Raw genomic sequence first — 127313 nt, 5'->3', positions numbered from 1 at the left:
TGTGAATTAATGCAGAGAGAGAGAGAGAGAGAATGTGGAAGGTGACGTTCACTCTCCCCCATCTTTGTTCTCTCATAATTCCCTCACTAAGTCTCCTAACCTTCAGAGCTCCTCGGGGCCTGCTGCTGAGTGCGCTTGTGGTTATCTTTTGTCTCTGAGCTGCATTGTGTAGACAGGATTTTCCCTCATTGAATACTGTGTTACAGGTAGATACTCATTGGGTGTTAACTGTCCTCCATAAGTCAAACAAACGATAAGAGAAAGAGAAGCAGACGTAATAATACTTAACAACTCACTTGACCTACAATATGCGAGCTAGAAGCATTTTATTGGCAGTTAATGTTTAATTGCATGTTTCCATTTATTGTGAAATGTGATGTAGTCAATGGGACGTCTTCTTTTTTTCTTTTGTTGAGGTGTTGTTGCTTTTCAGTTTGAAACCTGACACGACAAGACAGCAATCATCTGTTTTAGCATTCATGCTAGTTTGTTGGCAAATTGATACAAAAAGGACAATGCTGTCAACACCCTTTGCTGTCCTTTGACGTTTGCTGAGACGGCCCAGTTCATCAAATTCAGAGGAAAATAAGACAATAATTATGAATAGGGAAATAATATCGACAAAGAAGTGTGGTATACAGAAGATTTAGCTAGTCGATCAGTGGACTAACTAGCGATGTAATAGATACTCTGCACACAGTAGAAAAGTAGGAAATATGTGTGGCTGGTCTCTAAGTTAACCCCGCCATGAAATTCTCAATTCAGCTAATTTCAGGTACATTCCACTTGCACACTTTGATTGAAACAGCAGTCAAGCAAGGAGAAGGAGAGGTGGAGGGCTTTAAGTGGTCAGCAGAGTTCCAACAGTGCTGCTAAAGTATGTCTTTTGTGAAGGGTAAAGCACTTCCTGAGCATAGTGGTGATAGGTCAGCCAAGTGTGCCTCCTCCTCCTCCTCTCCATGACCCAGCTACAGTCTGACTGCTGTGGCCCACAGAGTTGCACAAATCCTCTGCCTGTGAAACTGCAGTGCTTCCTCAGTTTGAACCGCCTCCACTGCAGGGCCTCTGTGACATTAAATCCAACTAAAGATTCTTTAAATGCCAGTGCATCCACTGGGCAACTGTGGCCTTTTGGAAAGTAGAAATCGGACAACAGTGTTCTTCTGATTCAATCACGCCTGCAGCCATTTGTCCTGCAGAGGCACTTCTATGTTGGAACTGAGTTGCACTGACGTTTTGTTGTTTCTCTCTCTTGGTCCCCACCCCGTGTTCCACGGTGTCCTGACCCCAGGATACACCCGAGCCCCAGCGCTGGCTCCATCACAGCAGGCTCCTCGCATAGCACCAGTCAGGGCAAGCCATCACTCCGCCGCATCAAGGGCCGCATTCACAGGAGCAAGAGCCTGGACAGCATTGATCTCCTTGACTCCAATGTAAGTAAACTGACTGAAGTGCAATCACGATATGTCAATGGACTGTATTACCCAACTGCAGGCACAACAATGTATGAAATGAGCTAAACTAATACGAGAATTGTCAGGAGGGTTTAACTGAATTTATTGGATGCCAAACAATCTGTGTAATGACATGCCATTTCCATCTATCAATCTATTCTCAATAACTACATAAGCCTCACTCACACAGGGCTTTCCTTCTATAAATGTTCCTGCAAATTGGGGATAAGCCTGAACCAAATGCTGAAAATTCAGTTTCAGAATGAGAACCTACTAACAATATGAGAGTCAATGCCAGAAAGTATTTGTGTGATGTATTTGTATTTTTTCATGCTGATATGTCCCCTAATCCACTGGGTGAGAGTCAAGGTGTGCGAAATGCAGCAAGATAAACAACACAAATTCAAAGATGTACTGTTTTGAATAGTAACCTGATTCAGTGTCACAATTTAAAGATGACGACGGTGAAGGTTTCATCTTCTTGCTGCTGTGAACATTTTCCAAGAGGTGTTGGGCCATAATCCAAAGTCTTGATCTACATGTGCATCGTTATCACGGTGTGTGTTGCTACCAGCTATTTTATCATATCTGTACTTTTCTTTGATTAATAAGGGGCACAGATACATTTAACTGTATAAGGCAATCCAAGATTCCACCATGATGAGTATTCTTTATTTAATCTGGCTTGGCTGTGATTAGTGTGATTGAATTCATGCATTTATCAGCCATCGGGGCTAACAAGTGTAATTTGTTCACGTCCTAGTGTGATCACAGATGCACTTTAACTTTGAATAGTGATGTTCCGAGGCCTTTCGTCTCAGTCTGTAAATGTCACCCAGCCTCAAAATGTGTCTGATGCAGAAACACACATATCTGGTGTTTTACATTCAAAATCAATTATCGTGAAATCCACTTTTGGTTTTAAACACAAGCATTTGTGACGCAGTATTTAAGTTTCTAGTTTCAGGATGCTGTGTGTATAACTCAAAGCAGGCACGGTTGCAACATGTGTAACGCGTCGTTCCCAGACGGGGCAGTAGACTGAAGGCTGCTGCACGGTCTCAACCTCGGGGGAATATGATTGTGATGACATCAAACTCAAACACTTCATCACAGCAGGGATGCTCTGACCAAAAAACCACTGAGCCGGCTGAATTATTTATACAAGTATCTGTCAGCAATGGGAACATACCAGCATTAAGCGCTTTAAAATACACAACCTACTGCATTTTTTTTAGCTGTTTCGCAAATGCCAAAAAGTGCATGCTTACATAGATTTTGTGTCCCAAAAAACACGTACATTTCTGAAACGTTCAGATGTGAATTTACCTGAAACAAAGGTTATCAGCTGCTGTGTTTGCTGGTTTGAAAATCACTGATAATGCAGCACGCAATGTGACCGAGCGGAGAATTTGGCATGGCTTCGGCATTGTTGTCTAAGTCCAAGAATTTATCATCATGATAGACTGAAAAAGACCTGCATTTCAAATGTAATCATAAAATCACTATTACTTTCCCATCTAGCAAACCTGACAGTGATACGATGGACGCGGATGCTTTCAGGCCATAATTGACAGATTAATGGTGGCCTTGATTTTGAGCCAGACCCAGAAACCTTCAGCTGAATGGGAAAGGCTGCATAGTGTCACTGTACTCTTGTATCCTGTCTATCCTGTAAGTCACGGAGAGTAACTTTCCACGTCTTCGTTCATTTGTCTTTGGAACCTGCCACTCAGAGGAGGGTTCAAACGGCTCGGGAGGCCACTATCTCACTAGAGAGCTCAGCTAAGGACTCCTGGCTTTTCCACTGTATATTTCTTTTGTACAGGCTGTGTGTGCACTAGAGGAAAACTTGCTGACTTGCCCAAACTCAAATGCAGCTGATGGAAGTAACGGTCCGCCTTACAGTGAGTGATGAGACTGCAGGATGCTGAGCCGGGGAGCCGGTTCTATTGCATCCTACTAAACTGTCACAAAAGACACAAAGCTGCCGCTGTGCCGCCGGATGATCCACGGGCGTATTCCCACCAATATCTCACCTGATTGGTCGGTCACTCCACGTTTCAAAAGAAACGTGTGCATATTAATCAACTGAGTGAATGGATTTAGCCCCATAACTATCATTGCTCATCAGCGTAGAGCTAAATAATCAATAGTAGTTAAGACTTTGTTTATATCGATTTCTCCTTTTGATTGCTTTTCTCTCTTGATAGTCAGGGGAGGACTTTGGCGTTCGGCCCACTCCCGCTGTCATTTGTGTTGGCAAGCTGCACACTTGTTCACAGAAAGCTTGAATCAGATTTTAGTGCTAAGGCTGCAGAAAGCACAGCAGAGATGGAAGGGGGGGGGGGCTACAGCATTTTACGCATTCTATACCTTTGTGTATACCTGGAGTTATTTTTCTGTGTTCATCAAACAACACCTTGTCTCATTCCAAAGCAGTGCCGTTTATTTATTGAAGCTTGAGGGAGATGCATTAGTCCATCTGCTACCCAGTATTACACTCCATCTTATTTACTTCAGTATTTATATCACTGCTCTGATGTATCTGACCGCTCTCTGTGACATTTCTATCCTGTTCCAAACAATTATGACCTCAGGGAGTCATGACAAGAAAAATGGAAACTTGTGCTGGGATTGTGCTGGATACATGGCTCAGTGTTATGAGTATATACGTAATTATATAGGTGGAAAAGGAGCAGAACATACAGCAGATCCCTGGTGCAGTGTGAGGAATAAACTGAAGTTTCTGTTTCTGGAAACGTTTCGTGTGCCTTGATTTTGGGAATGATCTGTTTTATGCAGTATTTTTCCTGCCTTCTCAGCTGTTTTGAAAAATGTTAAAAGAATGTTTGCTGCAGAGGCTTTAACCAGGTGAGTTTCAGAGAAAATAACCGAGTATCAGCAGGAGTGAATGCAACGGAGACAAGATGAAAAGCATAATTAAATTAATTGCTCCCAAACAGATCGGGATCAGTCACTAACTGGGCTTTAGCTCTGCCTTAGACAAAGTCTTAATCTCTTATTAGTTCTGCTTGCCCCATCCCACTCCTAAAATCCCATCCTTGGCTGCAGTCTGCTGTGGACAGAGGCACTCCCCCCTAACCACCACCAAAAAAAACCCAGTGTAAGCATTTATTCGCTGCTCAGTCTTTGGAAAGTGCTGCAGATGCATTTACGGAGAGAGCAACTGCAGCTGAATTAACTAATCTGCATATTCAGGGCCCTGTTAGAGGGAGATTGTTCTCGTGTGATGGAGGCGTGGAGGAGCACAGGCGTGGGAGCAAAGAGCTGGATCTGAGCAAGACACACCAGAAGGGCTATAGCAGGAGAGAGGAGGAAGGCGGGGGGGTGAAGCATAGGGGGGTGGGTGCAGGAGATTTATCACGACTGATACAGTAGGAGGCTTCATAGGCAGTGGGAGGTCGGGGTGGGGCGGGCCTGGGGTCAGATTTTGATATAACTGAGACAGGCCTGTTATGTAAGAACAGCGGCAAACTGTATATTTTGTTCTATAGGTGATGAGCAGTTAGGGGGGGGGGGGGCTCCGTCGTGTGTGATGCTGCAGTGGAGCTGGCCATGCGTTATGCACGAGTGTGTAAAGGTTGCGTGTTTGTGACCGCACAGGCGTGTGTGTGGATGGGATGGCAGATGTTGGGTGCGTTTCTGGAGGCGGTGACTCAGGAGCGAGGTGTGCCTGCGTCTCGTCTGATGAGACATATGTTCAGGTCACCGTAGGCGCTCCTGCACCGTGTGTGCTAAGTACAATCATGTCACACATCTTGTTGCAATATGTTGATGTTTATGGCATCTACATCACCTTTATACTGCTAGAGATGTGATTTTAAACTTCACGACAATAGACAGCATATTTTACTATTAAATTAAATTAGTATTCATTTTCTCTGTTTTAGATTCTATTTACAGCCAACTAAATTCCAAAATAGAATTCTCTCTTATGCAATTTCATCAAAAACATTTTCTAATTCATTCCTGAAGCGATCCAGTGTGAAATGGCAGAGTCCTCAGTTGTGCCTCCTCCTGAATTGGTTTTATGGTCGGGCTTTTGTCCTCTCATCTACAACAAATCATTTCAAGAGAGAAGACTCAAACGCACATAAATCCCAACAACTCTATTGACTTTCCCGCATGATTTATGACAGAGGGAGCAGCCTGGACAGTAAGCACAATCAGGGCTTGTGGATTAGCAAAAAAAGTAGCACTAAATCCAAATAACACTCATTATTTTCCATCCCAAAAATACAACCTTCATCTATTTATACCACAGTAATTGCCTTTCAGTATGATTTTAATTTATTTTCAAGGAGCACTTGATGTTCACGTTAATGTTCTTCCCCCATTTGAGCACTTCAGTGTGGGGTCAAGTGAAGGACACCCAGAGGGATGATGTAATGTTGGTAGGAATCAAGATGGTGGCCATGGCGGGGAAGTCAAGCATGAAGAATGAAACGCTGGGAAGGTTCGCCTGAGACAACATAATCCATCACAGAGGGAGATGTTCACAGTCAGATACTCTGCAGTTTTTTGATTGATACTCGTAAACAAAAACAGTTTTTCCTGGATGCAATATTATGCGTTTGTCTATTGCACCTAATAGGATTCCACCTCCAGTAAATGTGTGCTAGATTTAATTATGTTTGTCTCAAAGACTAAATTATAACAAAACATATAATGTAATGGACATATCTTTGTTTTGAGAGTCATCGATAAATTGTGTTGCTGCATTCATATTTGTTTTTATTATCGGCAGTAATAATGTCATAATTCAGACACTAGTCGATGCTCTGTTCATTGATCGGTCTAAATCCAGCATGCACATGTGATGTATGAAAGCCTATTATGAGTGTGAAATCATACTATAAAGTTTCACACCGCAGGGAATTTAACAACACAATATAGCGCCATTAATGTTAAAACACCTCATAAAAAAGAGTCATAAACGGCAGTTTCCTTTCCTGTTTGATGCGAAAAAAGTCAATGTTTGATAATGAACAAAAGGAAGAAGTGCTTGTTTGCATGAGCGTGTCTACCTTGTGTCAGTGTGTGTGTGTGTGTGTGTGTGTGTGTGTGTTTGTGTGTGTCTATGCGTGTGTCTATGCGTGTGTCTGTGTGTCATGCAGCATGCCATGTGGCTGGACATGTAGGCTGTGTGTTGATGCCCAGGGAGGCACCATATGCTGTTTAGGAGCAGGGAGCATCCCATCACGGCAGACCTGTGGGTGAACAACCTCAACTCCTTCTTGTGTCTCCCTCGTCTTTCACGCGTGTGTGACTGCCCAGCAGGGTTAATGTCATGCAGATCCACTTTCGTCCCGCTTTGCACGCCACCATTAATAATTCTTGATTTTTGGTTTCCTGCAGCAAAGCTTAACACAGATAGCAATGTTCACCTGAAATCCTGCAGAGGGCAGAGTTTTACTACCTAAATGTTCAGGGACACACACTGAAACATTCATGTTTGCATGGCTGACGCAATAGGAAAAGGAGGGGTGGAGGTGCAGTTTGGGTTTTGGATTAGGGCGAATTTGCATTTTGGCTATGGGAGGGGTTTGGGGTTTGACAAGATAAATCCTTCAAGCGCAGATGTTGATGATTTTCATGCATGATTTCTAATGATTTGTGATGTAAAATGCATGCAGGAAAACAGTCGCTACCACCACACACAGTTATATTTTCATACTGGGTGTGATCTTTGCTAAAACATTGTATTGCATGTAGAAATTGTTAAACCTGCAAATGGAGCAAAACAGGGGGGATTTAAACTGAGTAAAAACGAAACAAATTTGAGAGGAAACACATTTAACAGGGTCCTTTTTGGCTGCCTCTTCCTCTGCACGACACACACTACACTCATCTGATGTATTGCACAGTAGGCAACCCTCACTGTTTGCTCTGTTAAACAATAATTGAGGTTTGATATTTTTTTTCTTTTTGTGGATTTATCGATGAGTCAACCTACTGTAATAAACAAAATTAATTTGCAGTTGAAATAAGAAGCGGTGGAGATTTATAGTTTGCCTGGCTTCTTTCCGCAGTGCGGTAAATTACCCCTGGGTGATTTTTCTCCCCTTTTTTCCTTCCTCTGTTACCCCCATCACCTGCCTTCCCCAATGCCCTGCGCCTCAGTCCAAAGAGAGCACCTGATCCCACATGCCCAAGGCCCCTAATTGCTTTACTTGCATCCTGAGCAGCATTGCTCTCTTGGGAAATGTCAGGCAACACATTTTCAATCCTTCATAATCCCAAAGAGCTATTTGATGTACTATAACAATTACATCCACTTAAATAATCATTTAAATCTTAGTTCACATTACAGGACATGGTGTGTGTTTCATATTTGTGTAATTTTGTAAAACACAAGTTTGAGACAAATGAGTCTCCCTGGGCTTCAATGTGAAGAGTCTCTGAGTCCTTCTAGTTAATTAATGCGGATAATTAATCTGCTGCCACAATTTCCAGCTGTCTGTGAAATCACAATTGGATGATCAGTATCCTGGTGCTTTAAAGCTTTTATTCCTCCGAGGAATCCAGCTTCCTAATTTTTAGAACTGCAATCTATGATCTGGGCATGTGTTCAAAAGCAAAATAATTCAACACACCATTTTACTGCTAAAGAACGCTGTCTCACATACACACGTCCACATTAACTGATTGGAAGTGTTCATCTTTATTAGCATTTGTGCTATCCCACGGGATAAACATACTTAGGTGATTGCTTCTTTGCCGCTGCACATGATGCTGTAGTTTGATCCAAAGAGGATTTAGATGTCGGCAGCCTGCACTGTCACATGATCTGATGGCTGTGGATGACGAGGTCATTTCATGTCATCTAATACATTTGAGGTCTCAGCTGTTGCTGGGAAAAAGGGTTATAGATTATAGGTTCATTTGGGGAATATCAAAAACATGAAATTTCTATTTTTGACACTTCTGAATCAGTAAATCCAGCATTATGCCTCCCTGGGCTTTGCGTGAAAACAATACTGTGTGACTAGAAAATATAATATTTCTATTTATTTGAGCTACAGGTGAATAGAGGGGAGAAAATCAGCATTCTGCTAAATTAGTTCCTTAAAATACTATATTCTGTCCCTATATGAAAGCAGTGTAAAAGCCCAAAGAGCAAAGTATGCTGTAAATCTGGATTCTAATGCAGAATTTTAAAAACACTACAAATATTAGATGAAATATTTGTTCCTGTCTGACACAAGTAACACAACCACATACTGTAACACAGAAAACACGGAGATACCACAGCATTTATCCTGTGCATTTTATTACATTATGAAGCCTGTTTCAGATCAGAGTGTGTTTCCTTCTGCTGATTTTAGTTCATGCTTGCGATCTCATTGAACCTTGTTTTCCCTTCACCTCTGATGGTGTTTAAGCTTAATTACACTATTGTGTGGGCAGTCACAGCACGCGTAACAGGCATTACTGTTGAGAACTGATGGGGGCACCTGTCAAAAAAGAAGAGGTGCTGATGAAAAAACAACACAGTGATCACAAAAATACAGACCTTGCTGTAGCAGCCAGCTCACTCCATTATGGGATTATGTTGATGCACTCCACTTTGTTAAAGCAAAGACGGGATAATAAGATAAGAGGCCAAAAGATGTATGTATCATCTTACATCTTGGGCAACATGGTGTCACATAATAGCATTTTCTCTTACATTGGTATTGAACAAACGCATTTATTTTCTTCTGCTGCAGTGCTATGTTTAACGTCTGTCATGTCATATGATAGCTGCAGTCATTAAAGCTCATGGATAGCCACGCCATCCTTTGCTTCGTAGGCTGTTTTCCTGACCTGTGCAGCTGAGAGGTGACTCACATGCCATCAGGACTTGTGCATTCTGGATGGTACCCGCTGTGAATTTGTAATTTGCTTTTCCACTCGTATAATTTGTTCCCGCAGACACACTCTGGTTTGGATCGCGTCGCCGTGTCTTAATGTGCTGATGGAAGCGAGGGCCTGCATATTTCTGTTGCGCGGCATGTGAAACTCCCCCTGTGCTATGAGAGGCAGTGATGCAAACACTCATAGCATTAACAGAGGGTATTTCAAGGGCTTTGACAGAGATATGGCATAAGCTCACATCAAAAGCCATTCAGTCACATGCAGCCGTTAGAAAAGTTTCCAATTCATGCCAAGCAAGGCTTTAATGAATGTTTTCCTGCTTCTGGCCTTTATCCATTTTTATGTTGCACTGTGTGGTGATCATTTTGCTTCATCTAAGCATCACTCACACTCAGGGGTATCTACTATACTGACATTTTCTATAAGCATTACCGGTTGTCAATGCCACTGTACACTGTCAACTAACACAGCTGGAGTGCAGGTCACAGATTCACAGCAGCTGAGTTCTTCATGTACAGTGATTTATGGAGTTTATGACTGCTGCATATCAGGCTGTTCATCATATTTCTTCCACAGGACTCCTGTGATTGCCCTTGTTTATCTAATTCTTATGACCTTGGCCATCTCGCATTCTTCCATTCAAGATATCCCCCCCCCCCCCCCCCCCCCATCCCCACCCCCATCCTCCAATGGAATCTGCGGCAAGTCCCCTTACGTCAGCAACATTGCAGCACCTCTGTGCTCCTCCAGCATTATATTCTGCCCCTATCTCCTCCTGCACTCATTAGTGCAAGAGGTAGAGGTGACAACAACGGTCACACAATCTGAAAGTGATAAAACCCACAACAGAAGGTGCTGCATAGAATTAGGGACTTCTGGAGAGCCAGCACAAAAACTAAAGTATATGCAATAGAGTCTTAAGCGTGGGGTTTGGTGCAGCGCACAATTTACATTCTACTGTATATTGATTACATCTGTATACCCCATGGGAGGGACTATTGAGCGCTGTGACTGTAGGGCGGATTTTAGTCCTAACCTCTGCATTTTAAATGGCTTTATAGCTGCAGCATGTCATTACCATTTAGGTAGCCTACCTCACCTTTAACTGGATAGAGGTTATGTTTGCTGGGGCAAAATCTAATATGCAGTATATATAGATTTGGATCAAAATCAATATATTAATATATATATAATCTTCTGTATTTCCACTTTATTTATTGAGAGCAGTAATTGTAGGTTTTGCTCATTGTAAACCACTACAAGAAAACATATGAGTAAAAAGGTAGAAATCCTCTTTGCTTCAAAGGATGTCTGTTCACTCAATGGCTGATTTGTCATGTTCAAGTACAATCAAATCAGTCGGTTAAAATGTTGAACCTAACTAAATGAGAAGATCCTTAAGGATGTTTTTTTTTTTAATTTGGGCATCTGGATATCATACCATAACTGGGTGTAATGATAAAGAGGTGTAAATCTGATACTGTACCTACTGGATCCCAATGTTCAATGCAAATCAAATGTAAAATCAAACCCTTAGTGTTTTATGCTTTGTAAATAAGTGACTGAAAATTAGTGTGGCAGCTTTTGTCTGAGCTCTTGGTAAAGCAAATGTACACTATATAGCCCACTTATAACACAACAACAACTCAAAGTGCTTTACATAAGGTATATAATGACTAAATGATGCAATTGCAGGTGCTGTTGATTGATGATATACTTCATTTTAAGTAGCCACAGCTCTATGGATTGCCTATGAGTACAGTGTACCAGCACAGTAGTTGCTTACAGCAAATGAAAAGTTCACTCATTACGCAATATTCATTAGGCCTCTGTTTGATCAGGATGCTTGTTAAAAGTGTAGTGGAGAGAAAATGTAACTGGTTGGTTCACATGCAGCAAAGCCAGCTGATGGTGCTTTGTCTGCACAATGGCTTATGAAGCCTACGGCAGTCTACCTGTACATTGTATCCTGTTGTACTGGTTTGCACAAAAGGGAAATCATATGATCAATTGTCAAAGAACACAAGATGCTGAATTGTCTGTTGTTTTTTATTGCAATTGCATTTGACGCTACTTTATTTTTCTGCACCACCACCTCGATAATATTACGCTATTGTATTAGGCAAGGCATTGTAAAGTTCTTATAGATCTATATGATGTTCAAACTTATCATGCCCATTGAGATATTATGAGTAATATATGTCCAGTTCCTTTCTGATAACCCGGTCAACACAAAGACAACTGTGGATGTCACAACTAGGAGGGAGGTCATAATGAGTCTAATTACACTGGCGGCAGTAATTTCCAACTTATCTACACGACCATGTTATCGTCCCATGATTTAAAAATAGATAGGTCGAGTCCATTTTTCAAGACTGGCATATTTCCTGAGATTAGTTTTCAATGCGGGTGTTCTTACATTAACAATAGTCTTATGATTACATTCCTTGGACGTAAACTCTATGGAACCCGGTGCGTCACCACGAACTGTTCATTATTTTCTGTGCGTTATCACTCACGCATCGTCGGCGGTTTGCTTTGAGAGGAATGGCGCTGGATGCTGCTCCTGCTGCTGCTGCTGTTGCTGCTGCTGCTGCAGCTGTGTGGACCGCTTCTCTGCATCTCTGCTCCCCCGCGGAGTGAAGCGAGTGGTTCGTTCCGGGCGAAGCTGTCAGTGTCACCGCGGCGGAGAAGCAGCTGAAGTGAGCGAGCGGAGGGGGGAGAGCTGCGCGAGGCTTCATCCACTGCCTGCCATTGCAGTGCGGCGGCTGCTGCTCTGAAGCCACACCGGGAAGACTCATCCTTTTCTGGGAGATTTCCTCAAGCACGCCGCGAGGGCCATTGCTTTTGCGAAGGTGAATGTGTTTTCTGTGAGTACGATATTTGTGGAAGTATTTTTTTTCATGTGGCCGCAGGAGCGGACTGGATGCTCAGTATGTCCCCCTGCGGATACAAGCGAGCGGTACGGTAACTTAGCTACCTCAGCTACAACTACGCGCTATGCTAAAGGGCTAGCTATTTACCCAATAGGCTAACGGTGTCACGTTTTCTACTGATTGGAAACGCGTATAATGATTTGCATTTTCTTTATTTTCGCTGAGCCTGTAGAAGACGCCAAATTGCGCCACAAAACGCCCCGCAGTCAAGCTGTCACTGAACGGAAAGGCTGTACCCACAGCAAGTGCGCGGAGCGTCCAGGTAGCGTTAGCTCAGGAGGGCTAGCCTAGCTATGGGTACAAAATGTCGGCCAGCTAGGGGATGGTTTGACCAAGGGGGTATCGTTGTGAGAAAGGGGGCATACGATGTAGAAAGTGTCACGGCTGCGAGGGGCAGTGTGAGGCGCGAAACGGAGGTCAGGCGCTAGACATATGACATTGTTTGTTAGGTTTTAGAAAGGTCACACGGTGTCGCTCCTTGCTTTGATGGTCAGTCAGTAAAGCCAGAGAGGGGTCTTGGGGGGTCTTGGGTTAAGTGGTGGGCTAACGTTAGCTGGTTAGCTGAGTGTAGCGGTACCAGCCTGTCAGGGTGCTGGTTAAGTTTAGCCCGCCGGTCCTTCTGCCATGTCAGCTGTCTGCGCTAACTGGTTGCATATTTTGATAAGTTTGTCCCCCCACACACAAGAGCATAAAACACCAGCCGGCCGGCACCTGTTGAATACAGATAGATGATATCGCGTCTGATTGTTATTGTTTGTTGTGTCGGTATATTACCCGGTCCGTGTGTTTGTTCGCTTAATGTTATCCATTCAACACAGGCGGGTGACGTTATCTGGTTGGCACACGGTTCCCTGCTTATCAGTCTGACTTGAGCCTGGAGATAAAGATATAAAATCAGCATGGAGTCTGGATATCGTTGTGATTTTGGTTCAATTCTGCTCCTTTAACATCGCTTCTTCAGCACGTTTAAAGCTTCCATTAGAGTCATGTGAAACAATCTACTGAACTAATGTGACTGCTCCATCTGAGTGAACAGAGCAGTGAGTGTCCAACTTCCTCACCCAGTAAGCAAGCATCATGTTGTAGTAATGTTAATGTCTGAGTTAAATATGGAATAATTGGTAAACTTCATTGTTGCACGTCCCAAAATTGTTTGCCTGTAGTGGAATCATTCCAACATGTCATCACTGGCCGTAGGACAATAACAGAGGACAAATCAGCCAATAAATGCTTTATTACACCATTCATTGGGACTTTTTTGGGGAGTAATTAACATGTCAGTGCTATGGCAGGAATCCCTCTGGGGAGCATGTTGCCTGATTAAAACATAATCTAGCTGGTCAAGGACAGCCATATGTTCTGTAAATCATGTTGCCCTAAGCTGTCATCGGGGCAACAGTAATCTGAATTATGGTGCTTTTGGAAGGACAGACATTTCAGATGTTTCCCTTCACAAGTCAGATGCGACTGCAGTTTTGCAGTTGATTGTATTAGCAATAAATTGTCTGGGAGAAGGAGCTAATACAGTTAGATAGAGTAGTAGGATTACATTATCTTGTCTGTTACTATAAGGTGCAGTGTGGAGAAACAAGCATGTATGGTTTCTACAAAGTCAAGGAGATTAAACTGTCCTGTTTGGTCAATGGAACACACTTGAGTACAAGTAAACACACGTCTGACCAAATTTGATATAGTTGTCCAAGAGGCAGATGGTCAGCAGTACATACACTTTATTGAGACAAGGAATTGGTCAAGCAGGTCAAAGATGGTAGGGGAACTGAGAGTGGCATGTGAGATCAGAGTTTGCAATAGCCTAGAGATGCTTCTTCAATATTGGTAATTGTTAAAACATATTCAGATCAGCGTGAAGATAAAAACACTTTTTAATACTGTAATATTGTACTTTGACACACGTTGAGTTCATGCCTGTGTCATTCAAAATGTGCTATTTATAGAAACATGACTTAGTTTGCAGAGTATAACAACTTTTTTTATATAGAGGTGTAGGTACTAAGGAGAAGAATCCATACTCATCAATTAGATCTTACTGTGTTAACGAATGGAATATATACATTATATATATACATTATGGCTGTGACTCCAGTAACACAGAAGCTCACTCAGCCTGGCATAAATCAAGTCCATCATAAATCCCCATTAGGAGGAGGTGAAATTATCGGGATGAAGAGGATTGCAAAAACTCGAATCAATCCCATATCAGCATGAACCTCCTTCTTCTTATAGCGCAGAACCTTGGCTTATCAAGAGTGTTTTTCATTCGCTCCGTTGTCTTCACTTCAATCACTGTGTGACAGAGAGAAGGGAGGGGCGGTGGGCAGCGCTGCTTATCAGCACATTCCTGCCCTCTTGTGTGTTCAGTGTGGGGCGCTGATAACTTCCACCGGACTGATTGAGTTCTGGAGCTGATATTCTACCACATCTGTTCGGGACACAGCGTGTTCTGTTTATGCTCACGCTGTTTGTTTACCTGCATGTTAGAACTTTTAATCAGAATAACCTCACTTGGACATGCTGCTTACAAGCGTGTAGCAAGCAAAGTGTCAATGTGGCAATTTTTGCCTCAAGACAACGAAATCAGTCTGCTGTGCATGTGAACATACTGAATCAGTCTGAGTGATGTCAGAACTGTCTGTCTCAGTGAAGATCATGCAGTGCTATCAGAACTTCTTGATATCCTCAGAGAATACCTAAAAAACACAAGAGGGATTTAATGACTGCTGCATGTTTGTACTGAAAAGCCAACTAGTAACATGGAGCCATTTTGTTCAGTCTTTTATGTCCAAGCACCAGGTGCACTGCAGGTCTCACACAGCGTTTTTGTCTCTTGCTATCCTTGCGTCAGATACAGACAGATGCGTCCCAGATGTATGAGTGACTCAAGTGTCAAAAATATGGAATGCACAGAAAAAAAGCACTGGGATAAAAAGGATTCTTTGCAGTGTAGCAATAAAAGAAGCTAATTAGTCACATTATACATTATGTAACCAGTTGGGATTTTGTTTTCTCATGGCTGCAGTAGTGATTCGCATTTACAAATTTAAACATTTAAACAGATTGAAAGGAATCGCACATACAGTACGTCTTATTGCACCAACTGTAATAAAATGCTTCAAACATGAAACAGCTGCTGCAACGTCGTCCTATAGGCAGCGAATAATGACTTTGCAGTCACATCGAAGCCACAGCTGCTGAGCTATAGGTGGTGGTGGACAACTGGAGAGTCTTTCTTAACTTTATCTCATTACTGCTGGACCTGAACACGCTTCTCTCTTGAATCGTTGCTTTTAAAACAACTGTGACTATTGATAGTGGTGTTATAGATTAGCTAGCTTGTTTTCCCCCATATCCCATTAAATATTACTGCTACTACTGATAATGATAATCTTTCATTTGAGATTAATCTGCATACTTCATGCAATAGGCCTAAACAACAAAACTGAAGAGGCTGAAGTGCTGGAATGCTGACTTGTAGTGATTAGCGAGCCGTGTTCCCCTCATGCTTCTTCTGGTTGATGGGAAAATGATTTATTTTGAGACTTGAAGACAGAAGCTGGTAGAGAGAGTAAAGTATGTATGGAATCTGTCACCGCTCTCAGGCTCTGCTGATGAATGTAAATTTAACCCATCGGCTCGCCAGCGGTGACTGGATTTAAAGTCAGGTTGGTCCAACTCAATCGTTTGTTGTTGTTGTCGTTAAGTCTGAGCGACTTAGTTTTATGAACGACATTGTATTCTCACTGAATAGCGTTCAGTCTGGAATGCGTCTTATTGTTCCTGGTGTGTTTTTACAGTATATCCCTATGACAAGTTTGGGCTTGTGCATTTATTTTGTGTATGGATTTTCGATGAAAAATCTTCCTGTGTGTTGTGTTGTGTTGTGTTGTGTCAGTCACACACAGATCAGTGACAACAATGCATTCCAGCCAGTGGCCATCACTATTTCACCCTTCCTGAAGAGACGTCGTCCTCATAATAAACAGATACTGCAGTGTTTATAATTACAGTCTGCTATATGCCAGGTATTTGTTGAGAGCAAGCAGACCTTTTACACACAATGGAGAAGGTTTCGGTCAGTGTGGGAAGTAAGACATTTGTTATGGGGCAGTTTTTGTCCCCGAGGAGATTTTAGGGCAATTTAAAATATGAGAAAATACAAAATCCACTGCTACTGGTCTTTTGACACATGGTTGGACATGTGGTCTCCTTTGGAATCACTTCTTTACAGCCAACGTCTTCTGCCCACGATATCATTCGATTTTTTATCAACTTCAGTCCTTAGGCAGTCTAATTTCCAGTTTTCCCTCGTTGAATGACTCACTGGCTTAATGCTTATTGTCGATTTATTGCTAGCATGTTTTGGTGATGAAGGATTAGTTTGTTCTCCTCAATGTTCTTTCGCTGGCTGCCTCATGACGTACCCGTTCCATTTATCTCAGCAACGAGCAAATTCATCCTCTCACTTCCCTTTCATGAGGAGCACTAGAAAATGTATCCCTAGCTAACAGGCAATGTCGTAATTTGAAACAGGCTACGTATCCGCTATCAGTTATCAGTCATTCATTTGAATCCATTAAAATTCCGAGTTCATTCCTTACATTACAGTCGGCGATAAAGAGGGCATTTTTATGTCTCCTCATTTATATTTTTAGTGGCAGAAATGTTGAATATAGGGGCAGTTGTGTGCTTTAACCCTTGTGATTCTTTGTTATTTCTGGTTTCAGTGCATTTATAGGTATAATGCTCTAGGATTGATTTTACAGTGAAGAGTTGTCACAACAGTTTGTAATGTAGAAGTACAGTAGCCTCTGTTGCTGTAGTTACGCCTGTCCTCAAGCTGATCTGACACAAGGCTCAGCGCTTATAAGTCATAGCTACTGTAGATGCTTTAAATTGCCTTTAAAATGTAAAAAATAGCTGAAACAGTCCTAAAACAAATGACAAAGAACTTCCATTTGAATATGTGCTGCAGTGATGGTTTCCTCTGGAAGATCTGATGTCCATGATTGTGTTTGATTTTGTACTGCGAACTCATGGCTGGGCCTAGTAAATCATGTCCTGAATGCTGCCGTGTCTGCGCTAGTTGGTGGTTGGCTGTAAAGTAACACAATGTAATGAAACTACATGTTAGCACACTCAGAGGCCCATTAAAACCTCAGCTACAGTCTGTGTAATAAAATATTTCCTAAGGGGCTATTAAGTGCAGGCTGCGGAAATACTTGTGTAAACAAGCAACAAATAAGCTATGCTGGCTTCATCCATTGAAACATACACACAGGACAGTGACATGTCAACTTAGGGAGGCAGTAGCTCAGTGGGTACAGCTTCCACTTGGGAACCGGAGGGTAGCTGGTTCGAGTCCTTGCCCAGGTGCCCCCGAGCAAGGCACCGAACCCTCAATTGCTCCCCCCTCTGCGAAGGGTGGTAATGTAATGTCAGTCGCTTTGGATAAAAGCGTCTGCCAAATGATCGTAATGTAATGTAATGTAATGTAACTGCTGGAAGGTGGAAATGGATTCCACTGTAAAATAGCTGTTAAACTGCATTTTTCGCTACTGTTTATATGTTCACATTACAACATTTTACTTTCTCACACTCCTCCTCTCTGTATGAAGTCATGAATGTCTCTCTTCTCAGTCTGCCCACTGTTTAGCCTTAACATGTTGTGCCTGTTATTCTCTTTTCTACAAGCTTTTAATTAACAAATTGGTAAATGTCACTAATCTGTGCCGTGTTATTGAGAAATCGACGTTAATTTATGCATTTAATGCAGCACACCTGGGGAAGAGGGGCGTCATCGTAATGTTCAGCACGCAGAGAGAATTGATGGATTCTGCTCTTGTCCAACACGGCACCTCAATGGTTAAGTCCGATACAGCATTTTACACTGCGGGTGGATGTTCGCTAGTACAGAGGAGTCCCATGCTGTAGCGGAACTGCAGATCCCACACAGATCGTTGCCAAGCCAGAGGGAATTTGCTTCAATCCCATGAGCATTTTTTAGGGGGGGGGGAGACTGAAAAAGGAGGGAGAAACTTTAGGGGGAAAGATTTTAGGGAGAGGGCATTGAACCACATGGGGCAGAGGAACTGTTTTAGTGGAGCTTTGAACCAGCATTTCTCTGCCTTCAGGGTTGTTTCATAACCTCTCACCTGTGCTCCGAAATTTAGTAGTTTCAGAGCCAAGAAAAAGAGGAGAAGGTGGGGGGGCGTGTACCTCCCCGTCCTAATTGGTGCGGTCATGCACTGAGCTGACGAGCTTTTGCAGGAATCTCCCACTGGATGTACGGGCGGAGTAGAAACACGTTTTGTCTGCCTCTGTAATGACCGGCATGAAGTGATGTAAGTACCTCCGTCCCGCCTATTTAAACCCTTGTGCATCAGACTTTCTCTGAATAGCTAATGGACCGAATAGATGAATGGAACGAGCGAGACGTCTGTCAGCCTGTGGCCCTTTTTTATTGCGTTGTTATGCGGTTGACGTTGCCGGCAAATGTTTAGTGATTAAGTTTTATGTGGGAGTGGACTAGATTGAATCTTTTGACCTTCGTATCAGATGTGCAATGCTGCATTTCTGCGTGTGTGCTTCATTAGAGATCCGCAGTGCACTGTCAAGCCATGTTGCATGTGCAGAATGTCACCTAACTCTCCGGGGGGACGGGGGGACGCCTCTCTCGCCCGCTGTGGCACGGACCCTCATCAGCATTTGAATATGTTATCTGAGGCAGGGGAGTTTTAGCAGTTGTCAGCAATCCTGGGCGAATCGTTTCCAATTTTGGAAGCGATCAGTCATCTTATTCTACTTGTTTGCTGCTTCACTGCCAGCAGCCAAGGTGGAGTGTGATCCCACTGTTGTTTTCTGCTTTTTGGCTCCAGTTAGACGGTGTTCTCTAACTATGCCCATGTCATTCACCCGGTGTCATTCTTGGTTTGATTGAATAATGATCTTGTTCCAGATTGTAACATTGGTGCTTTGGCGTGCATCACTTTCAGTAATTTGTGACCATTGATCCAAGCATGGAGTGAGAGTTTCTCCCTTTGGAAACCATTTTTGAATAGCCACATTCTCCATCCTGACACTTCTATGAGAAATGTTTGTCTCCGTCTAACTGTGTGTATATTGTATTGTGAGTTTCCCTTAAATCTCTCCGTTGCAGCATCACAACGGCAGAATTAATGAGAGCTATTTTTAGCCGCTCTGTTCCATAGCGGTCAAAATTGAATGAGGCTCTGCCTCGTTTCTTTAACTAAATACTTCAGCTCAAATCCTCTCTCTTACTTACTCTAGTCTCTTACTGCAGAACCCAGTTGTGAGTCATTCCAAAACAAATAAGCAAATGTTATTCAAGAATGATACTCCAAAACAAACACACCGCCATCTTTCCTGTGAATGGGTTGTATTAGATTAGTTTTATGATGACTCACTATAAATGTGATTTTAATGTGCAAGCCAGAGTTTCTCCTATTGTACACATTTTCATAGTGAATATATTTGTATATTTGTAAAAGAAAAAAAGCAATGCTGTTAGCTTTACCGAACACATAAACACAACAAAAAACAAAACAACATAATAGAGACGGGGCAGGACTGACATGGTGGCTCCAGTTAAGTGACGAGAATTTTAAGCAGAATGTGAAGATAAGCACCTTGACCCCTGTCACTTTATCATCTTAACTGTCTAAAGACGAGTACAAAGTGATCGGTTGACTCATATTTCAATGTGTCAGCTTTGATTTGGCATATATTTATATTTATTTTTAACCAATCTTTTGATTTTTTGTGTTCGGTTTAGTGATCTCAGCCGTATTTGCCAGGCAGAAATGAAGATCTTCGCCGACATTGGATAGTTTTGATCTGCAGCGTGATAAACCTCATTGAGCATATTATTGTCCCCCCAAGTTGTGCTGTTTGTCATTCAAGCGTTGACTCAACACACCCCGGCTTTCCTGTCCTCTCCTTTCCATCTGTCTTGTATTCCTGGCTCCCAAGTTGCTTGGTTGTAATCCCCCAAGCGTGGCCCAACGGCATGGTGTGCACCCACTGTGCACCACAGCGCAGCAGTGGCCAGGCCTGGCTCCGACTCGTGGCACAGAGCGTCTGTTGGCACCGGTTGTTTATGGGCAAAAAGGGCCACAGAAAGCCATCAGTCACTGGATGCTGACAGCATTAATGACATACTGCACCGAGGAGCAGCGCTGTGTGTTTAGGGCACGGTGGCACATTGTTGTTTTGACATTACTTTCTCTTACTTGTACTTGTCTGTCTTATTATCTGCTTGGGCTTTAAATAGGGCTGAATTTGAATATGTGAGAATGTGTGAATAGAGCAGATTTTATTCTCTTTTTTTGTTTTGATTGTGATTTTAAGAAATGTGTATTGTTGTGACATGAATGTTAGTTGTTAAGCAGACTGCTCTTAAACTTGCCTTTTGCATGAAGTCAGCAGTTGTATGTAAAGGTAAAATATTTCTAAATTGATTGAATTGTTTTTTCCTTTTTGTTGTTTTAAACCTCCGGTGGTTGAGAGGAACCTTCAGACACGGCCTGGAAATGTCAGGCCACTTGAACAACACCACACTGTTCCTCCTCTGTTACCAGAGCAACAAGCACTGCAGGAGGAGAAAGCAAAATTACATCCCTTCAACGTGCAAAGTGGTTGTGTGCGAGTGTGTGTTTGTTTGTGTAAGAGAAATTGTAGTTTTCCTCCTGTTTTGATTAATTTCAGACTTTACACATGAATAAACAGGTTTAATTGTATCGGACGGGCATTCTGTTGAAATTAATTTCTCAGCCGATAAAATCACTTTTCTCCTGACCCCGATTGCAACATTGTGCATTTGTTTATGCAAATGTCTTATGTTGCATAAATTCCCATGATGGATTTCTGAAAGTGGTACTCAATTGGAAACAAATGCCTTCTTTAACTTTGCAATCCGGTGGTTAACCCTCGATAAATCTCCACCAAATATTCTTTGCATCAGCATTTCCACAGTGCACAACACGGGCATAAATCCTCCTCCTAAGAGCAAACTTTCCAGTAAGAATTCATGTCTCTGTTTTCAGCTGTCTTGTTGGTATTCACATGGCTTTTTTTTTTTTTCCTCTCAAGTGCGGCGTATTCAGTGTAAAAGGCCAGGGGGAGTTCCCTCTTTCAAACTTTTGTTCACCCGCCCTTTGTGCCAGTTCCACCATAAGGGGCTCAAGGAGTTTGACTGTTGCTGTCAAACCGGGGAACTTGTGGGGATACTTGTAGCGTCCGAGTTCCCATACGCTAGTTAACATTAGGCCAACAAGAAGGAGGAAAACCTGGGTGGTAAAAACAAAATAACGGGACGGCAGAGGAACCGGCTCGTTTGTTCACACTGAGCTTTGCCATCATGGATTAAAAGAGTAAGACATTTCTTTAAAATCGGAAATGATTTTGCTTCAAAGGGTTTGTTTTGTTTGTTTTTATTTCACCTGGGGTTTATCTAAGATGTGGTTATGAATACCTTTTAAGTTAAAAGCCGTTTAGGATAATGCTCCGGGCTCTTGGAGGGCAGTGAAGGTATCATGCTGAAGGTGCCAGCAGGGTATTAAGCTCAGGGTCTGATGCTGCTTCTAATGGAAGATTTATCCCCCTTCATCTTTCATTATGCTTTAATGTTCTGCCACATGAGCTCATTCCTTCTTATGTGTTTTGCTGGTTGTAAGTGTTGAAGGGGGTCAAAGAAATTACCTGGCAAAGCAGCATGGAAATGTGACAGTTTCACATATTAAGGTCACGGACCTCCCATCAGTTTAGATGACAAATGGGGGTTACTGCACATGCCACTGTGGTGCAGGTTGTAATATGCTCCATTGGGATGGACCTGATAGTATTTTATACACAGTCATTGAATGCAAAATGCGTTGTGAGATGGGGAGGAGGGGGGGTGAAGGTGAAACGGCATAAAAGGAGATCTATTTGGGTCGGATGACAGCACTGTCCTAACAGCACGCTGTCCTGTCTCCTCTGGATTAGATTGGTTATTAATATGAAGGAAGGTGTATTACTTTTTATATTAAGTCTCACAGCCAGTGTAGTCTTAATATACAGTATATATGCAGCATATAAAGGATTTTTCTTTTAAATCATGGTACCTATTGCATTCAATGCGCCGTAACCAAGAAACTAGCCATAAAGGAAAGTATACCTACATGTTTGACGGCAGGAATCACACTCTACTCTGTGTGTGTGTGTGTGTGTTTGTGTGTCTGTGTGTGTGTGTGTATCTCCTGTGCCCTCTGCGTGTACAGACCATTTAAATTTTTGCAAATGAAACAACACAGAAACGGAGCTTGAGAGTATAATAAAACGCTTCTTTGCTTACCAGAGGAAATTGAGTGTAAATGGGCTACAAACATTTACTGTTACATGATTCAACTTAATGATGTCATATTGTGCTGTTGTTCTTACTTGTTTTCTGCTGTATTTTATAGGGCAGCTTTTAAGGTTTAATGTGACTCAGTGTGTAGTCTTTGCCTTTACCTGCAATGCAGAAATTATGGAACTAGATTAACCCTAAATCCCCCCGGTGGCTGTTATTTATAAAGGGAAAAAGCAAACCTTCCTAACACTGCACTCACTTTTTCTCAACCGAATATTATATAAGGTATATGCTCATCCTTGTGTTTAGTGCCTTGCTTAGGGACATGTTTATTTAGGTTGAACCTCAGTTATCGATCTGTCCACTCAATAGACACATTTTCTATTTGTTGTTTTACTTCTTTTGACTAGTAAACAAACAACGCCTGGTGCTTCTGACCTGTCATTGAAGTTAAATGTTCTCGTGTGTCTGTGTCTTACAGAGCGCAGCAATGGAGGAGACTGTCATTTGGGAACAGCACACAGTAACACTACACAGGGTGAGTATCTGCATCCTTCAGTGTTGGAACGCTGTCCACCTGCGAGCTTGTTGGCAGGGAGACCTTAAGAGGACTTAATGTATTGATTTGTTTAGTTACAGCTAAAAAAATAGAAACATGCGATTCAGGTGGGATATCTACTGGCAGGTTTCCCACTGTAATAGCTGGATGAATGTCTAAATGTGTGTTTCTCTGTGTTCAGGCACCAGGGTTTGGCTTTGGGATAGCCATATCAGGCGGTCGGGACAACCCTCATTTTCAGAGTGGTGAGACCTCCATCGTTATCTCAGACGTGCTGAAAGGAGGCCCGGCTGAAGGCCTGCTGCAGTAAGATTTTGTTCCATTATTGGCAGCCTGATCAGATGGCTTGTTAGTAATAATAAATGACCCTGCCTGCCTCCCTGAATGTCTCCAGCATGTCTGACCCGTGTGTCCCCTCTCTAGGGAAAATGACAGAGTTGTTATGGTCAATGCTGTCTCCATGGACAATGTGGAGCATGCATACGCAGTCCAGCAGCTTCGCAAGAGTGGGAAAATTGCCAAAATTGTGAGTGTCAACATCACACAGCCTTCTGCATTCTGTTTAAAGACTTTGCACCTTTCTCTTGGTGGTCATGATGAATTTGTGGGAGAAATGACCCAAAGCGTTCGGGTCATCTAAACTGATCTCACGTCTCATTTCCTCCCGCCAGACAATCAGACGAAAGAGGAAGGTGCACGTCCCCATGGGCCGCCTAGGGGAGAGGGAGACCATGTCCGAGCACGACGAGGAGGAGGACAGTTATGATGAAGAGATATACGAGACGCGGAGTGGACGTAGCACGGCCTACAGTGGCTTAGGCGGGGCCATGAGTAGGCGCAGCGGTCGCAGCAGCGGGCGTAGGGACAGGGAGCGCGAACGCAGCGGCTCACGGGAGAGGAGTCTCTCCCCGCGCTCAGATCACCGCTCGCACAACCTGCCCCCACGTCCTGCCAAAGTCACGCTTGTCAAATCCCGTAAGAATGAAGGTGAGGCTCACAAATTCTGAGACAAAGAAACGCATTTTCATTATTTACCAGATTATCAGACAGTTGTTTGTTTGTTTTTTGTTTGTTTGTTTTAAGAGAAAACCGCTTCTAGATCAGGGTTGGTTAACAGCCAAAGTAAGCAGAACTTTCCATCCACAGCAAAAATCCAAATTAACGCAAGTAAATCTAAGTAAAAGAACAAATAATCTTTAATCCCAGTGGGAGCAGCATTTGACAGCCAAGTGTGAATTCCTTGTAAACTCTGTGCTAACACCATTTTTGTTGCTGTCGTTCACTTTGTAAGCAGAATATGGCCTGCGCCTGGCCAGCCACATCTTTGTCAAGGACATTTCCCCAGAGAGCCTGGCAGCCAGGGACGGCAACATCCAGGAAGGGGATGTTGTGCTGAAGGTGAGGGAGAGAGAGAGAGAGAGGGAGCGCGAGACAAAAAGGCAGATGGTGAAGATTCATTTCACTCGATGTCAATGATTAAAAGATGGAACTGTTTTTATTATTGAGTTAGTGGTTCAATTTCAGTTTTAGCACTGCAGAAAAATTGCCGGTTGTCATCTTAGACGCTAAGGATGTCTTTCTGATTCTTTCAGATCAATGGCACAGTGACGGAGAACCTCTCCTTGATCGACGCCAAGAAGCTAATAGAAAGGTCAAAGGGCAAGCTAAAAATGGTTGTTCAGAGGGACGACAGGGCCACACTGCTGAACATCCCTGACCTCGACGACAGCATTCCTTCAGCAAACGCCTCTGACAGAGATGGTGAGAGGGAGGTGTTAAGTGTTTGGGCTCAGCTACATTAAGACTCAGCTGAGGCTTGTGTGGGCGTTTGGTCACTGAACTGGGATTTTCTCTTTGACCCAGACATTTCAGACATCCATTCTCTGGCCTCCGACCATTCCAATCGATCGCATGACAGGCGTCGCAGCAGCCGCTCCCACTCTCCAGACAGACGCTCTGAACCCTCAGACCACTCCAGACACTCCCCCCCTCAAATCAGCAATGGCAGGTGAGGTTGTCATCCACAAATATGAATTTTAGCCATTTAGATTTGACCAGCTTCAAATTCACTGTTAGACTTTTGTATTTCCTGTATTTTTGTCTTCGGAATAAGATAATTTTGCAACATTCTAACATCTAGGTCATGGAACAAAAATGGAGTGTTCATAACTGTTTAATATTGCCTCATTTATTCTCTCATACACCAGCAGTTGGAGAATACCGTAAGTTTGGCGTCCTTGCCCTTTGTAAATAGTTCTTAGCGGTAGCCGTAAATCCTCAATAGATTTGAAGTGGATTAACAGATGAGTAGAGCTAGAGTTGTGTATTCAAAGTGTCCTCACCAACACCACTGCAATAGAGAGGTGATGAATATTTGATGAACTCTGGCTGGTGTGTAACCACGGAACGCTCACACCAGGGAAATCAGTGTTCCGGGTTCCAATACCGAGGATTATCCGATGAAAATATTACAGAGGCATTATTATGTCATCTCGGGTCTTGTTTTGACTCGGGGATTGGCTCTGTGAAAATGCCACACGACCTCTGGTGTGCTGAATTGTTGTTTTTGAATGGGCAAATCCGACTACTTGTTTGACACAAGGGCAGCGTGTCCAAATATGAGGGAACGACAGGAAAGTCACCAGCTATCAGCGTCACCAGTCGCCCGGTCTCCTCTCACGGCTGAGCATTTGCAGAGACTTCTGTTATATTTAAGGATGTCTGATCGTATTAAGATGTCCCAGAGCGCCGGATCTCATGACTAAATAACGCTGAATCCACACCACCTGAACACGTAGTTGAAGGAAGCTTTTATTAACAGGAAGCGGAGGTTGGGACGGGATGTTGTTTATCTGGGGTCTGATGTGCGACCTTCGGCCTCAGCTCGCAGTTGAAGGAAGCTGGCAGTTAACAGAAGGGCCTCTGCCAGGACGTTTAGAAAAGGCCGTTTTTTTTCCCCCCTCTCTCCAGCTCTGCCTCTTTGTGTGAAGAAAGCCGTGTTTCCTCAGTGTGAAGTCTTGCTCGTGCGCAGCCATGTGACTTTGAGGTTTGACTTCTGAGTGGAACCAAAGCACCGGGCTCCTTCTGCGTCCACATTGAGGAACAATCTATGAATGCCAACATTTATCACGACACACTAAAAGTTGTGCTACCAGAATCAGAATCCACTCTGTCACAGTGGATAAACTGAGCTAAAAATAGACCAAACGAGGGAAGACAAAGTGGTGACCTTCAAGACTTTGATGGTGCCTCAGACTTTTTTTCATTCCCCGGGTAGCGCACAAAGACCTCTGCAGTGTGATGAGCTTTGAAAACTTACATTCAGTCAAGGTTTTGTATTCAGCAGTGTACGACCTTGGTAGAGCCTCAAAGTTCTTTCTCTCCTTAATGTACTATTTATAATCTCCTTTCTTTTCTAAAAACATAAATTGTACAAACACATCTATTCTTGTCTACAGTCACAGAAGTCGCGATGACGAACGGCTCTCAAAACCTGCTTCAACACCATCGAAGCTACCAGAGGAAATTCCTCTGCCTAAACCGAAGGAATCAGCTATTTCCAGAGAGGACAAACAGCTGCCACCACTCCCAGGTCAGAGCTACAACCACAAGCCACTCAAACAACCCTTTGTTTGGCTATTTAAGAGATAAATGTCTTCTCTTGAACTCTCTCCCAAGTCCATATCTCTCAGACTTAATCTCAGAACCCTGAAGGAAATACAACACCCAGACACCCATGTATCCTTCTCATTAGCAATAGAACCTTAAATGGCTCTGTAATGGTGAAAGGAACCTTGTTTGAACCAGTCAGTTGCCCTTTATAATGGCATAACTAACAAAAAAGTCAAATCCAGGAGCTTGCTGAGTCTGGCAGAGTTTGCCTGGAACCAAGTGGAAATAAACTGTATGACTTGATCGACTCTGACGCCCCTCCCAGCCTGCAGCGCCCTGCTGCCTGTCTGTTTGACCTCTCTACTCAGGACACTGTGCCCTAAGTGTGTGTCTGTGTGTCTGTGTGAGAATGCTTTGCTTTATGTTTACAAGCAACTTTCATCTGTACGTGCTTTCTCAGTTCAACGGATGCATTGTTGATTGTATTTCTTATATTGGTAACTTCATGTATGTATGTATGTATGTATGTATGTTCATTATCAGTCTGTTTGTTTTGTCCATTCAGAGCCCAAGCCAGTGTACGCTCAGCCTGGACAGCCAGATGTAGACCTGCCAGTCAGTCCCTCTGATGCCCCTGTGCCAAGTGCTGCCCACGATGAAAGCATCCTACGGTAAGGAGCACATCATATCTTTAAATCCATAAAATAAAAACTTCTGTAAAACTTTCATGGGTAGATAAGCCTGAAGGCAGCTGTCATGATGAAAGTCATATTTGGTGCAGAACCAGCACATCTCAGAAAAACCTTTCTGAAACGCTCCCATGCACTGTCATCCCACTGTCTGTATGAATCATGACATCTGATGCACCACACCTGGAGGTCAACACGGGTACATTTGGTTCCTAGGAACTGAGAACCAATCTGGGTCCTAAGTAAGGCTCAGGTCCAAGCTACATTCATATTCATAAGTTTCGGGTAGGGATTAATTGAATTAAATTGCGATACGGCCACAGGCAATATAACAGTTAACACTCTGAATAAACAGCTGACAATAGAGGAACCTGTCTGGGCCAAGACTCACTTAAAATTCATGAAGTGTAATTGGTATTGGGAGGGAGGAAAAGGAAATAGTGTTGTGCCATCACAAAATCAGCCCGACCTATTGTCTCTGTCCCCGTCCTCAGGCCAAGCATGAAGCTGGTGAAATTCAAGAAGGGTGAGAGCGTCGGGTTGCGACTGGCTGGGGGGAATGATGTGGGCATCTTCGTCGCCGGAGTGCTGGAGGACAGCCCAGCTGCTAAAGAGGGCCTGGAGGAGGGCGACCAAATTCTCAGGGTGAGATATTTCATGTTTCCGTGACCTAACTGCAAAATTAACAACTGAATAAGATGAATAAGTACTTGAACAAGTACAATTATCTCAAATATACATATTAGATATTATAGTAGCTGTTACTGTATATTTAAAGTGTACTATAAATACTTTTTTTTTTTTTATTGTCTGTCTTTAACAATGAAGGTTGCAAAGTCTTTTACGGTGTGCATCCCCAAACTTTCCCCTTTTGGTCATGGTTACACACACTGGCTTCTCTAAAAATTCCTGTACCTCTGGGCTGGTCTCCTAGCAATGGCCCTAAGGGAGCAGACACACACACACACACACACACACACACACACACACACACACACACACACACACACACACACACACACACACACAAAAACTGTTTCCTCTAGCTGTGTTTGTCCCATTTCTTCACAGCCATTTATCTTTCTGTTTGTACCTCTGCCTTTCCCCATGTATAATGAGGAATGTCTCGGGTCCTTGCAGTGCAGTAAAACCTGCAGTAACCGAGGCAATGCTGAGAACAAGAGGGGCTATGTAAACCTTAACGTAAACTGAGATTGACATGCATTTATTATAGGATAGATGATACTCATTTGAGATCATTTAAAAGCTTCAAACCACAGAAAGCATTACACTTATTATACTCTGAAATGTGTTACCCAAAACCACAATTATACTTAATGCATTCATATCACATCTGTTGTCCCGAACACCAGGTAAACAATGTAGATTTTGCCAACATAATCCGAGAAGAGGCGGTGCTGTTCCTGCTGGACCTTCCTAAAGGTGAAGAGGTCACCATCCTGGCCCAGAAGAAGAAAGATGGTAAGTGACATGAGCGAGATTAGAGATACACTTCTGTCGGTCTCGTGTCCTCTGGGTCTGACTTACTGCTCTGTTTAGTGTATCGCCGGATTGTGGAGTCAGACGTTGGCGACTCCTTCTACATTCGGACACACTTTGAATACGAGAAGGAATCTCCATATGGGTTGAGCTTTAACAAGGGGGAGGTGTTCCGTGTGGTCGACACGCTCTACAACGGCAAGCTGGGGTCCTGGTTGGCTATTCGCATCGGCAAGAACCACCAGGAAGTGGAGAGGGGCATTATCCCCAACAAAAACAGGTAACTGCATTGGCTGCACAGGAGTTTTCAATAGTACATCATGACACATCCCTCGTTAGTGCCAGATATGTTGATTGTCTTCATAGCTCCATTAAACACGAGACCTGACCTTCATGATAAGTGTCCCTCTTCCTGCCATTTGTCCGCAGGGCTGAGCAGCTCTCCAGCGTGCAGTACACACTCCCCAAAACAGCAGGGGGTGACAGGGCCGACTTCTGGAGGTTCCGTGGCCTTCGCAGCTCAAAGAGGAATTTGAGGAAGAGCAGGGAGGACCTTTCTTCCCAGCCTGTCCAAACTAAATTCCCAGCATACGAGCGGGTTGTGCTAAGAGAGGGTGAGAAATCTAAATGCGTCCTCTCTCCTGTGTAGAGAAATATATGACTACATGCACATTGTGAGTCTGTTAACTTCCTTTGACTTTGTGCAGCTGGATTCCTGAGGCCTGTGGTGATATTTGGGCCCATTGCTGATGTGGCTCGAGAAAAACTTGCCAGAGAAGAGACGGATCTTTTTGAGCTCGCAAGTATGTTTGAACATTATGTTGCAAAGAGAACTCCCAACTAAAATAGATAGAGCTGTCACTTTTATGTTAACTTAATCTACTGATCATTTGTTCAGATGATTTGATTTATCATTTTGTGAATAAGATCACTTTAAAGTCCCAAAAGAATTGAATTTACAGCGATGTCAGACAGAAAAGCCCCACATTGAAGTTGGATTTAAGAAATTTGTCATTTTACTTCATAAATGATTAATGACTTATACTTACTTTACTTTACTTTTAAAAACATTTTCAGAAAGTGAACCGAGGGATGCAGGAACAGACCAACGGAGTTCCGGAATCATTCGTCTCCATACCATCAAGCAAATCATTGACCGAGTATGCCTCCCTCTCTTATTTAGAATTTGTTGTGGTAGTAAATTCCGATATCTTTCTATGTTTTTGCCTATGATTTGTGAAATTCACTTCCAATTTGTCATTCATTCCTTTGTCTCCCTAAAGGACAAACATGCTGTGCTGGACATCACTCCCAATGCTGTGGACCGGTTGAACTACGCTCAGTGGTACCCGATCGTCGTCTTCCTCAACCCTGATAACAAGCAGGGCGTGAAGAACATGAGGACCCGGCTGTGTCCAGAGTCCAGGAAAAGTGCCAGGAAGCTCTATGAGCGAGCCATCAAGCTGAGGAAGAATAATCACCACCTCTTCACCAGTGAGTTGGCACTGAATATGAAAACACAATCAAGACAAATATTAATTGTGTTCCATTACATGTGTTGTTGTTCTTGATGGAGTGATGGCAAGTCTGTCGTATTTTAACAGCTACCATCAACTTGAACAACATGAATGAAGGCTGGTATGGAGCTCTTAAAGAGACCATCCAACAACAGCAGAACCAGCTGGTCTGGGTGTCAGAGGGAAAGGTGAGTGTTCAGTGCCATGGAATTCAAATATGACCCAAACTGGAATATTTGTTTGGAGATTCTGCTAATCTGTCTGAAGAAAGGACACAAGTTGATTTCTCTGCTCTGCTCTGTTCAGGCGGATGGCACTACAGAGGATGACTTGGATATCCACGACGATCGCCTGTCCTACCTGTCGGCGCCAGGCAGCGAATACTCCATGTACAGCACAGACAGCCGCCACACGTCTGACTACGAGGACACGGACACAGAGGGCGGCGCGTACACAGACCAAGAACTGGATGAGACTTTGAACGACGAGGTTGGTCTGCCCACTGAGCCCGCCATCACCCGCTCATCTGAGCCAGTGCGAGAAGACCCGCCTGTAATTCAGGACGCCCCGGGTTACCCTGGATACCAGCACCCCGCGCAACCTGATCCAGCAAATCGCATGGACCCAGCTGGGTTCAAGATGGCGGCTCCTCAGCAGGTAATGTCCATATCTGATGCTTTTGGCTTTAGTCTTTGACTAAAGTATGTGACTGAAGAAAAGATTTAATAGCTCATTCATGTTCAATCCTGTGTCCTCAACTTTGTTACATGCCAGTGTTCTTTGCTAAGTATCAACCTGTTTTAGAAGCTACTGGTATGTTTTCTCTTCTAACCACATTTTTACAAATGCATTTTCTGGCTGGTGTAAAAATGATTCAGTGTAAGAAGAAGAAGGGGTGAGCTGTTCTTTGTGTGCCCTTGGCATGCTGTGTTATAAATGTCTCTTAACAATACTTCACAGCAAGATGAGGCTGCTCTATCCATGCCCTCGCTGTCTCCAACCGTGGTAGCCCCCCCTGCCGTTGAGCAGCCTGTACAGCTAGAGGGTTTACACCTAGAGGAGCCACCTGCTGCAGCTGCAGCTCCTCAGGGTGACTCACTTAGCAGCCCCAGTCCTGCCCCTGAGCTTAATCTGCCCCTACCACCACCACCACCACCACCACATGAACCCCATCCGTCTGGACCGCCTGGTCCAGAACCAAAGGTACCCGCTGCTGTTTCACCAGACACTCGGACCGGGCCTGGGCCCCAGCCTGCTGTTTTAACTGCCTGTCTTCTCGCACATGCTTTCCACTCGCTCTCTGCATGAACTGCCCACGCTGTGTGACTCACTGAGCCCACTGTGTGCCTCTGACCCCCAGAGAAAATGTGCGACAGACTAGTCCACATACTATGCCACAGTGGGCTGCGAGGCCAGAAGGACTGGTGCATCTGAGTCTTTGACCAGGATGAAGACATCCACAACCAGCCATAACTGTAGCCTTGTACTTCCTTTGCATGGCTCTAATGTTTTTGGGTTCCTTTCAGCTTTAACTCTTCTGTAGATGAACGATAGTAGCACTTGCAGTGGCATCATAGTGCTAGATGTTTCGTCTGTTGTAGTGCCAGTAGTTGACATTGCATTAAATGCAAACTGAATGTTGGTTGCATGATGACAGCTAACCTGCAGACAGTACCGTTGAAAAATACTTCTATCAAGCAATTCTCCCTATGGAAAAAGAAAAGTGCATCAACACTCTGCATTATGTTTTCTATGTAGTTGTATCGTCCTTAATAAATGTCAACAAATCAGCCGTCCTCCATAGGAAGCACTGTTACTAGATTTGCTGTCTCCAGGCTACACATCATACGTTTGAAATGAGGCCTTTCAGAAATGAACAAATTGCTTGTTAGTGCATTCATTGCAAAACGTGACGACGTATGAGATTCACTATTAAACCTATGGATTGTTATCATTCATGAAAGGCATCTTGTCAAACAGGCATTCAGAGGTGTTTTGGGACAATGGATAAAGGTCTGCTTGTGAAATTGCACTTGGTAGTAGGAATTTTCTAATCATTTGTTTTCAGTGTTTATCTTTATCTGGTGTTGGGAAAAAGGACTTTTCCCTGACTGCTTTCTGTCCCTCATCATAAGATCAGAATGATACAGATGTGATTGATGTATTTATTTACTATGATTGTTTCTTCACAGATGTACAAGAAAGACCTGTACAGTATGGAGGAATCTGTGCGAGTCAACCATGGCCTGAAGCAGTCTCTGAGCTATAGTCACCAGCCCCCCTACCAGGACAAACAGCCATACCGTGAGTACGACCACCCGCCTTATGGATACGATGGAGGCGGCTACGCAGAACCAAAGCCTCACAACTCTGACTCTCACCTGCACTACGACAACCGTGTGCCTCATTACAATGAACAATGGCCCCCCTACGACCAGCAGACCTCATCCCAACCCGCAGGTTACCAGCCAGGCCACCAGCAACCCATGGGCTATAACCCCAGGTCCCCATATGAGGACGGGCCAGGGAGGGACTACAGCCCCCCGCAGCCGCGCTACGATGAGGCACCAGCCGTGGGCTACGATGGCAGACCACGCCACAATAAGCCCGGGCCCATTCGTTACGATGAGCCGCCGCCGCCCCCGGCCCCAGCAGGCTACGACGCCCGCTCACCTTATGAGGCAGAACACGGATTCCCCATTAATTCACCCAGATCACCCGAGCCTCCGAAGCAGTATTACGCCGACTCTGGTCTGAGGCCCACCTACATATCTGGGCCTTCCAACCGGGCATACAAGCCAGGGCTACATGAGCCTATGATGAACTCTGAACCCACCCTTCCCCCTCCAAAACCAGAGACCCTGCCCTCCCCAGCTGAGCCAGCGGTGACTCCAGGCAGTAAGGCGCTCCCCCCTCTACCCCGAGATGACCAGGATGAGGACCCAGCAATGAAACCCCAGTCGGTGCTCAATAGAGTCAAGATGTTTGAGAACAAGCGTTCTGTGTCTATGGACAGGGCTAAAGAAGGAGATTCATCAGCACTCAGGGTAAAGTTCCTCACAGGACCACCTCTGAGCCCCCCTACCCCTCCCCAATCTCTCACTCTATTTAAGGTGGTAATATAAATCCTGACTTGAAAGTAATCCTGTCACAAATTATTTAATTGACATAAAGGAACATTCATAAACAAAGAGGAAAAGCCTTTTGCTATCATGGTGTGAAACAATTATTCAAGCGGCCCCTTTCCCATTACACAGACATTATTGAAGCTTTTTTTCTCAGGAGTGTAAATGATATCAACCTCCTCTTCTTTGGTTACCGTGGAAAAACCTGTCAAACATAAAGACAACAATATTCTTCTAGATTTTGATAGATTCTGCAAAATTATTTTCCCCCGTCACATGCAGCAGTAGACGTGTGTGTGTGAAAGGTAATACATTCTGAAGACATCCCTGTTATTTTCCAGCCTGCAGAGGTTCCTAAACCTGTGAGTGTTCCTGGTCCGGTGCTCAAGGCCAATTCCCTCAGCAACCTGGAGCAGGAGAAGTCCTACAGGTACGTCTTCCTCATTACAGCATCCTGGCTGCAGAGCGGCTGGGTGAAGGACACTACGTTCATCTTTGCAGCGGCGTCTCCAAATCCATACATTATTGTTTGTGCTCCATCTAGTGGACATCAGTCAATATGCAGCAAACCACACTAAGGTTATTAGTGTGGTTTGAACATTATCAGATACTAAAAGGTGAATAGTGGCACCTGCTAACCAAAACCCTGGTAGAAATGTAAGAATCTGCACCTCGGCAGATCCACTAACCCGCTGTTTTGAATTCTTACATGCTGGTAAATCATTGCGGCTCTTTAGTGAATCGCTTTGACTTTCTCTGTAGGACTCCTGAGCCACAGAAGCCACAGTCCAAACCCCTGGACGATATGGGCCGCACCAACCACTATGACCCAGATGAGGATGAGGAGTATTACAGGAAGCAGTTGTCCTACTTTGACCGGCGTAGCTTTGACAGCAAGGCCATGGGCCAGCCCCCTCCTGGCATTAATCGCTTCCACGATCCGCCCAAACCAGCCCAACTGTCTTACCCATACAACAGGTCTAACTGCATGCCACACATCAAAAACAGGTCAGGTCTAGTTCACTCGCACCGGGAATCACTGCTCTTGATTAACCTGTGCTGTTTGCCGTCTGCCAACTGTAGGGTTGAGTCTTTGGAGAAGGTGAGTCCAGTGGAGAAACGCTATGAGCCTCTGCCCCAGATCAGTCCCTCCTCCCAGTTTGCGCCGCATCCCCCTGCAATCCCACCCAACACGCTGCCCAAACTCAGCCCCACTGATGGTAAGATCACAACCTGCCGGGTGCTCAGTCTTCTAGTCGTCTCGTTTATTATTTTCTGTGTTACATCAGACAAGACATTATAATTTTATCATGCCTTGTATTTCCAGCAAACCCCATACCCGAGCTGTTGAGCTCTCCTAAACCTGAGCTGGTGGCTCTGAGGCCTCCAAGCAGGGACGAGTCCTCACCAGGGGGCTACCTGCCATCCAGAGGCCTCTCTGACAAGTCCCCCGTCAACGGCACCGAAGCGCCCCCAAAAACTCTGGGCACTCCCGCTCCCACCGGCTACAACCGCTACGTTCCCAAGCCTTACACCAGCTCGGCACGGCCGTTCGAACGCAAGTTTGAGAGCCCCAAGTTCAACCACAACCTGCTGCCCAATGACACACAGGTGAAGACAGACCTGCTCAGCAAGCCCAGTGTGGTGAGTAACAACGGCGGAGGGAAGCTTCCACTGTCACCACAGCCCCTGGATCACGACAGCGGCCTGGACACCTTCACTCGCACTATGGACAACAGGCCCAAATACCAGCACAATAACATCAATGCCATCCCCAAAGCCATCCCTGTAAGGTAAAACCACCGAGAACCGCTTCCTCCTGCTGGCCAAGAGCCCTGAGGTCGAGGAGAGTAAATGCTAAATCACTCATGTGTATCCACTCTTGTTCCGACCGACGATGCTGACCTTTCCCCTCTATCCTTCAGCCCCAGCGCGTTGGACGACGATGACGAGGACGAAGGGCACACGGTGGTGGCCACGGCGCGAGGGATCTTCAACTGTAACGGCGGAGTCCTGAGCTCCATCGAGACGGGCGTCAGCATCATCATCCCCCAGGGTGCCATCCCCGAGAGCGTGGAGCAGGAGATTTACTTCAAGGTGTGCCGGGACAACAGCATCCTGCCCCCCCTGGACAAGGAGAAAGGTCGGTCCCACGTTCCTGCAGCCTTCCTGCACATCACCAATACAAGAAACAAACAGCCACTTCTCTGTTAAATGATGATTGCTATTGTTATTATGATATTATGTCCCGCCAGACTATCGCTACAGTATAAGCTCTTATAGGTTCAGTGACCTATCACAGCTTGAGTGTTACCACGCAGTGGAAAATAGCCTGAGGAGTGAGAATAGATGAATGTAAAGCTGTGTGTAGACGCCGAGGTAATTAAAAGCAGATGTACGGTCAGGATTGTGTTTGGGTGTGTGCGCTGAGTCATTGCTGCGCTTTTGCATAACGAAGTCTCGATGTGTGTCCATGTAGGAGAAACGCTGCTAAGCCCACTGGTGATGTGTGGCCCTCACGGACTGAAGTTCCTGAAGCCAGTGGAGCTGCGCTTACCTCACTGTGCATCTATGACCCCTGATGGTTGGTCTTTTGCTCTAAAATCCTCCGACTCCTCGTCGGGTACGCTGTCCTCTCTCTGTCCTTTTTGGGTCTGTGGGCTTTGGTGATGAAGGAGAGCTTTCTTCATGTCTCTCATTTCACCATTTCTTCAGTTTCCCATATTCCCTTTATTTCTACAACTTCTTCTTCTTTTCATGCGTAATAGGAAGTACAGAGCCGTGTTTGATAACTCTTAGACGCCTCGCTGCAACCCTTTTGTTACGCAACTTTTTTGGTAACTGGAGTGTTTTCTTTCATTGAGAAGACATGCAGTTTGTAATTTCAGTTTTGAGAATCTCTACCAACTTCTGTTTGGAGTAACAAAGCTTCATTCCCTCTTTATTACATATTATTATTTCATTTAGTAACGTTATACATACATAAATAATTCAAACATAAACCGATCACCAAGACTAATGGTTAATGTTAAGCACTCTGAATGTTGCATTGATGATGCATCTAACATAAACATATGGTGACCTAAGTATTAAAAGGTCCTGTCTGACCCCTGACCTGTGTTGGGATACTAACGCTTTAAAGAGATAGTTCACAATTTTACACACACGCTCTGATTTACAGAACTATTTTGAGCTCCAGGGCTTCAGGGTGAAACTCGCACCTTCACTTTGTTTGCTTTATGCAGCATGTAGAGGAATCAAAGTGCTGACTAAGTCGTGCCGTTTGAGTTGACGGCTCAAACATGAAGGGTCGTTCCCATTGCGAGTGTAGGTGTGAGATTGGCAGCTGACCTCACACACTGACAGATGTTTTGGAATATTAAACACACGAATTTGAGAAATAGCAAGAATAACCCACCAAGACCATAAAAACATCCTTCACTAAGTTCATGCACTTGACTCCTTCTAAGTCATGTTATGAGCGGTAAAAGAGGGAGAGAGACGCTCTTTGCGGCTGACGTCTTGTCTTTGTCTTCCCCCGCAGGTGATCCCAAGACCTGGCAGAACAAATCTCTCCCCGGAGATCCAAACTACCTGGTGGGTGCAAACTGTGTGTCTGTGCTCATTGACCACTTCTGAAGAGGGCAACAGCTGGCCTGTTACTGAATGTGATGAACAGGGAGAGAGCAGGCGGCTCCTGCTGTGCTCCCTGAACCGTGGCAGGGTGCACAATGCTCGATGAAGTACGAACTCGATACTCTCACATTGTTTACTTGTGCCCGATAAAAGAAAAAAAGAAGAAGAAAAAAAAACCACAGGGGAGGAGTCCAGCATCCCAGAGGCTGAACTCGTATTCCTTTCTTTCATTTGGTTTGGTGCTTTCAAGGCTTGCAAAAAATAAAGATTTAAACAAGTTATTTAAACAATGGGACTGATGTTGGAATGCATGACCAGTGCCACAGACTGAATAATCTCATTTTGACATTTTTAGCTCATTTTGTAAAAGGTTAGCAGTGCGAGAAAAAAGGTGAATTTTGGAGACGTGTTGAATACCGCAGTGGGGAAAATTTGCGTACTGTATTAAACTCACAAACGGCAAAGTTGTTATATGCAAAACTTGGAAGTTTGTGAGGTCTGCGGTTCATGCGTTTACTCTCATGAAGGATCTGGAAGGACTTGGGGAACGCTGAGCCTGACTGTAGAGCAATGACGGAAAACTTAGGCATCATGAAGATTTAAAAAAAAAAAGAAGAAAATAAATAATAATAATAATAATAATATGAAGAATGGAGGTTAGGTATTAGTATCAGACGCCCGTTTGTTCAGACGGGGCTCTCGATGTTTAAAGCTGATGCTTTGTAGCAACGTTTTACCGTAGATAAATATACTGACTTGATTTTACAAAAACTCCTGCTGTCTAGAGATCTATGCATGTGCTATGACTCAGGTCCAGAAGCCTGCTACTACTAAGTTCAACACATGAAAAATCCCATCATACACTGCAAGCAGTGATGCCTTATCTGCATATTAACTTTTCAGTCCAACATTAAGACATGGGATCCTTCAGTTATAGCGGTCAGTCATGGAAGAAGAAGTTGTCTCTGCATTTTTCTCATTACAGTGAACTCGGATTTAGCACACGAGAATAATCGAGGCTGACGAAAAGGTATGCTTTCTTTTACTGCTATGCATATGAAGTCTGAGGAAATACAAAAACACTAGAAGATGTATAAATTGTGGCTGTACATACTGCTAGCATATGGCCTTGGTTCTCTGTAAATGAACTTTTGTACATCTTTGTTATTTTGTATAAAAGAGAAAATGTTTGTTTAAAAAAGAGAAAGCAGTTACATTGGTTATGTTTATATTCTGGTTATACCCCTGAGCCTTGGAACTGACATAAGCAGTAATAAGTCCGACTTTTCTACCAACATATACACACACACACTACGTAAGGCATTTTTAACAGTCAGAAAAACTTTTTATTCTTATTTACAAATAGAAAAGTGCTTGGTTTAAATGATTTTAAAAGATGTACTTGTGGGGGTCTGCTGTGACGAGTGGTCCCTCCCTTTATTTGTGATACTGGATGCTGTATTGTGTGCCCTGAAATGTATTTTTGTACTAATAGACAATTTATTATGGCACATCAGTACTATTTTCTTTTGATATGATAACACTGCTTCAACCTGACACTTCTTTATTTTCCTGTGTGGCTGACATTCTTTTTATTTATTTTTGTTCTTCTTTGGTTCAATGTTTTATTTTTCCTTTGCAACACATTTCTAAGTATACCACTGTATTAATAAATAAATTCATTTTTAAAGTAACTGCTCCTTGGCTGGCGGCGTCGTTGTGCTGTTGCTCCCAAAACTTTGCAGATGTTTTCCATGAACACACACACACACCCAAAGCTGTTGTTCTGCCAAAATGGTGTTGTGGATTCCTGAGTGGGCTGTGAAGCGCAGACAGCAGAGGATCTCCCTCACTTCACAGAATTCTGTCGTTCAAAGCAGCTCTAGCACGTTCTTCATCACGCTGTCAGGTTAATTGGTTTTAATGACTTTGCAACCACAAACCACATTAATCCACACGTCTGGAACTCCAAACTAATGACTTTACTTCATCAAAATGTAAATCCAATTATCAGATCCTATGATTGACATTTCAGCAGGCGGTAGTGGGGCGTCCACACGCCGCACGCAGACAGAATAAAATAATAAGCACTTTATTTGTTCCACTGAAGAGTTTCACTTCATATTTCCGTGCCAATGACCTTTTGTCCATTTTTCTTGAAGGGGACTTCAGCCCATGCAGCAGAGCCTCATTCAGCATGTGGAAACGACTAGAGTGGAAAAGACTGAGTTTACCATAGGGAGGGCAAACAGACCTATGACATCACAAAGTTCCTTCTCTCTCTCACACACCCACTTGTAGGAGCGGGTGCATTTGCGTTAAACATGGTTGCACACAATTTAAAATGTTTTTGGTCCATTACTTACGGGAATCGGCTACAAACTGTCTGTTCCCATATAATGCTGCATTCAGGCGCTATGGGAAAAATTTGTAAGTGTCAAACTTGGAAAGCACAAACAAACGGCTCTCCAAGACATATTTATGAGTTCTAAACCTGGAATTCTAGATGCAAAATGAGTTTATGAGCTGTGATGTGTACACAATCTTTTCCCCCTTTGGGCTGAGAAGAATGAAGTGCATACTGATAAATGGAAAATAAACCCTGAAAACAGCTAAACCAACTCCTAGAACAATTCTACCCATTTCTGTACAAAGAAGAACTAAATCAACATTATAAACTTCTGCATCAGCATGTTTCTACTTCTGTATTCTTCATCCTCAGCTCAAACACAACGTGACTCTTGTGATGTCATAAACTTTGCACAGCAAGCGCCCTCATCAACAACAACTGCCAGATTCCACCTTTAATCTGCCCTCATTCGCAAAATCATGCCAGGTTTTCGGGATCTGGGCCATGAGTTCACGTTCCAGGTTTTGCTCTCTGTCACCTGTCACGTTCACTGACCCACGTGCAGGTCAACAACCCGTCGAAGACTTAAACTTGCTCTGTTTACTTTCAGTCTATCGGAGCTTTTTTCGCTGACTGAGGATTGCAAGCACAGATTCGGTCCAAACGGTTCCTCCTCACTGATCAAACAGTGACATCATCGCCACCGTTTGATAAAGCAGTTAATGTTAACTGACAAACATAAAAGAGATTATAAAAGAAAAAATCAAAGGCTTTAAATGTTTCCTATCTAAACATGTACACACTCATTTACATGTGTGGAATATCTGAGCAGCTTTTTATTTCCTGTGCTGCACAATAAAAAAAAGCTAAAGACAACAGATTTGGGTCAGACGTGAACATTATGTGACAGTTTAGCTGACCAACGGTAATTGAAGAAAAACCCCAAGGAAGTCAATCCAGGGGTTAAATTATAAGTACAGTGGTTGAGATGAAGAACCAGGATGTTACAGTCTGTCCCCGCTTCTACAAAGAGCGTAAAGATGCACAGTGGTTACGGTTTAAAAAAAATGTTTCAAAGTCCGTCAGTCCCTGAGATTAGTCAGCTGTGTGAAAGTTCGAGTAGTGAGTCGGTTGCCAACAAATGAGTAATCGGATGCCGGCCGGTTTAGTTTCTGTGTTAGAGTTTCATTTCGCCGGAGATTATGGCTTTGTGAGTCTCCTCGGTGAGCGGAGCGTACGTCTTTTTCTCCGTATCCAGGATGTATAGAGGGTCTTGGATGTGCGCCGGGTGGAATCCCTCCTCCACCAGCTTCACTTTCTTCATCTTGAACGTCCCCGTCATCTCCAGGCAGGGCTGAGTGACAAACGGTCCAAGTTAATGTTAAATCAAAAAGACAAACTAACAGCCACAGCACAGAACTTTAAAGGGGACATATTTTTTATGATTTCCGTGTTCGTTAATCCCCGATGCGGCTCTCTGAAGCAACTGACTGAACTTCCTTCCATGAAATTAGAGAGAATTTAGACCACTGCAAGTTCTGTCAGAGTTCTTTGCAACGGTGGAAACAATGGTGATGATGACTTTCAAGATGCATTTTTCTCAGCACAAACCTCTAGTTGTTAGCTATGACGATGTAAGATACATGTCCCCTTTAAAAACAGTTTGCTATATGATATTATATGAGGTATCCTAGGGTTTCAACAGTAGGTGGGCGTCACCTGAATCCTGATGAAACGCGGTCTGGCGTAGGACGGGAGGTAGGTGACCACTTGCTTGTAGGTGTCGGCACAGTTGAAATCTTCCCCTTCTGTCAGAATGATGGCTGCCATGCCGGTCCTCCCCTCGTGACCTGGGCAGAGAGAGAGAGAGTATTGACACATGTACAGTATGAAGTGAGCAAGCCGAGTGTGAAAACAGCCGACCGCCATCGCTATGTAGTTGCCTTGATCTGCTTCTCCGTAAAGCATGTGTGTGTCATTTACCTTCAACTGTGACCCCGTAGACATTTGCCACGGAGATGCATTTAGCCATGGTGAGAATGTCTCCGACCTCGGATGTGGCGACGTTCTCTCCTTTCCACCTGCAATATAATGACGTGATGAACAGATGTTACGTGTCGACTGATATGATGGAAGGACAACGAAGTCTCCTAAATTTGGAACTGCTGCCGTTTAATTACAGCGCCTTCATCGAACCCGTATGTTCTTTGAAACGAGTCACGACTTGCCTGAAAGTGTCGCCGACTCGATCCTGGAAGTAGACGAAGCCCTCGTGGTCGACCCGAAGCAAATCGCCTGTGTTGAAGTACAGGTCGCCTATTCTCCTGACGTCGCGGAGCCTCTTCTTCTCCGTCTGCTGCAGGTTGCCAGCATAACCGATGAAGGGCGACCTTTTGGTGACCTGTCCCAGCAAAAGTCCCGTCTCGCCTGGCAAAGAGGGAGAGGACGCAGACGAGATCACGTTCGCGACCCTCATCGGCCAAAGTGGAGAAGGAACGTGATAGCACACACACACACACACACACACACTGATCGCTCACCTATGTCCGCCTCCATGCATAAACCCTGAGCGTTCCTGATGGGCTCCTCCTTTGCGATGTCAAACTTGACCAGAGCGTAGGGGAAAAAGTACTGGAGGGCAACAGGAGACGTAGTTTAGACGTTTGCAGCTCACATCTTCAGTAAACTCAAAACTCGACCTACCCTGTGGAGGTAGTTGATTCGTCCGATCGCGCCGACTTTGGACGTGTAATTGATGAACCCGACATTCCCTTCAGTGGCGGCATACAGCTCCCGGACTTTAATGTCGCCGAATCGATTCAGGAACTCTGACCAGATGTCTGTTCGGACGCCGTTGCCTAGGGCGACCCACACTTTGTGGTCACGGTCGTTGTCTTTCTGCAAAGGTCAAAAGATCAGGAACAAGCCTCAGTACGGAGACGGACATTCAGGACAGAAAGGCGTCTTCATGGGTGACAAAATGGACAAACTTGAACACAATCGAGCAATAAAAAGAACAATAAACTTTTAATAAAATTTAGTCTTTTCTGCTCCTGATGCGTCCCCAAATAACACACGGCCGTCCTATAGTGTCTCTACTCCACGTCTCTCACTTCTGACAGCCATTGACGGCTCGTCTCTACGTACAGAGACCGATGACCGAACAAAGGGAAAAGTAAGGAGAGAGCTTCAGTCACGCCTCAAGAGGAATGAGGGCGGTTGGGATCCCGGTTGATCTATTGTTCTTGCTTTGTCTTCCTTCTATTCCCACCTCACTGGGCCCTTCAGACAGCTCAGGTGTTCGTTCGTTGGTGTTTGTTTTTTTTTTACCTTGGGCGTGTTGCAGAGGTAGCGCATTGTTTCGCCAATGTACTGCATCACTGTCACGTTGTATTTCCTGCAGTCGTTCCAGAACTGGGAGGCGGAGAACTTCCTCTTCAGCACCATGGTTATGCCTGCGATTACAAATCACATCGCAACATCCTTCAAATGCAGCACGGATGCCGTATTTAAATGTTTTTATACTTAAAACTCATGACTCGGGGTCGTTACCTCTCTCGATGGCTCCGACCGTCCCTATGAGGAAGCCGGCGCTGTGGTACAGAGGAAGGTTGACGTAGATGATGTCGTCTGCTGTGACTCCATTCACGGCCTGGATGAAGGAGGCGGCCCACACCTTCTCATGGTGGATAACAGCGGCTTTGGGCAAACCTATGAATTGAAATAAAGTCATCCACAGTTTTAATCAGCTATTTTAATTTATTTTTTTTGTCATTTCGGCTTCTGGGCTCCACTTAATTTGATTACTTCATTTGACCCAATGAAGATTCTATTCTATTCTATTCTATTCTAAGTATACTGACCCAACTTAATCAAGGTACTTTGACATAAACAAACAAACTCAGTGATCAATCACGGAGCACTACACAGAGCTGAGTTAAACTACTAAGCCATGTTAAATGTCACTTGCATGCGTGTTAAGATAAGCATGTTTACACACCTGTGGTGCCAGATGTGTAGATGTAGAGCGCGGTGCTCTTGAGCTGGACGTTGGCTCTGAGGTCCCGGGGCAGCGGCTGATCAGAGGCCTGCGTGATCTTGTCAGACAAAGGTTTGATGTCTTCAATGCTGCACGTCTCCGACAGGATGTACACCCTTATTCCCTGCTCCTGTAACGTGGGCAAAATCTCCTCCACGGCATCCAGCAGAACTGCAAAGACACAAACACACACACACACACACACACACACGATCAGCCCCAGGCACTGCGTCATAGGGCTTTATTGCGCAATGCTGCACACGTTTGCCCCTTTGTGGTGTTACATCAGATTTCTACAGACGGTACAAGCACATGGTGCACTCTGCCCAATATGCAGATGGAGAGCAATGAGCCACGTTGGGAAAGTAGGTGAAAGGTTTCTGAGGCACAGCGAGCAAACACAGACATCAGGGAGTCTCCTGTAGGGCAAATGGCTGCAACCGTGGAAAAACAAATATAGAACATTGACAGTTTGGTGCCTAGTATCATTTTTCTCATGTTTTCTTGGGAATTCTGTTGTGGTTGAACCAGTGGCTCCTTCTAAGCATGTGCAGCCTCTCTGCGATTGAGTCACGGTTTGGCTCCAGTCTGCAGAACTGGAGGGAAAACTTGGCCAAGATCTCTATCTGCTGTGTTACTTAAGGACACTGGAATAAAGTCTGGATCACATATTCATATTCAATATTTCTACATGACTAACAAAATAGTCTCAGTTTGCAAGAATAACTTCAATTTGCCGGAATAAAACAACAAAATAGATAGTTTTGGCTCTTTGGTGTTCACTGCCAAGTTTCTGCACTTGAGGAAGATGTTTTATGAGTTTAGACTTTATTTCAAGCTCCTCCTTCCAGTTTTTTAGGCCCTCAATTATTTTCTGTCTCGATTGGTTAATCTTCGGGACGCGCTCATAATCCGACGTCACAATAGCATCTGTGAGAACCACGCCCCCTTCTGAAACTTCTCACCTTGTTTCTAAATGACGCGTTCAAGTGCAGGTATGTGCACTTGACAGTTTCACGGTCAAAGTGAGAAGGTTTTCCAACAGCAACAAGAGCAGGACAGTGAAGCGCTCACAAGATGGTTGTGAGATTCGCAACTGACGCACCTTCATTTATTTCAGTAAAATCTGTTGTTAAATGTACGTGTTTTTATTTTTATTTCTGTTTTAATGCAATAAATAATATATTATGTATTTCACTGTGTAGTAGATTCACTGCAACTCTGATTTTTATCAATGTGGCTGTAAAAGTACAACATGTACAGCGCACCTGAATGCAACACACAGCGGGTTTGCTCAGAGTCTTCAGTTTTCAGTCAAAAAACGTAAACAACCCCCTCCCCACTATAGATGGCCCCGCCTCCTGCCTCGCCCCCCTCCCCACAGAACAACAATACCTATAGGACCTAAAAATAACTTGGGGAAACCTTAGTTTTTTCGTCTTATCTTTCTTCTTACCTGGGGCGGTGATGAGCACTTTGGCCCCGCAGCAGGAGAAACAGTGCAGCAGAGATTTGGACCTGATGTTGAAGTTGAGCAGAGCGGCCGGGCAGCCAAGCTTAGCCAGGCCGAGCCAAGTCCAGATGAAGACGGGCTCGTTGGGAAGAAACAGGGCTACCACGTCTCCCTCCTCCAGTTTGGCTTCAGCCTGCAGGGCTCTGGCTACCTTGTTGCTCTCACGGTCCACTCGGCTATAAGAGTAAGAGGCACCTTCAAAGTGCACGAAGATTTTGTCCGGATGCGTCCTGGTCGCGTCCAAAAAGCGGTCCACGATGCTGTAGAAAGGTTTGAGCTTTTTGTATCGGATCATCCTGATGCCGAGCACAAGGGTCCTCAGCGTGTAGACGCAGTCCTCCAACAAGTATGGGAAGAGTCTGGGGAGGAGGCCAGCGCACAGGACGGCCAGCGCGGCCAAGGCGGACAACAACAAGAGCATTTTGCAGAGCGCAGGACGCCGATGGCATCAAAGTGTCGGCGGGTTCCTGCGGAGGTGAACTTAAGGCAGCGGTGGGAGAGTTTGTGACAAAGTTCAACAAGCTGAGCCAGGGGCGGCGCTCGGCGCTCGGCACCGACCCTCCTCCACTCCAGAATGTCGCCTGGTAGCCAGATTGGGCGTAACCAAGCCCACCCCGGGATGATGTTTACGATACGGCCGAGTCCAACTCCTGCGTTTCGTGGAATGTCAAGAAAACCCCGCGTTGACGTGACGAGAGCTGCGGAACATGTCACTCAAGTTCACTGCGGGGATTCATCCGTGACAGATAAATAAACACGCACACAAACACAGACGCGCGTGCAAAAACACGCACAAGACTCTATAGAATTGATCAACTGAAATCAAGGCAGAAACTCTCAAACATGGCAACCCTCAGTCTGTGTTAGCGGCGGGCACGTGTGGGTTAAACTTGAAGTATGTTTGTGTGCAGTAATGTATGCGAAGGAGGGAGGGGGGTCCCCGGGGGGAAGCCAGGGATTACACACACACACACACACACACACACACACACACACTCATCATAGTATGGGAGTGTTTTCGTGGAGGAGTTGACTGGAGTATGTGTATCTATATATCTTCATATGTCTCCACTACGTTTCTGAGATCAAACACACGCGTTTGCATCGTCACTTCACTTCATTTTACAAGATAAATGCTTTCAAAATGTAACGGTTTTATGGGTTAATGTCCCTGTTTAGCTACTGCACACTAGTGTAGTGCATTTATAAAGAAATAACATCATTTAAGAGTTTAATGAAAAGTTTAGTCAAATATAATTGGAGACATTTGTAGCTTTATTGAAGATTTGTTGTTTAATTTTTATGCACATGTGTATTTTAGTATATTTATAACTCATGTGCAATGTAATTCTTAGGTACATTTTAGCTCTGATGTCATCATTGTGCATTTTGCAGATAATCTCTATGTGTATATATATATTGCCATTTGTGATGTATAGCTCCTCTATATATCAATCTTGCTATAAATTGTTTTTAATCTACTAAACTGAAGATATTTCTGTATATAGTATATACTTATGTGACATATCTGGTGTTTTGTGTGTCTCTCGCTGTTGCTTTAACAGTTCTATTTGGCCATCGGGGATCAATAAAGGTGATCTTTAATCTATAACCTGCTACTTCAGTTTGGGACAATATGAAAAATAACATCTTATTGATCAGAGACACTTAGCAGGACCTGGAAGAGACACAGATTAATACCAAATACACTTCCAATCCAACATGCAACACTATTATTAGAGCAAACCAGCGCTGTGTCGTTATTATAAGTGAAAATACTATAAGCCAGCTACATGTTCAAACAGTCTTGAAGGCACTGAGTGTCAATGTATAGCTGACAGATGTTATTTCCTGCTTGACTCAGCTCAACAAGCTCCTACATGTTCTCTGACAGAGAGGAGCATTTAAACTGAAGTAATCACTACTAAAGAAGAAGAAGAGGAAAAGGCAGGCTGAGAGAAACTGAATTAATCAAAGTATTTATCACAGCTTTTCATCATGGAATACAACAACAACTGGATTCATCCTTTACTCTCCAGTGCAAAGATCGACTCTGAGAGGAAACATTTAGCGTAATATGAGGGAGACTTTACCACTCTACACTTTGTTTAGGTTAAAGCTTCACAAGTCATTCATCACCGTTTTTCTTGCACTTTTGGTGACAAAGAATAACATTTAGCTCATTGCATGTTCCTCAACACTTCCAGCAGCAGTGATGAAGTCTGCGGCTTGAGTTGTAGCACGTCCGAAGCTCTGGCTCCCTCTAGAGGCTGCAGTGTTTTAATATCACTAAACAATACACAATACACTGTACTGGGGATTTAGTTGCAGAGCCTGTGAGTGAGCTGTTTGTCCCGGGGTGGCACAAGAGGTCACCTCCGGTCATGTCTGCTAATCTGCCATCTGGAGACATCATACGAGGACGGATGATCGAGGAATGACCAACAAATGGGGCTGTCGGAGATATTTGAAATACCGGAAATCCAAGATAACAGACTTCTGTGCAAATCTTAAGACATTCACGCATGATCGTTACAAACAACACCCCAATCAAATCATATGAAGTTAGATACCATAATGGAATAGAGCAGTATCCTGGATCCCTTCTACTGTACACCCACCCTCAACCTCCTTTAAACCTGATCCGTACCACACTGGATGAAAGCAGTGGATGAGAACTCTAGGTTAAGATATCATCAGTGTTATCTGATTTACTTCATACCTGAATGCAAATGAACTCAAACAAACAATTTAGTAGCAAAATGTTTAAAAACAAAAGCTTTTGCTCGGCTGCATTCCGTCTGAAGACCAATGGTGATAAACGCATTGTTGGATTGTTTAAGATAATCTGATGTAATGATAAGTGATCATGTAACCAGCATGGGAGTGGCTCAGTGATTTCAATACTGGAACACAATGTCTTCCGATTACTTTAGGAGGACACTGGAACACAGAAACTGGATCTGTAGCCTTTGAACCATTTAACCTGACGAAAACATTCAGTGAAAGGATCTACTTCAGCTTTTATTTTGAAATAACTTGAAGTTGAAATACGTTTTTCACATTTTTGTCTGCTGCAAATACACAAATCACAAACATTTCGTTTTTTTCCGAAACAATAGGAGATCTTAAATGCAGCGTACAGATAATCCATCAAGCAGTTTGTGCTCTAACAGGCTCTCTCGCTTTTAATCCTCGGCTCGCCTGCTATTCCTGCACTCACACTCTGCTTAAACAAACAAGAGATCAGCACCAACCGACTGAAAAGTCCTCTCTAGAACAACACGGCACGCTGGATTACAGGTCTGACACAAGGTGATTGTGCTTCACTGGAACTGGACAAAAACAAGCGCAAAAGCAGTTTGTTTGTAAAAGATAAAAAGGAAACCAAAAGCGGATGAGAAATACAAAAAACTCAACCGAAATAGGTGGAAATGATAATTCTCTTGTTTATATTTTCAAAAATCAGGTCAGATTGTATCATGACCTCTCAGTTCAGGCCACTGCCTCAGAGAGCTGAGGAAGAAAGCAAGAATGGCCCTGCTGCCACCTGCTGGCGATAAGTGGTTCATACAGTTTGAACTTGGTTGACTTGTGGGCTGAAGGTGCATTTATGTGTTAATCTACTTAACCCAGAACACCAGCAGGTACGTAAATTACTGTGGTGCTCAGTCATACAAGACAACTAATCAAAATGATCTTGCTGACAGTGGCAAATCATTCAAGTTATTAATCAATGTTAGTCTTTAAATAATACCAAACAATCATTGGTAAAATTATTAATGATCTGTAACCAGGTACTGAAGCGGTTAAAGCTACACACTTTTTAACTATTAGATCACCAGCCATGTCATGCGTATAAGAAAAATGAAACACTCCCACTGTTTGATTTGTTAGTGGAAAATATCTAAAAACAGCCTGTAAATGATGAAGGTCGAAGGAAGATGGCCAGGAAAGTAACAGTAACTCAAATTAATGTCAACAGTGGTAATCTGTTAGCAGTCTAATGTAAAAGGCCGTAAACCAAACCAGAACAAGCCTGAACAAAAGCGAACGCATGAGAATTTGCAACGACTACGTCTGAATTAACAGTTAGTTTGTACTTAGTCACAAGAGCTGAGATCAGTTTGGCTGAAGTTTCCATAGATTTCTTCAGGTTTTCAATGGGAGTGAAAACAAAACTCACTTTAAATTCTGAGCTTTCCTGTTAGAACAGAATTGTATATTTCCTGTGTGAGTAGGATGTAATTCTTTTCCCCTTCATGCAGAAAGTAGAGTGGCTCAGTTATGTTATTTGGATTGAAGCCCTCCTCCACCAGCTTCCCCTTCAAATTCTTGAACGTGCCTGTAGTTTCTAGAATGTTCTGTAACCAATCACAACACAGCCATGTATGAGAATCAGTGATCACTTTTCAGGAGGAACCAAATGATGATGAATGATGATGAAGCCACTGCAATCAATGTACCTTAATCCTTATAAATCGTGGCCTTGCGTAGGCTGGCAGGAGGTTTTGGACATGCTGACAAACACTTCTGGAGTCAAACTTCTGCCCTTCTCTTAGAGTGATGGCAGCCATTCCAGCCCTCCCCTCCTGACCTGGGAGAGAATTCATTAAAAAAGGAATGCCAGTCAGTTTTTTAGTCACCTCACTACAATCGGTGTGCCACAAGGCTCAATCCTGGGTCCTCCTTTGTTTATGTAATTACCTGGTACATTGACTCCATACACGTTGGCTTCTTGAATACATTCAGTTGCTGTCAAAACATCAGACACCTCAGTGGTTGCGACATTCTCTCCTTTCCACCTGTGGACCAAAAATGATAAAGGAAAGGTGAATGCTGGGTTGACACAAGCGTTTAACTTGGTGAGTAAAACAAAAAGCAGAAAATGACCTAAAGGTGTCTCCAGTGCGATCATGAAAGTAGATGAAGTTATCTCTATCAATGATCATCATGTCACCAGTGTTGAAGTACATGTCTCCTCTCTTGAAGACGTTGTGCAGCCTCTTCTTCTCAGTCTGCTGTAGATCTCTCGCATAACCGGCAAATGGCATTTTCTGTGTTATTTCAGACACCAGAAGTCCAGGCTCACCTGAGGTCAAGAGAACCAGTACAGAGATGGTCAAATGAAAGTGCTGTAGCTTAAATGATTTGGATTACAAAGTGTTACAGACCTTTGGCCTTTATGCAGAAACCTGATGGATCCCTCACAGGCTCTCCTGTGATAGCGTCGAATTTGATGAGCGCATAAGAAATCAGCATCTGCTTGACAAAACAATCTGTATTAGTATGTGTTTTTACATTTGGACCTCAGTGTCAAATGAGAAATTACACTTTTACCCGCTGGAAAAACGTGTCCCGTCCAATAGCACCAAGCTTGCCAGTGTAGTTATACAGACCAAAATTCCCCTCCGTTGCGCCGTAAACCTCTACGATTTTGACGTTTCCAAACCGGTTTGAGAAATCTCTCCACACATCTGATCTGATCCCACCACCGACTGCCAGTCTTACTTTGTGGCTCCGATCATTGTCTTTCTGTCAGTGAGAAAAATGAGACCAAACACTGTAACACCTGGTGGCCTTTCATGATGTCATAAATATGTCAAAAATATGAGTGCTGTCATTCAGGCTACATACCTTTGGCGTGTTGCAGAGATAACGCATAAGTTCACCTATGTACTGTACGACAGTGACGTCGTATTTCCTGCAGTCGTCCCAGAACTGAGACGCAGAAAACTTTCTACTTAAAGCGATGGTGATCCCTGCACACAGCCATCACAGGACAAAAACATCATCGTTTATGCTGATGAAGTTTACTTTAAATCGAAAAGACTTGTATACCTCTCTCAATGGCTGCAGTGCATCCGATGAATGCGGTGATGTGATAGAGAGGGAGGCAGGTGTAGAGCACATCTTTGGAGTTCACTCCTGTCACACACATCAGGACACATATGCTCCAAACTTTGAGGTGGCTGATCACTGCTGCTTTAGGAAGCCCTGTTAGAGAGAATACAAAGGTGAGTTCATGCACATCTGAGCACAGATCCTGAGCATTAACACCTGTGAGAGCTCACCTGTCGTCCCTGATGTGTATATGTAGACCGCTGGGCTCATCAGGGTTAAATGTGCCCGTACGTCCTTGGGGAGCGGTTCAGAGGAGGCCTGGCTCACTTTGTCTTTGAGGCTCTTCATGTTTGCACGTTCGCAGCTCTCAGTCAGGATGAACACGGTGACCTGCTGTTCCAACAGACTTGGCATGATGTCATCCACGGCATCCTGCAACTCTAGGAGAGAAAACATACACATGTTCTGATACAACTGATACAATCATGAGGGTTGTTAATGATTTGTAGTTTATGTTACATAAACTATGCCCACTACACACTTTACATTTACTCTATAGTATTTGAAGTTCTTTGCTGTGTATATTCTTTTACTTTGTTTAACTTCTGAATCCAACCCAACGTCACCGTGTTTTATTATTGGAATTGTAACCCCATGTTGGCAAATGATTGAGTCTGAATTTACAACTATATGAAAGTAGTATGACATTTTGGTGATACTGATCAATCAATTATCTGGATGTTTTAAATAGGAAAAGAAAATATGTTGCTGATCCTAGGTTTTGTTGACTGATAAAACCACACACACACACACAGCTTACTTCCCACAGATGCTGACCCCTAAACCCCAACATAGACCCCTATCCCTTAAACAAAGCTCATCTTGAACGTGATGACATAAAACCTGTTGCTTTCCGGTTGCACCACGTTAAGATTTAAGATTTAAGATACTTTATTAATCGTCATTTTGCATGCAATTCACAGCAAATCGCATGCAATTGAAATGTATCTTGCACCCCCTCATATCACACACACACAAACATCACAGAGGGGGTGCAGGGCAGCCATTATACGGCGCCCGTGGAGCAGTGTTAGGGGTTCGGTGCCTTGCTCAAGGGCACCTCGGCAGTGTCCTGGAGGCAAACTGGCAACTCTCCAGCTGTCAGTCCACTTTCTTGATCCATACGGGACTCGAACTGGCGACCCTCCGGTTCCCAAGCTGAATCCCCTATGGACTGAGCCACTGCCCTTAATCACATATCTTCATTCTTTGACAGAGATCCATCACTCACCTTCAGCTGCAACCAGAGTCTTGGCTCCGCTGCATTGGATGCAGTGCAGCAGTGACTTGGATCGGATGTTGAAGTTGAGAAAAGCGGCAGGACATCCGATCTTCACCAAGCCCAACCAAAGCCAGATGAAAGCCGGTTGATTTCCAAGGAACAACGCCACCGTTTCTCCTTCTTTGATTCCATTCTGCAGAAACACTCTGGCAGCTCGGTTACTCACTTTATCCACATCCTGGTAGGATAAAGTTTCATCTTCAAAGCGGATGAAGGGCTTGCGTGGATGCGTCTTCACCCGCTCCAGAAACCTGTCCAGGATGGTGTAATTAGTCTCCCTGTATTTGGAAAGACGGTATCCGACTTTTAAAGTGCGGATAAAGTGTTGGACATCTTGTAAGAAGTATGGCCAGCGAATGTAAAGACCCAGCAGGAGGAGCGCAGCACAAACCAACCCGACCAGCAGCATGTTTGCCTGTAGAAGACTGGAGTCACACTGTTACAGCCACTGTAATGCTTTTATGTAAGGCAGATAACGGTGTGTGGAGGAGCAGAAAGAGACACAGAGGAGTGGAGAGAGGTCATGGTCAGGTCGGGAGATAATGTAAAAATGTTCACAGTTGTCAGCTTGGTGTGCATTTTCTGCTATAAGCGAACAGAGGAGAGTAGACAAAACATTTGATCATTTATGAGAAAGGGTATCCTTGTTTTAACTGCGACTAGAGATGGAAAACAAAACAAAACTCACTCCATCCATTCAACTGGTGAAATTAACAGATCATAGGAGAGCATTGTCTTAAGAACAATGATCTGTTCTTCTCATGTTGTTTGTCTCTGTGCTGTGATATTTACAGCATGTATGAACAAAAATAATAGCTTAGGGTCAAAAGAATGTGTCACTTTTGGACCCAACACAGCCTCTGTGTCCCATTGGCTCTCTATTATCAGGATGATATTATGTAAGACCTTCAGCAAAACCACAGCAATCCTGCATTAAAGACGTTTTATTCCTGTATTGTATCGTTATCATTAACATTATAATAAAAAAGGACAAATTTCCCTTTAATAATTTTTTATTGAGTTTGACACATCATTAGCACATAGGCGTGGCTGCTGCTGATAAATTTCACTGCGTGTATTAGATTCACCTGTACAACCCAATATAACAGTCTTCCCTTTGTAAAGCTCTTATGATACAACATACAAAACATTAAAATATAACAACTAAAACTGTCATTCAGTTTAAAATTCCCAAAATGTCCAGTGCCTTAATGAATCAATTAAAGAAGGATTAGATGTGTTGTAGCTAATTTGGCCACTAGTAAGAGCTGTTGTAGTTTATTTGACATGCATTTGTCCTGAGTTATTGTTTGGAAGAATACTGCCTGTGTGATGTGCTTTCATGTTAGAGAACTGGTTTAATGTCCATGATTCAGAGGCATAACACTTCAATCAATGCTAATCTTAAAATTGACCAGAATATGTGGTCAAATAAAATATGAATTACCAGGTTTTACGGCTGTTGCTTTCTGAATAGGTTGTTTGTATCTCTGTCCCTCTCTCTGTCTCTCTCACTGAATAGGATGATTGTTATGCAGCCCGGACTGTGCTGTTCCAACACCGGGCTTGGCTGTTCCTGTGGAGGCAGAGCCGAGCCAGCCCATCCGTGCCAGATTGGCTCACCTTCGGCCTGCTTCATTTCCCCCTGATTGGACGACCCTGTTTTTATTGTGATTGTGCTTGATTGCTCTGCAGTTGTTTTTGGTTTGTTTCTGCATTTGTGTTATTCCAATTAGTAAACAGTTTAATCAGTTAAAGCAATTAAGGTGTACTATCTTTTTGTAACAATAAATTACATTTCAATCTGCCAATAAAAGTTAATGTTGCTTCCCTCTTCCCTAGACATCCGGGTCGTAACCCTAGGTAATCATACGAATGTTGAATCAACCCAGTAATAAGCAAACGGGTGTGTGGTAAATTCTGGGGTCTAGAAATCATACAAACAACAAATACATTATGAAGTAAAGAAAGGTTAACACAATGAGCACTGCAAAGCAAGTATTGTTGATCATACAACATGAAATTTACCTTTTCTGCATCAAATCATGGAAGCATGGCAGCTTTAAATTCTGCTTTTTCCTGTTAGAACTGACGCGTATATTTCCTGTGTGAGTGGGATGTAATTCTTTTCCTCTTCATGCAGAAAGTAGAGTGGCTCAGTTATGTTATTTGGATTGAAGCCCTCCTCCACCAGCTTCCCCTTCAAATTCTTGAACGTGCCTGTAGTTTCCAGCATGGTCTATAACCAATCACAATACACGTATGAGAAAGAGTGATCACATTTCAGGAGGAACTGACGCTTCAAAATGCTGTGGAGCCACTGCAGTCAATGTACCTTAATCCTTATAAATCTCGGTCTTGCGTAGGCTGGCAGGAGGTTTTGGACATGCTGACAAACACTTCTGGAGTCAAACTTCTGCCCTTCTCTTAGAGTGATGGCAGCCATTCCAGCCCTCCCCTCCTGACCTGGGAGAGAATTCATTAAAAAGGCAGGCCAGTCAATTTTGTAGTCATCTCACTACTATTGGTGTGCCACAAGGCTCAATTCTGGGTCCTCCTTTGTTTATGTAATTACCTGGTACATTAACTCCATACACGTTGGCTTCTTGAATACATTCAGTTGCTGTCATAACATCAGACACCTCAGTGGTTGCGACATTCTCTCCTTTCCACCTGTGGACCAAAAATGATAAAGGAAAGGTGAATGCTGGGTTGACACAAACATTTAACTTGGTGAGTAAAACAAAAAGCAGAAAACTACCTAAATGTGTCTCCAGTGCGATCGTGAAAGTAGAAGAAGTTATCCTCATCCATGATCATCATATCACCGGTGTTGAAGTATATGTCTCCTGTCTTGAAGACGTTGTGCAGCCTCTTCTTCTCGGTCTGCTGTAGATCTCTCGCATAACCACCAAATGGCGCCCTCTGTGTTATTTCAGACACTAGAAGTCCAGGCTCACCTGAGGTCAACACAATGAATACAATCACGGTCAACTTTATTCCCACAATAATGTGTGTGTGTGTATGTGTGTGTTTGCATTGTTATATAAAGGTGACAGTAAAGCAAAGGGGCCACTACAGTGGATGTGCCGGTGGAGAAATTAAGGTTGAAAAGGGTTAACGCACCTTTTGCCTTTATACAGAAACCTGATGGATCCCTCACAGGCTCTCCTGTGACTGTGTCACATTTGATGAGAGCATAAGACATTATGCACTGTGTGACAAAACAATGTCAAACCTTCACTTAATGGTTTACTTATTGATTGACAGTTTATGTAACAATATGAAATAAAAGATGCACTTTTACCCGCTGGAAAATAGTGTCCCGTCCAATGGCACCAACCCTGCCGGTGTAGTTCCACAGACCAATGTTCCCCTCTGTTGCTCCATAAAACTCAAACATTTGGACGTTTCCAAACCTATTTATGAAATCTCTCCATACGTCTGCTCTCAGGCCGTTACCGACAGCCAGTCTTACTTTGTGACTTTGATCGTTGTCTTTCTGTTAAGGAGGAAAGTTACACTGTAAGCGCAGGCTGCCCCTCTCTAGTGACCTTTGATGGGACACGGACACTGCTGTGACATACGTACCTTTGGCGTGTTGCAGAGATAACGCATGACTTCCCCTATGTACTGTATGACAGTGACGTCATATTTTCTGCAGTCATCCCAGAACTGAGACGCAGAAAACTTACTTCTCAGTGCGACGGTGATACCTGCAAACGGCAATGACATCATTTTAACAAAACCATCCACCACCATTATCATGCTTTTGAAATGGCATTTTGAAGAATATGTGTATACCTCTCTCAATGGCGGCAGTGCACGCCATGAATCCGGTAGTGTGATAAAGAGGGAGGCTGACGTAAACCACATCATTTGAGTTCACTCCGACAATGAACTGATAAAAACCAACAACCCAAAGTCTGAGATGGCTGATCACTGCTGCTTTAGGAAGCCCTGTTAGAGAGAATACAAAGGTGAGTTCATGCACATCTGAGCACAGATCCTGAACATTAACACCTGTGAGAGCTCACCTGTCGTCCCTGATGTGTATATGTAGACCGCTGGACTCATCAGGGTTAAATGTGCCCGTAAGTCCTTGGGGAGCGGTTCAGAGGAGGCCTGGCTCACTTTGTCTTTGAGGCTCTTCATGTTTGCACGTTCGCAGCTCTCAGTCAGGATGAACACGGTGACCTGCTGTTCCAACAGACTGGGCATGATGTCATCCACGGCATCCTGCAACTCTGGGAGAGAAAACATCCACATGTTCTGCACAGAGATATTGATACTGAGGATTTATAGTGATTTACAGTATAGTATTATATTGTTTATAAAGAAATCTCCAGAGCAAATCAAGGGAGTGGGGTTGCTGCTGAACTAGTTTAGGGTCACAACCATGGCTGACAGCCAGCAATACATATTCCCTGCACACAGACCTAGTTTGTCCATTTTATGACTAACAGAGCTGCAACTTGAACTCAAATAAATGCAGATGATGTGCATCAAAACACAAACAAATCAAACACCTCTAGTACAATGTGACTTCTACAAAACAGAAGGCAAACCTGTATTTCATTTAAAAGAACATGTCAATCACTATTTTCTTTCACATGCTCTGGTAATTACTTTTCAATATATTAGGGGATTAACTCTTTTTATTTCATATCATTGTGGATGAGGAAACCCAGAGTTGGACATGAGCCACTTTATGAGTTGTGACTTGACTGTTTTTCCCCGGGGAATACTTACGTGCTCCAAACCAAAGATTACAATCATGTGAATCAGCTCTTAGTGTTATTTTCCAGAACCAGGTTCAACAAAAGATTACCGTCATTGCATTCGATAACTGTTACGGACTAGAAGCTGAATGTTTCAGGCCCTAACTTGTGACTTACTCACCCTCAGCTGCAACCAGAGTCTTGGCTCCACTGCATTGAAGGCAGTGCAGCAGGGACTTGGATCTGATGTTGTAGTTGAGAAAAGCGGCGGAACATCCGATCTTCACCAAACCCAACCAAAGCCAGAGGAACGCGGGATCATTGGCGAGGAACAGCGCCACCGTTTCTCCTTCTTTGGTTCCATTCTGCAGAAACACTCTGGCAGCTCGGTTACTCGCCTTATCGACATCTTGGTAGGATAAAGTTTCATCTTTGAAGCGGATGAAAGGCTTGCGTGGCTGCGTCTTCACCCGCTCCAGGAACTTGTCCAGGATGGTGAAATTAGTCTCCCTGTACTTGTCCAAGGTGCGTTTTACCTTCAGCCTCCAGATGACGTGTAATGCATCTTGTAAAATGTAAGGACAAAGAATGTAAAAGCCCAGCAGAGAGAAGGCAGCGCAAACTATGAAGAGCAGCATGTTTTCTCCTGCAGACAACTCCTGTCAGGGCTTCTAGAGGTGCAATCAAGGAGGAGGAGCGTAAAATTTCACAGCCACAGGTTATAAAATGATTAAATACGGGTTACAGCGCAAGTTAACCCCCCGAGTCCCAGAATGCAACTGAACATACATTCAGTTGCCTCTTTTCCTTGAGATAGTCACAAGCACAAACCTGTTTGTGTATTGGTACAAGACTGCGTGTTACTGATAGGCGTTTCCACTATTTTGACAGACACACACACACACACACATTCTTTCAGGCTAAGATAAGTTGTAACTGATCATGACCAAACTTCACAAGCAATTTGAAAAAAACCTTTTATTTATATCAATGCACAGCATATCTTATAAACTTTAAATAAAATATTTTATGAGGAGAAAAAAAGAAGAAATCTACAGTTGAGTGAGTTTAAAAGCAACCTGAGCAAGAAGCTATTTCACTTAAACAAGAATGTCTTTGAACCAGTGAGGGTCGATGCCTCACAGGTCCGAGCTGGTTTACATTCCCCTGGGTCAATCTGTGTCCATCTACATCCCAATGACCTACAATGAGACACTAACTCTAAACCCTCACTGTCACTCATTGACTTCATCACAGCTTCAACAGTTATAGTTAAAGGTAGAAGGAGGGCAAAGATGAAGGTCCTCTGGGCAGCTGTCTGTTAACACTGGAGTGTATTCAGTTAGATGAGGCGACAGAGTCTAACTATTTGAAATGTAAACACACATTAAGACAACTATGTAGGCACCAGTGGCACGACATGTAAACGGGATACACTGGATTAAGGCAATCGAGGCACAAGGTGAGGTCGAGTCTTTCTCTGCACTTGACTTAAGAGCGATCCTGCACTTTGTCATTTTTGGTAGAAAGGACTGTCAAAGCCACTGTCCCGCTGGCGCTGTCTCAACTCAGAGAACGGACCCCTAGAACCGACCCTGTACTCTCTCTGGGCCTCGGAGCCCGGGGTGGGCTCTCTGTGTGTGCTCATCTTCGCACTGTGAAAGGTCAAGGACTTTGGCATCTTGGCGATTTCATTATAAACCGTCAGGTCAGAACTGTCGGGCGTCAGACCCCCAAACTCTGCGATGTCACTGGCCGACGCACACACGGAAAATGGCTTCACCGTTTCCACTTTCTTTCCCGGGTAAGAGAGTCTGGGGACTTGGACGCTCGAGTCCGAGTCGCTACTGCTCAAACTCCAGTCGCTGGGGCTGCGGTCTCTGACGGGAGCCTCCTGCGTGGGGAGAGGATGGCTCTGCGCCTCTGTGTTGACACGGCGCTCTGCTCTGCTCTTACTCTTACTCTTCACAGACATATGGGCAGGATCCAGCTGGGAGGCAGAGGCCTTCTGCTGAGGAGGCTCAGACGCTTTACGGTTCGAAGCAGGGAATGTCTCTTCCCTGTGGCTCTCCTCCTGATGCTCAGTTAGTGTAGATGGGATTGCAATTAAACCTGTGTTTGGAGTGCAGCAAGTGGCAGAATCACCAGTTAATACAGAACATAGATGGATATGGAATAGATAATAAGTGGATCTAAACAGGACTCACTTGGTAAACTGTGGTTCTTTCCCGATTTACTCTTGACAGGCGTCTCCAGCACTCTGGCCATGGCAGCCAGCCGGCTCGCTGCGCTGATGATTTTCTTTTCAGCTCTGAGGGAGAGAGGAAGCTCAGTAACATCAGTATGAAGAACCACAACAAAGCCAACAATGTATAGGAATATGAATGCTTCTCACCCTGTAGCCTTTCCTCCATCCTCCAGTAAGTCCTGCAGACAGGTCAGATAGTAGCGCCGCATCTTCCTGGCGGTGTCTTGCCTCTCCTTCAGCACCTCCACACGGATCATCTCAGCCGCTTGCTCCCTGCTCTCCTGGAGATACCGCAGCATGTCTCCTGCAACCGCAAACACAACCGCTGTCATTCACCGAGGAAGAGGAAGGAGATAGTGCCCCGGAGGGTTGATGGCTACAATAGCTTCTGTTGAATTGAGGTCCGCAACCTCTTCAGGTAGGTCAACACACACATGTAAGCACGTTGAGCAGAGCTTCATCTTACAACAGCGACGTGACAAACCTCTGATCTTGTCGACTGCTGTCTGATATTGCTGCTTCATCTCCTTGAGGCAAAGCGGAGGATTTTGCTGGGAACTCCTTCAAGAGAAAAAAAGGAGAATTTCATCGTTTGAATAAATGAATATTGAAACAGACTTGCACATAAAGCACTCTGACTTGGATTTGTTTTGTCCTTAGGGAAAGAATCAAAACAAGAACAATATAAACATTTTGAGATATTGAAAAATACTTCTGTCATTTATTCTATTATCTCAAAAACCTAAAAAATAAATAAAATAACACGCCGCGTTCCAAATTATTATGCAAATTGGATTTAAGTGTCTTAAACATTTAATACTTTGTTTTTCAGTTGAACTCATGGATGGTATTGTGTCTCAGGGCTCTTTGGCTCGTTGACATCAATCTCAGGCACCTGTGATAATTAGTTTGCCAGGTGAGCCCAATCAAAGGAAAACTAGGCATAACGAGGAAGGTTTCTGCCAGACAAACTCATCGGATTAGGAGAGCAGCTGCTAAAATGCCATTACAAAGCAGCAAACAGGTATCTGAAGCCGCTGGTGCCCTCTGGAATCCCGCGAACCTTTGAGCCCACGAGGTTTGCAGTTGTGCGTAAACCTATGCGGCCACCTAAACAATGCTCACAAGCAGAAACGGTTGCAGTGGGCTCAGAAATACATGAAGACTCATTTTCAAACTGTCTTGTTTACTGATGAGTGCCGCGCAACCCTGGATGGTCCAGATGGATGGAGTAGTGGATGGTGGACATGTCGCAACAAGTCATGTTTTGGGCTGGAATCATGGGGAGAGAGCTGGTAGGCCCCTTTAGGGTCCCTGAAGGAATGAAAATGACCTTGGCAAAGTATATAGGGGTTCCTGACTGACCACTTTCTTCTGTGGTACAAAAAGAAGAGCCGTGCCTCATGCTGCAAACAATACCTCTGTGTCATTGGCTGCTATGGGCATAAAAGGAGAGAAACTCTTGGTGTGGCCCCCATCTTCCCCTGACCTGCCCTATTGAGAGCCTCTGGAGCATCTTCAAGCAAAAGATCTATGAAGGTGGGAGGCAGCTCTAGGAGGCTATTCAGACTTCCTGAATTGAAATTCAACCAGAAACTCTCCAAAAACTCACAAGTTCAATGGATGGATGCATGGAAGAAGGGGTTAACATGTAACTCGGCCTGTCTTTACAACCTATAAAATGTTTTGAAACTCTGTTGTGCATAATCATTTGGAACAGTGCATTTTGAGATTTTTATTTAAAAAAAAAAATCCTGTTATCATTTGGAGGTTTGTTCAATAAAATTTGAATTATACTCCAACGGTTGATGACTTAAATTATACATGTAGTGTCATTTGCGTCGACTATTTAGGAAAATCTGAGAAATATCATTTGCATAATAACTTGGAATGCGGTGTAAAGTGTTAAACTGGATAAAACTAACACAACTGACCCTGTGGATTCAGTGGAACGCTTCACTTCCTCCAGCTGTTGCAGATGTTCCTCCTTCAACTTCTGCACGCTGCTTTCGTGCTCACCTGGAATAAAGACACAGCGCATTGAAACAACACAAATAGGTGTCGTCTGAACAAATATTGACCTAAACGCACGTCATACTGTACCTTTGAGATGTCGCAACCCCGCCTTGTGCTCTCCGACGCTGTGCTGCAGCTGACGGCAGGCTTTCTCCAAGTGTCTCTGCAGCTCCTGGTTTTTCCTCTGCAGCTTGGCGACGCCTGCGACACACTCTTTCCTACACCGACCCTGCTCTGTCCTTTGAGACCAAGTGTCTGGAAATTGCAGAGAATATTGGCATGTTAAGTGTTAATCCTGCATGTTGTGGTTTGAGACCGAGTGTGCGTGAGGCGGAGTTGACGCCGTGTGAGCCGTGTTTCATACTTTGCACTTCGTCCATGTCTCGCTTATGCTGCTCCAGTGTTTGTTTCAACACAGAGCTCAGCCTTTCTTCACTGATCTGTGTGGGCAAAAAGGTAGAGAGTAAACGGAAATATAGTGCATCAAAGTACAGCAATGTAGAATATCCATTACCATTTATACATGCAGCAACATTCCATTACAATTTTAGTGTTGCAACATTGTAAAGTTTGCCTTTGGCGGCTGTAAATCAGTTGCTGAGCAGAATCACTCCAGGGGAGGAAGTCTAACTCACTCTCTTCCACTCCTTCTTGGCCTGGGACACGGCTTTGTTGATCATGTCTTTGCAGAATAAGTGGATGATGTGGGTTATGCTGCCCTCTGTGGCGGCTCCGCGGGCCCTGATGGATGCTTCAGTGTCACGCTGATCCGATCTGGAATCCTTGAGCAGCTGTGCCTGGACCTCTGCCAGCGCAGCCTGAAGTTCGGCGAGTAACTCCACCCTCATCTGCTGCCTCTGGGCCTGCTCTTTCTCTGCGCTTTGACGCCGCCGCGCCTCCTCGCGCGCCTGCAGTAGCTGACCTTCCGCCTGGAGGAGCAGCTCCTTCCTCTGGAGGTCGGCGTCCTCCCTGGCCCGCTGCAGAGCCTGCTCCAGCTTGGTGCGATACGCCTGCTCGCAGCGAACCTGGACGATGGAGATCTCCTGCTGTTTGTCTCGGGTCCAGGCCGCTCGAGCTCCGGCCAGCTCGGCTTTCAGTAGCGTCGTCTGCTCGCCTCTCAGTTGCTCCAGCTGGCTCTGGAGCGCTGCCACCTCCTCTTGGAGATCCTCCGCCCTCTGGGCTTCAGTGCGCTGCCCCTCCAGCTGGTTCTTATGTCTTTCACTCCACTGCTCCTTCGCCTCCTTAAGGGCCTGTGACACCTGACACATTTAGAAAACACAGTCTCAGTAAATTGAGGTCCACGTGGAGGAAGTGACACCATTTACGCACGCAAACATGGAAGCTTGGGATACCCGTTGTTGTGTGTGCTCCTCCTGTAGCTCCTCCCACTTGGCCTTCTCTGTTTGCATGATGGTCTGGTGCTGTGGTAAGGATGTCAAATCCTCAATCCAGCGACTGTAGGCCCTCGTTACTGCACCTTCAACCTGGAACATTGCCACATATAAGTTGACTGACAAAATCAAATGATGTAATGTACAGGAAGTAATTGGGCTGATAAAGGGGGAAAGCTTATTTTAAAAGATTAGAGTACACCATTAGCCATTCCAGTAGCATGGGTATGTCAATTGCATGCAAGGAACATGTTAAATCAAGCAGCAGTGAGGATTCCACTCTCGACTGACCTGCTTGGCCATGTCCTCCAGGTGTTTCTGGTGCAGCTCTCTCTGGGCTTGTTTCCTGGCCTCCTCCACGGCTTTGCGTTTGACTTTATCCGCTTCCGATTGTAGCTGCTGTTTCTGGGCCTGGAGCCGGGAGTCCAGCTCTTCAGCAGTAATCGCCCCCCTGCTGATCTCGCCCTCGTCTGTCTGACAAGTCAGCTCAGCCGTCTCCGGGTGTTTGCGTCTCTTGGCCTCCTCCAACTTCTGCTCCCAGGTCCTCTCCATCTGCAACAAAGCAACACGAGATTTCAACATGAGGTGACGTTGTGGTGATGAGGTGGAGGGATTTGGTGAGTGAAAGTGGGGAAAGTCACACCTCTTGCAGTTCCTCCTTCCACACAGCCTTGGCTGAGGCTACCTGAGAGTTCCCCTGCTGCTGGATCTCAGTCTGCTTCTCTTGGATCCAGAGAGCTTTGAGCTGCTCTACTGAAGCCTGATGTTGTGCTTCCAGCTCAGCCCTCAGTTTCTCCACAACTGTGCCACTTTCCTCCTTCACTTGCTGCTGGAAATATGAATCAGTTATTCAATCCATTCATCCTAACCGTTCATTCTCCATCTATGGCGACCAATTTTAAACACAGACAGCTCAAGGAAATCCTGGATATCTAGTTTTCTCTTTGCTGCGTCTGCTTACCTCAAATGTATTCTTTTCATTGCACACTGATATGTAACACTCTTGCACAGCCGCCATCTTATCATTGGCCTCAGACAGCAGTGTTCTGGTTTAAAGAAACAAAGCGAAACAAACATTTGTTGTAAATGTTTGCAGACAACAGAAATTCTTCATGACAGCTAATGAGCACGTACTGTAGCTGCTGGATCTGCTGCTGGTGCTGCGACGTGAGCCGATCCACCTGAGCGCTGTGTTCCATCTTGAGCTCCGTTTTGACCCGGTTCACCACGTCGTCCCTGTACTGCTGATGAACCCGCTCAGATCTTAAGAACAAAATGAAATGAGTGTGTGTTATTCTGGAGGATAAGGATTACAGGTAGATATAGTTATGACTCTTCTCTCCGTTGTCAGTCCCTCACCTTTGAGCTGCCTCTTGCTTCTCCTGGTCCAACTCCTGGATCATCTCCCTCATCTTGGTGCACAGCTCCAAGTTGGCAAACTTGAGCTTTTCCTCATTCTGTTTTAGCTCCTTATTCTTCTCTTCTAGCAGCTAAAGTTGGGACAGAATAACATTCGCAAAAATCCGTATAGCACAGACAGAATTCAAATTGGGGGTCCATCTGATGCGACGATCAAACTACAACAAACCTCCACTTGTTCCTGCAAGCGTTGGTTGCCTTCTTGTAGCCTCACAATCTCTTTCTGAGGAACCCCAGTCACATCTGGATGCTTCACCTGGCTCATCTCTCTTGCCTGTGGGAAAAACAAAAAACGTCACTGTCTGCACCGGTGCCAGTTGCATGGACTGGAGAACTGAATTTAATTACTAAAAAGGCTTTGTTGAGACCATGACTGTTCATTATCTCACCTGCATTGTTTGCTGGTGTTCTGTATGTGTGAGAAATAATCTAAATTTTACAGACTAGTTCAGTCTCAGTCCCTTACCGAAGAGCTGAGCTGGGCTTCGTCCAGCTGGCTCTGCAGCTCGTCTGCTCGGGCCTGACAGTGCTGAAGGTCCTCCTGCAGCTGGCCGATCTTTAGTCGCTTCCCCTTTAGATTGGCCAGGCAGCGCTGCATCTCCACACGCATCTGCCGCGACGACTCGTCCTTCTGCAGCTTGGCCTCCGACAGGTTAGCCAACGCGGTACTGAAACAAACAGAAGGGAAAACCTTTAACAACGAATATTGGCAGCATCGTTCAAAGACAAGACATAATAAGAGCAATACTACTACACTACTGTACACACACAAACGGCACACACACGTTTACCTGTGCAGAATGCCATTTTTCCAGTTGCTTGTCTTCAATCCTAAATCCACACAGGATTCAGACATCTGAATCTCCAAGTCACTGCTCGGATCCAACGAGATCAGGCCGTGCTTCACCGCTGACTCGTACAGCGTAATCTGCTCCTTTAGATCGGTCAGATCCTCCTTCAGGGGCAAAATGTGAAAAGGGTTGATCTGTTTTGCACCTTTTTGAGTACCGACATTATAAGTACGGCTGCGTCCAAATTTGGATACAAACCTGCAAGGCTTTGTTCATGTTTTCACTCAGTGCCTTGGCGGATTGAGCCTGCTGTAATTTAATTTGCACCTGACTCATTTCCTGCACTGAACCTAGAGAAAATGACAGGACATGTGGTCTGTGATTTCCTGTCAACGTGATTAAGCAGGATTACAAAAAGGTAAACAAGCAGGGCCGATCCTTCACCTGTCTGCAGGAGCTTGGCACATTGCTGCTGACTCTCCTCCAGATGCTGTGTCAGCGCATTTACCACTCTGGCTCGGTCGAGTTGCTCCTCCTCCCTCTGGCACTCCAGCTGCTTCACCTGCTCCTGTAACCTCCGGCCAGCGTCGGCCTACAAGACAAAAGCGCAGCCCCGGTTAAAACATCTCCACATCAATCAGATCTTTTAAAGATTACATCGTATGACGGGAACAGCGCTGACCTGTTCCGCCAGAGCCTGAGAGGTGGAGTCGAGCTTCTGCTGCAGCAACAACACCGCCGCCTCGTGCTGCTCCCTTATGACGGTCAGGTCTCGATCGTGCTGCTCTCGGGTTCTCGACAGAGTGTCAGAGCGGCAGAGCTCCAACATTTGCTGCTTCATGCTGTCCACCGCAGCCTCCCCCACCATCTGCTTCTTCATGTTCTGCAATCAAAAGGAGACGTCTTCATTACATTTATTTTCATGGAAAACACGTACGCAGCATGTTGTTGTATCATCTTGAGTCATACAAGGACAAAGGTCTGATCTTCATTCACATGTGCTCTGGACTGCTTCAGCACAGATGTTAGATCTTACCTCCTGGTTTCTCTCATTCAGGACGCCCACTTGCTGCTCCAGGGACTTCAATTTGTTTTGCATTTGAAATTCCCTCTGCTTGGCCTCCTCAATCATGCGAGTGGACTCCTTTAGACTTCCTGCCAAGCCCTCCTTTTCATCTAGGGAAGGAAAACAAATGACATTACGTTGGTGAGAAATCCATCATCCAGTAACAACACAAGGACACACATGTCACTTACACGAATGCACTAATGTACAAGGGAACTTCAGTTCTGCCACCACAGCACGGATTTAGCTTTTAACTGTATGTTGCAAATAAATCAGACTAAGCAACAAAATACTATCCTCCAAATATCACAAGAAAACAGAACTGTGTTGCTATATCATAAGACGAGTACTGCAACAAAGCATTTCCCGCGCAACTAACATGAAATAAGACGTTGATAAACAAACCAAACCTTTGACGATTGCAAACTGGTGCTCAATGTATCTCAGCGTACGCCTGGAATCCTCCTGTTTTCGCTCCAAGTCTTCAATTTGCCTCTGCTGAGCCTTGTTTAAAATCTGTACCTGGGCAAGCTGCTCCTTATCTGCCGTTTCTGAAACACAGCACGATATTCACATTTGACAAGTGTACTTCATTCACTTCACCCTGAATGAAAGATCAACGCAGTCATATTATCAGTGATATCGGGCGCTCTATATTTGGACACATTTGCTCAGATTTGCAATTCAAGTCACATTTCAGATAGGATATGACTGTGAGTTGCCCATCACCTTCACCCAGTGCGCCCAATTCAACTTCTAAACCAAGATTGCAAGACTCACTCTGTGCCGAGTCGAGGAATTCTCTCTGCAGGGAGTCAAACTGAGCTTCTTGGTGAGGTGCTTGTGAGTTAAACATCTTAGGTTGGTGAGGATTGTAGCTGGCCTTGTACTGATCCACTCCTCTTTCCCCTGAACCATTCTGTGGGTCAAAACACAAGATGTGATTTATTGCTATGTAAACAGTAGAAACAAACCCACTCAGTGTTATTTTTAATTGTAGTCAGAATATTATTTTGTGAGTCTGCAAAGGCAAATAAAGTCAAACCTGTAACTTACTTGAAAATGGTTCCGGGAGTTGCTGTGTTCTCCATCTGGCTCTCGTTCTCCACTATAATCCATGGGGGGATTGGACTCGTACTCGTCTATGGAGAAATCATTGGCCTGTGTTGATTGTTCTGTGGCCACACTGGTGTAGGTGTAGTCACCCTGGTTGAAATGATGATCCTGTTCATGCTGCTTCCAGGTGTGAGGCAGAGGGTGACTCCCATGTCCATTACTCGGAACAGATCCATCCTCATAAGCACGTGCATGATGGTGAGCGCCTTCATCATAGGCAACACCGAAATCCTTCAGGAAGACATTAACAGTGATTACAGTTCCAATTAAGATCTTGAAAATATTCTTAACGAAAACAAACCAGCCATACCTGTTTATGAGAGGTGGGTCTTGGTTGATCTGACCACGGCTGAGTCCATGTGGACTGTGGGCTGAGCAGACAAGGCACAAATAATGATATTACATCATCATGGTAAATTTGCATGGTTTTAAATGGAATCTGGAGTCTTTCAGAATTTTAAATAGTTCATGTCTGAGGATCAACATGTATTTTACCTATTGCCAGTATTTTTATTGTTGCAGGTAGACTCCTCCAGCTCGGGGGAGGAGTCCCTACTGTCCTCAAGCATGTCATCCGGCAGGTCTGTGAGCAGTTTGTGCAGCTGCAGAAAATAGCACATGGAAATGAGTCACCTAGGTTTGCTATGCAACAGAGTTATAAAACAGCAGAGGGAAGAAATATAGCAGCAATACAATCTGCCTGACACAAGGCACACTTACTGAAATTGTTAGATTTAAAAGCTATTTATTTGTATCAAGGTTCTTCATATATATTTACACATATACACTCATATATTGGCCAAGATAAACACAAACTAAGAACCAAATCACTCTCAACAATGTCTTGTCAACACGGTAGCTTTCTGATACAAATCAAACGGGAAACCCTCCTTCGTGTCGGCAGGAAACACGCCAAGCTTGATTCAAAACAAGTCAGAAGTGACAAACAAGCCCAGCTTGATTCAAAACCAGCCACAAGTAAAAACAAGTGGAGCACAAATGGAGACTTACTTCCCATAAGGACTGTTGAATATTCCTCACTTCCTCTACTGTGTCCACAAAGGCAGGACCCATTTTATGTCATGAAAACCTCTTTATGTCATGAAAACACAGAAACTGAAGGATTTAAAAAGCCTCCACTTCAGGCGTGAATTCGCATGATGACCTCATAGCCTCGTCTCTCTGCAGAAAAGACTGTGTGAGACATCACAAACATGCCTTGCATATTGTTAGCTCCCGGCGCGTTCTGCTCCCAAAGAACTCCATTGTTCAAACCATATAGCAAAGTTAACTGGAGCAGAAACATTCCAATTAATGGTAGAAAACATTTTCCACTTGACCAACTTGAACAACACGGACTATTCCAAAAAACAATCCATTTCAGGCTTAATCTTCATCGCAAGTCCCATGAATGTTGCACCACACTAAAACGTGGTCAAGTAAAAAGCGGTTATTCACACGAGCGCCACTCTAATGGACCCAGGATAAGAAACACAGTAACCTCAATAAGGAGAAAGGAGGGAAACACAGGGCAGAGGTTGTTTCTGTATGACTCACCTGGAAGGAGGTCTTTGCTTTGAGCCAATAGAGACTCAGGTTTATGGTGCAACAGATTGTGTGTGTGTGATTAATACTGAATATTTGTGTTGCAGTGGAGCTGTCAGTGCATTTGTATAATTTAAGGAGGGAGCACAAACTGTTTCTGCTGATATAATAGGAAACATAATCATCATTACAGCATAGTCAAAGTATGACTAACAACAATACCAAGTGAATTTTAAAGTGAGACATTTTTTTAGACCCAGATAAACATGATGGGGGCATACAGGTGGAATTGTTTTTGCTCCTTAGTTGAGTTTCTAGGGGGGAAAGTGTATAATATAGGGAGGATTTCGCCCTGTCTAATTCCCAATTCCTAAGGTGTTGTGAGGGGTAAATTCAAAATACTACGAGGTTAACATCACAGACAGCAGAGGGCATAATGATTTACACCGAGTAAATAAGTATGATTAAACACGTAGAAGCTCTTTTCACAGTAATATCCTCACCTCTTGTTCTCTTGCATAGTCCTCTTGATCGTACTCTTCCTCATCATGTTGAGTTTGAAGAGCAGCACTGTCGAAGTCAATAGACATGATGCCGCAGAGGCTGTTGGTTCAGAAAAAAACAGTAGAAAATCTCAAATATCCATAAATGTAGTATCGGACGAATCAGTTAAACGGACGCATCTGGAAAACTTTAATTACGACTTGTGTTTGCGATCAAACAGACACATACCTGTTAGCTAAAACCAGGTAGCGGTATGATGTTTGTGAAATGCTAGTCAGCTGCTCCACTGTTTACTTCCAAAAAAGGAGTGGAAACCGCTAATAACGTTGTTGGTTTCCATCTAAGAAATATCTTGCCAACAATGACGACGGTAATAAAGACAAGCGGTGGGTTATTTGAAGAAAACTCGTGTCGCGTATCTTTACTTAGACACAACAAACCGTGTAGCGTTAGCGTGTGTGCTAGCTGGCCAAACAGCGGACCTACAGTTTGTGTGGTAGCAGCTAACAGCGGCTAGCTAGCCTGCTGTAGTACAGTAGATTGCGCACTTTGAAAAGTCGCGCGTATTAGCAGCGCCAAACTGCTGCAGTGATTTCGTCATCAGTGTGTGAATTTATAATGCAGATAAACAAAATGTACCGAGATGACATTGCGCATTAAAGACTCGTAACTGTGTAATATTTATTTACTGCAACAAAAAGGTCTCTAGAGCACTTCGGAGAGTATTTTCTTCTCATTTACAAAATCTTACAGATGTCGCTTTGAGACTTTTGGCATTCTGGGTAATGTAGTTTACATGACGATTTTCACGTGCATTATCGCCCCTTTCGAACGGGATTATTGGTGTATATATTTTCTTTATCGTAAATTAATATACAATATGATCTGTTGTAAATTGTGCAAGGGAATTATATATTATTATTATATTTAAGAGAGACGTTTGCCGTTTGCCAATGTTGCAAAGTCATTAAAGCGAGAGTTCCATAAAAACCTTTATTGGTGAGGTGCTTGTGTGTTAAACGTTAAATCATTGATTTTTCTCTACCGTAAAATCATTTCTTACATGCTTATATGTGTATAATTAGTGTGTTGCCAATGGAATGCGCAGTCCGAAGTCCCTTTTCCTGCGCACACGTGATCCCGTTGAACTCCTCCCGGCTCCTGGATCTTCTTCCGTGTTTGTGCCTGTGTGTGATCCTCAGCTGCTCCACACTCAGCTGATCGGTTTCTGACATACAGCAAAGTGTTCAGGATTCGTCCTCGACAGCTGATCCGGGCTCTGCTAAACAGCATCCGGTTTCCTCTTGTGACAGTCATCTGATTGTGAGCCGGATCTATGAAGAAGCTCTGCGATCCCCGAGAAGAACTTTCATAGCTACAAAAACAGGTGGAAATGGCTTCAAACCCACCCAAGATACAGACTATGATTTCTGCCAATGAAAGGTGAGCGACAGATAGATGTGTGCCCAGACAGAGAAACAGGCATACCAATCAAATTCTCTGACTTACTACAAACTTTACTTCTTTTTGTGATTCTCACAGGCTGCAGAACCTGAGAAATACCTTTGAAACAAAGTATGGAGAGCCCCCTCGATTCTATGTCTGTGCACCTGGGAGGGTAAATCTAATAGGTAATTACATTTTATACAGTATGTTGTGTAAAGTGAGCTTATAGCTAATAGAGTGAGAGATGTTTTGTATTGCATATTGAGCTGATGTTGGCTGGTTTCTACGTACATATTATGATCCACTGTTTCAGAGGATTTACCACAGCGAAATATATCATTTTACAATAGGAAACTAATCAAACATATGCAATTTTGGCTTCTTGTTCATATTGGTTCATACAGAAGGCTTAATATGTTCCTTTTGTCTTATTTCTCTCTCGTCTTTGACAGGAGAGCACATCGATTACTGTGGCTATTCAGTGCTGCCGATGGCTATTGAACAGAGCATCCTCGCCGCTGTCTCCATCAACGACTCGGGGACGATCGAGCTGGCCAACACAAACCCCCAGTACAAGTGAGACTGAAACACTCATCCCTCATACTTGCAAACCTTTCACACCTGTTTATTGCAGCAACAAGCATCGGCAGTTTTCCCAATGCTTGTTTTCCTCTTTCTAGGGATTTCACACTGCCTTGCTCAAAGGACATTGCCATAGACAAAGAGAATCCAAAGTGGAATTATTATTTCCTCTGTGGAGTTAAAGGTATTCAGGTAAGAAACCAAGATTTACAGTCCAATGTGGCATCACGTGAGTTGAATAGTCACAAAACAGCAATAAAGCAGTAAAATGATGCTTTGTCTCAAAAATGTGCCACTGCTGGTTGAACACGGCGTCATCACTTTCATGTAGGTCACATTTGGGACTCCTGCTTTGTATTTCTAACCAGGAAAAGTTTGGGATTGCTCAGTTGGCTGGGATGTCCTGTGTGGTCGATGGGACCATTCCTCCGAGCTCTGGCCTGTCCAGTTCTAGTGCTTTAGTTTGTTGCGCTGGGCTCGCAACAATGGAGGCCAATCACAAGTCCCTCTCCAAGGTACAGTGTAAGCCTTTCAGCTGTTTTTGTTAAAATGCTGTAGCCATCTATTTGATTCTTTCCTAACAGTTAATTGTTTCTCCTCTAGGTGGAGCTAGCTGAGATATGTGCCAGATCTGAGCGTTACATTGGCACAGAGGGAGGCGGCATGGATCAGTCCATCTCTTTCCTCGCAGAGAAAGGAACTGTATGCACTTATCCAAAGAATACATTCAATAATGATACAATTCAGTTGCCACCAAATCTGGTTTGTCAGTCGTCCCGGGATTTAAGCCTTGTTTGTTTGTCTTCCCACATCAGGCGAAGCTGATAGAGTTCCAGCCTCTGCGGGCCACTGATGTGAAACTCCCAGATGGAGCCATGTTTGTCATTTCCAACTGCTGTGTGGAGATGAACAAAGCCGCCTCTTCTCACTACAACATTCGTGTGGTGGAGTGCCGGATCGCCACAAAGGTATAGTTATCCCAATGGGTGATTTATAGATGGTTTAAAAAAAAATAACAACACACAGACACTTAATCACTGAGCTCTTGGCGCAGAACCTGTGTCATGATACGGAATCTCCAGCAGCCAATCTCCTCTTAGCAAACACAAGTTAATATTCATATAAATGGTAAAAGGGGAGGTAAAGGGATTCACGTGTTGCTGCAGTACCAACCAAAGGTGTGTGTTAGACTAAAAAGTGTGTAATATTACAAACCCAGTGAGATGAAACGGCTTGGTTGATGTGAACCCAGATGCTGGCCCGGGCACGAGGTCTGGACTGGAGCAAGTTGCTGAAGCTGGTCCAAGTGCAGGTGGAGCTGAAGGCCTCTCTGCAGGAGATGCTGACCCTTGTGGACGAGGTCCTGCATCCTGAACCCTACAGCCGGGAGGAGATCTGCAGGGTCCTGGGCATCACCTCAGAGCAGCTCTGTGCAGGTCTACTGAGTGCTAACACTCAGCACGGTGAGGATAGACATAACAGAATTTGTTGAGATCATTTGAGCAATACTGTCCCTCCCTGTGTCGCCTGAATGAAACGCCTCTCCTCTCTCAGTGACGCACTTTAAGCTGCATCAGCGAGCCAAGCACGTCTACGGCGAAGCTGCGCGGGTGCTGCAGTTTAAGAGCGTGTGTGATTCTACACCGGCCGAGTCTGTACAGCTGCTGGGAGACCTGATGAACCAGAGCCACACCAGCTGCAGAGACCTTTATGAATGTAGCTGCCCTGAACTGGACCAACTGGTTGACATTTGCCTGTGAGTCCATCCAGAGTTTGACCTCAATAACTTGTATAACACATTCAGACATTTGGGAGAACGGGACGAAGTGTTCTACTGTGTTTTTCTGAATAACAGGAAGTCGGGGGCTGTAGGTTCTCGGCTGACTGGAGCAGGTTGGGGTGGTTGTGCCGTTTCCATGGTTCCCAGTGAGAAGGTGGAGTCCTTCTTGCAAGCAGTGAGTGAGGCGTACTACCAGCCTGACCCGCGGAGAGCAGCGATGGAAAAACAAAGTTTGTTTGTGACGAAGCCTGGCGGAGGAGCTGCAGTTTTACTTGAGCACTAATCTTGAATCAATCAATAATCTTTAAACCGTGTCTATTAAAAATAACACAACTCAACAATACAAATCGGGTTTCGGAGCTGACAGTGAAGTTGCTGCTGGACCAAACATAGATATCAGTGCTGGGATATTTCTTTCGAAGGGAATTAGCTTTTTGTGTGAAATACATATTGTAATCATGACTTTTATGTTTTTTTTTAAATAAGAAATTGATTTTGTATAGCTAATCCATACTGCTCACCTCAGATTATTTTTGTAAACAAAAAGATTCCAAATAAAATGACAATAACTTTCAATCATTTGATTTGATTTGAGCAATGGAAAATTCATTCTGAATCATTTTGTTTTTATATATCAACATTCCAAATAAGTCTTCTGTCCATACCAGCTGCCCATGTAAGTTGTTTTGTTGTGTATTGACCCGTGGATCCTGTATGATGTTGGAATACTTGATTGCTGAAACAGACATGGTTGATTCTCTATTAGTGGTGATCCAAAATGTAACAAAGGAATTCACAGCTGTTTCCAAATAAATTGTGCCGGACAATAAAAGTAAATGTACAGCTAGTAAGAAAACATTCTTTTTTTACCCATAGTTAAACATTGTTATTACACCTTGCTCTCCATTTTCACACATTTGAATGAAGTTGAGGCAAACAATCTTAACAGTACATACATGTAAAAAAGCACTATCTTTACCAGGAAGGCACAGGAGTGCACAGAGAGTAAACAAGAATCATATTAAACATCACAAAATTGTAATGTTGTAATCAATTAAGTTGTGCTTATCATATTTAGCAGCTTTACTTCATTATTTACACAAATACTTATCGTAGCACTTTGGATGTGAGACACGTTTCAGTGCAAAGGCTTAACGGAAGGTATGTTGCTCTTTTGTACTGGTGATGTGGGCCACCTTCACTCATTCATTATTATACTGTACCTGTATATGGAGCACACAGTAAGATGCTTGACAGACCAGAAGGATCCATTCATCCTTCATTAATCAGAAAAGAAAATCTTTTTAAAATATTACCAAATAAATTAAGTAAACATCCAAAGATCAGAAACAATTGATGCAGGACAATGATAATAAGTCTTAAACGATCTTGGCAAATCATGCGTAACATTCTCCTCAGTTTTGTGTGCTGTTCTCAGTCCGAAAGTCTGTAAATGATGCTAATGTTTTGCATTATAAAGTCTCAAGTTTGGCCACCATCTGTTTGAAAAAGCTGGCGTCTTGGAAATAGTTGAGTTAGATAATGGCCTTCAACAATGAGCTGAAGCTTTCAGTCCATGGAATAAAACAGGAATATAAAATGAGGTATGCCTTTGAGGATACATTTACCCCAAATAAGGACACTCTTATCTTGTGCTTGGTTTTTGAGATCCTTGTACCCTATATGCCTTTCAGGCTGAGTCCAACCTCAGTCTGTGTGCTGTGTCTTTGGAGTCTGGTGCTTCTGTGCTTTCATCAGAGATGCAGGCAACTTCATTCTTTCTCTTCATCATATTTTCCACCCAGGTAGAGCTGCGCGGTCTCTCAGGGGAGCGAGCAGCAGCATTTGGTTCCTTCATGTTTTTGCCTGAGGTGATGAGCTCTCCGTAGCCCTGTTGGTGGGAGAAGGCATAAGCAGAACGGCGGGAGCTTGTCCTGCGTACTCGCCTCAGGCTCTGTTCCTGAGGTCCTTGCTTCTTCCTGGCCTGTTGTAGGCAGCGAATCTGTGAAAATGCATCCAAGGAAAGAGAGTTATTGAAATGTCCAACACTAACATATATTGCTTGTGAATCCTAGCTATTGTACCTTGTCTGTCAGGGTTGGGAAGAGGTCTACTCTCAGGAAGCTGATGACTACACCAGGCGCAACACACACCACTGTGGTGAGCAGAATAACCAACCATACACTTGCCTGGGTTAGACAGTTACGGGCAGCACCTGAGGAAACACAACAGAAAGTATGTCATTGTCAATGATCAATAGAATATTCCCTGAATTTATAGAATGTCCACATATCATAAACATCAAAACAAACTCACCGATAAATGGGAAGTTACTTTGAAAAATAGCAAATATGCCGTCACTTTGCAGTGCAAATAATGCAGCAAAGTACATAGACAGACTTCCCCATATGAAGAGCAGATTCAGGGCAGTCCAGTAGTGTGTGTCAAGTCCAATCTATACAAAAGAAATACACAAATCATAAAAAATGATGAAAATATAATGGGTTTTTTACATTACCCTGTTATTTTACTTTACTGTCAAGTCTTACCTGAACACTCACAACAATAACTAAGGATGTCGCTATGGTGACAGCAAATACTTGTTGGTCAGAAGTGTGTGCGCCATCTTCTTTCAGTGTGAAGGAGAAGGCTCCATAGGGGATAAAGAAGAGCAGGAATGACGTGGCCGCACCCTGCAGTGTGCACAGGAAGAACTGGCGTTTGTTGAAGAGAAGATTTTGCTGTCCGTGTTTATACAGGCTGGGGTAGCGCAGACTGGTCTGGTCACTCACATCCTGCAGAAAAGAGGCAGAGACATCATTAGAATCATACAACATGTGCACAGCAGTACGGTATGTAATGGTTGGGTTACAGTGGAGTGCTGGGTGGTAGTAGGATGGTGGAAAGTGGATTGAAGATGGCAAATTAACAACTTACAATGTTGTTGTATATTGTTAGGTACAGGTAGATTTTGTGTTTTAGTACTGTTGGTAAGTTTATTTAATCATGGCACAGTAAAATCAGTGGTAATGAGATATTCACCTGTATGTCTGGACAGTATCTTGAAAAGAAAAACAAATAGGAAAGTATAAGATGGCTCAGGAGGTTGCTATTGGAGACGGCTGAGTAGATGGACTTTAGTCCAATTTGAATGAAAAGTATATTGAAATAACGATCGATAACTTGATATGTACTTCAAGTCTAGGTCGGAGAGTCCTACCTGATCAAAAAGCCCCACAGCCAGGACAGGCAGAGACGTATAGACTATGTTGAAGAGGGTAATGAACCACTGGTCATAAACAGCCTGCGGATGGAGGATAGCAAACGCTGTTATCTCAAAATACGAAAAGAAGGAACTGACACACAAACACACACTCCTGATGGATTCTCACCTGAGCAGAGAAGCCACAGAAGAAGCCATACCAAAAGTGTACCAGGGTGAAGGCAAAATTCTTATAGAAGAAGTAACACAGGAAATTGCACATGCGGAAGTAAGACCAGCGGCCGTGCACCAGCAGGAGTCTCTGCAGGTAACGGAACTGAGCAAAGGAGTAGTCTGAAGCCAGGACGGCCTGCATGCCCTCCTGACCGCTGATACCAACACCAATGTGAGCACCTGGGGAAGAAATGCACAATGTGGATCACAAACCACTCAGAAAATATTGTGAAAATCTACATCTTCCAATTTCATGTCAAACATTGTTGTGGAGGGGTTTTAAACGTGGATGTCGAATGATCTTTGATAACTGCAACCTCCACGGGGAAAGAAGTCATGCTAAGCTAAAGAGGATTGTTCCTGGAGTAGGCAGAAAGGTGCTCACTGCAGAAGACAGTCACAGGCTCATTCCTCTGCTTTGTGATATTGACAGTGAGCAGGACACATAGCATCATCACTCTTTCTCCTGCTAAAGAACACCACAGCTGGATGCCAGCTTGCAGAGGAGCTACTCAACACATCCCCCATACCCACGCCCATGTTTCCCCTAAAGACTGCTCCAGTGCGTCAAGCTGTTTGAGAGCAATACTGATTGATCCTACCACTTACTCTTAATCATGCTGACATCATTGGCTCCATCTCCTATGGCCAGAGTAACGACTCTCTTGTGCCTCTTCACCATCTCCACCACCTGAGCCTTCTGCATTGGAGTGACCCTGCAGCAGATGACGGTTTTACACAGGCAGGCCACGTCCAGCAACATGAGCTCCAGCTGTGGCTCCAGAGCGTGAGCCTGCATGGGTAATGCATACATTACACCTGTTAAACTTATCATTATCATCCTATACCATCTGCCCCCTGCCGCTGTAGCTGTGTGTGGTCGCAGCTCTTCTTTTCTTGTTAATGAAAGACTCTAGCAGAGCTGGGGGCTCCCAGAAGCACGGCGGCTCATTACAGACACAGCACAGTCAGCAGCAGGTACAGAGATCCCAGACTCAGCAACACAGCAACCGCTAAACAAGCAAAGTCAAAGTCAAACCTGCAGGCATTAAAGCCACAATAAAAACAGGCAAAGGTGAAAAAATACGCACAAAAACACGTATAAAATGATTACTGCACATTACATTGACATAAGGTAACAGATCGAGTAACTTACCAGACTGTACCCAGTGATGACTAAGGCGTACTCTGCAATAATGCTTTCTTCAAACACAAAATCATCTGCAAACATTTCTGACTTTTCAGCATCTCCTCCTCCGCTGACACGACTCAGGCCAAGTATGAGCTCCTTTGCACTCCTGAGAAGAGAGAGATGCATGAAAATCACTCTGCTGGTTTGTGCCAGAGGAAAGAACAGGTACCTTTCTTTTGGAATTGTGAGCTTTGTGTGTGTAGAAAAGGTGCATGACAGTTATGCAGAATATCACCTGAGCTGCTGCTGCACCTCTGTTAGGGTGAGGCCAGAAATAACAAACACCTCATTCATGTCGTCTCGCAGGATGTTGCAGGAGTAGCCGATGTTCATCGCTGTCTCTGCAGTGACATACACACTTTTTATAGACGTAGAAAGGAAATAATTCATCACAGTATCGGGAGATGAACTATACTGGGGTTACCTAGTTTATCTCCTGTGAGGACCCAGATCTTGATATCAGCAAGGCTTAAACGGGCGATTGTCTCGGGGACTCCTTCCTGCAGTTTGTCCTCTATTGCTGTGGCACCAAGAAGCTTAAAGCAGGACAACAGTCAGTCAGCAGAAGCTAAATGAGTTTGATGGCTTCAGAGACACGAACATGATGTTAATGTTACCTTTAAATCCTGCTCAATCTCCTCATAGAGAACAGCCAGCTGATCCTCACGATTGTCAATCACAGTGCTGGCAAACAGCAGCTTCTTCATCCACATGTCAAAATAGTCTTCATCTAGATCTTTGTAGGCCAGAGCTAAGGTCCGAAGCCCTTCTCCTGCAAATTCCTGCACGGTCAATGATATGCACCAAAACAAAGTTAAAAAGTGGCTCATGTGATATTTAAAAAATCTAAAATATCTTATTAAATACATTTAAAAAATAAAATAAAATAAAATAAAATAAAATAAAATAATTAAGGGAAACTAGAATAATAAAAATTTGCTAAAACAGGTACAGCAAACAAATCCAAACATTCAAGTATATAATATATGCAGTACTACTATTGCGCAGTAACAGCTCCCTGTGAATGGACCCGTAATGAAGAACTGACACTTACATTGAGTTGCTCTGTGGTAGTGTACATGAGGTTTTCACAGGATGAATCCAGTCGGTCAAAGATAATTGTGTCAGCTCCTTTACAGTATAATTTAATCTGTCCTTGTGAATCTCTCACTGTAAAACAGAACACAATATAGCATTAGTATTACTCTGGACGCCTGCTTAGCCACTACTGATCAAAGATGAATCCAGTAAGACAGTTAACACAGTTAGAGTCAGCGTATGTATGAATATGACCGTAATAATACAGCTGCTTAAATCATTATCCACATTATTATTAAATACGTACATAAATATGATGCAATTATGATGATATTACTTTAACACAACAAATTGCTGTTGATTATGATTCATTCCATTATTCACATGCATGGAGGTGGTGTTAAGTATTTGGGAGCATTGCTGTTATAAGTGAAGACCTAACCAATGACACTCATTCTCTTGCGCACGTTGTTGAAGTCCAGTATGGCTAAGAGCTGGTAGGTGACCGCTCGCCCCATCTCACACAGCGTGATGGTCTCAGGGGTCCGGGCCCGGAAGACAAACCCAAAGTTGCGTGCTGCGGTGACCAAGGCTCCCTCATCAGGGGACTGGGCCTGGTACACCAAATGTCCTACAGGTTAACAGACACATCAGTCACAATCACGCAGCACAATGAATGTACGGGTAAGGTGTATCTATATCTATATATGTGTGAGTGTGTGTGTGGTTTATACCTTCACTCTTTTCCTCTGGCATCACAGTGTGGCACAGGGCCAGCAGTCGGAAGAACTCCTGAACTGCAGGTTCCTCCAGTTTAATGGCTTCCACCAGGCTGCTGTCGTAAAACTTAAAACTTCTGTCATAAAGCGGATTGAAAGAGAAATCCACACAGGCAGTTTTCTGAGGGAACATTGACCAGTTACATGGTTAGAGCTGTTATCCTTAATTGTGTATCATATAAATCATACAATAGAAGATGATTTCTTACATCTGTAATATCCACCTTCTGGTCAAATTCATCATAAATGTCACCTAAAAGAAAAGAAAATGTCGTCAACTATTGATCATCAGTATCATAAGTGATAGTTCTTAAAGTTAAATATAGAACAGAGTACCACTTCTTAGTAAGGAAGTGTAAAAAGCTCTGTACCGTAGGTTTTTCCATTAATGGAGCACTTATTGAAGACCATGATGTTCTGCGTGAGCGTTCCTGTCTTGTCAGAGAAGATGAACTCCACCTGGCCCAGCTCCTCATTCAGAGTGGTGGTGCGAGCTTCAGCCGCGGTGTTCATCTGACTGTGGTACATCTTCCCGTCCCAATTGATGAAGAAGCTGTGACCGAGCCGCAGGACCTCCACACTGACGGAAGAAGAATCAGTCGCCACACGTTTCATCCCAGAGAAACCTTAAATGATACTGGGAACGAATCACAACAAATCCTTGTGCTTACCTGACATACAGAGAGATGGGTACGACAGTGTTGAGGATGATGACGTAAGACCAGAAGGTGAGGAAGCCCGAGAACACAGCGCTGCTGTGAAACTCCTCCCAAGGCAAAAACACCTGGAAGTTTCTGCCAATCTGATTCTCCCAGATTGTGTTTCCAACAGCCAAAATCACCCCCATACAAATGAGAAAAGCAAAGATCTGCAAAAAGAGTTGAGTATATTAGTTTATCTGCATATAAATAAAGTAAAGGTCATATTTCCTTTTATCATGCAAAGTGTGTGAATTGTGGTGTGTAAAATCTAGAACCGGCTTACCCACAGAACCAAAGTGTTCATGAGTTTGTCAATGCTGGTCCTTTTAAATTGAGTCCTTCCACAGTTCTGCATCAGTTTGGTTTGCAACCCTTTGGAATGGAGGAGAAGATCAACCAACAACCAAAACAAGAAGGAGAAGATGAAAGGGACCAAAGTACAAGGCTGAAGAGAAGAAGAACAATGAAACAATCAATCCTACCAGCGAAGATGACCATTCCAAAGCACCACGCAGTGTTTCTCAGCACACACCCTCGCAGCAGCATCTTGTCATTATTCAGAGCGTATTTATTGTCTCTCCAGTATAAGGTTCCTGTGAATTTATCCAACTTGTTGTTTGGTGGCTCACACACGACTTCACCTGAGGAGCATACTCACAGTCAATGCAAGAGCTGCCGTTTTCCACCATTAACTATTTAACAGTGCCTCATGTTACAAGCGACATGTCACATAAATGATGTCACCCAATCATATTACCACCAAAGTCTGTCAGCTTGGTAACGTCTCCCAAATCTGAGGTGACTGTCAAAGCCTGGCGAACCTTCAGATTGGTCTCTCTGCACAGAAGGACAGAAACACCATTTCATACTGTTGTGTTGAGGTTTTCTCATGTGACACAAATTGCCATGTTGCCCTTTCTTTCCTTGAATGACTGATTGTTGAAACGCAGCAGTTTGGAGCCAGTGCACCACTCACCCATCCAGCTCTGCAGTCTCGATATAGCACAATCCATACGGCTCACTGCTACACAGAAGAAGGATATCGGCCTGTGTGAAGGACCAAAGATACGGCAATGAATCACCCTGACCCTGAATCTCCTTAAACGCCAAACATCTCTTGTCGTTTTCTCTCCCCGTAAGCAACAAAGTTAAACATCGTATGGAAAAAGCATCTTGAAAATTCACAGCTGTGACTCAGAAGCACAGACTTGCAGGTTACTCACAGCAACAAACTGATTATTCTCCAGTTTGATGATGTCCCCCACGCGGATATTCATCCATTTCTCATTCTGCAAACTTGGAATAAAAGACACACATGAGACAAATTTTTTTTTCATAAGATCTACAAGAAAAAACGACAAAACTATGAAGATGAATGAAAAACAAACCTTCCCGTGATGAGAACCTGAGACTGCCGGTTGTTGACTTGCCTGTCACTTTTATGTCGGAACTGAAATCACAAAGAGTGCAAATGTAATACAGATGAGATATTAGTTAATAAATAAATACAAATAAAAGCATTCTGACTTTAATCTTTGAGTTCTGAGAAAAAGTTAGAAGCCTGTTGTACTTGATGATCAATCAAGAAGGTAACTCTGTATTTTGAATAGAATAGAATAGAATAGAATAGAATAGAATAGAATTGAAGTAAACAGAACATAAACAACTAGTTTTTACTACACTAAGGTATTTATATTATCCAAGCTTAGTGTCTGAACTCTTCCTTACTATAAAAAACATTAAGAAGAGCAAGAAAAACCTGCGTATACTAACATAGTCGTCGGCTGCGTCCTTGACAGCGGTGATCACCAGCACCATCACCAAAGGCACAATAGTAGTGAACCAGGACAGAGAGGAGATAGCTGGAATTAACTGTGTGGAAAGTAAAAGCTCATGTTATCTGATCTCACATGACCAATACACACATAGGAAGCTATACGTAGACCTACAACCGGCCATTAAACATACCTGCAGTATCAAAAGCACTAAGAAGTAACCATTGGCAATCCTCTGGAACTGCTCAAACAAATTGATGGGCAGGAAGGTGAAGATGTTGTACTTTGAAGTTTTGATGTGATTGTCCTGAACAAAAGGACGATTAGAAATAATATTAAAACTCGACAGAAAATAATATAACCTAAGCTTGTTGCTAAATATGACGTCTACTCACAGCATATGAGAACTTGTCGTTGTATTCCCGGGCATTGGCTTTCACGTGGCGTTCCTCCTCTACAAACAGTGGACACACACACAGGCATAATGAAGAGGCAAGGTGATATGTTTATAAATGGAACCGTTTATCTCCATTTTCTCTCAGCACATGAACTTGAAGAAGATCCATTACGTCCCTTCTTTGGCATTCATGTCACGACCTACGCAATCGAGGCGAGGCCATGCATTTAGGCTTGTTATCTTGTCTTATCTCGTTATGTTTTAAAACGCGAAAAGGAAAAGACGTGATCAATTTCAGTCACTAAAGAGATGACAGAGCCATTAATCCCACCTTTCGAGGAAGAGCAATAACTGCAGGAATACATAAAGATCTACTGTTTTCAAGTGAGGTTAAGACATTCTTGAATTATTCATTAAGATGAGACACAGACATGCACACACACAGATGCAACAAGATAGACCTCCTCACACAATAGACTGTCCTCCACATGCTATCAGTTGCTGTGAAAATGAATAATTGAGAAGCTCCCTGTTGTTATGAGATCTGGCTTTGCTCTATTTACACATTTAATTAGAAGACGCAGCTTTTAAATGCAACATTGGTTTTGTAACGCTGCATGACATTATCTCCACTTCCCACAGAGAAGACCATGGAGGAGTATCTATACAGGAGAAGCACACAGACCCAGTTTAACTCTCTACAGCAGGGAGTTGAGCAGCTTACATCTCACTCAATCCCATCAGGAAAAAAACATTTGTATTAGTGTTCAGTCACATCTTAAGCACATATTGATACTTTAGAGAGAGAGAGAGAGAGAGAGAGAGAGAGAGAAAAGACTGTGTTGCTTTCTGTAAACCAATGCACTGCACCAGAATAGCACATGGAGTAATGCTGCATGTGTGTAAAAGATGAAGATGCTTGGCCCATCTTCATCTTCGGATAGACAAATAAGACAACTATTAAACAATTTAAATTTTACTGGAAATCTCCCCTACCTATTCTTAAATCCGTACAGAATTGAGAAAAACCCCCCATTTCTTACCGATGTATGTGCGTCTCCTCCAGAAGGCCATAGTCCCCGGGAACCTCCTGTGCTGTCTGAGGGCTTCCCTACAACACAGCGTACACACCACCGCTCACACTGAGAACTGCACACCTGAGCATTTTGCAGATGCGGAGTAGTAGCTATTGCAGTTTTCAGTAAGATGGAGGATTACTCAGTGTGTACTTTAAACCCAAGAAGGCACACACCACCCACACAGTGTCTCTCACACTATCTGCTCAGACAAGCAACTTTAATGAATCTTTCAGCTTGCAGAGTCCCCAGTGAGTTGTGTGTCTCCTTAGCAAAGGTCCCATAAGAGCAACACAAAGCAGGAAGAGTAACAACACACAACATGTATTTTTCCATCATTTCCAACAGGCAGAGAGGGTGTGATGTAATTATCTATACATTCATGCAACACTTGTGTTTCTTCTTACCTCGCACAAGTTGGAGACAGGTGCAGGCTTGTTTTGTCTCCATGTATCCCTCAGTCAGTGATAATCACAAACATGACAACAACGCAGAATTACAAGTGTTTCAACTTAAAGATACACGCAGCAGCTGCTATTTTCCTCCAGAAAAGAACAAACATTAATCCTGCGTTTAGAGAGAGCAAAGCGGCGATGAAGATCCACAGCAGACGGTGTGAGAGATGGAGGCTGGAGGGAGAAGAACAAACGCGGTGAACAAAACGCGGTGAACAAACGCTGACGCCGATTATCATTCACCGGCAGCATCGTCTGCGCAGGTGAGGATGGCGAATTCATCGGAGGAATGCAGATCCGTACAAGTCTCTCTCTCTCTCTCTCTCTCTCTCTCTCCTGTACAATAACCGCTCGAGCAATCAATCACTCCAATCGATCAGAGAGATAATATGACACTTAACACCTAAATGAAAGATATACATTATATATGCCACATCAATCATATTTCAAATTATTCGAATTACAGCCTACATTTCTCTTCTATTATGCTTTGCTCTTTTGTCTCGTTATCATTTCTTATTCATCAACTACGCCTCCTAGAGTTCATATTTGTTCACAACAAATTTCAGTCACAACCCAAGGGAAATTTGATCAGTTTTGATTTCTTCGTGCCTTCAGGTTCCATGATTGAAAACCAATATTTGTGGTTATGTTACAGAGAAACATGTTGCTTTTGTTTTGCTGAGGCGATCCAAGTTAAATGTGTCTTGCAGGTGATAATATCCAGGGAGTAGCAGGCGGCTCCGTATCCTTAGTGCACTTTTCTACTCCCTTGTGCTTTAACACAGGAACCTGTGAAGACACCTTCCAAAACCAGATGCAGCACACTACCGCTACCTACCACTGGGGGCAGCAGTCGGAGGGCGCTGGAAGGACTGACTTCCTTTTTGCAGTTGTTCACCAACAATCATTACTTGGGTATGATACAACATAGAGGAACTGAATTATAAAGATTTCCAAGAAAATATTTAAATTGAAGGGTTATTGGGATGACAGCCAATTCTTGAAATAATCAAATTTACAATTGTCAAATAATGGTATGCTGTGTAGACCAAATGAATCACAAATCACGATCTTAACGTGGTGGGTCTAATAATATTTGAAACACTGTATTCTTAAAATTATTTGTTAAGGCCTCTGTAGCAGTCTTATATGTGTTGAGGTACCTGTCCTAATCAAGCTATTGGTGCTTGATTAATCGAGCCCCGTTCGATGTGGTTGTCCCAATCGTGGATTGATTAACTGTGTCTGAATAACGGAGGTAAACAGGAAGTACGTTTAAATTGGCGACAGCCGTTGTAGAAGCGACAGCTGAATACACAAAGCCTTTTTTAACAATGTCGCGGTTGTTTTTGCCAAACCGTTTTTGTACTAAACGTTGTTTACCGACACAGCGAGGCAAGCAGCAGCTTTTCGACAAGCGAGGCGCGCTTATTCGGCAGCAAAGGCGCTATGTCGGAGGTTCTAACACCGCGTCTTCCAAGAATGGGGGAAAAACTCGACTTTGGATGTGCGGGGTCGGTGCGGGGATGGCGCTCGCTGCTGCGTTCAAGTACCGCACTGACAACGGCAGCAGCTCGTGTGAAGCCTCGGTAAGAGAAGCGGAGAGGACCCGGAGGTTCGACGCCGCCATTGAAGTTAGCAGAGACTTAGTGGAGCGGATAAAGGTAGGCACGGAGGTAGGCCCGTGTGTGTGTGGGGGTTTGTTTTTGGGGTGTTCCCATCTCTGTCACGTTGTCTCACGTTCCGGTGTTCTCCGCCGCTTCCACGTCGGCGTATCATTAACAGGCTGAGGTTGCGGCTCCCGGTGTGGTGGTTGGGGTTTCTGTGGATGGAACTCAAGTCTGGTGTGAAGGTCAGCGTCTCCCTTTGCCTTCAGACTACAAACAATCATGACTGTGTTGCGTTTATGTGACAGTGTGACAGCAGCCATGATTCGGGTGAATTTGTTGCATATGTCGTCCTGTTATAACACACAATGTCTGCTGTGAATGGGGACCATAAAGGACAACAACTCCTGTCCTCTGGGTTTGTCATAACATTGGCCAAACATGATCAAAATTAACATTAGCCACTTCGGTCCAAAGAAAGGTTAAATCCTTATTAATGTGTCTGTGCTGGCCCGGTGATGAATGGATGTTATCTCACAGCATATGTTTCAATTTGTCACTAAACTAAAACTAATGGCATCGCTAATGGCTGCATTCCAGTTAGTTGTGAAAGTGCCAACTCTCTGCTGGCACACTGAAAAGGAACAGAACCATAGTCCGAGTCAAAATGTCCATAGTGAAAAAGCGCCGTTTCCACCTTTGCCCACCCCATGGTGATCCTGGCACGATGTTGTATACTTAACAATATCAGTTTATTCTGCAGCCTTCCCCTCTCTAAAACCTTACTTTACTTATGTAAATGTAGCACTACATTGGGGAATTTGTAGTTTGGAGATGGCCAAACCAAACCGACATCGTCTCAGGGCAACCAATGATTTACTGACTGACTTGGCGGCTTTGTGTTTGTCACTTTTGGATGTACTTGACAGTTAAACTAGTTGGCTCTCCCTTCAGGCTATTCACTTTGCTCACAACATGCAATAATACAGTACAGTATGAAGTATGCTGGTAATATACAAACAGGCGGTTGATCTCTGCATGGTCATATGAATGTGTTTAAATTGAATTCTACTACGTGTTGCAATTCAGGGATTGGATATTCTGATTTGGAGAACCGTGTGCCATGCGGACCTGAGACTGTGATGCGAATTGCCAGCATCAGTAAGCCTCTTACATCTACCGCTGCTGCACGCTTGTGTGAAGAAGGGAAACTAGATCTCGACGTTCCAGTCCAGGAATATGTCCCGGAATTTCCCCAAAAACAGTTTGATGGAGAGAACGTAAGCGGTTTTATTTTCATCAAAACAAACTACCACACTCCTACCACTGTTCCATTTTCTGTTACGTTCACATGCACATTATTTGTTGTTGCAATTTGTTCTGATTGAAGCAAACATTGTACATGACATTGCGCATACAGTTGTAGGATATTTTGGAGATCATTTATACAGAAAGAGGAGAGAGATAGAGAGAAAAAAGGAAGGAATGTTGTATTATCACTACTATTGTTTATTTTTATACGTAGACCCTGAGGTAGAGTACAAGTAGATTGGAATTGCAATGATGTCTAAGGTTAAATACAGTTCCTACAGGATGTCAAACAAAAGGCATCATAGGCTGTTATAGAGATGAAGAGAGAAGAGAGAAACAGAAAAAAAACAAAGAGAGGACGTCCCACCCAACCCCGCAGTCACAGAACCCCGTCCTGGCCCGCCTGGGATGCAAAATAAAATAAAAAAATTAAAAGGAACTGTTCGGTGTTCTGGTAATCAATCAGTCACTGGTGCACATTATTTGTCCTTTACCTGTCTTTCAGGTCACTATCACCCCACGTATGATTTTGTCCCACCTAAGTGGTATCAGGCATTATGAAAAAGATGCAAAGAAAGTGAGGGAGGAAATGGAGAAAGCCAAGCGACTTTTGAAGCCACCGACGAAGGAGAAGGAAGATGAAAAAAGCGTAACCGCAAGTGAAGACAAACTAATAACGGAGAAGAACACCAAAGGCAAAAAGGCTCGGAAGAAAAAAGGCGAATTTGAGAATGAGGAGTACTACCTGAAAGACAAGTTTGACAGCGTCATCCAGGCCTTGGACCTGTTCAAAGACGACCCTCTCATTGTCAAACCTGGTAAAGTACACATTTGCTGGCCAAACTATTGAAACAACAGCTAATTGTAAAGTTTGTCTGACTGTTGTTTTAATTTGTGCAGACACCACATTCATGTACTCGACGCACGCCTTCGCCCTGCTCAGTGCCGTAGTGGAGCGAGCTGCCGGAGAGCTCTTCCTGGATCACATGGCGAGCATGTTCCGTGAACTCGGGATGCGTAACACCGTGCCCGATCAGAACGATCCTGTTATTTACCATCGCTCGAGGTAACCTGGAACCAAATTTTTAGTGTGTCAAGCTAAAAAATGATTAGTAGGTGGAATTGCACGAATCAGCCACCTGCCGCTTTTTGCCTCGAGATTTACATATGATGCTTTTCTGCAGGTTTTATCACCTCAACGCAAAAGGCCGAGTTGTGAACTGCCCTTATGTAGACAACTCCTACAAGTGGGCGGGGGGCGGCTTCCTTTCCACCGCGGGAGATCTACTGCTGTTTGGTAACGCTCTGCTCTACAGCTATCAGGTGGCCAACCTAAAGGACACCCGGGGTTTGCTGCCTGGCTTCCTCAAACCCCAAACTGTTCTGGAACTATGGGCCCCGGCTGAAAGGACAGCGGTCAGCTGGGATAAGGACGGGCTGTATGCCCAGGGGTGGGTGGTAGTGGAGAAACTGCAGAAATACGGACAGTGCAGGAGGCGCAGGTATTATGTCTCACACACAGGAGGTGCTGTGGGGGCGAGCAGTGTCCTCCTGGTTTTGCCCAGCGAGGAGATCTTTCAGCATCCGGGACACACTGTGCGTCTCCCACAGGGGGTGGTGGTCACCATCATCACCAACATGCAGTCTGTGGGACTGCAGGCCACGGCTCTGAAAATTGCTAATGAGTTTGACAAAGCCCGAAATCCATAACATTAAGTTGCCAAGAGAAGTGGTCAAGTTTACATTGAAAGGTCATTTGAGATGAATCTTGCAATCTCATCACTTTCATAGAATTTTTAATTATATCTGGACATTGTGTTGGCAAATGCAATAGATGTTTTGATGGTTTTTACTTGTATTTTAGGGATTTTGCCAAATGAGCACGACTCACTTTTCCATTTAAACACTTGGCAGGAAAACAAACGGCCACTAGGTGGAAGCAATTTACTGTATTTCAAAATGAAGCCAAACGCCCTATAGTTTGTTGGATGAATGCAGATGCTCCTTTTACTCCCAAAAGTCCAGTTTGATATACGAATACCTGAATTTTAGAGCAATAAATGTCCTCCATGTCCAAGGCAAAGAGATTAATAGCGGTTTTAATCTGTGGTATAAGGTGGGAAGTCACGTGAAAATCATTTGTAGGCCCATAATGTTGAGATAATGCCTTAGAGCTGGAGGACAAACCTCTGTGTGCTGCAACACAAGGTAACGGTCACATTTTACTATTCAGTAACATGCTGATACTGTATTTCTTCTTGATTGGGGACTGTTGTTGATGTTTCTTAACACATGAATGTATTTTTAATGGTCGTATGGGTGCACAGACACTCTTAAAGGGAACATTTTCCCCAGCACATCATTGTTGGCAGCTGATTGAACATATCTGTAAAGTTCTCAAAATGGAAAGAATAACAATTCATTGGAATCCAGTCCAACGTGTTTAAATTCCCTTCCATGAGTGTGCAGAATTGAAGCAGTTTCTATTGTATTTTTATCCTAAAACCCCTGGGATCCACCTTGCCCTTGTTTTTTTAGTTTTAAGGGGACTAGTAAATGGCTTGGGATCAGCTAATTATAAAGACGCACACACAAATAATGTATCGCCACATTTGGTGCACTTGTGGTTCTGTGATTGTAGTTTAGTGACGCTGAGTTTGACCTTTTTAAAAGAGTTTCAAAGTGAGGACACGTTTGGAAAAGTGGGGTCACCCTCAGCTGCTCTATGTACTTCATGCCACTTTAATTGTTTTGGGTTTAGTTTGTTTGCTGGCTGTTAGTCAGGTTAGATGATTGTTCTTACACATACAGTTTATACAGTCAATAAGAAGGTCTGTGTTTGTGTACGTGTCTTCCACCAGCAATGACAACAATGAGATCATTTAGCAAGGATCAAATATATTTACACAATTACACAAAGGTGTATCTATAACTTATATTGAGCTGCATTCCCTAATACAACATCATCACATAATTTAACATCCAATTTAGCGTCGAGAACAGCATTCTAAAAATATGTCGGTAAGTTGCCCGTCTGTGTTTTGTAAATCTATTTGCAGGCACAAAGCACAAAGAAATGTGACTCAAGTATTATTAGTGCCAACTTTCATAGCTGTGGTTAAAAGCCTAATATGCTAGGTGTGATTCATTTTCCTCCCACACATCGTTTCTCACCGCGTGTGAGTTTGTTAATTAATTACACTGCCGTAGCAACTGCATTGAATCCAGTTATCATGTCCGACTGTTTTATGTGCCATCAGCTCAACGTGCGTCTGTCTCAGCTTTTTTCCTCATTCCAGGTGAGTTTTCAACACAGAACTTTCACAGCTGAAATCCAACCCGCATCAAGTCCTGCAGAGCAGCTCACACTCATATCATACAACCTTTTTCCTTTTTCCTTTTTCCATCAACCCCCTTCACATCACAACCAAAAAAAACAGGAAATTCATAAGCCACAGCCGAAGGAATCATACTCTTGGCTTTACTTTCCAATATGGTTGCGGGTTGCTCTGTTGGTTCTGTTGCTTGGCTTTCATTATCCTATATGTGGACGCAAATGATGATTAGCTTCATGCATTCTGGAGTCGAATATTGAATACACGCAGGTGCCGCTCAATGAATTAGAATATCGTGGAAAAGTTCATTAATTCCAGTAATTCAATTTAAAAATAAATGAAATGCTTATATTTTATAGATTCAGTACATGCAAAGTGAAATATTTCATGCTTATATTTGTTTTAATTTTGATGATTATGGCTTACAGCTCATGAAAACTGCAAGTTCAGTATCTCAGAAACTTTGAATATCCTGAAAAAGTTCAATATTGTAGCCTCATGATGTCACACTCTAATCGGCTCGTTAACTCAAATCACCTGCTGGGGTTTCCTGAGCCTTTCAATTGTCTCTCAGTCTGGTTCAGTAGGCGACGCCATCATGAGGAAGATACCAGATTCTAATATACTGAGCTGCACCTGTAGATATTAAATGACGGTTCATTCACACCCTATTGTTATTTGTAAATGCTGTGAACTCACTTGCATGTATGGAAGATAACAACTGCCAGCACAGCTAAGATGAGGAGAACTGCGATGACAATGGCTGCAATTAACCCTGCCTCCCGTGGATCGGTAGAAATGGTTCGGAGCTGGTACTGCTCACATCTGCTGCCTCTGAAGTTTTCATTACACCTAAAGCACAATGGTGACCGTTAGAATCTTGTTAGAATGTTGCTTCTCATCCATGTAAAAGGTACCTACAGACTCAACAAAAGAGTTCAACTTACACGCAGGAGAGCGTATTCACAGAATTAATTCTAAAGCATGTCCCTCCGTTCATGCAATAGGTGGCCTCCTGTGCGCCACAGAGGTCGCCATGATCTGTGCAGACGAAGTGACACAGTTCAGAAAGAATCGCAGCAGATCATCGTTGAGAAAGTAAAAAATGCAATTGTTAAGAGGCCATCAAGTGATTCTGATTGAATTCCCAGTTCTTAATAAATCACATAATTTGACATGTTAATCACTCCAAACCAGGATCACTTCACTCTTATCATCTTTTATTTACCTGCCATCATTTGGAAACCTTTTTTTTTCTAGTTATCGGAATAGACCTGAAAAAAAATGGAACATTTAGTATCATGGACAAGGAAGTGAGCTTTCTGGGTGTCGTAACCTGAAATATGACACCAATTGTTTGGTTAGTTTGTTTTAAACCTTAAATGTTAACAAGAAATACACAGAAACCAGAGTCTAGTCAATGGGAAACAAAATCAGGGACTTTGTTTTTGTTTAGAACTGTGACTAAACCACAAAGATCACGATGAGGAACTTAAAAACTGAATGAATCACTGTGAATAATTTATACACATTTGTACATCTGCTCTTTTCATAATGAACTATAATGAGTTATTCTGTCCTATTACTAGGAATCCATCATTACATCATATTACCACATCACACACACACTCTTGTATTACCTCAACCAGCTTGTTAAAAGTCTTGTCGCTATTTTAACAGGAACCACAAATCATAACTGAGCCATTAGGGGAATAAGCCACAATCCACTGTCCTTACCAGCGTGTGAAGTCTCAGCTGCTTGCAGGTTAGTGCAGAATCAGGTGTGAGACATGGTGACGCCTAAGAATAACCGAGCTGCTTTTTGTCGGGCCTCTGAAGACGCATCCGCGTGGGCGTGTTACTTCCTTGGGCGAAAGAAATGTCGTGATTGCAGTTTGTCCACATTGTGAGTGTCGTACTAAACACCGTACCGCCAAACTATTTCCTCTTGTTAGTGTGTCAGACATTGTTTAATTTACTTGGTAATAAAGGTTTTTCCACAGAGCCGCGTGGGAGAGTTTGGTGGGGCACATTTCTCCTCTTCTTCTATGTTAAGCACTGTGTGGGAATTCTGGGTGAAGACCTGTTGGATCACATAATTGCACGTGTATGTGGAAGTGGAATTCAGGTGCATTATTCGTCTTGCTCACTGTGGCTGAGAAGATCACCTGTTTATGTATGTGTGTGTGTGTGGGTGTGTGTGTGCACATCCTGAGCATGTTTGGGTTTGGTCATTAACAAGTGAATGATTGGAATGCAGAGCAGGCATGATAGGAATCCTGGGAACCTTTGCTGTCTTATTACAGCATTCTACTTCCGTCACATGGGCTGTGTCATACTCCGAACCGTTAGTTAACCCAGTGCTTGGAAACAATCTTAGTAGAAGATATAATCAGATGATTACACAAGTAAAGCTATAGGCCTGTACTTCCAACCAACCAATCAGACTTAAGATGCAACTCAAAGTGCTTTCCATGTGTTTTTATTCAAGAGAGTATTGAATGATGTAACAATGAACACGTGGTTAGACATGTTTTCTTTCCATGATGCACGTGATGATGAATGAATATAATTTTAAGAATATAATACAATTATAAAAAAAGTGTCTAAACAATTAGATGGTAAAACAAAACATTTTTAAAAAACCTAAAAGAAAAAAAAAAATGTAATAAAAGCAAACAGGCTGATTCATAGATTTAGTAAAATTACAAACGATACTAACAGATACTACTTACAACAACAATAATACACAACTAAATAAACATTATTGACGGCCAAAGCCCGCATGTTAACTACAGTATATTAAACAGACAAACTATTCAACTACTCTCGTGTTGGTCGGAAGTTATCGCGAGGAGCTCGGCAGCTGAAGAGGTGAAGTGGAGCGAGTGTTTCTTTACGTCGACGATTCCAGGGTGGCACAGATAAAGAGAGAGAGAGTGTGTGTGGGGAGGGGGTGACGTCTGCTGGCTCTTTTTTTGACTACACACTCCAACCAGGCTTTATGCGTTACCGTGTATGTGTGTGTCCCTGTGTGTGTGTGTGTGTGTGTGTTTGTGTTTGTGTGTGTGTGTGTGTGTGTTTCCTCCCTGGTCCCCAACGCTGTCCGCTCTCCTCGCCGCGCTGGAATCCCTTTTTCAGCACCTGGACAGTTCCCTGCCGTGAGCCCCTGATGATGATGAGGATGAGGATGATGGTGGAGGTGGAGGTGATGATGAATACCGGGCGCATGGAGTCCCTGCTGTGATTGTGGGGGAAGCCCCTGCGAGCTCTCGCTATGCCTCCTTCCGAAGATGTCTTTGCCCTCCTCCTCCTCCACCACCATCACCACCACCACCTCCTCCTCCTCCTCCTCCTCCTCCTCCTGATCCGCTGACAGTCGCGTCGTCCTCGCCGAAGGATGGTGCTTCCATCCCGGGAGAAGTGCTGTCGTCGTGCGCTGTCTTCTCACGGGCGATACGGGTGCTCGGCCGACGCAAATTCGAGGGGGGGTCGCAGCCCACACACACGGGAACGGGAGGATCCGAGCGTTCTTTGCACCGATCATCATCATCATCATCATCATCATCATCATCATCATCATCATCACCACCACCAACACCATCGAGGACGGAGATATCACCATCACCGCCGCGAGGGCAAAGGAGTCACGACCGCACTTTACACAATGTAGAGGCGGAGAGGCGAGAGGTGAGTGCGGCCGCATGCAGGCTGCTGCCCGCGGTCGGTGCTTAAAGCGCACCGGCTACTTTGGTTGGATTTGTGTCGTTCGGTTTCAGCATGAGCAGGAATGTGTGTAAGACGGAGGGCTGCGTGGCCTCTCAGCTCAGCGGGGAGAATATTCCACACTGTTGATGTGCCTTAGATCTGAATTTGACTGTGAAATCGTAAACATTGTCGCTCATATGTGGTGGTGGTGGTGGAGGGGGGAACCCTCCGCCCCCTCCCCCTATATGCTGATGATGCACTAACTGTGTGTAGCTACTTAGAAGTGGCAACTCAAGATGCTGATTGTGAAAACGGATCCTTGTGGCAACAGTAAGGCAGTGTGTCTGAATGCGATTGGTTGAAGTACAACACCTAGTTTTAGTTTGTTGTCTGCACAGGCATCTTATTGTGCTGTTTTAAGAGCTGTCAGATCAATCCAGTCCCCTTGTGTCACTCACACAACAAAGCTCCACATCTGAGGGCGCTGCAGCGATCCAAAATCACTCTCAGCCCTCAGATGACCTGAATGATTTATTCTGAGTAGCATTTAATGTGCGGTGCTCCACTACATCACTGTGGTGTGCTGGAGGTGTGAATGCTGACTCTTTCGCCTCTGGCAGGTCTGGACACACACACACACACACACACACACACACACACACACACACACACACACACACACACACACACACACACACACACACACACACACACACACACACACATTCTCCCAAACTGTGTAAATAAAGGCCAGCCTGTGCCTGAGAGATGAACAGCGTGAACAACAACGCAGGTGTTGGATTTAGAGTTCATCTCTCACTGACGGCTAATTTGGAACAGTGTTACATTTGAGTTTAGTGCAGCGTTTGATAGTGGAGACTTGTTTTGTAACGGGGCCGTCTTTGTGTTTGTGACTTGTCCACGGTCACGGTCATGTCTGTTTCCCCCGCAAAGCAGCTGGTGTGGGCTTTCAGCGGACGGACTCGGGCCATCAATGGCTCTCTATCCTGTGGCACAAAGAGCTAGCATCCTGCTGTACTTGCTATGCAAGAGGTGTGATGTTCCTCAGCTCCTGATTCACAGAGCGGAGCGTATATAGGAGGAGATTTAAAATCCATTATGGTTTACCTTGCGCTAGGGAGACGCCTGGACCAACGGCACAGGCAGGGACATGTAAAGACAAGGGCAGAGCATTTCCACCAAGCGATCCTAGTAGAGGAACATTACACGCAAATTAGCACCACTACACCATCATTTGCTTGTTTCTGCTCATAGTTCCATTGTCCTCTTGTATATTCTCTGCAGGTGTGGTTGGAGCCAGATCCCTGCAGTGGTGAAATCTCACACTTGGGGGTCATTTAGTCTGGACTGGATCTATTCGCAGCCACAAGACCTCGACAATGAGCAACCAGTAAGTAAAGCACACAAGTTCAATATGTTGTTTGATGTCACCGCAACCTTTATTTTATTTTTGTTTAGTTTGCTCGTGCTTCTCCTGTAAATGACTTTGAGTGGAGCTGAGCAGGAGAAGCGTGGCTGTGGCTCGGGGGGCCGGACCACCTCACATGTCTCCACCCGACGTCTCTTAGCATTCAGCAGGGATGTTCACTTGTCATCTTCTCTTATTAATAATTACTCGGTGTGTGGTCCCCCAGACAGGCCCTGCATTCTGATGACATTCTGGGGGGGGAGGAGAGGGAGGGAGGGAGGGAGGGAGGGAGCAGGGGGAATGGAGTGGGACGCGGCGGTGTGGAGTGGAGTCAGGGGTGAATGCAAAAACGGGTTCAATCGGCCGCATCTTCTGGTTTTTAAAGGCACAGCCTGACTTCAGACCCATGCAGCGGGGCTCAGATGGCAGATCGGTTCATGTGACGGTTGATTACAAGATCATTTGAAGGAGAACGCCGGGCGAAACATCTGTAACAAGATAATATAGGGGATGTGTTGACTGGTGGGTTGTTAAAGAGGCTTGATTTAGTGCCGTGGCTGAACGCCGGCGACTCTCGGCGCGGTGACAGATGGGAAACTCTCATGCAGCGAAAGGTCTTTGGAGTTATTTTCACCCTTGCTCTCTTACAGGATGCTGTTGTAAATCCCCCCTCTCTCGCTCTCCCTCCCTCCCTCCCTCTCTCTCTCACTCCCTCTCTCTCTCTCTCGTTCGCGCTGACACAGTGGGAGGCAGGACGGGCAAATATTAGATGCTCATAAATACATACAAAGGTCAAAGGGATTTTTTCTGGTATATTTCACTTCATTATTGAACAGAACAACATGTGAAACATCTTTTATACAGGTTTTCAAAAGCGGGATGTATGCCAACTGTGTGTGTGTGTGTGCGTGTGTGTGTGTGCTCTGAATACAAATTCAGTACAATTCCATGTAAAGAAATGAGATTGTGTAGTTGGTGTTTGCCGTGTGTGTGTGTGTGTGTGTGTGTGTGTGTGTGTGTGTGTAGCCGGGCACAGATGATTCTAACAGGCCTGGTGTGGAACTGTTTGTACCGTTTCTTTCTGCATTCAGCACACACAGAGCGTTACAGAGCGTTACAGAGCGTTATACACCCCCCAGGAATCCAGAGGCTTTGAAACAGGTCAGCTCACATTTATTGTAACCGTCCTCAGCGTCACGTGCTTCAGTGCCAAACCTCCATTATAAGGAAGAAGCCTCTCTCTCTCTCTCTCTCTCTCTCTCTCTCTCTCTCTCTCTCTCTCTCTCTCTCTCTCTCTCTCTCTCTCTCTCTCTCTCTCTCTCTCTCTCTCCCTCCCTCCAATCACCAGAAGAAAACGCCGCTGATTAGTGGGTCACTGCTTTAGCGACTCCTCTCCTCAGTATGTCGTCGTTTCAATGCCTGGAAACCCTTTATGTTGCAGTTTCAGTGAGCAGGTTGTAAGGTTTTAGTGTAAGTTTAAGGCTTTGCTGAGTAATATGATGGAAATGGAAGAGAGTGAGCATAACTGAGTGACCTTTTACCTCACCGAATGATTGCCTGAACACACTGGGTCTGTAATATCCTAATGTATAGTGTTGCTGAGGGTTTGGTATCCAGCGAGGTGGCGGTTGCTTACTGGAGTGCCTGTGCCTGGCAGCTGGTTTTGGAGATGAAGCAGCTGGTGCGGAGTAAATTCTCCACGTTCCCAGGCATCGCCGTCGTCTGCCAGCTCACCGAATGATACCGTGATATGGATGTGAAACGGGCGAATTCCCAAAGCTGGAAGCGAAAAAAAAAACGGCAAAAAGACAGGATGAAAATAAAAAACACAAAAAGGGCTTTTGCTTTTTCCATTGATGCGGTGGAATTGTCAACTCGCTGTAATTTCCCCCGGGACCTTGAATGAGCAGACGTTGCTTTTTTAAAAAGATCTGATGTTACAAATGTAGCATTGTGACAAGAGCCCCGTTTCAGGGGGTTTGCTACTGGGAAATCTGGCTGCTGCCCATAAGTGATTTGGCACGTTGGTCCCACTTTTCCTGATGATATGGGGACAGTCAGTCACTGTGCGGCAGCGAGGAGTCGCCAAGGGTCTGTACACAAACTTATTGGGTAAGACAAGAGGCGCTGGGTGCAGACAGCTGGCCGGGGGGGGGGGGGGGGGAGAGATACTGTGGCGGCCTGCACTCAGAAATGACAAAGACACCAATGCCCTCTGCAAAAACACCACATCGTGCTGAGGCAGCGATTTGGAATCCTATGAAATGACAGAAGCAGATCATTTCTCTCCAAACAGCTGCTTTCAAATATCAGCCTGTGGTTGCTGTCCCGCGTGTGTGTACCGTCGCCATCTTGCCACCTGTGAACGGACTCGCTAGACTTCACCAGTGAAGGTTCTACGGGTTATGTGCTTTGCTCAAGGGCGAGTCAGCTACTTTTATAAATCAAATTAGTTTTAGTTGTGTTAAATGCAATCTGAGTCTGTCACGTGTTCTCACCTACAGACCCTGGATGTGCTCTGGTTGATGCTTTATCTATTTCCTGTAAGTAAATACGAGCGTTTGGACTCTTTAGCTGCCATGTAAACAGGTTTGTCACGGTGCCTCTTGTTGCTCTCTTTCATATGCTTGTAGATTCCCGTCGGCCATGCGTGCTCTATGTTGACCTTTTTAGTTTTTAGTTTTGCTTCCTCGTCGTGTTTGCTAATACGGCACTCCTCTGAGAAGGTTCCAGCCCTTCGGCGTCCTCCTGGCTGCCCTTGCCTGTGTCAGCGGAGTGGGAGCAGATTGTTCAGATGTGAAGCCCCAGCATGGCAACCGGCCACCTCAACCCAGGGCTCTGTGCATAATGGACCCCTGGCTGGCTGGCGTGATTGTCTGGGAATGTGATTTTGATGCACTAACCAGTGTGTGTGCGCTTGTGCGTGTGTGTGTGCACGCGTGTGTCGTGACTGATTAGTGTCCTCGCTGCCTTCAAGAGGTGCCAAGTCCGCAGATGATGGCGGAATACGCAGGTGTGCTTTTGCAGCCAGCGCGTTGACGCCGTGTGTGTGGAAGTTTGACCCTCAAGCTGAACAACACACACACAGAGCCTCACCGGGCTTTTGCTGCTATGACAATAACATTGCGGTGTGTGTGTTTGTGTGTGTGTTGCCCCTTTGTTCGCCATGTTAAGAAAATGTATTTTGCAGTGAGAATAATAGAGTAACCTTTCAAAGGAGTCCATAAAACAACTATAAGTCAAAAAGTAAGTCGGGGGGGGAGAGAGAGCTATTTCCCTCTGCAGGCCTGCTTACATTAACATTTAGCAGGAAGGTGAGTCTGCTCAGTGATCTTTACTAACTCTTCCTCTGGCTCTGTTTCACCTCCAGCACAGAGGCTGCAGGATTCACCAGCCGAGCAGCTTTTGTTCCCCCTCTCTCGTTCTCTCTCTCTCTCTCTCTCTCTCTCTCGCTCTCTCTCTCTCGCTCTCTCTCTCTCTCTCTCGCTCTCTCTCGCTCTCTCTCGCTCTCATAATCAATGCCTCCCCTTCCCCACTGTTGAGCGCTGGCGTTATTGATGTCTCCACACCGGCCCGCACTGGGACGGGTGCCAAGCCGTGCGAGACTCCCCCGTTCCTGGTCTCCTTGTCGGCCATTGGCTGAGCCGGCGGGATGGCGGCCCTCCCTCCCCTCCCCACGTGTTTGAGTTTTTTATAACCTCACCAGAAGATAAAATAAGCTTTTGTCTGCTTCTGCCACAAACTGTATGAGCTAAACCTCACAGATGAAACACACCTGATAAATCAAAATGGAAACGCAAGCAACCTTTTGTTGTGCCATCCATCATGTTCTATTGAATTTATCCCATTTGGAAAAAGAGAATTGGAAAACAGAACTAGATATATATAAATACTAAATCTAATCTTATTTTCAAGAGGAACGATGAGCCAACAGGATTGTTTCTTGCTTTAAAAAGGTTGTTTGTCTCTGAAATATCAGATGTATCTGCAGAAAAACACCAAGTTGATTATTTTGATTCTTTTTAAGCTTAATTTTCCCCTTGAAGGCTTTTGAAAGTGGTCAACAGGATTGTAGATAATAATTGTAAATACAGTAAATGTTAAATTGACCCCTTGGTTGTTTACAAATGGATATATTATGAAGTAAATCTTAATAATATTCATTTATGTTAAATTTCGACAAATTATGCAGCGTCTGCACTCCACACACACACACACACTGCTGTAGAGAGATGAAGATGCCCTCTCGTATCTTGTCATGAGGCACCTGTCCCGGTTAACCATGCCAGTGAAGTCACTTGTAAAGCGGTGCAGTGAGGCAAGAGCACAGTCAGGCCGGCTCTGTTTTCAATGCATCAAAATGTAGCAAAAGCAAAACAGAGGTGTGACCCACAGTGATGCATCTGCGTGTGTGTTGTTTGTGTTTTGTCCCACAGGGTTCCTCCTCAGGCCGGACACTCGGAGCTGGAGGTGATCTCCCATCAAGTGGAGGAGGACAACCAGTGCGTGGCGCCCGTCCAGCTGGTCAGCTTCGCTTACAGAGACTTGCCTCTGGCCGGCCTGGACATATCCCTCGCAGGATCCCAGCTCATATCCAACCCGGACGACGAGGACAACAGAGACGGGTACGTCCCGACACATTCACGCATTCACAAACCCCTCCCTTCACTTCCTGTCGACACTCTGCAGTTCCCCCCCCCCCCGACCGTCGGCGACCGCAAGAGGAATATTAATTGCGTGATTCTAAATGAAATGTCTGCAATGAATTTAAATGCTACAAAAAAAAGCCCCAACATATTGATTGATGTTCTTGATGTTTACCATCACATTTAAAAAGAGATGCTAGAGATAAAAGTGTGTGTGAGCCTCGGCCTGTGCCGGTTGCGGGGGGAAAGTGCTATATCCATAATTAAAGCCGAATTGCAATTACTACAATCTATGATCTCCCCTGGCAGAGGAAAGCACTGCTCTCAGTCTCTCTATTGCTAGTTATTGCACACGGTAATTACAACTGGCATATTGAATCACCCCTCATTTTATATTACAGCCTGAGAGGCGAGGAGATTTGGCCATGAATTTATTAATGTCACCGTGTTAAACGGACACTATCTGCGGCGCTGACGTGCTCGTTCGGGCTCGGTGACACAGCACCCCCCCCCCCCCCCCCCCCCCCGGAGGTGACAGGATGTGTGTGCGTAATGTGAATGTTTAGCAGGGAAACAAAGAGCGTTTGACAGGCGGCCAAGCTTCTCCTGAAATGTCAGAGCCCCGCTGGCGTCAGCGGTGGTGTTTGTGTCCTAGAGGGCCGGCTCGTCCCGGATTTTGCGTTCGTGTCCACGGCTCTCCAACTCGGAAGGCGTGACTCACGAGCGTTTTGGCGTGAGAGAGTTCACAAACAGCATACGCTTGATTTGTGCATTCGGCATTTGGCCACACGCACCCCCGGCGTGTTCGCTGACCGCGTTCCGGCTGGACCTTGCCTGGTCCGGGCCTCGTCCCGTTGTGCCACGGCTCTGTGGGACGGAGGGCAGGGACAGATGGGGCCTCTCCTAAAAAACACCCACACTCACACCTCGTCTCCTAAGGTCTTTCTCACGGAACAAGCATGCAACACACAGGAACACAGGTTGCAGGAACTGGCAACCCCTACCAACTCATCACAACGGGGCTCTCTACTGTAGTATGACATCATGCGACACCCTGCTCCTGTCAGGCCGCTGTCATCCTGACCAGAAGCATTCCTACGTGGGTTCAAAGAACTTTTTCAGATTGGAATTCCTGATTTTTTTAGGTCGAAAGGCATTCCAAGACAAAGCTGTCATCGCAGTTTCGCTCACCTTCCATGTTGCACCCTCATGGGAGAATAGAGAATAGCGACGTCACGGGTTGTGGCTGCCTCTGTGACTCATGCGTGTAACATCAGAGGAATGCACTGTAAGCTGTGAGTTTATCAAATTAAGTAAAAGTTCAAGTTGTCATCCGATCCCGAGACGCACCTGGGTTCAGACGCTCGTCTTCTCGGAGGATGTGTGGAGAATCCCACCTCACACACGCTCCTTTACTTAGATTCTGCTGATTAGCAAAGTCTGTTTTCCCCAAGTTACTACGACTCACATTCCTGTTTCTGTTCAGCTATTTTTCAGGGAGGGGGGATGCAGATACGACCGCCGCTTAACTGATCCACAAACTCGATTTGGATCTCAGTCTGGTCAGAGTGAAAGAGCAATGAAGTAATGCGGTTAAATCTAAAGCTTTTACACGATTGATTGAAGCTGAATGTGATGGAGGAGCCGCAGCATTGTTTCAAACCTTCGACGCCGATATCTTACCTCTTGTTTTTGCTATACATACGGCCGCGCAAACGCAGAATATACACCGGAGATGTGTGTTATAGTCTTGCACGGCTTCTCGTGGCTCTCTGATCTATCTATCTATCGGGAGACGTGGGCGATTCTGTAGGAGGTGGATGTTCTTGCGGACTACAAGGGGGCACAAGCAGTACCAGCAGATTCAGTGCAGCGGTGAGTTGGATGGGAATTATTAATAGATTTCTAGTTGCGGCATCTTCTCCAAAAACCTTGTTGGAATGTCCAGGATTGAGATGTTGTGATTTCCCTATTAGCTATTATGTCTCTTTTGTAATTTTGATTCATTCACATCCGATCATCAAAATGTGGGCGCTTCCTTTTTTTTTAATCCGCCTGCACTTTGCCGAGAGATTGTTTCACCTTCTAATCCGATGATGGAACATACCATATCTTACACACACACACACACACACACCTCAGAGGAGTGTTTAGATGAGGCCATTTAAAAAAACAGGTTATGTGTTTAACTGCAAGTTTTCTTCATGGCGGAGGAGAATGTTTTGACTTCTCATCCTCCTGACCTCCAGACTGAGTGGAGCCGCGCCTCCTGCAGGGCTAAATGCCTTCACAGGTGGAAAGTACTGGAACCTAGGCACAGTTACTCAGTGTGTAGTATTGTATACAACACTGACATACTTGTGATTTACTGTAGTATGTCCATTTGGCGCTGCTCTGTAGTTCTGCTCCGTCACAATCAAGGGGGGAAATAGGGATACTTGTACGTTTAGAGGCTGTAGATACAGAATAGCATTCAACACACAATCTAACTCGTATAATGAAGGAAGAAACTAATCTGGAATAGAGAAGTAGGTACCTCCAATACCTCCAAGCCTAAAAACACATGACATTTGTTGTAAAAGTAGTTGTATCAGTGCATTAAGTCCTCCGGCGCCTCTTCTGCCGCAGATCGTACGCAGATCAGCTCGTACCCTGCAGCCGCATATGCTGTTGATCTCAAGCGGCCGGGGCGAGAGGTGTCGAGGCGCTGCAGCAGTGACAGATGGTTCATATAGGTCAACCTGCTGCTGCGACTGCTGGAGGAAGAGCGGAGCGGGGAGGGAGGGAGGGGGGCGTAAAGGGAACCGAGTATGAAGGGGAGGAACGGAGCAAAACGACCCTCCTCCACGGCTTTCATTCACAAAGCTGTCGGCCGCAGATCGCACCATTTGATGAACGCCGGGCAGCAGTCACAGTGAAAGGTTGGGGAATTATATAAGCTTAACGTAGAGGCGCCCAGGCCGCTCTGGATTTATCACATTTACTCCACAGAGCACTCTGAGCTCCCCCAATGAAACAAAGTTCCCCGGCCACTTACAGCTGTCTGACGCCCCCTATAATGCGTCACTACTGTGTTATTTGCCAACATGCGCATTATCAAATCCAGGTTGATAACGCATACAGATGAAGTAAGATAATTGGCTGGTCACTGAAGAAGAGCAGCCAAGGGCCTTTGCCAAAGTCTGGTATGAATCTTGGCAGCGGCGATATTTCAGCGGGGCTTTGGATCCGGAGCGTCACTGTACCTGCTCTGTGTTGATGGATGGATGAAGGCAGAGCAGGGTCTCTCTCTCTCTCTCTCTCCTCCCCTCCACCTCACCCCTCCTCACCTCCCTCCCTCCCTCTCCTGACTGTATTTTCTAAACGCTGAGGAACAGACCTCTCCATCAAATTGGCTCCTCTCTCTCGCTCTCTCTCCGCCTGGCACCGCGCGCCCGCGACACAATAGCTGACATTTGAGCGGCCGGGGTATTTTTGAGGGTTTGTTAATATTCACAGACATGCAAAGTGTGAGATTGCTTTTTGGGCTGAGAGCGAAGGAGATCAAGTGTCCCAGCGAAAACCCATTTATCAGGGACGAGCTTGTCTGCTGCTCCATGCACACGGAGCTCCCCATCCATCTCCATTTGCTTTAGTATCCGCGGCCCCGTTTCTCCGGCGAAGACCGGGCCGTCATGTCCTCCCTCCCTCCCCTCCTCCCCTCCTCTTCCCCCTCTCTCCTCTCCTTGCTATAGGTGTAATGCGCCGTGATGTTACAAGATGCAAAGGAGACAGGCGGGGGCTGGAAACAACCCAGAATCCTGCACACGCGTTCGTAACAGCATCAAAAATGTAATTTACCACAGCAGATGGGATACGAGCGCCGTGTTCTATCGGCGCCTGTAATTGATTAGCTCTGTGTTACTTCACAGGGAAACACAGGAGATATGGAAGCTCTAAAACGCACAATTGATTACTTATGATAAGATCAGTTTTTGGGTTTATTCAGCATATTTAGTGCTTAGCTTGGCTTTCCTCTCTCGGGGCTTCTTTACCTCTATTGGCTGTGATAACGCCGATGACTCAGCAACACATAGAGAGGGGGAGGGGAGGGGAGGGCGGGGAAACGGATTTAGCCATTTGTTCAGTTGGCATTTGTCTTGATTTCAAAGCATTTTAGGGCAACGTTCCACCTGTGCCTTGTTTTTTCAGGACGCACAGACTCAACAGAGGGAAATGCATATATCAGGGATTATACGAAATGCCTCTTCATGCATATAAAGTAAGTTAAAGACCAAGTGAAACCCAGAGAGCTCAAACAGTCTGGGGGGGGGGGGAGAAAAAAAGGGAGGAAGTCGTCCAACCTCTGCCGCTCAGTAGCCTGCAGCCGCACAGTTGTCTTCCATTTCTCCCCCCCCCCTGCCAGAGCACCGCTGAGCTCAGCAGATTGAGTGTGAATTACCAAAGGAACCACAGGGCTTCATAAAAGTCAAACTTTCCGGGTATATTTAAGTTTTAAAAGTGTGATTAATGCCAATAATGTGCCCCCGCCCACAGGTTCAGTGTTCTGCTGTGAGTGCTGGAGCGTTTTCATTCAGCAGCAAGTTGCCTCGTCCTAATCAAGAGTTTCCAATTAATTATTTAAAAAGATTGCCTCAGCAGTGCAAGTCATTCACAGCGACTCTATTTCCTGCCCACCAGTTCACACGTTTTTGAGGGGCAGGCAGTTGTTCCTTGGGGGTGTGTGTGTGTGTGCGTGCATGTGTGAGTAGCAATCGATACGGGAGAAAAGCTGATGGAGCCATTCAGACTCATTACTTCTGAATTAATTTTCTCCTTTGTAGCCGTTCCCGTCTTCTCTCTGCCACTGACTCACCAGCGCACAAACGCACAACTCCGCTGATTGAATTCACACTTAACTCGCACATAATGAGTTGACTTTGTATCTTACTCCTGTCTCAATTACAGAGAGACAGCACAGTGTGAGAGATGCTCCCTTTAGATGGATCCCCCCCTCCTCCTCCTCCTCCTCCTCAGTGAGCCACAGAGTCCCCTGCCTGATGTCTTTGTTTTTGACATTCCGTCCAGTCTTGTCCACTCGGGGCCCCTCAGCCGCATGCCATCACCTCCATCTCAGGCTGATATTGATCAGTCTCATGATCTAATCCCCCTGTGCGTTGCGCTGCTGTCCGCCACGCTTCGATCTTCTCCCGCAGTCTCTCCGCCGCAGCCACTGGCCTCTTGATGTCTTTATGAACCTGTTCACAGCATCTCTCCTTCCCTCCTCACATAAGATCCTTAATAGTGTGTGTGCGAGCGTGTGTGTGAGTGTGTGTGAGTGTGTGTGAGCTCATATGCCAGCAGCACCCGCGTGACCAATCCTCGAAGTATTGGCCCGGTCGATCCGAAACTGGCCGTGACCCCGGGAACAAGCGAGGTGATTTCCTCTCTAGCTCGGAATTTCAGTCGGAGCGCTCCACCTCTCACTTCCTCATAAATACTTCAGGTCCTTCAGCACTCAAGGTTTTAAAGTGATTTCCCTAAAATTAAGTTTCTAAGCTCGGAGTAATCCATCACTGCCATTTACTCTCGCTTCCAGACAGGGTTTTTCTTTACGGGTTTATTAAATTAATACCTTTCCTGCCCGGCTCGCGGGAGCGGTCTGAATGAATTATGATTCCGTGCAGCGTGAGTTCAATCGTGCTTTTCAATCCTGATGGTAAGTGAGGTGTCTCTCTCTCTCTCTCTCTCTCTCTCTCTCTCTCTCAGCGCGCCACTTGTTCCATTTCTTTGCTAATGGCCCGCTAAATGTCCGCTGATTGTGTGTGAGGCGTGTCGTTATGTAAATGTTTCTTCCTCTTGGCTCTCCTCCTCTGGCAGATGTCCGTAGAGGAGAGATCTGTGGGAAAAGCTTCCGTGTTTCCTCGCTAAATGACACAATTACATTGCCGAGGCAGGTCAGGGTTATTTGTACAGCCCGGGGATCACGTACAGTCGCTCAAAGGGCCTTATGGGCTCACACAGAAATGGTTCCCGACGAGGAGAAATGACCTAAAAACCTTAAAAAATGGGAGAAACCTTGACGGCGAAGGAAGGAAGGAAAGGAGAGAGGAAAGATAAATCAATTCAGCTTGCAGCCCTAGACCAGAAGAGGATCTCAAAAACCACAGACCACCTTCACCACCTCAGTCTTACCTCAGCTGGACTGGTGTGTGTGTGTGCGCGCACCTGTGTGTGTGTTTGGTGAGCGTTTGTGCACCCGTCAGCCTGTGACGCAGCGTGGCCGTGGGCAACCTCTCTGCTGACCTTGGCCAGGGATGGAGAGGATCTGCAGCTGCCCTACAACGGGAAACCGACACCTCTCAGAAGATAGAATCCACTCTGTACTTTTCAGAGTGGATTCTCTCTCTCTCTCTCTCTCTCTCTCTCTCTCTCTCTCTCTCTCTCTCTCTCTCTCTCTCTCTCTCTCTCTCTCAGGCCGCTTTGAACCTTTGAACCGCTTCCTTCTCTCCTTCCTCTCCCCTTGCCTCCTTCCATTCTGAGGGCCAACGCAAAAGCCAGTACTCTAGAATAAACAGCATCCTCCCCTTGTCCTCTGACAGATTTTGCCCACAGTCTTCCTCCTGTGGGGCACAGGTGACAACAGATAGCTACTATTTTCGAAGGAACACACACACTGCCTCTCTCGGTGTGAAGTGGCGAAAGGACAGTAAGCGTCGCCCGCTTCTGTGTGTGTGTGTGTGTGTGTGTGTGTGTGTGTGTGTGTGTGTGTGTGTGTGTGTGTGTGTGTGTGTGTGTGTGTGTGTGTGTGTGTGTGTGTGTGTGTGTGTGTGTGGAGCGCAGAGCTGTGAAAGGAAGGGAAAGCCCCATGTGCCTCCTGGAGATTTGTCATTAGTATCCGCCAGTCACAGCGCCGGAGTGGAGGAACTCTGAAGAGGAGATAGGTGGTGTGTGTGTGTGTATTTGAGGCGGGTCTGTCAGACACCGGGGACACCAGCCACACTCCAGACTAATGGAAAACATACCAGTGTGGAGGAAGATGTATGTATTGACCCCGGGATCAGGAACCGCCGAGGCCTTATTTCTGATCCAAATTGATCCTTGACATCCTCGGCTACAGGGATGAAGGTACAAAAGAGTAAACACCATCCCCGCTAAAACCAGATGAAGTCATTGTCATTCTGTCCGGCAATCATCATTTCTGGCCGCCAAGCGTCTGCGTGGCCCAGATGGTGCAGAACCGCCAGCCAGCCAGCAGCCAGTCAGTCAGTCAGTCAGTCAGTCAGTCATCCACAGCTCAAACAACAGGGCGGCCAGGAGGAGAACTACCAACCCCGGTTGCTATAGCGCACACACCACGCTGTCACCCGTTTCCCCTTAGATCACAGGACGCAGACATGTATCGCCTCCGCCTTTCACTTCAGAATAAATGTGTTTAATCCCCCTTCGCCGCAGATGTAGGGATATCCAAGGCATTAAACACACACACACACATACACACACTCACTCACTCACTCACACACACACACACACACACACAATTGCCTTCTGATGAGACGAATGCAAATTATTCAATGCTTGATTGAATATGGATTACGAGCGTTGTTGTGTAATCTTTGTCCAGAAATAGATGCAAACAAACAAAAACAAGCAAGCCGTAGGCCGTCGGAGACTTTGTTGGTGTCGGCCCTGATGGGCGGGGAAAAGGTCAGAATGAAACGTTTAATATGGATTGTGATGGGGGGGGGGATACATCATCTCAGTGCCAACAGAGTGTGTGTGTGTGTGTGTGTGTGTGTGTGTGTGTGTGTGTGTGTGTGTGTGTGTGTGTGTGTGTGTGTGTGTGTAAATTAATTTAGCTGTGCTTGTTCTGCATTTGTAGAATTTATATGCAAACTAGTGCCCTCTGCTGATCTATACGAGGAAACACAAGGTTGAAAATGCTCATCATGACATTTCTTGATCTGCCATATTGACACTATGCTTAAATGCCACCACAATAAGTCTTTACCCTTCATCATCATCATCATCATCATCTTCCCCACAGGTCAAACTGGCTGAAGCCGTGCTGCGGGCGCAGGGCGGCGTTGTGGCAGGTGTGTCTGCTGTCGGCGGGGTTCAACTGTTTCCTGGTGGCCTGTGTGATCCTGGTGGTGCTGCTGCTGACGCTGGAGCTGCTGATCGACGCCAAGCTGCTGCAGTGTGAGTTGAGGTCCTTTTACCTTTTGAGATGTTTGACAATATTCGTGTAGACGCCATGAAAAAAATCCCCCAGCCCCCCTCCCCAGCCATCATGGCGCCCAGAGCGATCACCTGTGTTGATTGATATGTAGTGCTGGCACCGGCAGTGTCACCGCGGGATCTCCTGGGATTTGAACCCCCGATCGATTACACAGTCTCAGGACTATAACCCTCTCATTGGTATTCCACAGGTGCCGCAGAGTGTCAGATGGTCGAAATGCCGGCGTGACCCGTGTCACTCCGGCGTCACCTTCAATCTCCATCATCTGACACTGTGGAGGCATGCTCATCTGTCATAAGCTCAAAGGTCAGGGGTCAGGGGATGAGTGAAGAGAACCCGTGTCGCTCCGGCACTATCAGGACCGTACTCGGGTCTTTATGAATCCTTCGGGATGGATCTTTGAGACGGGGTAAGACGAAGAGCGACCGAGACAAATGTGTGACGGCAGATAAGCGGACAAAAGGAATCGGGAGCGGTGGAGTTGGCTGTTGGACGAGCGTGGGGAGGACCGGGAGGAAGATGAATGGACTGATAGACAGATCACTGAACATGGTGAAACAAAGACAGATGGGCGGGAGGTGGCGCGTGAAGACGGATGCCTCAGCTGACAGCCCGGCGCCGCGTGAGGCTGTCCACAATTAGCCTGACGCATCGACGAGGAGACGCACGCGCGCTCCCCCGTGTACAGTGTGAGGCGTGCGTCCGTGCTCGCGACGTCGTCTCATACTTTCAGTTAAGCACGTGTCCATGCGTCACTGGCGCCATTTAGCAGCGGGTAACAGCTGCAAGCGTCCAGCCGCTCTAAGGTGACGTTCTGTTTTTATCTCTACAGTTAACAATGCGTTCCAGTTCGCAAGCATCATCCACTGGATCAGCCTGGCTATTCTCTCTGTGTTCTTCACTGAGGTGAGTCTCTCTCTCTCTCTCTCTCTCTCTCCCCTTCTCTCTCTCCCTCTCTCTCTCTCTCCACGGTCTCACTTACAGCTGATGCAGCATCCTATTGATTAATGCTATGTTGTGCAGTATATATGGGAGCAGTGAGGTTACAGTGACGGCTTCTCTTTAGAATACTAACATCCTGTGCCTTCTGCCTGGGGGTGATTCCACCCGGGGGTCAGTGGAGGTGAACAACAGGAAGTGGACGAATGAAACTTTTAAGACTTAAACCACACCGGGAAGCGTCTATCTTACGTTTCTGAGTGAAATGTCGTATATTTTCCTGTTGTTAAAGCCGACACGGTTGATCACTCCCAGTTTATTCTGTTTTATTCAATCCATCTATTCCACTTTTCCAACCTTAAAATGCAGATGGGGCTTTTCTCTGGCTCCGGCTCTAAATCATTCCAGGACCTCAGGTGTCTTGTATTGATTGCCGTTTCCTTTACAGCCGCTCACATTTGTCTTAGTTCCTTACACTCCAGCATCCATCGGCTGATTTTTTATCATCAATAATAAAAAAAAGAAACCCCTGGGTGATACATTGGAGCGGTGAGAGCAGCCGGTGTTTTGCTCTGGCACAACCTTGAGTGTCTGGGAAGAGGATGGAGGTTAGTGGGGGTGACAGGAAAGGAAGTGAGGGAGAAGGGAGCGAGTGTTGTTCGCCGCCCGCTGCTGCATCAGCAGAAGGAGCTCGATGCAAATTGTTTGGATGAAATTCTATCACCGGTGGGCCTGTGATGTGTACGAATATGATGTCATTGATGAATTACCAGCGGCGAAATAAAAAAAGTAATCGGAATCGCAGCCGCCATGCTGATCCCCGCACTTTGCCTTTTATGGGGAATTACAACTGTGGCCGCTCTGTGTTTTCTCTATAACCTCCTAACTGTGTCCATCCTTCTGTCCCTCTGTCCCTCTGTCCCTGTGTCCCTCTGTCCCGGTGTCTTTCTCAGACGGTGTTCAGGATTGTGGTGCTCGGGATATGGGATTACATAGAGAACAAAGTTGAGGTAAGCTCCCATGGGTGCCGTTAGTCCTGACTGGAGGGCTCCTTCACTGCAGTGTCATTCCCTCAATGTCATACCTCTGTGTGGCTCTGTGGGATGCCAAAGACGTGAGAGTGACCCTGCGTGTGTGTGTGTGTGTGTGTGTGTCTGTGCACGTGTGTGTGTTTTCTCAGGTGTTTGATGGAGCTGTCATTGTCCTCTCTCTGGCCCCCATGGTGGCCTCCACAGTGGCCAACGGCCCCAGCAGCCCCTGGGACGCCATCGGGCTCATCATCACACTGCGCATCTGGAGGGTCAAGAGAATCATTGATGGTGAGGCCGGGGGGCTGGGGGGTTTGGGAGGGGGGTTAGCTGCTGCTGTCCCCTGTGTGTTGTCCTTTCCTGTCATACTGAAAAATACTGCAGTATTCTCCCTGCAGTAGAGAAGGTACATTCCACCTTTTTGTGTTGTTTGCTTCAGTATTATTTCCATGGTTTCTCACAGGGAAGGTTGCCGTGGCAGCGTTTCCCTCCCTACCTGCACTTATGTTCACAATGCTCCTACCAGCTGTTACAGGCGAATGATTGTATTGTAGGTGGATACAGAAAAGCTTGTTTTGATTTTTTTTTACAAACGCTGTTGCTCCCCCTTGTGGTGTGTAAATATACACAGGGAGCAGTACAATCAAATAAATATTAAATAAAACGCAGTAAAAGAAATGCAATATGTGAGCCATTACACACTAAAGCCACAAACTATGGCCTCACACAACCTGAATTAACACCCCTTAAATCTGAATTAACACCTCAGAGAAGATGAGAAGGGTAAACCAATGACTTAAATCAGATTAGTATTACATGTCGAGGACGTTAAAGATGTAGGAAAACTAACTCTAACATTTTTTCAATCTCTTGTTCCAGCCTATGTTCTGCAAGTGAAGGTGGACATGGAGCTTGAGATCCAGCAGTATGAGAAAGCCAAGGCGGTGAGGGACGAGCAGCTCGACCGCCTCACACAGATCTGCCAGGAACAAGCAGTATGTCCCCTCATCTCTTATGTGTCAATATATGTATACCTACATGACACCAGTGGAGGGCAGCAAAGTGTTACGTCAGAAGATGACAACAAAACTAATGCACCATATCATCACAATTGATAACACTCTTTACAGCAGACGTATGGATATCAGATGGCCAGCAAAGTCTCAAAGCATTCTATTGATTACTGCATAATATTCATATTATTGTTTTTAAGTGATGATGAAGACTTGCTTTAATTTTGTAAGTGTAACTGATCACATTCACTGAGTGCTCTTTGTATCTCAGATGTCAACGCAGAAGAGGGGGGGAAGTGTCTATAGTGTGTCTGAGCATTATAATGTTATAATCATAAATGCTCAAATGTGGTTTGTATTGTCCAAAAATGCAGCTGTGAAGGAAGCTATATATACAGGTGAAGCTCAATAAATTAGTAAATTTATTTCAGTAATTCAATTCAAAAAGTGAAACTCTCATATATTATATATACATTACACACAAAGTGCAATATTTCAAGCTTTTATTTGTTTTAATTTGAATGATTATGGCTTACAGTTCATGAAAACCCCAAATTCAGTATCTCAGAAACTTTTATTGTGAAGAAGTTCAATATCGTAGCCTCATGATGTCACACTCTAATCAGCTCATTAACTCAAATCACCTGCTGAGGTTTCCTGAGCCTTTAAATTGTCTCTCAGTCTGGTTCAGTAGGCCACACAATCATGAGGAAGATAACATATTCTAATATACTGAGCTTCACCTGTAAAGTAGATTAATGTGGTAAATACGTTAATATCTCAATTCCATTCTCTCTTTTTTTCCATTCTTGTCAGTTTGAAATCAGGCAGCTGAGGGCCCACCTGGCCCAGCAGGACCTGGATCTGGTCGCCGAGCGCGAGGCGGCCATGCAGATCCACCACATGTGGGGTAAACAGAGCAGCAGTTTCCATGAAGTGGACGGCCTGCTCCCCGGGGTGTCGGAGCATCGCAGACCGGCTAAAGCCAGAGAGCTCAGGGGTCCCGCAGGTAAGCACCCGGAACACCCGACTCCTTTGTGTTTCATTCAAAAGAACCTCAGGCCACTCGGGCAATGTCGGCTGCGCCTGACATACTAAACTGTTGGCAGTAAATGGGTTGGTTGAATGTATAGAATGTATAGATGTCCTCAGAGCTTTGAGCCCCGTGCAAGGGCGGTGGTTGTTAGATGGGTTTGCTTATGCCTGGGTGGTTGTTCGTTTAAATGCGTTGGGCTTGCTGGGAATTCTGGTGGGTGAAGAAATGTATGCAAAATGTAGATATACGTTATTCTAAAGTTGAGTTGGAAGATGGGCCCCTGTATCACACACTGGCACGCTGTTGCTGTCCATCTTACAATTGAAATTCCGCCGCCGCGCTCATAGACGGACTGTAAACCTTTCAAACACTGGCAGGTCATAACTTACAGGATTTAACAAACCACTGTCAGCGCAGGTGATGTCAGAGCTCAAAACACTGAGGCGATCCCTTTACCTCCAGCTATAAATCAGCATGTGACTTTACCATCTGAGGTGACGTTTTGACTCGGACGGCCTGTAAGTGGTGCCGCTCCTCGTATATTCACGTTATTAATCATGTGTAGGGGATTCGTGCGTTTTCTCCTCTTGGGACGTTCATAAACTGAATAGTACCGAACAATAACTACAATGTATGTAGTCTTAATCATCCAAAAAGCTCTTGTGCACAAATTATCCTGCAGTCCACAGTGCTGATGACCTTAAACTCTGTTGTTTGAAGACAATAGCAGGCAGAAAAAAGTCTTTAATATCCAGTGCCAACAGAATGGAAGAGCTTGCCTGTAGAAATTGGAGAAATAACAAATCCAGTTGCTTTCAAAATAAGATTTAGGAGAGGACAACATTTAGGATTAGGTTTTGTTTGATCTATTGTGACATAGTGCTTTTATTGGAGTTTTATACTGGGTTTATATTGATTTTGTTCTTTGGTCTTTTATATTATAGATGAGAATAATTTGTATTATTTGACGTTCTTGCTGTTATATGGAATACGCTGCAATACTCAAAACGCACAGTAAATCTTTGCCGGCATTCGTTGGTGTTATCCTTGACAATAAGCAACGTCAATCCAGACTAAAACCAGACGACACTTACACCCAGACGTTATGTTAATGAGCCATTTTGTTCCTTGCAGATCACTTTGTTCAAGATGACATGAACAACTACATCAGCCAGTACTACAGTGAGCCCAGCAGTGGTGAGCATCAAACTGATCCTGCCTCATTCTTGTGCCAACATATGGTTCCAAACACATGAACACTGTGACATCACTCCTCCTGCAGATACTGGGATCCCAGACCCTGCTGCACGCATCATCACCACGGCAGCCATAGACGTGCACCTGCCCAAAAACGCCAGCCAACTCCCCTCGTCCTTGGTGAGCGCCGACGTCATGCCGTCCGGCCGCCTGCAGCGAACCGGCAGTTTGGTGAGCAACGGCTCCACCACCACCGTGTCCCGCACCAGCTTCAGCGCTCGCCAGCAGAGCATCAGCAGCCACACGCTGGGCTCCTCCACAGAATGCAGCACCACGGTGCGCGAGGCCTCCACCTCCACGGACTACAGCGACCAGCGGTGTTACCCTCCACCCTACAGCAGCCCCCTCGCTCTGGGCACGCAGCCCAGAGGAAGTCCCAGCGCCGTGGTGCAGGAGCTGCTCTCCTCTCTGTCCGAGGACTCCTGTCTCACCCAGAAGGGCCTGGATCCCGTCAACCTCAAGCTGCCCAGCCCTGCGGGCTCCACCAAAACCAGCCCCGAGCTGGATCACAGGGTCAACCTCTACAACAGGAGGAACCAGGAGAGCAGAGTCGGGCTCCACCACGCCAAACCACTCATCCATTTGCAGAGCAGCGAGCCGTTTCTAGAAGAAAAGTACAGGATGATGGAGCCAGTAGACGGCCCAGTCAACCGCCTGTCAGAGGCGTAAACCGGCGCCTGAGATGGGGGAAGGTCACAGGACTCGCTCTTTAGATCAAACGCAAAAATTAAACCTTGACTAAACTCCCCACAGTCGGGGAGTCACTGGCACATCTTTATCCTCTTTCTGCTGTTAGTGCAACTGCGTATCTGAGATGATGTCCTTGCTGGAGCAGCACAAACACTTGAATGGGGGACAGAGAAGCTGACTCGTGATCATGCACCAAGTATCAGGAATTGACACTCAGAAAACATTTAGGTTTTATTTAAGATTTTACCAAAAGAAACCAGCAACAGGGCTCGAGGCCCAAACACATCCGAGTGTCTGTGCAGGAAATCTGGCTTTTGATATGTTGTGATATTTCTAGGAAGTAAAACCAGGAAGGGGCTGGTGCTGATAACACTTTGTAGGAACTGGAGATGACGACGATGATGATGGACTGAGGAGATCATGTTTCAGAGATCCACAAACTGGAAACCGGCTTCCTGAGCGATGAAGGCACGGATTTACCACAAGTGAGGGTGTGTTCACTGATCATGTTTTGGTCGTCTGTCTTGTGTCTCCAAACTGCTGCAGGGTACATTGGATCAGTGCTGAGATGTTCTCTCTCTCTCTTTTTCTTATCTTTGTCTTTATATATGAGCAAAGTTAACAATTTTTATCTAAATTCTATAGGTCTAATGAGTTCACTGGACTGGTTGGATGATTCAGAGAGGTTTTTGTCCAGATGCCATGAATGGAATCGGACCAAACCCAGCCGAGTGTTTACAGAGTCGTTACAAACTACATCTCCCATCTGTCTTCCCCAGCTCGTCCACCACATGTCCCACACTCAAGCTCAACCTCCATCTACCTGCACACCACAACATTTCACATCATTCAAGTCTAAGAAAAAAAATCATTCCTATTCAATGTGTGTTTGTAAGCTGTGTAAACATTTGGTAGTGGGTTTGATCTTTAGAACATAAGGAGCTTGTAAGTGGAGCAACTATTAAGTGTCACCCAGAGAAATTAATTGTCGCATGAACCTTGCAGATTTGCCTATTTTATAGCGCAAACTGAACCGACTCGACTGGCATTTTCTATCTTGACCATTGAAAGAGCATTGCAGGAGGAAACGAATAAAGGGAAACGTGGCAAATACGAGAAGATTTGTCATTCATTATCAGTTTAATGTGTTGGTTGGACACGATTACAAAGCCTTTAGGTTAACAAGTCAAGCATAAAGGCAGATGACCGTTTCTGTAGCTGGATGTTAAATACAAATTACAACAAACTACCAGAGACAGAATAACCACCTGCCAAACCTAAATACAACTTATTTCACAGAGGCTCAATACTTATCTATAAAACTGGCATTTCCTGGCTGAGTGTGGTCCTCAGTTCTGAGTCATTTCTCCACTCGCACACGAACACACACACCCCCAGCTTGAGGAGTTGGTTAAGGCGCAGGCTGCTGATTGATCCCTGTGATGACTGGAATCTTCTGGCTGTAGGTTGTGATGGAAGCTCAGGGAGACTTTGGTTCCTCCTCACTTGCTCAGTTCAGCCGTCATCTCAGGAACAGCCTGGAGAACAAAACGGCACAGACTTCAGTTTAATTCCTCGTCCAAGGTACTTAAGGAAAATATTTAATGGCGTGTGTCGGAACCAAACTCTACTTACTGTTGCCGCTACTTCAAATATTTGCAGACTTGCCACACGCATCATAATTAGATTTACAGCTCACTGTGTAAATGTGGACACAGATTTACGACGACAGCGGCAGATACCAGCATGCAAAGCGGTTTGCGGTGATCTACTGGGCCGACAACTCCACAACATGACGCACACTGATAACGGCATGTCAGAGGACAACATTCCAACACCTTTTGACGGCGTAACCTTAGTACAAAATGATGTGAAGGGACCCTTGCTTGAATCAAGCGGCTTTAGCCCGGGGTATCGGTGTTCCGTGGGAGAAAAAGGAGAAAGCCCATCCATTTTAATCAGTTATCTGAGGAGTGATCACATGTAAGCCGATCCCGCCCACTGGGTCACAACTCTATTGCCACCAGCTATTATTACTAATCACTTCGACTGAGTTTAGCGGGGCACCTGCACAACCGCCGGACTAAATAAAACATGAGCGACCGGGACCGCAGGTGAACATATAACCTGCTGGACTCCAGTGTTCGCCGCGCCAAACTTTCTGGCTCGCCGTCCTCCCGGTGCGCGGTTCGACACGACAAACCGACGAAGCGCGTAAAAGGGGCTGGCAGGAGGAAGCCGAGGAACGTGAAGCTGAAACGTTTGGACCGGCTTCCTTTACCCGGACCTGTCAGTTTCTCTCTTGACGATGAGCTCCGGCCGCAACTCGCGTCTGATTAATTCAACAGCTCAATAATTCAAGAGCAGCACATTTCCATTAGGGGGAATAATACATCCTGCCAAATGTTATATTCTGATTGTCACTCTGGACGCCTGCCGACAAAAACATCCAGCTTCGGTGTGTGTGTGTGTGTGTGTGTGTGTAACAGGTGGTGGCGGTGAGCGAGCCGTGTAGCATTTTTGGCCTCGCAGCTGGTTCGTTTCCTAATTCGCTATCGGGTTGATCTTATTGCGGCAAAATCGATCCGTTGGCTCACCTTAAAGAGGTCGGCGACCAGGCCGTAGTCCGCCACCTGGAAGATGGGAGCCTCAGGGTCCTTGTTGATGGCAACGATGGTCTGAATGGAAGAGACAAGTGAACACAAATTCATCAAATGTTTTTAACAGATGACCAAATATGAGGAAAGAGTAAATTAAGTGGGGTGTGTGTGCTGTATATGCATTAATAATCACTTATAGTCGACAACTGGTAAAAGGAATACGTTTTAGGAGCATTAAAGACGACGACACACACAGGTTTCATTGATGAACCGGATACTAATGGCAGGAACTGCATAAAACATACAGTATATGATATCAAATGCTATCATGAAAATATGCACAAAACTTCCTGCTTGCAATACAACGCCCTACATTATGTCCATCTTAGTGAATAATTATAACTTCTGTATGAAATTGTGAAATTGGCTGAATTACGAGAACGAGCAAAAACGGTAAGAATGAAGTGGAAATGTAGAGGAAAAGGTGAAAGGGAAGTGTGTGTGTGTGTGTGAGAGACGGCACCTTGCTATCCTTCATCCCGGCCAGGTGCTGAATAGCTCCGGAGATGCCCACAGCGATGTACAACTCCTGTAAACACAAACAGAACCGTACCAGAGTAAAGTCACGTGCAGAGACAAAGAATGAACTTGTGTACGAAACGGCACAGAGGGCAGATGGGTGAGGGTGTGTGATCCATCAGAGGAGGTGCTGGTGTGTGTGTGTGTGTGTGTAGTATTCTACAAAGCTGCTTCTTATAGTGATACACAGTCAGTATGTTCACAATTAGACTGTGTTTAAAGCAATAAATCCTGTATGTAAGTGTATCTAAATGTAAAAACAAAATGGTACTTAAATGTGCACAAAGCAGCAATGATCCCATATGTGTGTGTGTGAGCAGCGTGTGATTTCTTTATTGTGCTCAGTACACCCAGCATGGTAGATTGGTCCAGGAGGAGAAAAAACACACATCAAATTTAAATTAGATTTAATTAACTTAGTCAAACTCAACAAGCTTGTCATAACATTGGAAAAATCCAATTTGGTCTGGCCGGCTCAGTCTGAGCTGAAGTCCATACATCCTCTGCACTCTGCTTTAATGGACGGGCTAAATGGTTTAGAGCCCTAAATGTGCCATCCAGTACATTCTGCAGTGCCTAATGTGTGGATAATCACGGCTGGGGTAACGCTTCTCAATCACGTAATGGGGAGTTAACCTCTTTAAAGGCCAGAGCAGCCGCCCTGCTCCTGCTCCATTTCAGGCCGCCCGTGTAACGTAGTAACAGACATTTGTCAAAATCAACGGCAATTTGCGAGCCGCTCGCTCTGACCTGCCAACCCTGAGGAGGGGAGAAGCCTCGGGCCGACGCGTTCACCCACGCTCTCTCATTTATAAGATGAAAACATTTTACGGATCGTATGCGCTTATAAAACGACGGCGGAGGAAAGGATGTAAATAAACGTACCGGTGCTACGATCTTGCCCGTCTGTCCGACCTGCATGTCGTTGGGGACATACCCAGCATCCACTGCAGCTCGGGAGGCGCCAACTACAAACACAACAGAATTACCTTTAACAATCACGGAAAAAAAGCAAACACACAGGAAATCAATGATATGATCAATGCAACATATTTGCAGACTACAGTCATCTAACCTGCAGCGTTCATTTTGTCGGCGAGGTCGAACAGCAGCTTGAAGTTTTCTCCACTCTTCAGGCCTCTTCCTGTGAAAAGAAAGGTTTTAATTTGAATTTGACAAAGTGCAAAAACAACAACAATCTCTTTTTTTGACCACTTGAAGGCAAACAGACAGAATGTGCTCGTACCTCCTGACACTACGACCTTAGCGCTGGTCAGCTCTGGGCGGTCGCTCTTGGTCAGAGTCTGTTCTATCCACTCCGACACTCCGGCAGACGCTGACGTCGCCACTGCAGCCGCCAAAGGAAGACACGCAAGAGAGAAGTATTTACAAATCTACGCGCGAAGATCAACACGAATAAAGAGGGGCCGATCTGTTCCAAATCCCACCGTACCGTCTTCAGATGCGGCGCTCCCTCCCTCTGTCGCCGCTGCCTCAAAGGACGTTCCTCTGACGGTGAAGATCTTGACCGCCTCGTTACATTTCACAGTGCAGAGAGCGTTGCCTGCACGATTCCAAATTATAGTTTAAGATATTTACAAAGAGCTTATCTATGCAAATGTGTCTTACTCCTTCACTTAAAGATCACAAGTCTTCACAGTGAAACAGTAACAGGCCTCACCAGCGTAGATGGTTCTGACAAAAGTGTCGGGAGACTTGATCTCAGTAATATCTGAAATTGGGGCGATGTCTAATTTGGCCGCCACTCTGGGAAGAAGATTCTGCAGGACAAAGATCAAGAGTAGTCAGGGAAGCGTACACAGATCATAGGTTACAACATTTTCAATTAAATTCGACTCAGTTGTTGGAAACGTGTTGGAACAGAAACAGTTTGATGCGTTGAGGGAACGTTTACCTTTCCAAACGCTGATGCACCTGCGCAGATGTGGGTAAAGTTGAATTGCTGTTGTGTTGCCAGGATCAGTGGAGTCAACTCCTCTGCAGAAAAGAAGGAGTAGCTTTTTAGAAACAGCTAAAAATCTGGACGGAACAACGTGGTAATGTGTGGGAATCAGATGGAAAAAGAAGCATAATGCAGCACAGTCACACAGTCGCTGAACTGTTTTCACTTTGTTTAAGCAACTCACATTTTCTCTGGCTTCTCTTCACTTTGTAACTTTCTGCTGACCTCTCCTAACTACTTTATGACCTTGTTAACGTAAACCTTCTGAGCAGGAGACTCAACAACTTTTGGGAACATTGTGCAATTAAAGCTTGGCTAAAAGAACAACGTAGGTTTCCATCGATCTGTTCCTTTAAAGAACAAAAGCGATGAGCCTTAACTGCAGCCTACAGTTCAATCAAACACGCTGGTCTGAGTTTGAGAGTGTGTGTGTGTGTGTGTGTGTGTGTGTGTGTGTGTGTCAGAGTAAATGCGCTTCTACGGTTGAACAAAGGAGCAGTGAACAGCAGCCTTCACATTTCTATCAGACTACATACCTGGAAGAGTGCCTTTGAAAGAATCATGCTGAGCCACCAGAACCTTCTTCACACCCTGAACTTTGCTGATTTGCTCGACAATCTGAGAAAACAAATCATTATTCATTAGTTATAATATCTCATCATCCATTACACTTTTAAAATGCATTCTTTGATTCCTGACACATTGGTTTCTCTCTTACTAGACGTTACATGGCGCTTTTCCCAATGTCAATATTTGACGTAATAAAAGTCAAAACTAAACCACACTCATTGTCATCTCTGAGCATGAATGAAGCAGGCCTGCGTACAAACCCTCTCCCACCTTTGCACAGCTTGTTCCTGCGACCAGGCAGGTGATGTCACCGCCCAGCTGACTGGCGGCCGTGATGGTGTTGAGCGTGATGGGCGTCAGCTGGTCATTGGCGTGTTCGGCCACCACCAAAGTGCTCTGAAACCTCCTGAGGACACCGCCCTGACAGACAGAAGCACCACAGGTCAGGATGCAACACAAACTCAACTCAACTAACCCAGATATCTGTTTGATAACACTGTCACTTACATACAGACACAAAGGTCCAACTTTACATGGGTTGTAAAGACATTCTCAAGCATTTAAATAAGTAACAGTAATCATAACAAATCATCAACCATGTAAAACGTGTCTAACGCTAACCCGCAATGGTAAAAAGAACAAAAACAAATGACATTTATTTAATTAAAAGTAAATGCCAGTGCTGTCTAGAAGTGCCGGGTCTACTTAGATTTATGTTGTGATGGATATCTCTCTCTCACACACACACACACACACACACACACACACACACACACACACACACACACACACACACACACACACACACACACACACACACACACACACACACACACTTCCAAATCGAGACAATACATTGACTATTTCATTAGCTGATATCCGTCTTGGTTTGAAGGTTGTGAGTCATATAGTGAAATGCATTTAAGGTCTCAGCAGATGTGTTATTAGGAATACAATCCTGCAACAAAAGCGACTTGACCAATGAGAATGAGTGAAGCAACTATTTTACTCATTGATTTATCAGTTATCAAGGCAAATTAGCAGCTGACACAAATTAACCACTAATGAGGACAATTTATACAATTCGGCCCTTTTTTATAAATCACGGGATTAACCAATAAACAATCGATGGTTTACTCTCTATTCAATTGTTTATTAGCTACAGCTTCATTTGGCTGTTGTGTTTAACTTTTAATTATCTTAACTTTTTGTTTCTGAGGGAAAAGCAGACTTATTTAAGTTGACACAGTTTGAGGTTTCCCGCAGCACCACCGGGTTAAACAGCAGCACTCCGGCCACAGCAGGTAAAGGTCATTCACATGGACGCACACACATCAAAACAATAAAAACAGCACGTAACGAAAGCCCTTCATCTTGTTACAAAAACACACAATTCTTATCGTTGACTTCAAAGCAATTTAAAAACAACTTTGGTTTGTCAAACTTTAGTTAGAGTTAAGAGTTTACTGCTGTTGGTGAGGTTTCGTAAGCGCGCGGCTACCTAGCTTTCGTAACAGCTGAAGCTAAATTCTGCAACTATATTCTACCAACATGACGAGTCTTTGAATAATCTTGTGAATGAAGGCTCAGTGACCAACATATGAGCGTTGTCATGTTTACTTTGTCAAATTATCTTTGTTCCACTTGACCTGACGTGTACGCGTTACACAAGCGGTTAGCCTCTGTAAGTTAGCTAGAAGCTAGCTGCAGCTGCTGCACTTTAACACCCGACAGCCGTATTTGACGTCGCCACGCTACAAGGAGTTTAATGCAACATCTTAGTAACAACACTCTTACCAAGTGTCTCAGGTTTGTTGGGTTAAACGCTCTGTTCATGTTGGACTCTGGCTCTGCTCTGCTGTGAGCTGCTGTGCGCCGCACGGAACCGAAATGTGCTAAAGGTGAACTGACGTCTGCGTTCAAGTATCGCGAGACCAAGAAAGATGAACCAGTATAACCGACTCTCTCTTTCTCTCCCCCCCCCCGTCTCTCTCTCTCTTGCTCTCTGTTTCTCTCTGTCTCTCTCGCTCTCTTTCTCTTTCTCTGTTTCTGTCTCTCCCCCTCCCTTCTCTCTCTATCTTTGTCTCTGTCTCTCTCTCTCGCTCTGTTTCTCTCTCACACGCACATACACACAGCTGTATGCCGTATGAATGAAATTCATACAAAGCATACTTGAATGAATTACATAAAAACAATAATTAATATTACTACTAGTTATGTTACGTACGTTATCCAGATGTTTGTGCTTTGCCTCCTGTACTAGTGAATACAGTTGTAGCCTATTCAGATTGAATTGGCTTCTGTCTCTAAAAGAATTTCTTTTTTTCAAATCTATAACTCGCACATTTACCTTAGATATCCGTTAAGACCAAAAAGCAAGTAATAGATAATCAGATTAAATATATTAATTCCTACATCCTATAATTACAATGAAAAACATTAAACTTAAGTCTTGTTTTCATGTTTGCAAAATAACCAGGATAGATAAATGTCAATGCAGGGTACAGAAACTATTATACTTTAACCTTATTTGTATAAAATATTATACAATATTATATATTATATATAAAGAAAGTTTAGACTTTTTTCAATATAACCTCTTTGCTTTAGGTTTTAAATTTGGTGGAAAAACTGGAAAGCTGACATTGATTCTGAATATGCAGCTATAAGAGCAAACCTCTGAGTCTGACTCATGCTGAACTTTTAGCTTAAAAACAAAATTAGACCCCGATCCTGGAAACCAAAACACGAGCAAGTAAGCAAAGCATCAATGAGTTCCCATCACATTCACTGGACATATTTGGTTCATCATGTATCGACCTTAACCTGAGACTAACTACAGCAGGGAAGGTAAATGCAATAGCAGATAATGTTATATTCTATGTGACCTTTACAAAACGGACCACAAAACAATGATGAAAATGTCAAATTCTGTGTCTTATGAGCGTTTATCTGCCTCTTACAAATCACAATTATTCTCTTCAGATCCTCGGCTGCATATGTAACAGAGATGATTATGAGATTCCAGTGTAAATAGGTTTAATATGTGTGTGTTTAATAGCATGTTTCCTTATGTATACAGTATATATTCAGTGATTGCACAAATAACACATGTTTATGGTTGAATCGAGTATAGAGACACACAGGCGGAGGATTTCTACCACTGGGTTAAATCGTCCAGTAGAGGGCGCTCTACGGTGGTATACAAACGTGAACGAACTTGTCTCTCTCTCACACACACATATGAACACACACAGAGACAGTATATTTAAATCTACAATGATCCAGTAAATAATAATGAAAAAAAGTAATAATAATTGTTACACTTTCGCACAGCAGGAAAACAGAAAAATACATGATACTGAGAAGCTTACCACAAACCAATACACGGTCAAACATCAGATACATTACGTGTCAGTGTGTGTGTGTGTGTGTGTGTGTGTGTGTGTGTGTCTGACACCTTATAGGAAATAACAAAGACATTCAAAGCTCCATTTAGGTGCCACACAGGCCTTATAATTCTATATTAACAGGGGAAATAACTTTCACTTCTGAAACGGAGACGAGCAGGCGGCGTTATGAGACACAAAAACATAAAAAACAAAACATAAAAACCATTCAGACCCCTCACAGCTTCACCTGAGAGAAGTGAAGAAGAGGAGGAACAAAAACCAGAGCAGGAGGTCCAGTGGGTGATTTGCATGCATGGCGTCTTCTCCCGGAGCCGCAGAGGTCCAGCAGCTTCTGCAGACGTCACTGGTCGAGTATCTTTGTTTTCTCTCCACCTCTCAGCGGAAGAGCACAAGTTTACCGGCCAGCCAGGGACGGGACGGTCTCCTCTCCCGCTCCTCCTCCTCCTCCTCCTCTTCCTCCTCCTCTCCTCCGTCTGTCGGCTTGCACTGGGATATTTCTCCTGCATGGTGGATATCCTGCTTAACGCTTCTTTCTTGGATGATATGGGGGATCATTCCAAAAGTAAGTGACTCCTCTTTGCACTCCTATTCGACTTTTAAGCCGCAGCTACGTAATTTTTTCAATTCGATGTTGTCCGGTGGTTCAGTTTAGCAGAAAACATGTAAGAGCTGAAACGCAAAATCCCTCTAATATCCTTGTAATGTCCTTATAGTAAATCGGTGTGTTCATGCGTATAAAGTGACACCGCCCTGCAGGATACTTGTTGATATTTTTAGCCCCTGCAGGATTATATTAATGATGTAATATTAATCTAAGGGCCTCACGCTACATATTTATACACAGCGCCCTGTTAAACTTGACGGGGGTGGAGGGGTGCGGGGTTTAATCAGGGTGTCTGGGGCTAGAAAAAGAGCGCACCTTGTTGAATTCATGCATTCCCTCCCCGCAGAGAAGTCGGCAATCGCGATGTGTGTGGGCTGTGGAAGTCAGATACACGACCAGTACATCCTGAGAGTGTCCCCGGACCTGGAGTGGCACGCAGCCTGCCTCAAGTGCGCAGAATGCAGCCAGTACCTGGACGAGACCTGCACTTGCTTCGTCCGAGACGGCAAGACGTACTGTAAAAGAGATTACGTTAGGTAGGAGGTTCAGAGTGTAAACACAAACATTTCTTTTTTCTTTTTAGAAAACGTATGACAAGAAAACACAGCTGAGATCTTAGAAGAGATGCTGATCAATCCAAAATTGTGCAAATGAAAGAGCGCAGAATGTACACACGCACGGATCCTGACATCATGTTCGATCAAAGGGCCTTTTTACATTTCACGATTGGAGCCTGAAACCCGGAATTCGCTTTTTTAATCGAGCCCCCTAAAACGCTCCATCCAGCAGAACCAACACGTATTTTTTTTGCTCTTTTCAGATTATTTGGCATCAAATGCGCAAAGTGTAACACGGGCTTCTGCAGCAGCGACCTGGTGATGAAGGCCCGGGACAGCGTCTATCACATGGAGTGTTTTCGGTGCTCGGTGTGCAGCAGACACCTCCTGCCGGGCGACGAGTTCTCTCTGCGGGACGACGAGCTGCTGTGTCGGGCTGATCACGGCTTGCTGGTGGAGAGGACCGCCGCTGGAAGCCCGCTGAGCCCGGGGAACGTTCACTCCAGACCGCTGCACGTCTCAGGTGGGAAACGATTACTATGAGATTCTGTTTTGGATAATTACAACAACAGTTAAGATCTGTGAAAAAAAAAAGAAAAAAGTGGAAATAAAGTTCTTCTTCTTCCCCTCTTCCTCTTCTTTGTAAAGTAGTAGTGGTAGTGGAAGAAGTATGATGAACTGTATATGTTGCAAAAGTTTTGTTTAATTTAGTTTGGAGACCTGTAAATGTGAGAAGTTCATAATTTGATTGCTCAGTGTCAGTAGTTGCCTGTTTTTATTTTTGGAAGAATATTTAGAAGGTTATAATTCATATAATAATCTGTACAAATAACACATAACTGCCATTTCTACAATGTTATTGGTGTGTGTGTTAGGTTTAAGCCTAATCACAATAACTACAGAGTCTTGTTTGTGTGTTTCTAAAATTATAAAATTGTGTAAAACATTTCCACAAGATGTCTAGTGTTACTTATTTTTCTTAAAAGCATTAACAACCATTTTAGTCTTTGTTTTTATCTATTGTCCTATTTATTTATGTTATTATTCCGTTTATTGCGAAACAATAGCTCATTCCTGCTCGCCTCCCTGTCTCCCTCTCCCCTCCCCTCCCAATGCAGAACCGGTTTCGGTCCGGCACCCTCCTCACCACCGGAGTCACGGTCACAAGCAGTCGGAGAAAACCACCCGCGTCCGGACGGTGCTGAACGAGAAGCAGCTCCACACCCTGCGGACCTGCTACAACGCCAACCCGCGGCCGGACGCGCTGATGAAGGAGCAGCTGGTGGAGATGACCGGCCTGAGCCCCAGGGTCATCCGGGTCTGGTTCCAGAACAAACGCTGCAAAGACAAGAAGAGGACCATCCTCATGAAGCAGCTCCAGCAGCAGCAGCACAGCGACAAAACAGTGAGTTCACACGGGACTTTATTCCGCCTGTTCACTTCACCCGTGACTTTACAATACATCACGTAATTGTTTCTCTGCCTCTTTAAACTTTGCTTCCGGCAAAACTGGAAGAAACAAACAAATTCAACTCAAATGATGATAGTGTGTTGTTTTTTTCTCATTGAAAGAAATTGCTACATTTTTGGTAGATGTTGTTGTTAATAATCAATGATATTATTTAGATGGAACAGGGTTTGTTAAGACTGATAATTGTGAGGGAATTTAATAGAAACAACTCTTGTAATTAAGAAAAAAAGGTTCAAAACAACACCAAGGTGCCTGAGGGTCTTGGTTTATTTAGCCCATTTTACGTTGGATTATTACTGATTGGTATATTTAAATAAATCAGGCAAAAAATTGTGTTTGGCAGGTGGTTTATTTCTACAACTTAAATTATTTTATCTGTTAAGTAATGCTCAGGTTACCCCACTTCTTTATTAATCTAATTTTACTTTATCACATTAAATTATTAGTAGTAAATTGTGAGGTATGTTCAGTATTCTACCAAAACAAAATTCAATTTAGCAAAATCTCATGGTTACTTCATGAAATGTGGGTAAACTTAATTTTTACTCTCGTGTACTCGCGTCACAATTTGTGTTTGTGTGTGTGTGTGTGCACAGCAGCAAATCCCTAACCCTGAAGTGTTTTGTCTATGCAGAGCCTGCAGGGCCTGACCGGGACCCCTCTGGTGGCGGGCAGCCCGATCCGGCACGACAGCACCGTGCAGGGGACACCGGTGGAGGTGCAAACATACCAGCCGCCGTGGAAAACTCTCAGCGACTTCGCCCTGCAGAGCGACCTGGACCAGCCCGCATTCCAGCAGCTGGTACGACCACAACAACAACAACGCGCCCATGTTTATATGTCGACGATGTGTGTGTGTGTGTGAGGGTGATTGACTGATGAGGCTCTTCTTCGTTGCAGGTGTCTTTCTCCGAATCCGGCGGCTCTCTGGGGAACTCCTCGGGCAGCGACGTGACCTCCCTGTCGTCACAGTTACCGGACACGCCGAACAGTATGGTGCCGAGCCCCGTGGACACGTGAGGCCAATTGAAAGGCCCGCTGATCCGAGTCCTCGAGCTCGCACCCGCGTCCTTTTCACGTGGACGCGCAAAGAGCGCACACACACACACACACACACACACACACACACACACACACACACACACACACACACACACACACACACACACACACACGACGTAATCAAACAAGGACCACTTCTGGACTCTGGATTATTGCTTGAGGATACACGTCGCCCCTGTTGTTTTCTCACGTCTGCTGGAAAGCCACGCGAGGATTGGAGCTCTCTGACGTCCACGTGTAGCTGTGACGACACCCGGCAGGTAGATGGTTCACTGTATTGCTCAAGGGCACTTCAGGACACGCAGCAATTTAAGGACCTTTGTCGGTGAGGGGGGGAAGGGGGGGATGTATCTTGTCTCACCAAGCCCCCCCTCTCCCCTTGCCATTTGTATGATGCCAATGCCAAGCCTGAACTGGATACACACGTTCAA

General features: G+C 44.7%; 11 protein-coding genes and 1 long non-coding RNA gene across 24 annotated transcripts; 5 read left to right on the top strand and 7 right to left on the bottom strand.

Annotated features, from left to right (window-relative positions):
• The first annotated feature begins 12012 nt into the window (after window positions 1-12012).
• Window positions 12013-37489, top strand: tjp1b (tight junction protein 1b). 9 transcript variants are annotated; one of them, XM_076142544.1, is made up of 29 exons: window positions 12013-12193; window positions 23122-23178; window positions 23381-23505; window positions 23623-23725; window positions 23871-24186; window positions 24283-24321; window positions 24491-24645; window positions 24792-24960; window positions 25063-25207; window positions 26658-26791; window positions 27377-27482; window positions 27995-28145; window positions 28874-28982; window positions 29061-29280; window positions 29430-29614; window positions 29708-29803; window positions 30078-30160; window positions 30284-30494; window positions 30605-30705; window positions 30824-31174; window positions 31478-31720; window positions 32710-33564; window positions 33984-34072; window positions 34405-34620; window positions 34726-34862; window positions 34970-35435; window positions 35568-35785; window positions 36122-36205; window positions 37187-37489. In XM_076142544.1, the coding sequence occupies exons 2-29, from the start codon at window positions 23131-23133 to the stop codon at window positions 37279-37281; spliced, it is 5250 nt and encodes a 1749-aa protein (XP_075998659.1). In that variant the 5' UTR covers window positions 12013-12193; window positions 23122-23130; the 3' UTR covers window positions 37282-37489. The 9 variants fall into 9 exon arrangements, with proteins under 9 accessions (XP_075998659.1, XP_075998657.1, XP_075998658.1 ...); XM_076142542.1 differs by having other exon boundaries at window positions 36122-36226; XM_076142543.1 differs by having other exon boundaries at window positions 12013-12208; window positions 36122-36226.
• Window positions 37490-40273: 2784 nt separating this feature from the next.
• On the bottom strand, window positions 40274-45890 carry LOC142992202 (long-chain fatty acid transport protein 2-like). Its single transcript, XM_076142551.1, has 10 exons — window positions 45124-45890; window positions 43629-43838; window positions 43181-43339; window positions 42959-43083; window positions 42332-42526; window positions 42169-42259; window positions 41857-42055; window positions 41612-41709; window positions 41348-41478; window positions 40274-40982 (listed from the first exon to the last, which is right to left on the bottom strand). The coding sequence occupies exons 1-10, from the start codon at window positions 45599-45601 to the stop codon at window positions 40806-40808; spliced, it is 1863 nt and encodes a 620-aa protein (XP_075998666.1). The 5' UTR covers window positions 45602-45890; the 3' UTR covers window positions 40274-40805.
• A 3477-nt stretch (window positions 45891-49367) lies between these two features.
• On the bottom strand, window positions 49368-52775 carry LOC142992032 (long-chain fatty acid transport protein 2-like). Its single transcript, XM_076142294.1, has 10 exons — window positions 52316-52775; window positions 51255-51464; window positions 51022-51177; window positions 50818-50942; window positions 50521-50715; window positions 50355-50442; window positions 50074-50272; window positions 49888-49985; window positions 49647-49777; window positions 49368-49544 (listed from the first exon to the last, which is right to left on the bottom strand). The coding sequence occupies exons 1-10, from the start codon at window positions 52773-52775 to the stop codon at window positions 49368-49370; spliced, it is 1839 nt and encodes a 612-aa protein (XP_075998409.1).
• Window positions 52776-53368: 593 nt separating this feature from the next.
• On the bottom strand, window positions 53369-57892 carry LOC142991719 (long-chain fatty acid transport protein 2-like). The gene is made up of 10 exons (XM_076141803.1): window positions 57269-57892; window positions 56404-56613; window positions 56171-56326; window positions 55958-56082; window positions 55674-55868; window positions 55493-55580; window positions 55128-55326; window positions 54942-55039; window positions 54702-54832; window positions 53369-54605 (listed from the first exon to the last, which is right to left on the bottom strand). The coding sequence occupies exons 1-10, from the start codon at window positions 57723-57725 to the stop codon at window positions 54429-54431; spliced, it is 1836 nt and encodes a 611-aa protein (XP_075997918.1). The 5' UTR covers window positions 57726-57892; the 3' UTR covers window positions 53369-54428.
• Window positions 57893-58085: 193 nt separating this feature from the next.
• Window positions 58086-69705, bottom strand: cep152 (centrosomal protein 152). 4 transcript variants are annotated; one of them, XM_076142611.1, is made up of 28 exons: window positions 69412-69705; window positions 69183-69282; window positions 67630-67736; window positions 67445-67505; window positions 67075-67365; window positions 66799-66937; window positions 66429-66569; window positions 65989-66128; window positions 65635-65835; window positions 65397-65544; window positions 65211-65302; window positions 64953-65116; window positions 64628-64829; window positions 64331-64435; window positions 64102-64232; window positions 63877-64005; window positions 63704-63788; window positions 63386-63571; window positions 63034-63294; window positions 62704-62835; window positions 61987-62610; window positions 61716-61791; window positions 61439-61606; window positions 61270-61354; window positions 59820-59896; window positions 59483-59639; window positions 59295-59398; window positions 58086-59199 (listed from the first exon to the last, which is right to left on the bottom strand). In XM_076142611.1, the coding sequence occupies exons 2-28, from the start codon at window positions 69267-69269 to the stop codon at window positions 58601-58603; spliced, it is 4692 nt and encodes a 1563-aa protein (XP_075998726.1). In that variant the 5' UTR covers window positions 69270-69282; window positions 69412-69705; the 3' UTR covers window positions 58086-58600. The 4 variants fall into 4 exon arrangements, with proteins under 4 accessions (XP_075998726.1, XP_075998728.1, XP_075998727.1 ...); XM_076142613.1 differs by having other exon boundaries at window positions 63386-63568; XM_076142612.1 differs by having other exon boundaries at window positions 69183-69705.
• Window positions 69706-70357: 652 nt separating this feature from the next.
• Window positions 70358-73828, top strand: galk2 (galactokinase 2). The gene is made up of 10 exons (XM_076141888.1): window positions 70358-70626; window positions 70726-70814; window positions 71082-71205; window positions 71310-71403; window positions 71580-71726; window positions 71815-71913; window positions 72027-72179; window positions 72464-72674; window positions 72766-72967; window positions 73067-73828. Exons 1-10 carry the CDS (start codon window positions 70577-70579, stop codon window positions 73272-73274), a joined length of 1377 nt encoding a protein of 458 aa, XP_075998003.1. The 5' UTR covers window positions 70358-70576; the 3' UTR covers window positions 73275-73828.
• Window positions 73829-73916: 88 nt separating this feature from the next.
• atp8b4 (ATPase phospholipid transporting 8B4) lies at window positions 73917-83997 on the bottom strand. Its single transcript, XM_076141885.1, has 27 exons — window positions 83353-83997; window positions 82308-82366; window positions 82106-82219; window positions 81911-82009; window positions 81526-81587; window positions 81361-81433; window positions 81114-81184; window positions 80895-80974; window positions 80620-80778; window positions 80421-80509; window positions 80108-80304; window positions 79808-80016; window positions 79646-79689; window positions 79392-79557; window positions 79100-79288; window positions 78674-78789; window positions 78237-78401; window positions 78044-78155; window positions 77855-77960; window positions 77584-77725; window positions 77037-77220; window positions 76384-76607; window positions 76212-76295; window positions 75541-75786; window positions 75308-75446; window positions 75076-75206; window positions 73917-74993 (listed from the first exon to the last, which is right to left on the bottom strand). The coding sequence occupies exons 1-27, from the start codon at window positions 83381-83383 to the stop codon at window positions 74682-74684; spliced, it is 3603 nt and encodes a 1200-aa protein (XP_075998000.1). The 5' UTR covers window positions 83384-83997; the 3' UTR covers window positions 73917-74681.
• A 1094-nt stretch (window positions 83998-85091) lies between these two features.
• lactb (lactamase, beta) lies at window positions 85092-90439 on the top strand. 2 transcript variants are annotated; one of them, XM_076141886.1, is made up of 6 exons: window positions 85092-85519; window positions 85629-85695; window positions 86540-86730; window positions 87267-87579; window positions 87662-87827; window positions 87946-90439. In XM_076141886.1, exons 1-6 carry the CDS (start codon window positions 85178-85180, stop codon window positions 88469-88471), a joined length of 1605 nt encoding a protein of 534 aa, XP_075998001.1. In that variant the 5' UTR covers window positions 85092-85177; the 3' UTR covers window positions 88472-90439. The 2 variants fall into 2 exon arrangements, with proteins under 2 accessions (XP_075998001.1, XP_075998002.1); XM_076141887.1 differs by having other exon boundaries at window positions 85095-85507.
• On the bottom strand, window positions 90175-91924 carry LOC142991772 (uncharacterized). The gene is made up of 5 exons (XR_012960992.1): window positions 91834-91924; window positions 91325-91370; window positions 91044-91137; window positions 90796-90948; window positions 90175-90301 (listed from the first exon to the last, which is right to left on the bottom strand). It is a non-coding gene; the product is annotated as an uncharacterized LOC142991772 (long non-coding RNA).
• Window positions 91925-93032: 1108 nt separating this feature from the next.
• On the top strand, window positions 93033-115107 carry tmem266 (transmembrane protein 266). Its single transcript, XM_076142499.1, has 11 exons — window positions 93033-93786; window positions 95110-95215; window positions 99670-99858; window positions 107906-108060; window positions 108933-109006; window positions 109993-110049; window positions 110220-110358; window positions 110947-111062; window positions 111897-112089; window positions 113251-113313; window positions 113399-115107. Exons 2-11 carry the CDS (start codon window positions 95205-95207, stop codon window positions 114040-114042), a joined length of 1641 nt encoding a protein of 546 aa, XP_075998614.1. The 5' UTR covers window positions 93033-93786; window positions 95110-95204; the 3' UTR covers window positions 114043-115107.
• Window positions 115108-115206: 99 nt separating this feature from the next.
• etfa (electron transfer flavoprotein subunit alpha) lies at window positions 115207-121711 on the bottom strand. The gene is made up of 12 exons (XM_076142500.1): window positions 121573-121711; window positions 120046-120195; window positions 119742-119823; window positions 119158-119240; window positions 118924-119023; window positions 118696-118806; window positions 118489-118590; window positions 118318-118386; window positions 118128-118210; window positions 117187-117252; window positions 116661-116741; window positions 115207-115601 (listed from the first exon to the last, which is right to left on the bottom strand). Exons 1-12 carry the CDS (start codon window positions 121609-121611, stop codon window positions 115566-115568), a joined length of 1002 nt encoding a protein of 333 aa, XP_075998615.1. The 5' UTR covers window positions 121612-121711; the 3' UTR covers window positions 115207-115565.
• A 1765-nt stretch (window positions 121712-123476) lies between these two features.
• On the top strand, window positions 123477-126993 carry isl2a (ISL LIM homeobox 2a). The gene is made up of 6 exons (XM_076142388.1): window positions 123477-123750; window positions 124139-124328; window positions 124613-124872; window positions 125468-125754; window positions 126455-126622; window positions 126721-126993. The coding sequence occupies exons 1-6, from the start codon at window positions 123477-123479 to the stop codon at window positions 126838-126840; spliced, it is 1299 nt and encodes a 432-aa protein (XP_075998503.1). The 3' UTR covers window positions 126841-126993.
• The last annotated feature ends 320 nt before the right edge of the window (window positions 126994-127313 follow it).

Source organism: Genypterus blacodes, unplaced genomic scaffold, assembly GCF_046128005.1.
Source record: "Genypterus blacodes isolate CSIRO-AG114 ecotype Tasmania unplaced genomic scaffold, CSIRO-AGI_Gbla_v1 ptg000021l_1, whole genome shotgun sequence".
Lineage (NCBI taxonomy): Eukaryota > Metazoa > Chordata > Actinopteri > Ophidiiformes > Ophidiidae > Genypterus > Genypterus blacodes.
The sequence above is the reverse complement of the archived record's forward strand: the minus strand, read 5'-3'. Positions and strand labels throughout refer to the sequence as shown.

Excerpts from the sequence above, each read along its gene's own strand:
- atp8b4 (XM_076141885.1), bottom strand. The coding sequence starts at position 83,383 with ATGGCCTTCTGGAGGAGACGCACATACATCG. Across the intron at positions 78,790-79,099 it reads CAAGAGAATGAGTGTCATTG|TGAGAGATTCACAAGGACAG; the intron begins GTTAGGTCTTCA and ends TCTGTTTTACAG. Across the intron at positions 77,961-78,043 it reads CCTCACAGGAGATAAACTAG|AGACAGCGATGAACATCGGC; the intron begins GTAACCCCAGTA and ends ATGTCACTGCAG.
- LOC142992202 (XM_076142551.1), bottom strand. The coding sequence starts at position 45,601 with ATGCTCTTGTTGTTGTCCGCCTTGGCCGCGCTGGCCGTCCTGTGCGCT. Across the intron at positions 43,839-45,123 it reads AGTGCTCATCACCGCCCCAG|TTCTGCTGGATGCCGTGGAG; the intron begins GTAAGAAGAAAG and ends GTGTCTTTGCAG. Across the intron at positions 42,260-42,331 it reads GAATCAACTACCTCCACAGG|TACTTTTTCCCCTACGCTCT; the intron begins GTAGGTCGAGTT and ends GTTGCCCTCCAG.
- lactb (XM_076141886.1), top strand. The coding sequence starts at position 85,178 with ATGTCGCGGTTGTTTTTGCCAAACCGTTTTTGTACTAAACGTTGTTTA. Across the intron at positions 85,520-85,628 it reads GGATAAAGGTAGGCACGGAG|GCTGAGGTTGCGGCTCCCGG; the intron begins GTAGGCCCGTGT and ends TATCATTAACAG. Across the intron at positions 85,696-86,539 it reads AACTCAAGTCTGGTGTGAAG|GGATTGGATATTCTGATTTG; the intron begins GTCAGCGTCTCC and ends GTTGCAATTCAG.
- LOC142991719 (XM_076141803.1), bottom strand. The coding sequence starts at position 57,725 with ATGCTGCTCTTCATAGTTTGCGCTGCCTTCTCTCTGCTGGGCTTTTAC. Across the intron at positions 55,869-55,957 it reads ATCTCTGCAACACGCCAAAG|AAAGACAACGATCAAAGTCA; the intron begins GTACGTATGTCA and ends CCTCCTTAACAG. Across the intron at positions 55,581-55,673 it reads GGGACACTATTTTCCAGCGG|TGCATAATGTCTTATGCTCT; the intron begins GTAAAAGTGCAT and ends TTTGTCACACAG.
- etfa (XM_076142500.1), bottom strand. The coding sequence starts at position 121,611 with ATGAACAGAGCGTTTAACCCAACAAACCTGAGACACTTG. Across the intron at positions 117,253-118,127 it reads CGGGCAAGATCGTAGCACCG|GAGTTGTACATCGCTGTGGG; the intron begins GTACGTTTATTT and ends TTGTGTTTACAG. Across the intron at positions 115,602-116,660 it reads TGGTCGCCGACCTCTTTAAG|GCTGTTCCTGAGATGACGGC; the intron begins GTGAGCCAACGG and ends TTTGTTCTCCAG.
- cep152 (XM_076142612.1), bottom strand. The coding sequence starts at position 69,269 with ATGTCTATTGACTTCGACAGTGCTGCTCTTCAAACTCAACATGATGAG. Across the intron at positions 65,117-65,210 it reads ACATGAACAAAGCCTTGCAG|GAGGATCTGACCGATCTAAA; the intron begins GTTTGTATCCAA and ends TTGCCCCTGAAG. Across the intron at positions 61,607-61,715 it reads AGACATGGACGAAGTGCAAA|ACACTTGGTCTCAAAGGACA; the intron begins GTATGAAACACG and ends TGCAATTTCCAG.
- tjp1b (XM_076142542.1), top strand. The coding sequence starts at position 23,131 with ATGGAGGAGACTGTCATTTGGGAACAGCACACAGTAACACTACACAGG. Across the intron at positions 29,615-29,707 it reads GCGGGTTGTGCTAAGAGAGG|CTGGATTCCTGAGGCCTGTG; the intron begins GTGAGAAATCTA and ends GACTTTGTGCAG. Across the intron at positions 34,621-34,725 it reads CTGTCTTACCCATACAACAG|GGTTGAGTCTTTGGAGAAGG; the intron begins GTCTAACTGCAT and ends TGCCAACTGTAG.
- galk2 (XM_076141888.1), top strand. The coding sequence starts at position 70,577 with ATGGCTTCAAACCCACCCAAGATACAGACTATGATTTCTGCCAATGAA. Across the intron at positions 70,627-70,725 it reads ATGATTTCTGCCAATGAAAG|GCTGCAGAACCTGAGAAATA; the intron begins GTGAGCGACAGA and ends TGATTCTCACAG. Across the intron at positions 70,815-71,081 it reads TGGGAGGGTAAATCTAATAG|GAGAGCACATCGATTACTGT; the intron begins GTAATTACATTT and ends CGTCTTTGACAG.
- tmem266 (XM_076142499.1), top strand. Across the intron at positions 109,007-109,992 it reads TCTCTGTGTTCTTCACTGAG|ACGGTGTTCAGGATTGTGGT; the intron begins GTGAGTCTCTCT and ends TGTCTTTCTCAG. Across the intron at positions 110,050-110,219 it reads ACATAGAGAACAAAGTTGAG|GTGTTTGATGGAGCTGTCAT; the intron begins GTAAGCTCCCAT and ends GTGTTTTCTCAG.
- isl2a (XM_076142388.1), top strand. The coding sequence starts at position 123,477 with ATGCATGGCGTCTTCTCCCGGAGCCGCAGAGGTCCAGCAGCTTCTGCA. Across the intron at positions 125,755-126,454 it reads AGCAGCACAGCGACAAAACA|AGCCTGCAGGGCCTGACCGG; the intron begins GTGAGTTCACAC and ends TTGTCTATGCAG. Across the intron at positions 126,623-126,720 it reads AGCCCGCATTCCAGCAGCTG|GTGTCTTTCTCCGAATCCGG; the intron begins GTACGACCACAA and ends TCTTCGTTGCAG.
- LOC142992032 (XM_076142294.1), bottom strand. The coding sequence starts at position 52,775 with ATGCTGCTGGTCGGGTTGGTTTGTGCTGCGCTCCTCCTGCTGGGTCTT. Across the intron at positions 50,943-51,021 it reads CACTGCAGCCATTGAGAGAG|GGATCACCATCGCTTTAAGT; the intron begins GTATACAAGTCT and ends GGCTGTGTGCAG. Across the intron at positions 50,273-50,354 it reads TTTCTGCATAAAGGCCAAAG|GTGAGCCTGGACTTCTGGTG; the intron begins GTCTGTAACACT and ends TCTTGACCTCAG.